Raw genomic sequence first — 144179 nt, forward strand, 5'->3', positions numbered from 1 at the left:
CAGGTCCTGGGGAATTATCCACTTTTATGCCTTTCAAGACATCCAGCACTTCCTCCTCTGTGAATATGGACATTTTTCAAGATGTCATCATCTAATTCCCTACATTCTATATCTTCCATGTTCTTCTCAACAGTAAACACTGATGCAAAATACTTGTTTAGTATCTTTCCCATCTCCTGTGGCTCCACACAAAGGCTGCCCTGCTGATCCTTGAGAGGCTGTACTTTCTCTCGCTAGTTACCCTTTGTCTTTAATGTATTTCTAAAATCCCTTTGGATTCTCCTTAACCCTATTTGCTAAAGCTATCTCATGTCCCTTTTTGCCCTCCTGATTTCCCTCTTAAGTATACTCCTCCTGCCTTTATACCCCTCTAAGGATTCACTTGATCTATCCTGTCTCTTTCTGACTTATGCTTCCTTCTGTTTCTTAATGAAAATCTCAATTTCTCTAGTCATCCAGCATTCCCTATACCTACCAGCCTTTCCTTTCACCCTAACAGGAATATACTGTCTCTGGACTCTTGTTATCTCATTTTTGATGACTTCTTATTTTCCAGTTGTCCCTTTTACTAGGGAACATCTGTCCCCAATCAGCTTTTGAAAGTTCTTGCCCAATACCATCAAAATTAGCCTTCCTCCAATTTTGAACTTCAACTTTTAGATCTGATCTATTCTTTCCCACTACTATTTAAAAATTATTAGAATTATGGTCGCTGGCCCCAAAGTGCTCCCCCACTGACACCTCAGTCACCTGCCCTGCCTTATTTCCCAAGTGTAGGTGAAATTTTGCACCTTCTCTAGTAGGTACACCCACATACTGAATCAGAAACTTTTCTTTTACACACTTAACAAATTCCTCTCCATCTAAACACTTACCACTATGGCAGCCCCAGTCTATGTTTGGAAAGTTAAAATCCCCTACCCTATCATTCTTACAGATAACTGAAATATCCTTACAAATTGTTTTCTCAATTTCCCGCTGGCTATTAGAGGGTGTATAATACAATCCCAATAAGGTGATCATCCCTTTCTTGTTTCTCAGTTCCACCCATAAAACCACCCTGGATTTATTCCCAGGAATATCTTCCCTAACTACAGCAATAATGCTATCTCTCATCAAAAACACTACTCCCCCTCCTCTCTTGCCCCCGTTTCTATCCTTCCTGTAGCATTTGAATACTGGAACATTTAGCTTCCAGTCTTGTCCATCCTGAGTCACATTTCTGTTATTGTTATGATATCCCAGTCCCATATTCCTAACCATGCCCTAAGTTCATCTTCCTTCCCTGTTAGGCCTCTTGCATTGAAGTAAATGCAGTTTAATTAATCAGTCCTAACTTGTCCTCTGCTTTGTTCCTGCCTGCCCTGACTGTTTGACTCACTCCTTTTCCCAACTGTACCAGTCTCAGATTGATCTCTATCAATAGACAATAGGTGCAGGAGTAGGCCAATCAGCCCTTCGAGCCAGCACCACCATTCATTATGATCACGGCTAATCATCCACAATCAGTATCCTGTTCCTGCCTTATCCCCATAACCCTTGATTCCACTATCTTTAAGAGCTCTATCCATCTCTTTCTTGAAAGTATCCAGAGACTTGGCCTCCACAGCCTTCTGGGGCAGAGCATTCTATATATCCACCACTCTCTGGGTGAAGAAGGTTCTCCTCACCTCTGTTCTAAATGGCTTATCCCTTATTTTTAAACTGTGTCCTGTGGTTCTGGACTCACCCATCAGTGGAAATATGCTTCCTGCCTCCGGAATGTCCAATCCTTTAATAATCTTATACGTCTCAATCAGATCCCCTCTCATCCTTTAAACTCAAGTACATATAAGCCCAGTCACTCCAATCTTTCAACATATGATAGTCCCGCCATTCTGGGAATTGACCTTGTGAACCTACGCTGCACTCCCTCAATAGCCAGAATATCCTTCCTCAAAACTGCACACAATACTCCAGGTGCGGTCTCACCAGGGCCCTGTACAGCTGCAGAAGGACCACTTTGCTCCAATGCTCAATTCCTCTTGTTATAAAGGTCAGCATGCCATAAGCTTTCTTCACTGCCTGCTGTACCTCAATGCTTGCTTTCATTGACTGATGTACAAGAACACCTAGATCTCATTGTACTTCTCCCTTATCTAACTTGACTCCATTTAGATAGTAATCTGCCTTCCTGTTTTTGCCACTAAAGTGGATAAGCACACATTTATCCACATTAAACTGCATCTGCCATGCATCAGTCCACTCACCTAACCTGTCCAAGTTACCCTGTATTCTCACAACATCCTCCTCACATTTCACCCTGCCACCTAGCTTTGTGTCATCAGCAAATTTGCTAATATTACGTTTAATACCTTCATGACTCAGTGGTTAGCACTAGGGTCGCAGGTTCGATTCCAGGCTCGGGCAACTGTCTGTGTGGAGTTTGCACGTTCTCCCCTTGTCTGCGTGGGTTTTCTCTGGCTGCTCTGGTTTCCTCCCACTGTCCAAAGATGTGCAGGTCAGGTGAATTGGCCATGCTAAATTGTCTATAATGTTAGGCGCATTAGTCAGAGGGAAATGGGTCTGGGTGGGTTACTCTTCGGAGGGTCGGTGTAAACTGGATGGGCCGAAGGGCCTGTTTCCACACTGTAGGGAAACAGTATATCATTAATGTGTATTGTAAACAGCTGCAGTCCCAGCACCAAACCTTGAGGTACCCATTGGTCACCACCTGCCATTCTGAAAGGGACATGTTTATCACTATGATTTGCTTACTGTCACAGTCAGCCAATTTTCAATCCAAGTCAGTATTTTGTCCCCAATACCATGTGGCCTAATTTTGCTCACTAATCTCATATGTGGGACTTTATCAAAGGCTTTCTGAAAGTCCAGGTACACTACATCCACTGGCTCTCCTGTGCCCACCTTCATAGTTACATCTTCAAAAAATTCCAGAAGATTAGTCAAGCACGAATTCCCCATGTTAACTCTGACCTATCCTGTTATTGCTATCCAAATGAGTCGTAATTTCATCTTTTATAATTGACTCCAGCATCTTTCCCACCACTGACGTCAGGCTAACCGGTCAATAATTCCCTGTTTTCTCACTATTTCTCTGGGTCCCACCCTTCTCTCCTCACCCCCCCCGCCCCCACCCCACCCCCCCCACCTTACTAGTTTAAATCCTCTCAAGCAGTTCTAACAAATCTCCCTGCCACACTCTGTTAAAAAGTGTGTATGTGTCAGATGCAGGGCCTCATTTTATTTGATAATTTTTGCAATTGCTAGCTTTACGTGTCGATGCACTCTTATATCCCTTCCGATCACAGTCTGATACTCCTTACTCTAACTGCTGCCCTGCTCTATTACTTCATTGTTTCTCTTTACTGTACCTGATCGCCTCTCTTTTGATCCTTTACTCTTACAATTTAGTTTAAAGCACTCTCTACCACCCTAGTGACAACGTTTGCCTGGACACTGGTCCTAACATAGTTAGATGTAGGCTATCCCAATGGAACTGAACCTACTTTCCCACTATTGATGTCAGTCCCCCATGAAATCAAACACATTTCTCCCACACTAATGTCTCAGCCATGGAATTATCCCTTTAATTTTATTTGCCCTATGCTAAGTTGCTCATGGCTGAATCAAAATCTAGAAGTTATTACCTTTGAGCTTTTGCAACTCTTGGCTATTCATATTTCCTAAGCACATCTTTCATCTAGTTCTATCTTTCCTAGTCATCTATCTTTCCTACCTATCAGTCCTAATCCTATGTTGATAGTTGGAGAAATTTATACTCATCCAGCGCTGGATGTTAGACAAACAGCAGAGAGGGTAGGAGTGAGGTAGTATGACTGTCATCAGTATACATCTGCAATATTACATGTTTTCAGATAATATTGCTAAGGGACAGTGAGTAAATGAGAAACTTGGAGGGACCAAAATTTTTACAGTTTAGAGTAGTGTTATAAAGAATATTATTCATATTTCTTCTAAGGTTTCGTGTTAAGAGATTCTGAACAGTGGTCCATTTGGATACACAAACTCTATTTTTTCTGAAAGGATCACTAAAAGGACGTTGGGACAGTTTTCTTTTAAGACACTGCTCAGAAGTCACATGAGTTAAGTGTCTGAATCTGTTTATTGGAAATCACATGCCTGAGTTTATGGATATTGCTCACATTTCGTTTGGATATAGCCTGCTGGAAGAGAGAGTTAGCCAGCTCATCTTCTGCTCTTCTGAGAAAACCCTTTTGGGGAGTCCAGTGTGAGTCCTGAATAACTGAAGCAACTATTCTCCAACAAAGTCTCTAAATTCTCACCAATTTCTGAATGAACTACACCCACAAAGATCCCAGTAACAACCATATGTCTTTAGTGATGCCCCTCTACATACGCTCAAGGCATTGACTGAAAGCCATTTTAAAACATTCATATATTGTTCATTTTCTATTCCAGAGCTAAAATCTTTTGCCCAGAGCATTTATGCCTCAGAATTAATCTCTATAAAAGAAGTTATTTATTCTGTTCCTTTAATTGCTGTGTGTGTATATCTGTATGCACTGGGGTTACTTAGAAGAACAAATATTTATACTTTCCTATTTCAAACTGTGTGTTAATCAGTTTTACACCTTTGCTGTATAAGTTCTGTTTATATAGTACATAATTGGCTATTTAGGTGAATGGTAAAGCATTTAAATTTATGTTGTTACTAGTGGAGCAGTGGAACTAGAGAGAGGCAGACAGTGCACTCCTCCAGCAGGATATAGTAAGAGAAACTATCACAAAGAATTCTCTAGTTATGACTGGTTAATTACCAAAATGAAACTAGGTGACAGCAATTCAGATAGCTGAGTGATGATAGAGAGACCTAAGAGGTGGATAGTGTGCTCAACCATATGAAATGTGGGAGAGAGATTGAAAGAGGTCAGTTCATACTGCTCACATTCATATGGGATGTTCTCTACATTTTTGATAAGAATCACTTTGACACTATAACAGGGGCGGAAACCTGAACAGAGGGCTTCAAAATTAGAGTTCCAGCAAAGTTTGCCACAGATTTTGGCAGCAACAGCATATTCACAGACCTTAGTGAGGAAAGGAATGTTGGATTTAGAGCAGTAGTTTGCAAGGATAGTGCAGATAAGGATTATTTTTCATGAGGGCTTGCAATGACATATTTGAAGGAGAGGGGAAGGCATCTCCAGAAGTAGAACCATTAAAAATATTAGCTAATAACAGGCTTGAGAGAGGAAGTTGAGTTGCCAGTTGTTTAGATTATATAGAATAGTGCAGCACAGGAATGGGCCCTTTTGCCCATGGTGTTGCGCCAAACATGATAACCACATTAAATTGATCCCTTCTGCCTGCCCTTCAAACATTCTTTGTCTATTCATATATTTATCTAAATGTCCTTTAAAGGCCCCTATCGTATCTGACTCCACCACCACCACTGGCATCGAGCTCCAGACTCTTATCACTATCTGTGCAACAATATGCCCTTCACATCTCCTTTGCACTTTCCCCCTCTCATGTTACATACATTTCCCTTAGTATTAGACATTTCAACTCTGGGAGAAAAGATTCTGATCGTCAACCCCTATTTATGTGTCACATAATTTTACAGACTTCTATGAAGTCTCCCCTTAGCTTCTTCCGCTCCAGAGAAAATAACCTGAGTTTTCTAGCCTCTCCTTAAAGCTCATACCCTCTAATCCAAGCAGCATTCTTCTGCACCCTCTCCAAAGCCTCCACATCCTTCCTGTAATGTGGTGACCAGAAGCGAACGCAACACCGAAGTGCGGCCTAACCAAAGTCTTAAAAAGCTTCAACACAACATTCTAACTCTTATACTTAATTATGAGAAAATGAGGACTGCAGATGCTGGAGATCAGACTCAAAAAGTGTGGCGCTGGAAAAACAGAGCAGGTCAGCCAGGATCCGAGGAACAAGAGAGTCAATGTTTCAGGCGTACCTGATGAAGGGCTTAAGCCCGAAATATTGACTGTCCTGCTCCTCGGATGCTGCCTGACCTGTGCTTTTCCAGCACTACACTAATCTCCAGCATCTGCAGTACACATTTGCCTCCACAATTGTTCAGCCATTCTCACATTCCAATTACTTAGTGTGAACTATCAACATCTTTTCTGCACCAGAAATCTATATTTACTACCTATGTTCACCACCCACCACTGCCCCCCCCCACCTCACCAAACTATAGTATAAATGCTGCTCCCCTCCACACTTTGCTTCAGCTCTGAGAAAGAATCATCTAGACTTGAAATGTTAGCTTGCGCTCTCTCCATGCGTGCTGTCTGACCTACTGTCATCTCTGGCATTTTGTCGTATTCGGTATGGATTCCCGCATCTGCAGTAATTTTCTCCTGCTGTCCAGAAAAATTGAAGCAGTGATAATGATCTGAAAATAATAATCTAGAAGATTGAAAGGTTATAATATCGGTGTTACTGCACCATTGTCCAGACCCTGCCAGTGAGGAACATCAGTTCAGGATGTAGAACAATATTGTAGGGCTTTTGCCCAAACATCGATTTTCCTGCTCCTCAGATGCTGCCTGACCTGCTCTGCTTTTCCAGCACTACTCTAATCCTGAACAATGGTGTGTCGAACTGTCAGACTTGTGGGGGAGGGGAAAGAGGACATGCTGACAGAGAATGTAACAAGTAAAATTGAAAAAAAAGTTAGAAATGGGGGAATGTAACAAGTAGGGACAGGTCTGCTGAAGCCAGTTACAGCTCCTCTAGACTTATTGTTTCTTATATTTCAAACATCCCCTTTTGCCTTTACATCATCACCTTTTTTTGTAATTCAGCAGCTCTTTCTTTCACAATATTATTGACCTTCCCTTTTCTTTTCCTTCACGGCCTTATTTTCCTGTTTAGATTTAGATTTTCGATTAGATTCTGTACAAAGAACCTCCAAAGAGTAACCCACCCAGACCATTCCCCTGCCCTATATTTACCCCTTAATAATGTACCTATCATGAGCAATTTAGCATGGCCAATTCACCTGACCCGGACCCATTGTCCTACCCTATATTTACCTCTGACTAATGTACCTAACACTGTGGGCAATTTAGCATGGCCAGTTCACCTGACTGGCACATCTTTCGGATTGTGGGAGTTCTTTGCACTCTCTTAAAAACTGTTGCATCTCTAATTGCATCCACTCCCAGTGAAAAATTATTGACTTGAAAAATGTTAACAGTTTCTGTCTCCATAGGCAGTACTTGACTGGCTGTGTATTTTCAGCACTATCTGGTTTCAGTGCCTTCTTTTCATTGTTATTTGCAATGCAATGGCTTTTTTTTTCAAAGTAATGTATACAGCTGATTGGAAGATGCTATTTGAATAACTCAGCCCTGCATCTCTCACACAGTGATAATAGATCAGGATTTAGTTGCTAACATTGTACTTAGCATGATTCATGGGCTTGCTGTGATTCTTAATGGTAGATTAGATTAGATTAGATTCCCTACAGTATGGAAACAGGCCCTTTGGCCCAACAAATTCACACTGATCCTCTGAAGAGTAACCCACCCAGACCCATTCCCCTACCCTAATATTTGCCCTTGATTAATTCACCCAACACTATGGCCAATTTAGCATGACCAATTCACCTGCCCATCTTTGGATTGTGGGAGGAAACCCATGCAGACATGGGAAGAGTGTGCAAACTCCACACAGACAGTCGTCTGAGGTGGGAATCAAACCTGGGTCCCTGGCGCTGTGAGGCAGCAGTGCTAACCACTTGTCAAAACTGACTTATTGTTGATGCCTATAGCATGAGAACTATTAGAAAGAGGTTTTTCAGGAAGTAAAATTTAGAAGGCTGTATCACAAATTTAATATATTTCTGTAACCAACATTGTGATCTGCCTTTACAATAATAGTTTAACAGTATATTTTCCATTCATATATTCTCCAGCACTTTGTGCCACAATGCTAACATATTATGATGAAATTGAAGCTTATTTAACAGTGAAAATTAATTTGAGGCAAGGGCAATACATAATTCTGCCATCAACCAGCAATTTGAAACTGTGGAGCATTCTCTATGTGTCACCAGCTTCAGGAAAAATTCATGACACAAAAGCAATCATAATTATTGACAAATCGAATAAACCAAGTAAAACATGGCCAGAATAACATCCTGGATAAGAGATTTCACATTACTTATGGATTCTTTAATGCTTGAAATGATGGGTGAAGTACTTTACTAGAAACATCAGTGAGATGCTTCATTAAATCCTGGAAATAACTTAAAAGCTGAAGCATCCCAGGAAAACGATGGAACAACAAACTATCACAGTGAACTGCATGTAATAAACTATATTATTAATATTTATATCAAATAAATTATTGATATTTCCATCATATAAAATCTATTTTTTTCATAATTGAATGAAATGACAATGATAGATGAAAACAATGGTGAATAGGAGTAAACCAGTGCTTTCTCATTAGGCACAGACCAATTTATATTTTGTCAGCACCATACCCACAGGGTGCAACTTTAGATAGTATATATTCTCAAACAAAATACACTTCAGCATTGTCCCCAGATTCATTTCAATAATCTTATTGTTGGCAATCTGATTTAATAACACACAGGAAGTGTAGGGTAGTAATTGCAGAGTTGCATTCTGCTGCTGGGCAGTGTATTGACTTAGGATACCAGCAGCATAGGAATAGTCATTCTATTGCTAATCATGTATTTGATGATGCAGAGAAAATTGGTTTAGCAGGGAATGCTGCAGTTGGAATAGACAAAGTGGAACAGTAACACTCACTGGTATGCTTCTTTCATAATAAAGGATGGTTTTGGATTTACTTTTCATTTCCTTACATGTGTAAATGTGACTAAATATTATTTGTTATTTCAGAAGTATTTTGTGCAAGGTTTTGACAATACAATGGGATAAACGTTCAATTTTCAGTTTTGGTGTCTCACTGAAGAGGTTATTATTCATGTATATGCTTAAGTAGCAAGTGTCGGTAAGTTATTCAATCACAGAGCAATATCACTGAGCTCAGTCTGCTGTTTATCTGTCATAGGCATATAATGGAAGTTGCTAGACAGTGTAAATAGTAAAATGTATGAAAAATACTGGGTCAGAATTAGAAATGCAGGAAAAATTCTTAATGGAAATAAAAGGTAAGAGAAAGAATCAGTGCATGAAATTAGGATAAATATAAGGATCTAGGGGCAAAGACAGTAATAAGTCTGGGTAAGAACTACAAAAGATGACATTGAATTAGTATTGTCAATGATTTATTGACAAAGTCCAAACATTTTCATTTCCACTACAGGCACTGATTTCTGCAATATTAATCCCAATTGGTCACTCAAACTGAACCCAACTATATATCGTTTTCTACCCTGAACTTCAAATCCTCAACAGTCTTCACGGACTCTCCCTTAATGGATGAACTGGAAAACCTTTCATCTTCTCTGGTCTATACTTTCTCAGATGCTTGTTTTACCTACAATCACTGATTTACGAAGAACATTCTCATCAGTAGCAATTCTCAACACATTCTAAAATTCTTTTAAACCCCACAATTCAAAAACCATCCTCCAATCTGCCCGGTCTTAGTCAGCTACAAAGCAAAGGCATTGCCACTGACCTCATAGAAAGAATGAAATATCAAACTATTTCATATTCACTTTTTGCCGATATTCATTTGAACCTAGCACCAAATAAAGTGGATCGTCGGGCATCTGCCAGTGATGTTGGGATTTCTTTGTGTACATGAAATTCTATTCAATAAGTATTTTGAGACACTTACAACTTGAGATATTATATTGTGCTGCCAAGACATAGTGTTGTTCATTCTACATTTGTTTGGAAAATGAACTCAAACAAACAGGAGTTGCTAATCACTGTATGGCTGTCACATTGTTGGAGGAAGAACCTTAAATCTCCAGCGAGGAGAGGAGAAAATGAGGATTGCAAGATCACAAGACCATAAAACATTGTTTGAATGGCCTACTGCTCCTATTGAGTATGCTCAGATATTCAATTAGCTCATGGCTGATCTGATAGTCCTCAACCCTACTTTCCTGCCTTTTCCCTATAACTCTTTACTCCCTTACTGGTCAAGAATATACCGGAGCCTTGATGGTACCATGTAATTAGTGGTGTGCCAGGGGATCAGCACTGGGGTCACAATTATACACATAATGACTTAGATGAGGAAAGCGAGTATAAGAAAAATTTTTGACAAAATAGGTAGGAAAGCAAATGGCAAGTATGGCACAAAAAGGCCTACATAAAGATGCAGACCATAGAATGGAAACAGGCCTTTTGACCCAACCAGCCCTCTGGAGTGACCCAGCCAGACCCATTTCCCTCTGACTAACGCATCCCTGAACACCATAGGAAAATTAGCATAGCCAATTCACCTAACCCGCACATCTTTAGATTAAAATAGTTGAGTGGGCAAAAACTTAGATTGAATATAACGTGGGGAAAATGTGAGGTTGTGCACTTTGGCAAGAAGGAGAGGGGAGCAGAACATTACCTAAAAAGTGAAAGATGACTGCAGAAAGCTATGGAGACAGCATTTGAGACTGCTTGTCCATGAATCACAAAAAGCTGACATTCAAGTTCAGCAGTTAAAAGGCAAACAAAAAAGTGGCTTTCATTTCAAAAGGAACAGAGGATGTAGGAGGGATTTAGCTAAAGCTATACAAGGTAAGCTTTAGACCAGTTGGAATATTGGACAGTTTTGGGCTCCTTATCGAAGGGGTCGAGTACACTGGACCTGTACATGTTGGAATGTAGGAAAATAGAAGACTAACTTGTTGAAACATACAAGATTTTATGGGCTTCACAGGTACGTGTAAAAAGGTAATTTCCTCAAGAGAGAGTCTAGAGGTAAAGGCATAAATCATAAAATAAAAAAAAAAAGAAGAGTTAAACATTTAAAACAGGTAAGGTGGAATTTCTTCTGACACTTGTGAATCTGTGGAATTAATCACCACAGAGAGCTATTGATGCTGTGTCACTAAGTATATTCAAGGCTAAGATAAACAGATTTTAGATAAGTTAGGGAATCAATGGTTATGGGAAATTGGAGGATTATTAGATCAGCCAAGATCTCATTGAATGAGAGTACAGCCTCCTTCTGCTCCTACATCTTGTTATTAATGGCAAATAAACAGTATTATAATCCAAAAGGTGATGCAGTGTCAGGAATGCAGTCTTTTGAGAGACATTAGACCCAAATCTCATCTGCTGTTTCAGAAGCATGTGAAAGATTTCATGGTATTATACAAGAGCAAGCAAATAGTTCTGCTCTTGGTCAACATATATCATTTGATGCCTACCATCAAAACACATCTGTTGTTATGTTCTCTCTGCTGTGTGAGACTTCACAGAAACTGATTGAAAATATACATTAAACTACCTCACTGGCTATGATGTGCGTTGGCAATTTGCGAATTGTGAAAGGCATAAGACAGTTTACTCAGCTAAATTTCACATTTCCCCTTGTGCGCTCAGGCAGTTTTGTTTAATTGAGGAAATATAACCCAAAAATATTAACTGCATATATTTAAAAACCACACTGCTGAGATTACTTGACAATTTGAAAATGTGTATGCACAGTTCTTGGTTTCTGTTGGCACCATCAACTTGGTTGGATACATTGCATCACTGGAGGCAAGTTTAAAACTCATACATTAATAGAAAAGCTCAAAAAACAATGGAAACAAGGCAGAGTACACACATCTTTATTTTATTAAAACAGATTTCTCAAGTCACTGATTATGCAACAGGAATAGTGATAGTTCACTCAATCCAATTGTTATCATGATCATCCTTAGAATTGCAATTTTTAATAAAACTTTCACAAATCATTGTGGTTTACATGATAATCAATACCCAAAAGTTAAAAAGGAAAACAAAACTTTGAAAGGTGTCTTCAAATCAGTGAGGCACTGCAACTGCCAAAATCTTCAAATTTCAGAACTGATTTGTTACGTTTAGAGTACTGTTTGAGGGTAACACAAGAATAACCTTTTGCTGAAAAACTTTTCGGTACAATCATTTAAAAGAACATCTGCTTCACACTGTCCACAACGTATGAAAACAAGTTCGAGGAAAGGTGACTCAGTAAGATGGACGTGTGTAGTATAACTGTGATATGATCTGCTTCAAGAATTGCAGCAATTTATTTTTGTGTTGAACTATCCCTAGAGAGATGTAGAGTCAGTCCATTGTACGCTGTGCAAGAGCTCGGATATTTACGTTAACCAAGATGTCTGTAACTGTACAAAAAACATGCTACAAACTTGTCTGTTTAGTCAGAATTAAAAGATGCACTCGGAAGCAGAAAGAATTAAGAAAAAGAAACGAGATGGTGCAGCACAAGGCCACAGTAAAGCACGACAATCGTCACTTGAGAAGTTCTTTCATTTCAGGGCTTTCAGCAACTTCCAAATAGCTCATTCCATCAGGGCACTTCCCAGTTTTATTTGCACCCTGTGGGTTGGAAAAAGACAATTAGAAACCAACTGGAGATAGAGGAGATTCACATAAGACATAAATATTGGCTCCTGTCCAAATAAAAAAAAAAGTGAATAGAACCATCATCTGAAAATGATACCCACGATGAACAAAGTAGTAACAGATTTTAAAATGGGTCTGATCTAGCAGCAGCAAGCTTGCAGATTAGTAAACCCGTCCTTGCCATTGTGCGGTTGCCTTGAGTAAGAAAAGTTGGTTCAAGGAAAAATCACTGATCAGTTTGAGGTTCAACCAATAAAACCTTAATAAAACAATTTTAAAGGAGATCATTTAACAGTTGGATCATTTCCAAGCATATCCATACTGACCAATGTAATTTTGGTACAAAATTAACGTGGAACGGTTTTTAGGTAAACTTTCCTATAGTATGTTGGAGGTGATAATACACTTAGTAGCTTAACTAGAGTAATGCAGCCATGCTGTGAAAGAATGAGCAAGAGAGTTTTTAGGATGGTGGTGACAGGGTGGGGAAAAACAAAAAAGAGAGAAAAGGAGAGTGGGGCTTGGGCAGTGAGGGAATTACCTAAGGGTAAACCAAAGAGACCGCCACAGAGGGTTCCACATGGACGTTGTACAAAAACGGGAATTATACACCATATGGAAATCCTGCACCATATGTCTAACAAGTTAGAACCTGGCTTGGTCCAACAACATTTTTAAATGACTGTACATAAAATGCATGATAGTATGGACATACTGAGAGAATAAAGCCATGATGCCAACGTTTTAACCAAAAGAAAATTAGAACAGTAGGACAAACCTTATTTCAATTTTAGATTCTAATATCCAGAATTAACCCAAGATTAATACAGGTAACTGCCAGTGAACAGCCCACAGCACATCAAATAGCAAATGCAGTTATCTAGAAACCCTTGAGATGGTAGAGATTTGATGACCCAATGTCATCAGAACAAAGGATTCTAACTGTTCGCTTTTGGTGATCTGGCCTTGAAACCCCTTGCAAAGTCTCTCAGTCATGGGCTGCCTCAACTATTGCTCATATTCTAGTGTTCATCTCCTTTCCTCAGACTATGCTCCTCTCGATTCTGAAAACTGAACACCAGCATTTAGTCATAGCCACAACTCTAGCGTTATACAAATGCTGAATTTCCAGCTAGCAATGCCAGTGTCGGAACAAATTACTACAGAATTGCTTCTGTATATTGGATCCACCATCTGCACCGAAAACGACAAATTTGATCACAGCAGGTCAGGCAGCATTCATAGAGAGAGCAAGCTCAGAAGAATCATCTAGACTCGAAATGTTAGCTCGCTCTCTTCCTATGGAACGCTACCTAACCTGCTGTGATCTCCAGCATTTGTTTTTAATAATGTCAGTTTCTTCTGGTAGATCATCTTGCATACATTCCACAAATTCCTTTCAATGGTATCTGCTACTAGCCTGATTTTCCCAGTCTATCTGCATATTGAAGTCCCCCATGATTGTAATAGAGTCTGACACTATTTTCTCTCCACATCCTAACTACTGCTAAGAGACCAGCACTTATTGCCCATTCCTAATTAGCCTTAAGAAGGCAGTGGTGAGCTACCTTCTTGAACTGCTGCAGTCCACTTGCTGTGGGTTGACTCTCAATGCCCTGAGAGGAAGTTTCAGGATTTTAAGCCAGTGCCAGTGAAGGAATAGCAATACATTTCCAAGTCAGGATGGCAAATGGCTCGGAGGAGAAATAGAAGGTGGTGGTCTTCCCGTATATCTGCTGCCCTTTTCCATCCAAATGGAAGTGATCATGGGTTGGTAAGGTGTTGTCCAAGAATCTTTGGTGAATTTCTGCAGGGCATCCTTTAGATAGTACACATTGCTTCAACTGAGCAACTGGTGGTGGAAGGAGTGGATGCAGTGCCAATCAAGCAGGCAGTTTTCTCGCGGAGAATGTAAAAGCTTTAATGATGGTGGGACTGCACTCATCCAGGAAAGTGGAGTATATTTCACCACTCTCCTGATTTGTACCTTGTAGATGGTAGACAGGATTTGGAAAGACAGGTGGTGAATTACCTTCTATAATATTCATAGCCTCTGAGCAACTCTCATAGCCACTGTATTAATGCGATCAGTTGACTTTCTGATCAATGATAACTCCCAGGATGTTGGTATTGGGGGCTTCAGTGATGGCAATACCATTGAATGTCAAGGGGCAACAGTTATATTGTTTCTTGCTGGCAAGATTGTTGGCACAAAAATTACTTGCCATTTGTCAGCCCAAGCCTGGATATTGTCCAGATCTTGTTGCATTTGGAGACCGACTGCTTCAGGGTCTGAATCATCGCAAATGGTGCTGAACGTTGGCAAACATCCCCACTTCTGACCTTCTGGAGGGAAGGTCATTGATAAAGTAGCTGAAGATGGTTGGACTTAAGACATTACTCTAGAATTTCCTTCCCTGAAGGGCATTAGTGTACCAGGTGGGTTTTTCTTACAATTGTCAATGGTTTCACAATCATTAAATCCTTAATCCCAGATTTTATTGAATTCAAATTCCATGATCTGCTGTGGCAGGATTTGAACCTGGGTCCCTAGATCATTAACTGGGTCGCTGGATTAATAAATCTAGTGATAATACTACTCAGCCATCACCTTCCCCTTCCTTTGCAGTTCCACAACTCTACCCACAATCCATGCCTTCTGCCCCTGTATCATTTCTTACTAAGGCGGCAACCTTTTCCCCCGCCTCTGCCTGACCTTTCGATAGGATATGTATCCCAAGATATTTAATTCCCAACCACATCTGTGATAGATTATAAGAATGAGATTGTGGAGTACTTGATTTAACTTGTTATTTGATTTGAGCATAGGAGACTGCTAAATAACATATCAGCCCATGGAATTAAAGGCAAGATACCATATAGATAGAGAATTGATGGATTGGTAGAAGGCAGAGAACCTCAGGAGAAAGGAGAGGCAAACCATCCACTCAAGACTTTTGGCTGAAGATGAATTCAAATCCTTCAGCCCTGTCTTTTGCACTGAAGCACTAACTCGCCCAACAATGAGGAAGGCAGCATTTTATAGAGCCTTCTGCTCTTTTAGTTATTTAAGTGTCGTCCACTACCTTTATCTACGATTTGAAAACAAAGATGAGGTTAAGTAAATGCTTCCCTCTATGATTCCCAAACCACCTGCTGCACACCCAGTCTAGTGGCCATGTTTTTTTAGGACTGAGCCAACTTGCTATTGAGTTATTCTTAGTGATGGACACAGGTTCCACGTCCACATACCATCAGAATCCAATTTAAGTTTATAAAACAACATTTTCCACAAAACAGCACCAAACAACAGAAGCATTGGGAGTAAAAATGGGTAATCTCTCTATATGGTACACAAAAAGCAGAAATTTGATGTTCAATCAATTGTTATTTTTTAAGATACTATTAATGCATTTGATTGACAAAACCCTAAGGGGTATGGGGCAAATACAACTATATGGAATTTAATCACAGATCAGATATGGATAATAGGACATGGAGTGGATGCTTCCTCTTGTGGGGTATTCTGAGATTTGGGGTAGCAAATTTGAAAACAGTTGAGGAGAAACTTCTCCATCCAAAGGACTGTCAATCTGTGGAATTTGCTACCCTAAAAGTGCTGTGGACGCAGAGACAGTGAGTAAATTCAAGGAGGAGTTAGACAGATTTTTAATTGGTAATGGGTTGAAGGGTCATTGTGAGAGTAGCAGATCAATCATAATCGAATGGCGGAGCAAACTTGATGGGCCAAATGGCCTAATTCTGCTCATTTATCTGATGAAAATATAAAACATGATATGACTGAAAGACAAAAAGTCTTGAAGAGCTAATTGGTTAATTGCTGTTCCGAATATCATGTCTTTGTTGCATAAGTTAGTAAAAGCAACATTTGTCTAATTATGATGCACTTACATCAAACTCTTCCTAATGCCTCCTCAGTAATTATGACTTTTGCCTAATTAATCCATATGATAATATGTCAGTCAGCTATGGCTTAGTTGGTAGCACTTATACCCGAGTCACAAAGCAAAAGTACTTCATTGTCGAGAAAGTGCTTTGAGATATCTGATGGTTGTGAAAGACACTATATAAATGAAGGGACTTTTTTTAAAATACAAAAAATGCTGGAGAAACTCAGGTGGGTTCTGGTTGCATTTATGCAACCAGGAAAAATATTAACCACAGGAAAAATATTAAAAGTTTTAAATTTTGTATAATTTTTCTTCAAGGGGTCAGAGGTCAAAATAGCCTCAAAACATGAACTGTTTTTTGTCTGTCCACAGATGCTGCTGGGCCTGCTGAGTTTTTCCCCAGTGTTCTGTGGCTGTTTCATATTTCCAGCATCTGCAACATTTTACTTTAATTCAAACGTTTTAATACTTAATTTCTCTTTGTAAGGTGATCATGGTTTATTCTACCCACTGCTCTGCAATGGTGGATCGTTAACCTATCAGACACAACCAGTTCAATTACATCCCTTATCGGCCATAATTACCGCATGCAAACAACAGCTCAACTTTGCATAATTTGGAATTTTAGAATGAGAAGTTAATTACATTCCTCAAATCCAATCAGAATTGATCAATATTACACAATGACTCAAGAAAATAAACTTAGATCTATGGCTCTATGCACAACGAATGGAATGACTGATCTATAATTTATCCGTCCCCTTGCACTAGTTGGTTCTGTATTGAGCGAGAACGTTCAAGAAACTTGTCCAAAAAGTTAAATTGTAACAGGAAACAGATAGCAGATCAATAAAAGATATATCTTGGTTCCATCTCCACTATGGAAGACACAAATGTTCTCAAGTGGTTGGGAACAGATCTGAGGGAGAGGGATTGATGGAAACTCAGCATGAAGAAAATGGGTTTGAGAAAAAAAATTGAAGGGAATGAAGGCTGATAAATCCCACCCAATAATCTACATCCCAGACTGTTTAAGGAAGTGGCCCTAGAAATAGTGGATGCATTGGTGGTCATCTTTCAACATTCTATACATTTGAACAGATCCTATGGATTGGAGGGTAGCAAATGTAACCTATTTATATATTAAAAAGAGAAACAGGAAATTGCAGACCTCTTAATTTGACATAGGGTGGAAAATACTAGAAGTCACTCAAGATTCAGTATTAGAATCTTTGGAAAACACAATGGCAGGATCAGACAGTCAGCATGGATTGGTAAGGGTGCAATGAGATCAGAGTGGATTGTAAATCAGCCTCTTGTAAATCAGCCTCTGAAAGTAAACATGCACGTGCAGCAGGTAGTAAAGGTGGAAAATGGGATGGTGGTCTTTATGGAGTGTTCAAATTCCAGAGCAGGGATTTTTTGCTGCAATTGCACAGGGCCTGGGGGGAGACCATGCCTGGTGCATTGTGTGCAGCTTTGGTCGCCTTAAGTGTATGCTCTGGCTACGGAAAGTGTACCAAGATTTACCAGATTCCTAGAATGGCAGGACTGACATGTGAAGAGAGAAACTAGATCGGGTAGGACCGCACTCACTAGAGTTCAGAAGAATGAATTCAGGGAATCTCGGAAGCCTACAAAATTGCAATAGGGCTGGGGAGGGTAAACACAGGAAGGACGTTCCAGATGACTGGGAAGTGTAGAACCATGAGCCACAGTTTAAAGATAAGAGCTGAGCCATTTAGTCCTGAGAAGAGGAAAAATATCTTCACCTAGAGAGAGTGTTGAACCTATGAGATCCCCTGCCACAGAAAGCAGTTAAAGCCAATTCATTGTTTAAAATTGTGTTGAATGGGAGAAATAGACTTGAAGGGCCACATGGCCTAATCCTGCACTTGTTTCTATGGAAGTTTTAATAGAAATGAAAAGTGCTGGAAATATTTAGCTAGTCTGATTAATCTGAAAAGTTAACTTTCTTTGCAGATTTACCTTTTTTCCATTTCTGCTGTAATTTCAGATATCTTGCATCTGTAATATTCAAATTAAACTTTGACATTAAAACTTTAAACTAAAAATCTCACTTAGTTTCAAACCCATGAGCTTCTGATGAATCTGTACCAAAGATAATTACCAACCTTTACTTTTCACATTTGGCAACTGACCTGCTGTACTCCCAGTACTTTGTTTTCATTAGTGCTTTATTATGGGCTGGAGACCACTTGGTGGTGCTCTGCCAAAAAACAAGTTGACTTGTGGATCAATTTCTGTAAACTATTCAACAACTCATAAGAATGTAATATACAGAAAGCAGGCAACTGACTCTAGGTGTAGCTATCAATTATTAGATAGTCAGTCAATCTTAGACCTCAAAAGTACGGGTTGGAAAAGGAAGTAGAAACTAGAAAACATAAGTAGGTAAACTCAAACAAAACGTGGCATTGCGACAGCAAATCCTCATACATGTCAACCAAAGATTAGATTACATTACATAGTGGAAACAGGCCCTTCAGCCCAACAAGTCCACACCGACCCGCCGAAGCGCAACCCACCATACCCCTTACCTAACACAGGCAATTTAGCATGGCCAATTCACCTGGCCTGCACATCTTTGAGACTGTAGAAGGAAACCGGAGCACCCGGAGGAAACCCACGCAGACACGGGGAGAACGAGCAAACTCCAAACAAACAGTCAGTCAGTCAGTCGCCTGAGGCAGGAATTGAACCCAGGTCTCTTGTGCTATGAGGCAGCAGTGCTAACCACTGTGCCGCCCAAAAGCAGTAAGAAAAAAAAAATCAGCTACAGTGTTTGTTCTTAGGACATAAATGGACTGCACTAAAACACAGTCCAAGATAGCCAATATAAAATGGATCTTGATGGAAAAGTGTAAGTATCAAAATGGAACACAAGTCTGAGATGACAGTCGAAATCAGAGGAGACTCATACAGAATATCACTATCAACTCTAACAGATAGGGACTAATTGCTCTATATATGCATCAGTCTGGTATGAAAAAGAGTCAGTGAAGTCAATACCAAATGAGACAAGTCAAAGCAATTCTTGCATTTTTTAAAATTATAATTTATTTTCTCCCCATTATATAAATATCCAATGTTTATTTTACAGAAGTTGTAAAAAAAATTAGGAATAAGTATAATACTCCAGAGTGTATACCTTTCAGTCCTTTATAAGAAATAGGATTTGCCAACTACAAATCTGGTCCTTAACACGGAGCCCAATTAAAATACAGAATGCTCAAAAGGTAACTGAATTAATGTTTTGAATGAATTTGTTACAAATATCAAAATGCAGCAAACTTCACAAAAGCCTAATACACCTGAACAGCCACAAACCAGTTTAGTCCCAGCAATATATGCGATAACTAAAAATAAGCAGATCAATAACCTGCTGCCCTAATGTCCTCAAGAATGGCATGTAATGCTGTGGTGACAGCTGCCAGATGGTCAACATATTCCACTTTATCAGACAGACACTGATATAGGAGGCTTGAAGTTGCTGTCTAGAGTGGGAATAATAGTTATCACAAAACAACTTTGCCAATAGATTGAGTGCTTCCATCTAGCTGCCATGGCTTTAAGCACAGAATATTGATCACAACATCAAAATAGTTTCTTGCACATTTATATTAAAAAAAAACTTGCATCCCTATTGAACTTCTTCGGACCATTACGTCTTAAAACACTTAAAATGGAGTCTAGGTTGCAAGTTATGCAAACAAAACCCAAGACAATCTAACCACTTCGTGATATACAATGCCATTACCACTGAATCCCTGATTATCCTGGGGGTTATCATTGACTGGAAAATTATCTACACCAATTATATAAACACTGAGGTACCAGAGCCAGTCAGAAGCTTGGGCTTCTGCAGCAAGTAACTCTCCCTGACTCCTCAAAAGCTGTCCAACACCTAAAAGGCACAAGTCAGTGTCATGGCATACTCTCTTTGTCAGGAAGACTAAGGATCCAGGACAAGATCCAGAACAAAGCAACCCACTTGACTGGCATATCGAACACTATCTTAAAGATTTACTGTCCACAATAAATGCAGAGTGGGAGCAGAGTCTACTAGCTGCAAGATGCAATACAGTAAATCAATACCACTCCTTCCAAACTCTTATTCATTCACCGTTGCTACGTTCAAATCCTGGAGCTCCCTGCTTAACATCACAATGAGTGTATCTATCATGGACTGTAGCAGTGAGAGGAAGCAAATCACCTTCAGGAAGGTAAGGATCAGTAATAAATGCATGGCCCATTAACACGTAAAAGCAACTTTTATGAATAGCTTATCCTCAACAGGACACAGCATATCATTAATCTTTCTTTCCTCCTCATTCAGGCTATATTTCACATCCCATTGTCCAAAAATTGCAATATGACCTGTATTGTAAATTCAAATTAACATCAGTCACCATATAAAAACAACTTAGGTACCACTTTCATTGTTAATAGTAATGGGCCAAGCGCAGGTAGGTAGAACTAGTTTGGTTTGGAATTATGGTCAGCATGGACTGGTTGGACTAAAAGGGTCTGTTGCTGTGCTGTTTGACTCGATGGTTGACTCTAAGTCCAATGTGGTTTAGAAGAGGTAGGTGAAGGTGTGTGGTGGGAGGAGACCCAATTTATGGCAAGGCAAGTAAACCAGCAAACTCCAAGTGTTTGGAGTTGTGGGAGTCCCTTCTAATAATAAGACTTTATGTACAAATATACACAATGTAAAAATATTAATTGCAAAATGTCAGTGCAAGAGCAAGGTAAGTGAAGTGCATTAGATGATAGATTTTGGCTACATTTTATAAAAGTAATAATCCCAAAAACATTCAGAAGCAAGGGCAATTTATCACAGAGCAGCAATGCAAACAGCCTAAAATGATAATCCGTTTCTTCTTTCATTGTTAGAACTGCTAACAATGTACAAATATTCTAGATAAATAGTACTGCAGTGCTGAAAGGATTAAGGACTGAAGAAAACCTCAAGCTCACTGGTGCAATGCTGGCTGCTTACAATTCTGAGTCACCCAATTTGCTTCAGGACGTACATATTCCCAACAGTATCATTAGAGCAAAGCTATTACAGTAAAATTGCAATTTAACTACAAAGCAATCCTTAAAGTCCTGCATAAACAAGAGATTATACTTTTTTCTTTAAGACATGGTTCAATAATCAAACTTGAGAGTGGTACATAATGAGGAATATGAAGTGAATTGGCGGTTTGGGATTTAAAATTCTAACACTTCTCAGTATGGTATCTTACCTGTTCTGAATGAAAACTCAACGCAAGGTGCCAATACTCACCTACCTCATTATTTTCATAAGAAATAGGAGTAAACTTGCTCTGCTATTCATTAAGACCATAACTGATTTGTTTGTAGCCTTAACTCCACTTTTGAGACATTAAATTTAAATAAAACCTCTCATGGAATGTGGTGTCACTGGCTGTGCCAGCATTTATTGCCCATCCCTTGATGACGACGATATGCCTTTTGGAACTGCTGCAGCCCACATGCTGCAGGCTGGCTAACAATGCTCTTAATGCTAGTAACAAACACTACATTGGACAAACAGGCAGAAAACTTGCCATCAGGATACATGAACACTAACTAGCCACAAAACAACATGACCGTCTCTCACTAGTATCCTTACATACAGATAAGGACACCACTTTGACTGGGACAACACATCCAACTTAGACGAGCCAAACAGAGACATGCATGAGAATTCCTAGAAGCATGGCACTCCAACCGGAAATCTATCGACAAACACATTGACTTAGACACCATCTACCACCTCCTGAGAAAAGGAACAGGAAATAACATCACCAACCCAAAAGATCTATATATAAAGCAGGAATCATGTACACTGCTTCACCGGAGGCCCATTGAAGATGTTAGCTATTAGGGTGACGAAATGCCTAGAAATGAACCTCCCAGCACAGCGAGCAAACCTACATCCAGAACAATGATCTTAGGAAGGGAAGTCCAGGATTTTAACCCAACAGTAAAGGAACGATAATATTAAGTCAGTGATGAATGGCTTGGAAGGGAACTTGCAGCTGTTGATATCTACTGTGGTCATGGGTTTGGAAGGCACTAAGGAGTTTTGGTGATGTGTTTTTCAAGTGTTTCCTTCCGGTGCACCATATTTACCCAAGGTGAAGTTATAAATTTGCTACTTAACCATTCAGATTTTCAAATATTTTATGTTGTATGCCACCTCATGTTAGACTTCGCCCCTAAATTGGTAACTTTCGTGGATTTTGATAGAGAAATACTTGTTCATAGGTCAAAAGCATTGGTCTCAGCAACTGTCAAATATTTGCCTCACATTTTCTATTGCAAGGTTTGGCTTAATTATGGCATTAAATTATCCAGTCCTGAGAATCTTATCACCACTTCCTTGAACATTCACAATAGAGCTTAGGCTTTCTTAATTTCAAATAAAGGCTTCATGGTTTTAACCAAACACTTCTGATTTCGAACTTTCAAATTACCACTTATAGCGAAGTAATCCATCTTTCATCAGGAGCAACTGTTTTATAAATCTAGCTTCAGCTAAGCCACATTCAAATCTGCCAAACTAAAATCCAAAAGCTCAAGTTATAGGTATTTCTGCAAAAAAAAATCCAAATCTGAATTCTAGTGTACTACACTTTACCCTGCGCTGGGTAAGAGTTCTCCCAATGTAAAAAAAAAATCACCATGACTATAGATATACTTAAGTTAAGCATTGAAATTCTTCATATTAGACCAAAAACACCCATACCACTAGTTCAAGACTCAAATTCTAAAATAATTTATATTTAAATACACAAAAAAACATGCTGCAATTGTTTTCAGCTGGATAAAAAGGTGGAGTAATGGAAATATAGCCTCTTAAGAGACTGAAAAATTGTCATGTTAAAAATGCTGAAAACTCTCATCCTCTGGAATAAAATGCGCAGATCTTAAATCATACTTCACATTTAGACAAACATTGTCAGAGTGCTTAGCATTTCTAGCACAAAGGACATGTCGCCTGCATTCAGTGCTGATATGGAGAAAATTCCAGGAGTTTACCATTAGACCACAACTTGTGTGCTTTATCAGTCAATCACCTACTTTCATTCTGTACACCATGTGTAAGAAAATGACCAGATGACTTGTTGCTTTACAGTTAGAGAGGGGAGGTTTGCTGAGTGAATTCAAGTTTTAAGTTCTTGCTCCCTTGTGGAATGTACCTTGAATAGGTAGACCTACTACACTCTGAATAAATAAATTGTCATGACAGGTACTAATATTGGTTATGTGGGCAATCTCTGCAAGCAAATCTTTCATTGCGACAGCAACAATTTTGGATTTTAGGTACCACTGGAAAATATTTTAAAAACTTATTTAAAAACAATCTAGTGATATTTTACTTTCTCCTATGACTTCAACAGGAGGAAACACCAAGCACATGATGCAATTTCAGTTATTCACGAAATAACTTAGGAATGGAGTGATACCAACTTTTTTTTTCTTCATTTATAAATGGATAAGACACATGCATTAGATACCTTTTATCGAGTTAGCAGAGTGAATAATTCTGGGAAGGTCTTATTCATCAACTTTACATGGAAATATATTTTGAATAATATGCTAGTCAGCTAAAGTAACCTCCAAAGTACGTGAGCAAACCTCTAGAATAGAAAAGCCTTTACCACCACCAGATCAGTTTCTATACACAGACCACAGCTGCTGACCTCTTTAGAAGATTTGGGACGCAACCCCATTTCTCTGGTACTCTGAACCTACCTTGGATAACAGGAATTTCACACAGTCTAAATGTCCCTCATAGATTGCTGACAGAAGTGCTGTGTAACCATGTATATCCGGAACCTGTAGATCAGAGAAATAGAGGGATAAAACATTATTGACAAAAAAATGACCTTTGTGCCACCAATGTAAGCAAAAACTGCATAAATCTAAAGTCTCTTTCCTATGGTTCTTGAAAGAAAGTTCTCAAATTGAGGGTCACCAGGGATCTGTAGAACTCTCCAACAAAAGACTTGGAACCTTTATTATTTAGCTTGTCTTTTTGGTGGTTTTTAATTGGGGGGGGGGGAAGGGGGGGAGGAGAGCAGAGAAGAGGAATAGAAAGAGTTGCCTCAGTTCTTACGACTAATAGCACGGTAACTTTGTATTTGAAATTAGAGAGTCAAATATTCTCACTTGAGATTTGAAGATTTAAAATTTGAAGAGTAATAAAATTAGATAAATATAATACAAACAAAACTAAATTTCTGAAATATTTAGATTGGCGTTCAAGTGAGTGACCGTTATTAAAAAAGAGAAAACAAATTACTTATCCATGTTTCCTACCCTTCAACTACCTTTGTGTCCAAATATCAATTAATTGTAGTCGAACATATTTAACAAAGACTTAAAAATTCTGAAGATAGATGGACCTCAAAAGAAACTCTTCCCTCAGTGACGTTCCCAGAGAGTGGACTCATCCATATGACAAGGGACAAGTCAAATATCTCAGTGAAATCTGAGCCGATGACTGCAAGTTTCATTTTTCATTTATTGAGGTCAGTCACTGAGCATATTAAAAATATGTTGCAAATGAAGTACATTACACAAAATAAAAATTGTAAACAAAGCATACATGAACTACTAGAAGAGTCATCAATTTTATTCCAAAATTACAGTTATAGGCAAATAAATCTCAGTGAGGAGTTACTCCTATTTACACAGGAGAGCTTTTTGCCAGCTGGCACGGTTGTGATTGAAATTTGCTGAAAGGAAACCAAACATTCACAAACTGCTGTTTCTTTTAGTTGAGGTTTCTTCTGGAGGACCCTTTATACACAAATTGTTAACTCAGCTCACTTACTCCTAAACATAGGCTGTTTAAACTCCTAGAGACTTTTGGATCACTTCCTCATTGAAGCTTGTAAACGTGTCAGATTCCAAATGCTTTCTCCTGACTTCAAAAGAAACTCAGGACTCTCAGCCCTGACTAGTTGGAGACCAGTAACAGCACGTCTACTGTTATTATCTTTTCTCAATGGGTAAACCTGCTTGTGGCCTGCTTACTGTCCTTAGGAGGATATAAAAATCATGGCTGACAATTTAATGATCTCGCCAAGTGGCTGGCTCATAAATTAGTTGACATCACATGATTTCACTAATACTGCTTCAAATTTGACAAACTCTCTAAGATGGAGAAAGTGAGGACTGCAGATGCTGGAGATCAGGGCTGAAAAATGTGTTGCTGGAAAAGCGCAGCAGGTCAGGCAGCATCCAAGGAGCAGCAGAATCGACGTTTCGGGCATAAGTCTTCTTCAGGAATGAGGAGGGTGTGCCAAGCAGGCTAAGATAAAAGGTAGGGAGGAGGGGCGATGGGAATGCAATAGGTGGAAGGACGTTAAGGGGAGGGTGATAGGCTGGAGAGGGGGTGGGGGCGGAGAGGTCGGGAAGAAGATTGCAGGTCAAGGCGGCGGTGCTGAGTCCGATGGTTGGGACTGAGATAAGGTGGGGGGAGGGGAAATGAGGAAGCTGGAGAAATCTGCATTCATCCCTTGTGGTTGGAGGGTTCCTAGGCGGAAGATGAGGCACTCTTCCTCCAGGCGGCGTGTTGCCATGGTCTGGCGATGGAGGCGGCCAAGGACCTGCATGTCCTTGGCGGAGTGGGAGTGGGAGTTAAAGTATTCAGCCACGGGGCAGTTGGGTTGGTTGGTGCGGGTGTCCCAGAGGTGTTCTCTGTAACGTTTCCCAATTCCTTCGCCTCCGCCGCATCTGCTCCCAGGAGGACCAATTCCAATACCGAACAACCCAGATGGCCTCCTTCTTCAAAGACTGCAATTTCCCCTCAGACGTGGTTGACGATGCTGTCCACCGCATCTCCTCCACTTCCCGCTCCTCCTCCCTTGAACCCCACCCCACCAAATCACCACCAGGACAGAACCCCACTGGTCCTCACCTACCACCCCACCAACCTCCAGATACATCGTATCATCCATCATCATTTCCGCCACCTCCAAATAGACACCAAGGATATATTTCCCTCCCCTCCCCCATCAGCGTTCCAGAAAGACCACTCCCGCCGCGACTCCCTCGTCAGGTCCACACCCCCCCACTAACCCAACCTCCACTCCCGGCGCCTTCCCCTGCAACCGCAAGAAATTAAAAACTTGCACCCACACCTCTCCCCTCACTTCCCTCCAAGGGATCCTTCCATATCTGTCACAAATTCACCTGCATCTCCACACACATCATTTACTGTATCTGCTGCACCTGATGTGTCCTCCTCTACATTGGGGAGACAGGCTGCCTACTTGTGGAACGTTTCAGAGAACACCTCTGGGAAACCCACCCCATGGCTGAACACAAACTCCCCCTCCCACTCCGCCAAGGATATGCAGGTCCTTGGCCGCCTCCATCACCAGACCATGGCAACACGACGCCTGGAGGAAGAGCGCCTCATCTTCCGCCTCCAACCACAAGGGATGAATGCAGATTTCTCCAGCTCCCTCATTTCCCTCCCCCCACCTTATCTCAGTCCTAACCATCGAACCCAGCACCGCCTTCTTGACCTGCAATCTTCTTCCCGACCTCTCCGCCCCCACCCCCTCTCCAGCCTATAATCCTCACTTTAACCTCCTTCCACCTATTGCATTTCCATCGCCCCTCCCCCAAGTCCCTCCTCCCTACCTTTTATCTTAGCCTGCTTGGCACACCCTCCTCATTCCTGAAGGGCTTATGGCCGAAACGTCGATTCTGCTGCTCCTTCGATGCTGCCTGACCTGCTGAGCTTTTCCAGCAACACATTTTCAGTTGTGATCTTAGAGTTTAAAAACTGAAATAACATTTTCACCAACTTAGAAATCAAGTTCTAAGAAGAATATCATTTGAAACTTCACGTCACTTAGTACTAAATTACCAGCCCTTTAAACTGGAGACTATGATTTCAAATTTAGTCTTTCTATCCTGAGGAATGCAGCCTGTTACAGAGCTTGAAAAAGGGTAGAATATTGTGCAGTTTTCGCCCCCTTATATAAAAAAAAATTTCATTTGAGGCAGCTCAGAGAAGGTTCACTAGAATGATCGCTGGTATGGAGGGATTAATTTACAAGCAATAGCTCAACAGGTTGGGCCTTTTGAGAGGTGATCTCATCGAAAAATGTAAGATTCTTAAGGGGCTTGACAGGGTAGATGCTGAGATGCTTCTGTTCATGTCTAGGACCAGAGGACATAGCCTCAGAATAAAGGGGTAAAAATTTAAAACAGATGAGGAGGGATTTATTTTCAGATAGTTGGGAGTCTTTGGCATTCCCTGCTAAAGCACTGTAGGGATAGTCTTTTGTATATTTAAGGCTGAGATAGATGAATTCTTGATCAGTCTGGGTAATCAAGGGTTGCAGGGAAAATAAAGGAAAATAGATTTGAGAAATGCCGGATCAGTCGCGAGTCTTTGGATGGCAATGCGGGCCTGGGGGTAGGGGGTGCCAAATGGCTTACTCCTGTTTCTATTATAGTCTAGATGCTAAAAATTTAAAATATTTTAATAAGACCATCTCTTCAGAATTCAGATAATTAGCCCATTCTAATCACTCTCCCCTCATGGGGAAAATCCTTCCATCCAAGGAATCAATTCAGTTGGCCTTTGTTGCACCTGCTTCTAAGGTAACTACCTCCTTCCTAACTTTACATCTTTTCATCCAATTTCCCAATGCTCTAAGTAGGAGTCCCCATATATGGAGTTCCCACCAAAGGGATTAGACAATTCTGTTTTCCATTACATCAATGTTTGTAGAATGTGTTCTTGAGGGAACTTAATTTCTCCAAACTTCTATTTTGAAGATATTCTACTTTTTGAAGGAAATGCCACAACGCCAGGAAATCAACTTAATATCATACACACCTAATGCATATACTTATAAATTGAAAAGTAAATCGCTTTATTGGTGATATTCAGGTTAATAGATCCTCCACAGATCATTTAGGTTTGCTCATTGAGCAAGGGTCAGGTATGCATCATTCAGGAATCAGTAGCTGAACATATTTGACAAACCTGATCAACAGCTATTTTGAAGGAAAGGCAAATGAAAGGTGAAATGAAGGAGTTAGAATATTGACAGACAAATATCAGAGTCTTAAAAATGCTTAACCCAGCCCTTAGCTGTTGTTCAAAATTATTGTTAGCATGGTACATGGTTACACTACAGTTCGATGAGTAGACTAAACTAGCTGAGGGTAGCTGCCAATGGCTCCTAACTTTGGCAACTTAGGGACTCTTTCTGGTGGACAGATTGGGACAGATCAATTCAAGATCCATAGGTCTTACAGGCTATTCAACACAATCATGGCACACATCTGAGCTTTATAAGACAATAAAGATAGCCTGGTCACCCAAGCCATGCAAAATAATATCGAGCCATCTATATTCAGCTTGCCACTGGGCCAAGGTGGACTCTCTTTCATCTTTACCTGCGTGGAACCTTTTCTCACTATAATCCAATTCATGAACAAGCACTCTTCAAAGTTCCACTACGAGCACCACAGTAACTTACCCAAATCCTTTAAACATTTGTACAAATTCGTGGTATGTTTTTTTTTGTTAAAAAGAAGGGAAGTTAACTTATGACACCTTCAACTCCTGTAGCACAGAAAGGGAAATATTCTTGTCTATTATATTAGTTGGCATTCTGCTTGGAAGTTGAAGTGTGTTGCACCATAACTGTATAGCCATCGAAAGAATCAGGATAATTGTAGACAGGGCACACCTAGTTTATAGATAACATACGGATCATATAAACAATGGACAAGACCCACTCACCTCTCATTCCTCAACCTCTGCAAAACTGTCACCTCCCTTACCCCTTCACAGAATGTTCACTCTCCACTCCACTGCCTCCCTCAACCCCCAAACCACGCTCACCTTCACTCCTTCACCTGCCCATTCCAAATGCTAATTCCATTTCCCTCCCTCCCCCCTCAAACCCCAGCATTGTTGCTCTTAGCCCACATCTTTATCCCAAGGGTTCTCCTCACACTGAAACCCTCTCACCCAAAGGAAATGCCAATAACGATTACTTTTACAACAGTTGGGCATAAGTCAAGGATTCCAGAATATGATTCTGCAATGAATCATGTAAGCAATGTCTGTTGTGCAGGAGGGGTTGAGCACTGATGACTAGGATCACCACTAACTATTGTTAGTGCTGAAATGCTTTGCATTCCAACTAATTTATTTTATAGTTATGACAAACTCAAAAATGTGTGTACACATCAGTCAATGCACATTTCAAACAACAAGTCCATGTGCTGCTGGCAATCTGATCACAACTTTGGGGAGACTGTGGTATAGTGGTAATATACTTATGGGTGGCACGGTGGCTAGCACTGCTGCCTCTCAACGCCAGAGACCTGGGTTCAATTCCCACCTCCGGCTGCTGTCTGTGTGGAGTTTGCACATTCTCCCAGTGTCTGCGTGGGTTTCCTCCCACAGTCCAAAAATGTGCAGGTTAGGTGAATTGGCCATGCTAAATTGCCCATAGTGTTCAGGAATGTGTAGGTTAGGTGCATTAGTCATGGTTAAACGTAGAGTAATAGGGTAGGGGAATGAGTCTGGCTGGGTTACTCTTCAGAGGGTTGGTGTAGACTTGTTGGGCTGAATGGCCTGTGTTAGGTGAAGGGGTAAATGTAGGGGAATGGGTTTGGGTGGGTTGCTCTTCGGAGGGTCGGTGTGGACTTGTTGGGCCAAAGGGCCGGTTTCCACTACTGTAAGTAATCTAAATCAGTAGTGGAAATGTCAGTGGAGTAGCAACCCACAACCCAGACTAATGTCCTGAAGACACTAGTTTAATGTCTACTGCAGACACAAAATACAGATTCAATTAAAAAGCTGGTTATTGACTAATGCTGACCGTGTAACAATTGTGGATTTTCACAAATACCTGTCTCTTCACTAATGTCCTTTAGGAGGAAGAAAAATGCTACCCTTGCTTGATGTTCCCTATACATGGCTCCCGACTTGTAGCAGTATGCTTAACTGCCCTGTGACATGGCCGAGCAAGTTGCTTGAAGTGCAGTTGGGGAGGGGCAACAATGCTTGCCCATCTTGTGACACCTACTAGCACAAAATGAAAAAAAAATGCTGTAGAAATCACAAAGCAATCTAGGTAAAGCAGCAAATGGAAATTTAAGTTTTCCATGTAATTATTGTGGTTGGGCGGACAGAGATTCTGCCTCAGGGTCTTGGTGTTAGCAGCTCCAGTCAAGTCTTCACAAAAGCAGAATATTTTGGCCCATGTTGCTTACTAACACACGTGAGCTTTATTTTTCTATATCCACTGATGATAAAAAGGTGGTCAAGGTTGTAGAGTCCAACTATGTAAAATCTTACATAAAAGTAAAGCATTTATCTTAATATTTGAGTATCAGACTTAAATTAGAAAATAAATTTTAATGATGAGAAATCCAAAGACAATTAGAAAACCAAACATTTAGAAACATCACCCATAAAGGATACCTGAAGAACAGCAATAACAGGAATATTGCTTAGAGGAGGGTGGTGGTACCAACATTGGCACTATATCTTCCAAAATTCTGACATATTTATCTTACTTACATTAATCTCAGCGCCCAGGCGAATGAGAAACTCCAGAACCTCAAGCTGACCACAATCGGCTGCAAAGTGAATGGCCCTCCGACCAGCTACTTCTAACTTGGTCACATCAATACCCTGAAGATAAATGAAAACAAATATTAATATAAATAGAAACAAAGCTACAGAATTTATGATTGCTGTTCAATACATCTACAAGCACTGAAACACCAAACTATTACATTTTAGTTGATTAGTGAAATCAAACAGACTCAAATGCCTGAAAATTCATTAAGTACAAATATCCAGGCAGGATTATGGTCTCGTGACAACAATGATAAAGGGCTTATGATCACCTGTTCAACAACAACTCAGCCACATTATAGATTATGTACCAAACTGCAAACAGACGGTTTTTCCCTTTGAAGAATACACAAGGACAAGGATCCTTTTCAAATTAACCTCAACTGCAAACCAACAGATGGGAGTGTGAATAAAGGAGGGAAGTTGTTTGACCTTCCCTGGGAACTTAACCATTTGCCTGAAGCCATGATGAATTGGGATTTCTCACCCGAGTTCTGGCCTGAATTTGCACTGGTGTTAATTGCCATTTTGAAACAGATTTTGTAAAAGGCAAAAGACAGCATTGTTAAGGTACAGAAATGTTTGCATATGATGTCAATGTATTCTAATTAGTGAAACTTTGGGGTGGGGGAGGAGTTATTTGAGGTCCCAACTGTTTGAAGGGTAGCACAGTTAGACTTAGCGAGGCACTTGGGGCAATTAGCATTTTGCCTACAAGTCAGAAAATCTGAAATTTAAAAAAGTGGCTAATGGAAACTAAGGATAGGAGTTGGAAGGTCATGTTGCAGCTGTACAGGACATTTGTTCGGCCACTTTTGGAATACTGTATGCAATTCTGGTCTCCCTCAAATAGGAAGGATTGGGTGAAACTTGAAAGGGTTCAGAAAAAGATTTTAAGAATGGTGTTTGGGTTGGATAGGGATAGCGAAGAGGCTGAATAGGCTGGGGCTGTTTTCTCTGAAGCATTAGAGGCTGGGGGGGGAGCCTCAGAGGTTTTATGAAATGAGGGGGATGGATAGGGCAAATAGACAAGGTCTTTTCCTCAGGATGGAGGAGCCCAGAGCTAGAGGGCATAGGTTTAGGATTGTGGGGAGGGGTGTGTGTAAGTGGGACCTAAGGGGCAACCTTTTCCACGCAGAGGGTGGTGCATGTATGGAATGAGCTGCCAGGGACAATTACAACATTTAAAAAGGCACCTGGACAGTTGTTATGAACAGGAAGGGTTTAGGAGGGATATATGGCCAGGATCTATTTAAGATATCTGGTTGGCACAGACGAGTCAGATCAAAGTATCTGTTTCTGTGCTACACATTTGTGTGTAGGTCAAGGAAATGGATGTTGTATCTGTAATGAAATTAAAATTGGAGTAATGGAATTTAAGTTTTCAGGAAAGAAAATAAAACACTAGGAAAGAGAGAGGGGAAGAGCAATGAGAGAGAGGGGAAAAAAAAAGTGTTTCACAGAAGGTTCTGGGCAAAGGAATTTGATCTAAAACAGTTAGAGTTGAGTAGGAGAAATCTTATGTCCCATGAAGTCGACAATGACTCACACTCAAGATTTGCTCATTTAATTCCTATGTTTGAGGCGGCAAGGATTGAAGCACCCTTTATTGCTTCCAAGTGGGTGGCACAGCAGTTAATCACCATAGCCAAGAAAGCCCACAGCGTCTCTGCTTTCTATGTAAAGTGAGGAAAGCGCACCTCCCAAACCCCATCCACACTGCATTCTACAGAGGGTTTATCGAGAGTTAATTGATGCAGCAGTATCATTGCTTATATCAGGAATTGTACCATCTTGGACTGTAAGACCATACAACATAGTGAGGACAGCTGAGAAGATCATCAGGGTCTCTCTTCCCTCCATTACAGACATTTACACAACACACTACATCCAAAAGGTTAACAGCATTTTGGAAGACTCCACACCCCTCACTCAAACTCTGCGCCATCCTGCTACTTGGCAGAAGATACCAGAGCTTTCAATCTCTTACAGCCAGACTGTGAAACAGTTTCTTCCCCCATGCCATCAGACTCCTTAACACTATGATCAGACTCTTTTCCATTTGAAATTCTTTGCACGACTCAGAAGTGCTGCTAGAACAATGGCGACTAATTAATCATTCTTACATTAATTTGCAAGTTTTGCACTCCTTATGCACTTTATACCACCTTTTTATGATCATGTAGTTTGTGCTGTCCACGTAGCACCTTGGTCCTGGAGGAATGCTGGCTTGTTTTTACCGTATCAGCTGCATATGGTAGAAATGACAAATAAAAAAGCTACTCCACTCTACTAAAATGGCCAGTCCAATATGGATTTTGCTGCAGAGTATGCTTTCTGCAAAAACTTAACAGGTTTCTTCCCTCTTGCTGAGGAAAGTGCGCCCGATTTCAAGGTGGTCTCTTTTTCATCTGCCTTACACACATACAGTTAGTGTCAGAGGCATACTGCCAAAAATCTTGCATCCTCAAATAGTAGTAGGTCTAGACTTGCTTATGCTTCTCAAAATCTTAAGCAACTTGCTTTTGACTGGTGATTATGGGCATTTTACATGAAAGTCACTTACAAAAGGAACAGTGATGTAATATCAAACATCAAAGGGACAGACTACCACTAACTGATGATTAGGCTGATCAAAAAACACTGTTCCAGAAGAAACTCCTTACTCATTTCCAAATTGAAAGGAGGTAGGGAGAATGAACCTCAGAATCATACAGTACTAAAAGGAGGTTCTTTGGTCCATCAAACATGCATCACAAAATTACTCACTCAATCTACACTAGTCCCACAGCTTTGAATACAATAAAAATCTGGAATCAGAGGTTTAATAAGTGATTGCATAACCAATGTAGGAAAAAACCCATCTGATTCACTAATGTATTTTCGGGGGGAAAACCTACCATCCTTACCCAAGGGGGTCTACATGTGACTCCAGACCCACAGCGATGTTGTTGACTGTTAATTGTCCAGAGGGAGGTTAAGATATTGGCAATAAATACTGGCCTAATCAATGACACCTACATTTTAAGAAATACTCCTCTTACATCCTCCCCTGTTCTGTCTGAAGATCCTATACCCTAGAATATGGAGTGGTCAGCCCTGCCCCTCCCTCAACCACATCTTCGTGATAGTAATATCACACCCTTTAACTCATCTATTTTACCAACAATACTCCATGTTAAGTGCCATCTAGCCTTGCCCTATTCCCTTGAAATTCAACAAGCTAAATATCTGCCTTAGTTCTTTTACGAAAGGAAGTTTTAAAATAAAATCAAACCACCATTTGAAGAGGAAGATATACAGGGCTGCAACCATATGGTCAGGTAACAAAACCTATACTGCTATCTGACAGCAGTGATTCTGCACAGTCACTGCTTTGCTGTTTGAGTTCAAGTATCTCTGGACATTAAAGTGCATCCAGAAAAAAGTAACAGATAGCAAAATGTACAGCTGACCTTGGAGGAACCAGTGTGGGAGAGCTCACAGCACAGGAACAGATAAGAGCACAGTTTTTTGAGTGTAGCTTTGCTGTAAACCTACAACAGAGAGTAGAGTGGTTCTTTTTTGATTATGTGTTTTATTGAGATGTCCTGATTAAAATTTTAAAAATATGCCATAAGTCTTAGTCTGGAACAGTGTTTTTCCATAGCAAAAGGACTATTTTCTGGATCTGTAGATTGTTAAGATGGCCTTTAATAGAGTGGTGTGCTGTTCCTGTCAGATGTGGGAGTTTAGAGAGAGTTTCCATGTTACTGATTGTATCTATAGCTGGAAATCCTATTAGATCGCATGGATCAACTGGAACAGCAATTAGCGGCAATAAGGAATTTACAGGAGCTAGAGGGTGTAAGGGAGGCATTTACAGGGAGAAAGAAAAGCTGCAGATACAGTCATGTAAATGGGTTAACTCCAGGAGAGGTAGGAGGGGCAGGCAGGTGGTGCAGGAGTCTCCTGAGGCTATGCCCATCTCAAACAAGTATGTGGTTTTGGAAAATGCAGGGGGTGATGGACTATCAGGGGAGCATAGCATGAACAACCAAGTTTCTTGTACAGAGAAGGGCTTGAATGTTAGGAGCCATTCTAAATGAATCAATTGTGATAGCAGACTTTCTAGACAGAGGAACAGACAGACATTGCTGCGGCTGGCAGTGAAAACTCGAATGGTGTGTTGCCTCCCTGGCGCCAGGATCAAGAATATCTCAGAAAATGCAGAACGTTCTCAAAAAGGGGAGAGGGACCAGGAGATCATTGAACACATCGAAACTAACCACATATGAAGGGGAAAGGAGGAGATTCTGAAGGGAGAATATAGAAAGTTCGGTAGGTATTTAAAAAAAGGTCTTCGGGAGTAGTAATATCTGGATTACTCCCTGTGCTACGAGCGAGTGAAGGTAGGATAGAAGGATAGAGCAGTTGACTGCGTGGATGAAAAACTGGTGCAGAGGAGAAGGATTCACATTTTTGGATCACTGAAATCTCTTCTGGACTAGAAGTGACCTGTATAATAAGGATGAATTGCACCTGAATTGGAAGGGGATGAATAAACTGGTAGGGGGATTTGCTAGAGCTGCTTGAGGATTTAAACTAGTAAAGGTGTAGGGAGGAGTGGGACCCAGAGAAAAATGAGGAAAAAAAAAAATCAATCTGAGACTGATGCAGTTGGGAAAAGGAGTCAGTCAAAATAGTCCGGGCAGGCAGGAACAAAGCACAGAACAAGGTGGGACTGATTAATTAAACTGCATTTATTTCAATGCAAGAGGTCTAACAGGGAAGGCAGATGAACTCAGGGCATGGGACTGGGATATCATAGCAATTACGGAAACATGGCTCAGGGATGCACTGGTCTGGCTGCTTAATGTTTCAAGATACAAAATGCTATAAGAAGGATAGAAAAGGGGGGCAAGAGATGAGGGGAGTAGTGCTTTCGTTAAGGGATAGTATTACTGCTGTATTTAGGGAGGTTATTCCTGGGAATACATCCAGGGAAGTTAATTGGAACAGAGAAATAAAGGGATGATCACCTTATTGGGATTGCATTTTAGATCCTCCAACAGTCTGCAAGAAATTGAGAAACAAATTTGTAAGAAGATCTCCGTTATCTGTAAGAATAATAGTGTGGTTAAGGTAGGGGGATTTTAACTTTCCAAACATAGACTGGGACTGCCATGGTGTTAAGGGTTTAGATGGAGAGGAATTTCTTAAGTGAGTACAAGACAATTTTCTGATTCAGTATGTGGATATACCTACTAGAGAAGCTACAAATCTTGACCTACTCATGGGAAACACGACAGGACAGGTGACTAAGGTGTCAGTGGGGGAGCATTTTGGGGCCAGCGACCATAATTCTATTAGTTTTAAAATAGTGATGGAACAGGATAGACCAGATCTAAGAGCAGAAGTTCTAAATTGGAGGAAGAACAATTTTGACTATAATGCAAGAACTTTCAAAAGCTGATGCGGTTGGGGGTAGGTGGATTTGCAGGTAAAAGGGACAGTTGGAAAGTGGGAAACTTTCCAAAATGAGATAATGAGAAGTCACACAGTATATTCTTGGTAGATATAGGGCATGCTGGATGACTAGAGAAATTGAGGCTTTGGTTAAGAAAAAGAAAGCATATGTCAAGTAGAGACAGGAGAGATGAAGTGAATCCTTAGAAGAGTATAAAGGCAGTAGGAATATACTTGAGGGGGAAAATCACGAGCGCGAGATAGCTTTGGCAGCTTATGTATGGAACTACAGGAGATAGGAGATACATCAAATGAGTATTCTGCATCAGTATTTGATATGGAGAAGGGCACTGAAGATATATAATATGGGAAATAGATGGTGATACTTTGAAAGGTATCCATATTAGAAGTGGTGTGCTGGATGTCTTGAAACGCATAAAAGTGAATAAATCCCCAGGACTTGATCAGGTATACCCTAGAACTCTGTGGGAAGCTGCAATTGCTGGACCCCTTGCTGAGATACTTGTATCATCCATAGTCATGGGTGAGGTGCCAGAAGACTTGAGGTTGGCTAATGTGGTGTCACTATTTCAGAAAGGTAGTAAGGTCAAGCCAGGGAACTATAGACCAGTAAGCCTGGCATTGGTGATGGGAAAGTTGTTGGAGGGAGTCCTAAGGGACAAGATTTACATTCATTTGGAAAGGCAAGGACTGATTAGGGAGCATCAATATGGCTTTGTGCATGGGAAATCACGTCTCAAATTTGACTGAATTATTTTGAATAATAACGAAGAGGATTGATGAGGGCAGAGCAGTGGACGTGATCTATATGGACTTCAGTAAGGCGTTGAACAAGGTTCTTCATAAAAGACTGATTCGCAAGGTTATACCTAGGACTACAAGGAGAACTAGCCATTTGCATACAGACCTGGCTCAAATGTCAGAGGGCGCTGGTGCAGGGTTGCTTTTCAGACTGGAGGCCTTTGACTAGTGGTGTGCCACAAGGATCAGTGCTGAGTCCACTACTTTTCACTTATATAAGTGATTTGGATGTGAACATAACAGGTATAGTAAGTAAGTTTGCTGATGACAAAAATTGGAGGTGTCGTGGACAGTGAAGATGGTTACCTCTGAACAAGGGGATCTGATGGGCCAATGGGTTGAGTGGCAGCAGATGGAGTTTAATTTAGGTAATTGTGAGCCTCTGCAGTTTGGAAAGGCTAATCTTAGTATTAAGTGTATAAGTCCTGCTAAGATCCTGGGGAGTGTTGCTGAATAAAAAGAGTGCAGGTGCATAGTTCCTTGAAAGTGGAGTCACAGGTAGATAGGATAATGAAGACGGCATTTGGTATGCTTTCCTTTATTGCACAGAATTAAGCATAAGAGTTGAGAGGTCATGTTGTGGCTGTACAGGACATTGGTTAGGTCACTTTTGGAATACTGCGTGCAATTCTGGTCTTCCTGCCAGAAGGATGTTGTGAAAATTGAAAGGGTTCAGGAAAGGATGTTGCCAGGGTTGGTGGAATCAAGCTACAGGGAGAGACTGAATAGGTTAGGGCTGCTTTCCTTGGAGCAGAGGCGGAGGGCTGACCTTAGAGGTTTATAAAATCATGAGGGGCATGGATAGGATAAATAGACAAGGTCTTTTCGAGGAGGGGGGTTCAACATTGCAGAGCATAGGTTTAAGGTGAGGGAAAAAGATATAAAAGGGATTTAAAGGGCAATTTTTTTTCAATGCAGAGGGTGGTGTGTATGGAATGAACTGCTACAGGAAGGGGAGGCAGCTGGGGCAATTACAACATTTAAAAAGACATCTGGATGAGTATATGAATGGGAAGGATTTAGAGGGATATGGGCCAAATGCAGGCAAATGGGACTAGATTTCTTTAGGATATCTGGTCTGCATGGATGAGTTGGACCAAAGGGTTTGTCTCCGTGCTGTATATCTCTACCAGTCTATGAATTTGCAATTTCCTGAACTTCAGCAAAAATGCTAAAAGGCAAAAAGTATCTTTGGATTTTGTTGTTTATAACTAGTTAGATGCATGGTTCTAAAAGGACAGAACTTACGCATTTTTCTGGTAACAGATTAACCCCACATTTCCCAGCCTACCCTTTCAAGTCTAAAACAGGCCTCATTGTTATGAAGAGATGTACTGAAGTGTAATAGAAGGCGGTTTTATTTAAACACATTAAGAGAACTTCAATTGATCTCTTTGGACCTTTGTGGACTACAGCCTTTGTTTAATTCTGTTAACAACTGGAAAACATTCCTTTTTAATGCTTTTCAGTGCTTCTCATTAGGGTACAAGGCTAAATATTATCCAAGAGAAATTGCTGACTAGCCATAAGGATGACTACAGCATTGTACTTAAGATTTAGAGGAACCACTATTATCTGAATGAGATTGTGGGCACTATTTCATTCAGATAATTGGTTATTCAGCTAATCGATTAAATGCCTTTCCTCTGTAGCTCTGAGTTTAAGTCTGCTCTCCGTTCAGGAGACGAAGCAGCAACACACCGTGTGCGAGCCCCTGCCCCACACCACCCCCGCCCCCTCTCTGGGGCAACTGGACTGGACACCAACAAGACAACTGCTGCTGTTGCCGCCTTTGTAGGATAAGTCTCCAAATTGTGCGCACACAGCCACAGACAACCTTTTGCTGCAACTTTTTGACAAGTTCCACCTTTACCCGGCACAGGACAATGTTGGAGAGATTATCTGAGGAAGGGGGGGTTTAGGGTACACCCCTCTGTAGAACCCCAGGGAAAGTGTTGGGAGAGAGAGGGAGGGTGGGGTTTGGTGCCTGTTTAATCACTGTAAACAAAAGACGCAATCCCAATTAGAAACACATTGATGTAACGTTTCCATCGGGACCTCGAGATCTCCTTCAGATAATTGATACTCTGATAACCGAGGTTCCACTGAAAACGTTGGTCAAAAAAAGTCTACATCCTCTTGCATAAAAGTGGGCAATGTAGTCATTAACATTGAGAACTATTTAGCAACCATGGACAAGGATTAGACAATGATCAAAAAGCACTTGCACTTCACTTTTCTGACTTTATCTAACAAATGTGTTGAGAAGTTTCAAGTAGAAGTATTAATCACTTTGTAGTCACTAAATGGGGAATGCAATTATCGCCATCTGGATTTTCGAATTAGCCACATGAAAAAATTGGCTAATGTATTTGTCTGATGAAGGGATTATGCTCGAAACATCGATTCTCCTGCTCCTTGGATGCTGTCTGACCTGCTGCACTTTCCCAGCATCACTCTCTTCAACACAAATCTCCAGTCATCACTTTCTCCTAATGTATTTGTCTTGAATAGGTAGCTGATGACAGTAGAGTGCGTAATTTCAATGAATTTATGGCAACAGGTAATTCATTCATCTGGCCAAAAAGAAAATGCAGGAAACATGCATGACAGTTAGCATTAGTGAATCTTCATATCTATAATGTACAATTAGTGTCTAAGCTGTGAGAATTGTCAGCACAAGTTTACATATGACAGTTATGAACAAAACCAAGACATTTGCAGCTCTAATCTTGTTACTGCATTAAAAGTAGAACTGTTGCTAAGAATAAAAGGGAACTTGGCTCTCCATTTTACTTTAAATAGCTCAACTTCCTGTACAAACTAACCACAGTTATGCTCTTTGCAAACTCTTTAATGACGGACACCAATCCACACCATGTTCAGAAGCAAAAAAAAATTAGTTTTACACTAACAGAGTCAGAGTCAGATGTACAGCATGAAAACAGACCCTCTGATCCAACCTGTCCATGCCAACCAGATATCCCAACCCAATCTAGTCCCACCTGCCAGCACCCAGCCCATATCCCTCCAAACCCTTCCTATTCATATACCCATCCAAATGCCTTTTACATGTTGCAATTGTACCAGCCTCCACCCTTTTCTCTGGTTGCTCATTCCATACATGTACCACCCTCTGCTGGAAAAGGTTGCCCCTTAGGTCTCTCATATCTTTCCCCTCTCACCCTACACCTATGCCCTCTAGTTCTGGACTCCCTGACCCCAGGGAAAAGACTTTGTCTATTTATCATATCCATGCCACTCAATTTTGTAAACCTCTATAAGGTCACCCCTCAGCTTCAGATGCTCCAGGGAAAACAGCCCCAGCCTGTTCAGCCCCTCCCTATAGCTCAAATCCCCCAACCCTGGCAACATCCTTGTAAATCTTTTTTGAACCCTTTCAACTTTCACAACGTCTTTCTGATAGGAAGGAGACCAGAATTGCATGCAATATTCCAATTGTGGCCTAACCAATGTCCTGTACAGCCGTAACATGATAAAGGCAAGCATACCAAACACCACCTTTGCTATCCTGGCTATCTAAACAATGAAATGAGGGAAAATTTCTTCTCATGGAGCTGCCAACATTCCTATTTTTTATTATTTATTTCATACCTTCCATGGTATTGTTCAGTCAGAACAATACACCTGAAATTGGATTTGAATTTGCCGACCAAAAATGGCTACTAAGTGAGGATTTCTGCATAAGGTCACTTCATTTTTTCTATTAGCAAAACATTTCGATATTCAAATGATCAAAATCCAACCAATTCATCAGAAAGCGCTTCCCCATTAAGAAATGTTCTTTTGGGCACATCAGGTCAATTGTTTTGGTTTATAACAGACATTTATTCTTCTTGCACATTATATGAATGGCACCCAAGATTTAATACAGAACAATGTTACCAGAAACAGACTAACTAGATTATTGGGAATGTTCTACTGGCTCATGACAATCCTATTCAAAAGAGAATGTTTCTTGCTGTTACAGGCCAATCATTTCAGTCCCAGAACATCACTAGGAATTCTCCTTTGATTGATGTCTAAGGGGCAACCACTTTCAAATGATTTTCCCTTCAATACAAATGTCACAAGTGGAGGTATGAAGTGCTCAGATCAACTATTGAAACAGTCCATGCCCAAATTCAGCAAGACCTGGCTAACATCCAGATTCAGGCTATTTAGAGGCTAGCAATATTCATGCTGCACAAGTGTCCAGCAATGACCATCTCAATAAGATGATCTAATTATTACCTCCCAAGTATTTAATGGCATTACCTTCACTAAAATATCCCAATATTAATTTCCCATGGATCACCTTTGACCAAAACCTAAACAGGACCACCTATACAAATGCTGCAATACAATAGCAGGTCAGAACAGGAAATCTGCGACAAAAATTCACTGACTCTCAAAGCCTGTCTGCCATCCAGAAGCAGCAAGACTTCGGAGAGAGACATACTCTCCATAAACTGGCTGCCAAATTTTGTCCTAAGGCACTCACCTCAGGCTGGTCAGTGGGCACATTCTGCTGGCTGGCTATCCAAAAACACAGTTGCTCAGCGGTTAGCACTGCTGCCTCTCAGCACCAGGGGCCCAGGTTCAATTCCCACCTCAGGCGACTGTCTGTGTGGAGTTTGCAGGTTCTCCCCGTGTCTGCGTGGGTTTCCTCCGGGTGCTCCGGTTTCCTCCCACAGTCCAAGGATGTGCAGATTAGGTGAATTGGCCATACTAAATTGCCCGTAGTGTTAGGTGGATTAGTCAGGGGTAAATATAGGGGGTGGGTTTCTCTTCGGAGGGTTGGTGTGGTCTTGTTGGGCCGAACGGCCTGTTTCCACACTGTAGGTAATTAATCTAATCTAATATGCCGGAAGAGTGCACCTCCAACATACAGCCAGCAAGCTAAAAACCCATCAAAAATAAAGCAAACCACTTGAATGGCATTCCCCATCCTCCACGTTCAAGGTGTTCTCTTAGTAATCAGCAACACATGTACAACATGCCCAGCAGCAACTCATCAAATCTGAACAAAATCACAACCTCTAGTACTTCAAAGAAAAATGGGGCCACCCACCAGCAAGCACCCCTCCAATTCACACAATGTTGATTGGATATGTAATGCTCTTGCTTTCTTGCTGGGATACAAAACATGCAACTACTTTCCTAACAAGAGTTACTGTACCACATGGGTTACAGTGGTTCAACAAAAGGCATCTACCACATTTCCACCTACCTAAATGCAAATAGAAATGGGTAACGACTGCTTAGCCTAAATTGCACATCTCCAATGAACAAACAGAAGGAAATACCTTTAAACACAATAAAGATCCCAATGAGAGATACCCAATATCTTATGGAACAGGAGAAGATATATGCTTAGTCAAAGAGACTTTTTACAAAAGTTACACCCAAAAACTAACAGAAGGGCAAAAGGTTGAAATCCAGAAAGGGAATTCCAGAACTCAGGGCACAATGCTAACTGCAAGATGAAAGAAATTAGGAAATCACAACAAACCAGAAGTGAAGGAAAATAGTCCAAAGTCAGTAGGCTTGAAGTACATATTAAAAGGGGTGCAGCCACAGGGACATACTTTAACTCAGAACAGATATTTAATTTGTATTGTTGGACCAGGGATAAAATAGGACTTTAAGCACAAGCTGATTGGAAAACTAGATTTGCTGCAAATTAAGATATTCCTAGCAGTGTTTTGAGAAAAGCTCAAGCTTTCAGAAAGTGAAAAATTGAAGACCAGCCAGAACAGCAGTGGTATAAATGAGTTGATGCCCTAATACAGAAATGGGAAAATGATACCCAATTTTGGGGGTGTGCTGGGAGGAGGGTGGGAAAGGAAGTGAAAGCGTAATGATTTTGTAGGTTTGACAGAAATAGCATTACCTAAAATTTTTTTTGAAATGAAACCAAAAAAACCAAACTTTGAAGTGAATAAAGTCTTGCTTTGCCTCAAATTCAGAAAGCGTTCAGTGCTTGCACCAGCTGTGTTTTCCTCTGTAGGAAAAATTAAAACGTGAATGTGATCATGTTCATGAACCTGTGATAGGATGGGCCTGATGCGCTGGGTGGGAGCTCAAGTCCATCACAGCATCTGGGCATGAAATTATGAAAGAAATAAATCTGGAATAAAATGCTTCAGTAAAAAGGTGACCATGAAATTGTTGAATCATTGAAAATCCCAACTGTCCATCAATATTCTTGAGAAATAAATATATTACCCAACCAGGCCTACATGACGCTAGCCCCACAGCAATGTGATGGATTCTTAAAATGCCCTCTGAAATGGCTTAGCCAGTCACTCAAATTGTATGAAAAAGATTTAATAGGAATAAAGCCAGATTGACCCCTTGCATTATATACAACAAAGGCAAATTCTTGCAAATTATTCGGCACAAAAATCAGAATTGTTATGGCATGGATGGAGGTAATTCAGACCACTATGCCTACATTGGTATTTGATAATGAAGCCAATCTCCTGCCTTTGTCCTACACCCCTGCACACATTTCAATTCAAATAAATATTCCTCAAACACCTCAAATGAATCCACCATCATACTCCCAGGCAGTGCATTCCATACTCATAACTAGTTGCTGCATGAAAAAGTTTTTGTCTCACATATTTACATACCACTTCAAATCCACTTTTTTTCTGTTTAAGATGAGCTGGAACTGCTTCTCACCATTTGCTCCATCCAGCTCACTCAGGATTTTGAAAATCTCTAGCAAATCTCCTGATAGTCTTCCTTTCCAAATTTATTTTCATAACAGAAACCATTCTTATAAACAACTGGGCTTGTGCACCAAAACTGGGACAGCTATCCCATAAAGTAGTCTAGAGTCTCAATCTTCTATCACCACCCCAACAGTAAACCAGACTTCAGATTTCGTGATGGGCACAGTGTATTAGTGGGGAGGGAGTAGCCCCACGAGCCCTCACAGATTTCAAGTGCAATTAATACTCAATACTTCAAATCAAACCCAAAAGCAGAAACATCCTGTGTATTACCATTTACGGCACTTCAACAAAAAAAGGTGCCACATTAAAAACTACTTGGAAGTAGTACTGGAAGTTGGATCTCAATGTCCGTTACCAAGAATGGCCTACTATTGCAACTGCAGACCATTCTGGCCAAGTGCTGATTAACATTTTTGCCTGACTAGAACTACAGCAGTTTATTAAAGAATCAAAATTGGAAGACCGACTGGCCCACACCTTGGCCGATCTACCATTAGCTGACCCATCTGTGCATGACAAATCAGTTGAAGGAGCCAAACGTAAATCTTAGTAGACACAAAGTCCAATCTTCACAATACTTGGTTATAAAATTTGGGACCTAAGATGGCACACAGAACTGTTTAAAGTTTAGGATTACTAAAGGATTACTATCTATTTTGAAAGCAAGTAATCGGATGCTCATTTTAAGTACTGCTTACACAGCTGCTTGTTTGAGCAGTATTGAATTGATGTTTGCAGACCCATTGGAAGAGACGGGTGTGCACAAATGGAGATTCAGGTAGCATTTATCACTAGGAGAAAGTGAGGGCTGCAGATGTTGGAGATCAGAGCTAAAAATGTGTTGCTGGAAAAGCGCAGGTCAGGCAGCATCCAAGGAGCAGGAGAATCGACGTTTCGGGCATGAGCCCTGCTTCAAAACATTCCTGAAGGGCTCATGCCCGAAACGTCGATTCTCCTGCTCCTTGGATGCTACCTGACCTGCTGCACTTTTCCAGCATCACATTTTCAGCATTTATCACTAGTGACCGGTTATCAATGACAAGCGACCTTCTGCCTGCCAACAACATATCAGTTCTCAGGTAAGTTTCAGCTGAGAATAGGGTAGGAGTGACTTCAGATCTCCAACAGCTCCAATGCTCTCAACTGGCTTTTAATGCAGAGAACAAAGGCTGAAGAAAACCTGAATTTTTCCTTCACCAGTTGCTGTGAGCTATAAACTTTTAATTAAAAAAAGTCAGACCTCTTAAGCATGTGTGCATGCATACATGCACAAGTGAGGTAGAGTTTATAAAGGGATTAGAGTTTTTGCTGAGTGCTATAAGCTGATGGTTCATAATTACTTACCTGCAGCTAGCGACTTTAGTAAATAGAGATTCTTGTTGAGTACAAAAAATCTGGTACACATCATCCAATGAGATCTCAAAAGGCAAATAAATTGGGGAATTGGAGTACTTGCATAATATCCTTAACTTGTGACAACTCTGCAAATAACAGGACTTGATTTCCAGGCGTTACCCTAATGAGGGGTAGACAATGAGGGCACCCTTCAGCACGTGTGACATTACCACTCTGCTAAATGGGAACCCATCCAGCAGCTCAAAACCTACATCCACGATGCGCTGTGGAGCATCAAACTGCTTTCAACCACAATCTGAATTGCCAGATGACCACCACCCTACCATTGCCATCAAGCTAGATAAAAACCCTGGTTCAATGAAGAGTGCGAAAAAAGAGGAGAGCACCAAGCTTTTTACATTGATGTTAGAGCTCAGAAAATCAGCATAATGACTAAAGTGCTTGTGACCATCTTCAGCAGGTAGTAAATAAATGAACCATCTTGGCTGCTCCTGGCCCCATGCTTTGGGCAAATTAATTCACTATGTGATCAACAAATACCTAGATGCACTGTATATGGCAAAAGATTGAAATCTACTAACACTAATATACTGATGAATACTTGAACTCCAAGGCTGAGTCACTTGTACAAAACTTAACATTAACATCTACCCAAGGTTATTTTTACAATTAGTGTTCATTCAATTTAGTTAATTAAAAGCCTGCTGCAGACTTAAGTAAATGTAATTATTCTCTCACATATCCATATTATGTCAACGTCAGTCACATGCATGCCCGCAATAAGAAATTGAATAGGTAATGACAGTACTTTTTAAATTTTGAACTTCAAATAGACTTCATATTATGACCTCAGGTTTCCCAGAGTCTGGTCTGAAGTTTTTCACACGTTCAAAAAGTGGACTGGGCGACTGCTTTGCTGAACATCCATGCTCAGTCCATGAAAATAAAAAGTTGCCAGCCACTTCAACCCATGACCATGCTCCATGCAAACATTTCTGTCTCAAGCCTGCTGCAATGCTCCAGCAAGGCTCACACAAGCTAGAAGGTCAAAACCTCATCTCCCACCTAGGTAACTTCCAACCTTCAGGATCGTTGTTTTAAGTGTGCCCAAAAGAAAGACTGCAGTAGTGAATAGAATTGAATCTCTCCAAAAACACACAATCAAGAAAGAGGTCTCTTAACTAAACTTAAAATATAAGCCATAACTATTAATTTAACCTGGGGCAGTGTTTTGTAGAGGAATAAGACAGTTATTTTCTCAATCTGTAGATTGTGAAGGAGCAAAAATGGCCTTTAGTACAGTGATATGTACTTCCTGTCAGATGTGGGAGTTTAAAGAGAGTTTAAAAGGTTACTGTGGATTATATCTGCCATACATGCTGTTGGATATGAAGCTTATCAGATCGAGTGGATCGGTTGGAGAGACAGTTAGAAGCAATGAGGAATTTGCAACAGCAACAGTATGTGATGGATGGCAGTTATAGGAAGGGGGAGGGGGGTGCGGGGGGAGTCTCAGATTCAGTCACATAGATGGGTCAACTCCAGGAAAGGTAAGAGAGGTAGGCACCTAGTGCAGGAGTCTTTTGTGGATATACCCATTTTAAATAGGTATGCTGTTTTGGAAAATGTAGGGGGTGATTAATTCTCAAGGGAATGTAGCACAAACAGCCAAGTTTCTGGTATTGAGACTAGCTCTAATGTAACGAGGGGTATGTCGGGTTCCAAGAGGAGATCAATTGTGTTAGGGGATTCTCCAGTCAGAGGTACAGACAGACGTTTCTGTGGCCAGCAGAGAAAAAGCAGAATGGCGTGTTGCTTCCCTGGTGCCAGGATCAAGGATGTCTCAGAGCGGGTGCAGAATGTTCTCACAGGGGAAAGGCGCCAGCAAGAGGTCATTGTCCATATTGGAACCAACAACATAAGAAAGGAAAAGGTTGAGATTCTGAAGAAAGATTAGAGAGTTAAGCAGAAATTTAAAAAAGGAGGTCCTCAAGAGGAGTAATATCTGGATTACTCCCAGTGCTACCAGCTACTGAGGGCAGGAATAGGAGGATAGAGCAGACGAATGCATGGCTGAGGAGCTGGTGAACGGGAAAAGGATTCACATTTTTGGATCATTCGAATCTCCTTTGGGGTAGAAGTGACCTGACAAGAAGGACGGCTGGCACCTAAATTGGAAGTGGGCTAATATACTGGCAGGGAAATTTGCTAGAGCTGCTCGGGAGGATTTAAACTAGTAAGGTAGGGGGTTGGGACCCAGGGAGATAGTGAGGAAAGAGAGATTAGTGGGAGACTAGTACAGTTGAGAACAGAAGTGAATCAAACAGACAAGGTAGGACTAATAAATTAAACTGCATTTATTTCAATGCAAGGGGCCTAACAGGGAAGGCAGATGAACTCAGGGCATGGTTAGGAACATGGGACTGGGATATCATAGCAATTACAGAAACATGGCTCAGGGACAGGCAGGATTGGCAGCTTAAATGCTCCATGGAGGATAGAAAGGGAGACAAGAGAGGAGGGGAAGTGGCATTTTTGATAAGGGATAGCATCACAGCTGTGCTGAGGGAGGATATTCCCAGAAATACATCCAGGGAAGTTATTTGGGTGGAACTGAGAAATAAGAAAGGGATGATCAACTAATTGGGATTGTATTATAGACCCCCTAGTAGTCAGAGGGAAATTGAGAAATAAACTTGTAAGGAGATCTCAGCTATCTGTTAGAATAATATGGTGGTTATGGTAGGGGATTTTAACTTCCCAAACATAGACTGGGACTGCCATAGTGTTCAGATGGAGAAGAATTTGTTAAGTGTGCACAAGACAATTTTCTGAATCATTTTCTGGGTGTACCTACCACAGAAGGTGCAAAACTTTACTTACTCTTGGGAAGTGAGGTGTCAGTGGGGGAGCACTTTGGGGCCAGCGACCATAATTCTATTAGATTTAAAATGGTGATGGAAAAGGATAGACCAGATCTATAAGTTGAAGTTCTAAATTGGAGGAAGGCCAATTTTGATGGTATTAGGCAAGAACTTTCAAAAGCTGATTGGGGGCAGATGCTCACAGGTAAAAGGAGAGCTGGAAAATGGGAAGCCTTCAGAAATGAGATAACAAGAATCCAGAGAAAGTATATTCCTGTCAGGGTGAAAAGAAAGGCTGGTAGGTATAGGGAATGCTGGATGACTAAAGAAATTGAGGGTTTGGTTAAGAAACAAAGAAGGAAGCATGTGTCAGGTATAGACAGGATAGATCGAGTGAATCCTTAGAATAGAAATATACTTAAGAGAAAAATCAGGAGGACAAGAAGGGGACAGGAGGTAGCTTTGGCAAATAGAATTAAAGGAGAATCCAAAGGGTTTTTACAAATACATTAAGGACAAAAGGGAAACAAGGGAGAGAACAGGACCCCTCAAAAGGTCAACAAGGCAGCCTGTGTGTGGAGCCGCAGAAAATGGGGGCAATACTAAATGAGTATTTTGCATCAGTATTTACTGTGGAAAAGGATTTGGAAGATGTAGACTGTAGGAAAATAGATGGTGACATCTTGCAAAATGTCCAGATTACAGAGGAGGAAGTGCTGGATGTCTTGAAATGGTTAAAAGGTGGATAAATCCCCAGGACCTGATCAGGCGTACCCGAAAACTCTGTGGGAAACTGGAGAAAAAAAAATGATTGCTGGGCCTCTTGCTGAGATATTTCTATCATCGATAGTCACAGGTGATGTGCCGGAAGACTGGAGGTTGGCAAACATGGTGCCACTATTTAAGGGTGGTAAGGACAAGCCAAGGAACTATAGACCAGTTAGCCTGACCTCCGTGGTGGGCAGGTTGTTGGAGGGAATCCTGAAGGACAGGATGTACATGTATCTGGAAAGGCAAGGACTGATTCAGGATAGTCAACATGATTTTGTGCGTGGGAAATAATCTCTCACAAGCTTGGAGTTTTTTGAAGTAGTAACAAAGAGGATTGATGAGGGCAGAGCAGTAGACGTGATCTATATGGACTTCAGTAAGGCGAAGGTTCCCCATGGGAGACTGATTAGCAAGGTTAGATCTCATGGAATACAGGGAGAACTATCCATTTGGATACAGAACTGGCTCAAAGGTAAAATACAGAGGATGGTGGTGGTGGAGGGTTGTTTTTCTGACTGGAGGCCTGTGACCAGTGGAGTGCCCCAAGGATCGGTGCTGGGACGTCTACTTTTTGTCATTTACATAAATGATTTGGATGTGAGCATAAGAGGTACAGTTAGTAAGTTTGCAGATGACATCAAAATTGGAGGTATAGTGGACAGTGAAGAGGGTTACCTCAGATTACAACAGGATCTGGACCAGATGGGCCAATGGGCTGAGAAGTGGCAGATGGAGTTTAATTCAGATAAAGGGGAGGTGCTGCATTTTGGGAAAGCAAATCTTAGCAGGACTTATACACTTAATGGTAAGGTCCTAGGGAGTGTTGCTGAACAAAGAGACCTTGGAGTGCAGGTTCATAGCTCCTTGAAAGTGGAGTCACAGGTAGATAGCATACCAAACGCCGCCTTTGGTATCCTTTTTTATATGTCAGAGTATGGAGTATAGGAGTTGGGAGATCATGTTACAGCTGTACAGGACATTGGATAGGCCACTGTTGGGAATATCGCGTGCAATTCTGGTCTCCTTCCTATCAGAAAGATGTTGTGAAACTTGAAAGGGTTCAGAAAAGATTTACAAGGATGTTGCCAGGGTTGGAGGATTTGAGCTACAGGGAGAGGCTGAATAGGCTGGGGCTGTTTTCCCTGGAGCGTTGGAAGCCGAGAGGTGACCTTGTAGAGGTTTACAAAATTATGAGGGGCATGGATAGGGTAAATAGGCAAAGTCTTTTCTCTGGAATCGGGTGGTCCAGAACTAGAGTGCTTAGGTTTAGGTGAGAGGGAAAAAGATATAAGAGACACCCAAGGGGCAACTTTTTCTCAGATGGTGGTAAGTGTATGGAATGAGCTGCTGGAAGTAGTGGAGGCTGGTACAATTGCAATATTTAAGAGGCATTTGGATGGGTATATGAATAGGAAGGGTTCGGAAGGATATGGACCTGGTGCTGGCAGGTGGGACTAGATTGGGTTGGGATATCTGGTCGGCATGGATGGGTTCGACCGAAGGGTCTGTTTTCATGCTGTGCATATCTATGACTCACTGAACTTAACTATTGTATTTCAGAACAAACGCCCTACTCTATGTTTGTTACACTTCTTTCATACCAGAGTCCTAAAATGTATTGGCTACCGTCCCATCACAGCCAGCTTGTTTTCAACTATTTACACTTCTCATTAGCACACCACCTAGCATGACACTCTCACTCAGCTGATCAGCAATCTCTTTGTTAACCTAACCCTTCTGCGCTCTCTCCGCCCCAGCTGCATGTGCTGTATTACATCCCACACAAATCAGCAAAAATACCACTCTTTCCCAACTATTTTCAGTTGTGACGAAAGGTCACTGGGCTCAAAACTTTAGTTGTTTTTCTTTAGCAATGTTACCACACCTGTTTGGTTTTTGTAAGCAGTTTGTGTCTCTGAAATAAAAACAGAGATTCTCCATCCATGAGGAATCCATTGCTGATAAATTAAAAATCATTTTTGAGGAAAGCACAGACTTCTTAGGAAGAATTGTTATCTATCTTGATGTTCTCGGTGAAAATTATTGTAATGTATCTGATTATCCTCACTGCCTGGAGAACTAGAAACCAGCTGGAACTGGGAATTCCCAAACACCCTGTCAGTGCCTCATAATATATAAACTCTAACATGATTTGTAGTTACAAAATGAGAGGGACCGTATTGTTGAAGAGGAGAGTATGAAACGGACTGGTAAGCTAGAGGAGATACTCGTTAGGAAGGAAGATGTGTTGGGCATTTTGAACAACTTGAGGATAGACAAGTCCCCCGGGCCTGACAGGATATATCCTAGGATTATGTGGGAAGCAAGAGAGGAAATTGCAGAACTGTTGGCAGTGATCTTTTCATCTTCACTGTCAACGGGGGTGGTGCCAGGGGACTGGAGAGTGGCGAATGTTGTGCCCCTGTTCAAAAAAAGGGAATAGGGATAACCCTGGGAATTACAGGCCAGTTAGTCTTACTTCGGTGGTAGACAAAGTAATGGAAAGGGTACTGAGGGACAGGATTTATAAGTATCTGGAAAGACACTGCTTGATTAGGGACAGCCAGCACGGATTTGAGAGGGGTAGGTCTTGCCTCAAGTCTTACTGAATTCTTTGAGGAGGTGACCAAGCATGTGGATGAGGGTAGAGCAGTGGATGTAGTGTACATGGATTTTAGTAAGGCATTTGATAAGATTCCCCATGGTAGGCTTATGCGGAAAGTCAGGAGGCATGGGATAGTGGGAAGTTTGGCCAGTTTGATAGAGAACTGGCTAACCGGTCGAAGTCAGAGAGTGGTGGTAGATGGTAAATATTCAGCCTGGAGCCCAGTTCCAAGTGGAGTTCTGCAGGGATCAGTTCTGGGTCCTCTGCTGTTTGTAATTTTTAGTAATGACTTGGAAGAGGGAGTTGAAGGGTGGGTCAGTAAATTTGGAGACGATACGAAGATTGGTGGAGTTGTGGATAGTGAGGAGGGCTGTTGTCAGCTGCAAAGGGACTTAGATATGATGCAGAGCTGGGCTGAAGAGTGGCAGATGGAGTTCAACCCTGTCAAGTGTGAGGTTGTCCATTTTGGAAGGACAAATAAGAATGTGGAATACAGGGTTAACAGTAGGGTTCTTAGTAAGGTGGAGGAGCAGAGGGATCTTGGGATCTACGTTCATAGATCTTAGAAAGTTGCCACTCAGGTGGCTAGGTAAGGAGGCCTATGGTGTATTAGCGTCCATTAGCAGAGGGATTTAATTCAATAGTCGTGAGGTGATGTTGCAGCTGTGTAGGACCTTGGTAAGGCCACATTTGGAGTACTGTGTGCAGTTCTGGTCACCTCATTTTAAGAAAGATGTGGAAGCTTTGGAGAGGGTGCAGAGGAGATTCACCAGGATGTTGCCTGGAATGGAGAATAGGTTGTACGAGGATAGGTTGAGAGCGTTAGGCATTGGAACGGCGAAGGAGGAGGGGTGACTTGATAGAGGTTTATAAGATGATCAGGGGAATAGATAGAGTAGACAGTCAGAGACTTTTTCCCCGGGTACAGAGTGTTACAAGGGGACTTAAATTTAAAGGTGAAGGGTGGAACGTATGGGGGGGGGGGGGGGGGGGGGGGGGGAAGAGAAGCAAAAAAAAAAAAAAGAGGGAAATATCAGGGATAGGTTCTTTACCCAGAGAGTGGTGGGGGCATGGAATGCGCTGCATGTGGGAGTGACAGAGTCAGAAGCATTGGTGACCTTTAAGCGGCAATTGGATAGGTACACGGATAGGTGCTTAAGCTAGAACAAATGTTCGGCACAACATCGTGGGCCGAAGGACCTGTTCTGTGCTGTATTGTTCTATGTTCTACATGTCCAGTATTCACAATTTTGTTTTTGAAACTGAAGTTTTCCAACAGATTCAACATTTTCAGATGAAGTGATGTTCTGTAGAGTGAAGGGTTCACGTTAGGTTAGGTTACCTGCAGTCAAATAGCCAGCAGATCATTTTTAGATAAATTCAGTAAAATTACTGTAACTATGGAGAAGGGAATAAAGAAACTGATGGGATGAAAGACAGATGAATCACTGGGGTCTGCACCAGAGGGTACTAAAGGGAGTGGCAGAGATAGTGTGTCAGTTACAATATTCCAAAATTCCCTGGATTCTGGAAGGGAAGTGGGGGATTGGAAACATGCTCACTTGACATCCAAAAAGGAGACTGACCAAAGGTGGGAAATTATAGACTAGCTTGACCTCAAATTGGGAAGTTGCTGGAGTCAATCATAAAGGAGATAACATTTGAAAAAAAGCTCAATTCACTAGTGTCAGCATGGTTTCATGACAGGCAAATCGGAGTCATACAGCACAGAAACAGACCCTTCAGTCTAACCAGTCCATGATGACTATAATCCCAAACTTGTCCTACCTGCCTCCACTTTACCCATATCCCTCCAAACATTTCTTATTAACATACTTCTCCAAAACGTCTTTTAAACATTGTAGCTATACCCACATCCACCACTTCTGGAAGTTCACACCATCCACGAACCATTGTAAGAAAAAAAAATTGCCTTTCATTTTTAAATATTTCTCCTCTCACCTTAAAGATGTGCCCTTAGTCTTGAAATCCACCACTGTGGGGAAAAGATACCACTTATTCAACTTGTGGTTCTGTTCGCCGAGCTAGGAATGTGTTGCTGATATTTCGTCCCCTGTCTAGGTGACATCCTCAGTGCTTGGGAGCCTCCTGTGACTCGCTTCTGTGATGTTTCCTTTGCCATTTGTAGTGGTTTGAATCTGCCGCTTCCGGTTGTCAGTTCCAGCTGTCCGTTGCAGTGGTCGGTATATGGGGTCCAGGTCGATGTGCTTATTGACAGAATCTGTGGATGAGTGCCATGCCTCTAGGAATTCCCTGGTTGCTCTCTGATTGGCTTATCCTATAAATAGTAGTGTTGTCCCAGTTGAATTCACGTTGCTTGTCATCTGCGTGTGTGGCTACTAAGGATAGCTGGTCGTGTCGTTTCGTGGCTAGTTGGTGTTCATGGATGCGGATCGTTAGCTGTCTTGTTTGTCCTATGTAGTGTTTTGTATAGTCCTTGCATGGGATTTTTGTACACTACATTGGTTTTGCTCATGCTAGGTATCGGGTCCTTCATTCTGGTGAGTTGTTGTCTGAGAGTGGCTGTTGGTTTGTGTGCTGTTATGAGTCCTAGTGGTCGCAGTAGTCTGGCTGTCAGTTCGGAAATGCTCCTGATGTATGGTAGTGTGGCTAGTCCTTTGGGTTGCGGCATGTCCTCGTTCCGTTGTCTTTCCCTTAGGCATCTGTTGATGAAATTGCGTGGGTATCAGTTTTTGGCAAATACATTGTATAGGTGTTCTTCTTCCTCTTTTTGCAGTTCTGGTGTACTGCAGTATGTTGTGGCCCTTTTGAATAGTGTCTTGATGCGACTTCTTTTGTGTGCGTTGGAGTGGTTGCTTTCGTAGTTCAGGACTTGGTCTGTGTGTGTAGCTTTCCTGTATACCTTTGTGGTGAATTCTCTGTACCATCACGTCTCGGACAACATTATAGGACAAGCCAAACAGAGAACAGCCAGGGAATTCCTAGAGGCATGGCACTCATCCACAGATTCTGTCAATAAGCACATCGACCTGGACCCAATATACCGACCACTGCAGTGGACAGCTGAAACTGACAACTGGAAGCAGCAGATTCAAACCACAAATGCCGAAGGAAACATCACAGGAGGCTCCCAAACACTGAGGATGTCACCTAGACAGGGGACGAAACGTCTGCAACACAAATTCCCAGCTCGGCAAACAGAACCACAATGAGCACCCGAGCTACAAATCTCCTCACAAACTTTGAACTTATTCAACTTATTGTTACCCCTCGTGAATTTAAGCTACTATAAAAGTCACCCCTCAACCTCCTATGTTCCCAGTGTAAAAAAATGTCCCAACCTATCCAGCCTCTCCTTATAACTTAAGCCCTCCATTCCTGACAACATCCTGATAAATCTCTTTGAATCTGTTCCAGCTTAATAATATCCTTCCTATAACAGAGGCCAGAATGGCACAGGGCTGCGGAAGAGGCCTCATCAACATCTTGTACAATGTTAATGATGACTTCCTAACAGGATTGAGCAATGAAGGAAAGTGCGCCAAATGCCTTAACCCCCTATTTATGCAAACTACGTACCTGAACACCTAGGTGTCTGTTCTACAACTCTCCAAGGCCCCACCAAGAATTGTACAAGTCTTGTCTCAGCTTTACTAAAATGCAATATTTCACATTTGTCCAAATTAAACACCATCTGCCAATCTTCACCTTGTTCACCTAATTGATCAAGATCTCTGTAATCTTAACTGTACCACCAAGGTATGCTTGACAAACTTACTGGTTATATCCTCAACTCAAGCAAGGTGGATAGAGATCTGGTAGATGCGTTGGATCTAGGCTTCCAGAAAGCATTTAATAAGGTGCCACATAAATGACTGATTCAGAAGGTAAGATCCGAAGGAGTCAAGAGTAGAGTACAGACTTGGACATGGACTGGTTAACTGACAGAAAGCAAAGAGTCAGGATATATGGGCCCTTCTCAGGATGGTAAACTGTAACTAGTGGGATGCCACAGAATTCATTTCTTGGATCCCAACTATTTACAATCTATATAGTGATCTGCAAGCAGGGACAAAATTAACACAGCAAGATTTGTAAATGATACTGAAGTAGTGGGAAAGCAGGTTGTGAAGAGGAGATGAGGAGTTTACAGATAAACTAAGAATAGGCCAGAATCTGGCCAGTGGAGTTTAGTGTTGGTAAGTACGAAGTTGTCCATTTAGGCTGGAAAAATAACAAAGGCAAATTATTTAAATGGGAAGCAGATTCAAAGTGCAACAATGCAGAAAGATCTGGGTATTTGCGCATGAATTACAGAAGTAGGGATGCAGATGCAGTGTATAAAAGTGAGAAAGAAATATAATCCTAGCATTAATTGCAAAAGGACTGCATTATAAAAATTAAGGTATTTTGTAACTATCTATAAAGATGCTGGTGAGACCACACCTCGTGTCCAGTTTTGGTCTCTTCGAGGAGAGATGTGATGGCATTGAAGGTTCACCAGATTGATTCTAGGGATGAAAGGGCTGTTGTACAAGGAGTGGTTGAATAGCTTGGGCTTGTACTCGCTAGAGTTCAAGAATGTTTGGGTGGAGAAGTTCTGATTGAGGTATAGAAATTGCTAAGGGGATATACAAGGTAGATGTTGAACAGTTGTTCCTCTTTGTGGGGGCCAGTCTCCAGCAAGAGGTTATAGATATAGGAGAGGGGCAGATAGGTACAAAACTGATACAAGGAGAAACCATTTCTCTCAAAGGGTTGAGAATCTGTGGAACTCTCTGCCCAAGAGTGCAGTGGAGGCAGAATCAAACAGATTCAAGGGAGAAGTTGAAATGTTTTAATGAAAGGCAAGATGAATGCTTTGGGGTTCACAGTAACAGTTGAAACCAGGATAAGATCAGCCATATTAAATGGTAGACCGGGATCAAAGGTTGAATTGCGTACTCCCACATCTAATTGTTAGGTTACTAACCTCTATTACTAATCAGGAGAAAGTTAGGACTGCAGATGCTGCCCTCCAATCGCTACCAGGACAGAACCCCACTGGTCCTCACCTGCCACCTCACCAACCTCCAAGTACATTGTATCATCCGTCGTCATTTCCGCCACCTACAAACTGACCCCACCACCAGGGATATATTTCCCTCCCCTATCAGCATTCCGGAAAGACCACTCCCTCCGTGACTGCCTCATCAGGTCCACACCCCCCCCACCAACTGAACCTCCACTCCCGGCACCTTCCCCTGCAACTGCAAGAAATGCAAAACTTGTGCCCACACCTCTCTCCCCCCACCTAACTTCCCTCCAAGGCCCCAAGGGATCCTTCCATATTCGCCACAAATTCACCTGCACCTCCACACACATCATTTACTGCATCCGTTGCACCCGATGTGGCCTCCTCTATATTGGAGACACAGGCTGCCTACTTGCGGAATGTTTCAGAGAACACCTCTGGGACACCCGGACCAACCAACCCAACCACCCCGTGGCTCAACACTTCAACTCCCCCTCCCACTCCAAGGACATGCAGGTCCTTGGACTCCTCCATCGCCAGAGCATAGCAACACGACGGCTGGAGGAAGAGCGCCTCATCTTCTGCCTAGGAACCTTCTAACCACTAGGGATGAACTCAGATTTCTGCAGTTTCCTCATTCCCCCTCCCCCCCACCTTGGTCTCAGTCCCAACCCTCAAACTCAGCACCACCTTCCTAACCTTTCCACCCCTACCCTCACCTTGACCTCCTTCCACCTATCACATTTCCAACACCCCTCCCCCAAGTCCCTCCTCCCTACCTTTTATCTTAGCCTGCTGGACACAATTTCCTCATTCCTGAAGAAGGGCTCATGCCCGAAACGTCGATTCTCCTGCTCCTTGGATGCTGCCTGACCTGCTGCGCTTCTCTATTACTAATTAACCCACTTGCAACAAAGTGATGGAAGCGGTCATTGACAGAGCTATCAAGTAAACTTAAATCACCTGGAAATTAATGTTCAGCTTTAATTCTATCAGTCAGAGCTATTCAGTTCCAGATCTCATCACAGCATTGGTCTAACAGCGGAATTCTAGAATTAAAAGAGGCCTTTTAACAAAGTGCTGCGTAAAAGAGGTCTCAACAAATTGAACAAAAAATGAATTCTACATTGGATTATATCTAGAACAAAACGTTGGTTGCGATTGTTGAAGGTCAACCATCTCAGCAAGTTTTGCAACAAACTCTGCTCAGTCTAACTATCTTCCGCTTCTTTAATAATCTTTCTTCCAAAGATTGCAAACAGGGGGTTTATCATTATACTGTCCACTCCATTTATAAATCTTCAATTAAAGAAAAACATGAATGTCAGTTAAGCCAGTTATGTCAATGATGATCTCAAACTAAACAAAAATTAACCATTTCCCTATGTGACATTCAACAATGTTTTTTTTTCCCTGGTGGCAGGGAAGAGAGGGGTTGAATGGCAGTCTGACACATTTTCCAGCAAATGAACTGGGCTAGCCATATAAATGCAAATTACAGGGACACAATCTCAAAAGCTGAAAAGGATAATGAAATAAGTTGGCTTTTTTGGATTTAATAAATGAAGACAACAGACTTGCCTTCTTTGTTTTGATTGATTTATGCAATGTGGGTGTCACCAGCTAGGTAAGAATTTATTGTCCAGAGGGCAGTTAAGAGTCAAACACATCATTGCGGTTTAAAGCTATCTATAAGAGAGACCAGAAGAAAAGCAGACTTTCATCCCTAAAGGATATATGCCATCATTAAAAGCTATTTCTTCATTCCAAATTTCATGGGATTTAAATTTCACCACCTAAAGTAGAACTTGAGCCCATGTTTCTCAGAACATTTGCCTGTTCTGGATTGCTAGTGCAGTGATGTTACCACTATGCCATCATCTCTTTTTCATTCACTAAAACAAAGAAGCCCAGAAACAATTGAGAAAGTGAACACTGCAGATGCTAGAGATCAGAGTGTGGTGCTGGAAAAGCACAGAAGGTCAGGTAGCAGTGAAAAAAAAACTCCATGTTTCGGGCATAAGCTCCTCATCAGGAATGAGGCTTGTGGGCATGGGGCTGAGATATAAATGGGAGGGAGTGGGACAGGTAGCTGGCAATTTGATAGATAAAATGTGCAGGGGGCAGGGCAGGAAGAGAGAGAGAGTTGTAGACTTGGGACTGAGGGGGGTGGGGGGGAAGAGAAGTCAGGGGGAAGGGTAGGGGAAGGAATGAGGAAACTGGTGAAATCCAAATTGATCCCATGTGATTGCAGGGTCCCAAGGCAGAAGATGAGGCACTCTTCCTCCAGGCATTAGGTGGTAAAGGTTGGGCAATGGAGGTAGTCCAGGACCTGCATGACCTTAGTGGATTAGGAGGGGGTGTTCAAATGTTCAGCCATGGGGCAGTGGGATTGGTTGGTGAGGGTGTCTCAGAGGATCTGCAAATTGCCATCCCTCCTCCCCAGTGTAGAGGGAACCACATTGGTACAACGGATACAGTGGATAATGTGCGTGAAAGTACTGGCAAACTTCTGACAGATGTGAAACGATCCTTTTGGGCCTTGGACAGAGGTGAGGAGGGGTGGGAAGGTGGAGGAAGGTATGGGTGCAGGTTTTGCACTTCCTGCAGTGGCAGGGGAAAGTGCCAGGGATGGGGGCATGGATCTGACGAAGGAGGAGTTGAGGAGGGAATGGTCTCTCTGGAATGCAGATGTGGGGGGGTGGGAAGGGAAGGGAATAAGTTCCCAGTGGTGGGGTCTGTTGGAAGGTGGCAGAGGGTGATGTGACGTAACAAACATGGAGGTTGATGGATTGGAAGGTGTGGAGTGGGGGAGTTTCTGTCCCTGTTGCATTTGGAGGAACGGGGGCTTAAGGGCAGAGGAATGGGAAGTGGAGGAGATACGCTGGAAGGGATCGTCGAACCACATGGAAGGAGAAATTGCAGTATTTGAAGCTGCCTGGGATGTTCTACAGTGGAATTGGTCCCCTTGGGAGCAAAAGAGATGGAGGTGGAGGAATTCAGAATAAGGTATGGCAGTTTTTAACAGGAGGTAGGATGGGAGGTGGTGTAGACTAGGTAGCTGTGGGAGTCTGTGGGTTTGTAGCAAATGTCCGTGTCTAGTTGGCCGCCAGAGATGGACAGGTCCAGGAAGGGGAGGGAGGTGTCCTAGATGGTCCAGGTGAATTGGAGGTCAGGATGGAAGGTGTTTTGTGAAGTTAATCAACTGTTCAACCTCCTAGTGGGAGCATCGATGTAGTAGAGGAAAAAAAAAAGGTGGGAAATGGTGCCGTGTAGCTAAAGAAGATGAACGGACATTTACTACAAACTTGACTGCCGCAGCTACCTGGACCACACCTCCACCCACCCAACCTCCTGTGGAAACTGCCATCCCTTATTCCCAATTCCTCTGCCTCATCTGCTTCCAGGGGGACCAATTTCACCATAGAACATCCCAGGTGGCCTCTTTTTCAAAGATCGCAATTTCTCCCACCCACATGGTTGGCGATGTCCTCCAGCATATCTCATCCCCGCCTTGAACCCACCCCTCCAATTACAACAGAGGCAGTACCCCCTAGCCCTCACCTTCCACCCCACCAACCTCCACATATGTCACATTAATCTCAGCCACCTGCAAACAGACCCTACCACTAGGGATACATTTCCCTCGCCACCACCATCTGCATTCTGGAGAGACCATTCCCTCAGTGACTCCTTCGTCAGGTTCATGCCCCCCATCAGCCCAAAGGGCTCTTCCACTTCCGACTGATATTTACCTGTACTTCCATACACGTTACCTACTGTATTCATCGCACCCTATGTGGTCTCTTCTACATCAGGGAGATAGGATACCAACTTGTGGACTGTTTCAGAGAACATCTTTGGGGCTCCTGCACCAAACAACCCCTATTGCTCTACGGCTGAACATTTTAACTCTCCCCTCGCACTCCATCAAGAACATGTCCTGGGCCTCCTCCAATGCCCAACTTTTACTACCCAACATCTGGAGGAAGCACGCCTCATCTTCCACCTTGGGACCCCACAATCACATGGCAATGTGGATTTCACCATTTTCCTTTTTTCCTCCTCCCCCCCCCCCCCCCCCCCCACCTTATCCCAGTCCCAAGCCCCCAACTCAGCACTATCCCCTTGACTAGTCCTACCTATCCATTTCCTTTGCTTCCCACCCTATCACTTCCACACCTTCATTTACCTATCACATTCTCAGCTACCTTCCCACATCCCAGCCGCCACCCCCCCACCATTTATCTCTCAGCACCCACCCCCCCCCACCCCACCCACAAGCCTCATTCCTGATAAGGGCTTTTGCCTGAAATGTTGATTCTCCTGCTCCTCGGATCCAGAAACAATTGAGTCAAGCTTAGAAATGAATATCAAACCAGCTATTTATGCAAGACCGCATAAAGTAAATACAAGACAGCATTATCATTTTGTGGTGTCCCTAAATGATACTGGATTAGTATATCTCCAAGAAGATGGCTCTGTAATAATGCTCATTCATGCCTGCAGCTGGGCATTGTACCACTAGATAGAGTTCAAAATGTCCCAGCTCCCCACAAACCCACTACTTTTCTCAACTGTTCTGGTCAGCTCTCATCCTTCCAAATGTTAGGCAGTGGGTTTTGGAATTTAAACACTTAAAACTATTTAATCTCACTTCATCACTGCAGCATGCATCCACTGATATGGGCAAGGAAGAATTATCACTCTGCTAAATAGAGTAAAATCTAGTAAATGGTGTAACACTCCAATTTCCCCCTTTCTAAAAGGTAGTCATATTACTTTTAGATTAGATTAGATTACTTACAGTGTGGAAACAGGCCCTTCTGCCCAACAAGTCCAGACCGACCCGCCGAAGCGCAACCCACCCATACCCCTACATTTACCCTTTACCTAACACTATGGGCAATTTAACATGGCCAATTCACCTGACCTGCACATTTTTGGACTGTGGGAGGAAACCGGAGCACACGGAGGAAACCCACGCAGACACGGGGAGAATGTGCAAACTCCACACAGTCAGTCGCCTGAGGCGGGAATTGAACCCAGGTCTCTGGCGCTGTGAGGCAGCAGTGCTAGACCCAAATTCATATGAGTCTTTCTTTCAATTTGCTAAAATCTTCCAAAATAGTCCAAAGTCACAAACGACATTTTTAGTCAGTGAGCCATTCTGCTTTAACTTGTGTGCAGTTTTTACACAGATAATTCTCCTCCAACACTTTACTGTATAGTTTAAAGAAGCCTCTCTGAATTGGTTCCACTCAGCTACCAAATTGGAATTAAGAGAATTTCTAATAATTGCCTCCAGCGGACACCAACAACTGGATTACTAGATAAAGGACAAGCCCCTGACACCCTTGCCTTTCTGAATTAATTTGCTATCACTGGATTGTAGGAGGTTGGCTCTTGTACGTATGCTAGTGATGTATAGTTCTACCGCTAAACTCTTTATCTGGTATCACATTTCAGATACATCACAATTTACTAGGATGCAGAGGCACTAATTCTAAACTCGATCAATATTTCTGTACTCTTGCAAGTCACTATTTCTTGTTGGACTGGTTGGAACTGCAGGATCCTTTTTAAGTGAGAGGTGCACATTCAACCTTACATCTACTCCAAAACAACAGTCTACATCACTCCTAACCTAGTTCAACACTCTTCCTCCAACCCGGACCCCATTTCCAGATCTGATTTTAGCAACTTTACCTCAAGAAATTAACGTTTACCTTTAGCTCAAAATTAAAGTTGAATTTCTTTTTCCCCCAAGGATTTGATCCTCTCTACCTCAATTCTGTGATGGAATACACTGCACATATCTAGACAAGGGCAGTTCCAACAAAAGCCTTCCAGGACACAATAAGTGACACTCCATACATCACCTTCAACATTCACTCCCTTCATAAATCGACATAGCAGATAAGTGTGTTCATCCACAAGGTACACAGTAGAATTCCACCAGCATCTTCTAAACCCATTACCATCAAGGTGGACACAGGCAGCAATTACATGGAAATGCCACCACCTTAGAATTTCCCTCACAGTGACTCACCATTCTGACTTGGAGTACATAACTACCATAAGTATGATGACTGGTACTCCTTTATTTATCCTGCTTGTTACTGCTCCAAACATTCGGAGATTCACCGTACACAACTTCACCTTCATGGAGTCATGTGCTAACCTTATTCGATTAGATGCTGTTTTTCTGTATGTTCTTAAATTACATCCTTTAATGATAAATCCTAACATTTCTCAATGACAGATGATTAACTAACTGCCCTAAAAGAAGTTAGTTATTTTCTTCCTCTCCTGTTTTGAATAAAGATATTACACTGCCACTTTTTACAATTCTTGAACTTTTCCAGAATCCAAGGATTCTTAAAAGATTGCAACTAGCACATCCACTATCTCTGCAGCTATTTCTTTCACAATGCATCAGGGCCATTCTTTGGCTCCATTAGCTCTCCCACCTACCCTCGAGTACTTTTGCTCCAGTAATGGCTATTTTATTCCACTCCCCATTGCCCCTTGATTGTTTTGCTTAGATTAGATTAGATTACTTAGTGTGGAAACAGGCCCTTCAGCCAAACAAGTCCACACCGACCTGCCAAAGCGCAACCCACCCAGACCCATTCCCCTACATTTACCCCTTCACCTAACACTACGGGCAATTTAGCATGGCCAATTCACCCAACCCGCACATTTTTGGATCGTGGGAGGAAACCAGAGCACCTGGAGGAAACCCACATAGACACGGGGAGAATGTGCAAACTCCACACAGTCAGTTGCCTGAGGCGAGAATTGAACCTGGGTCTCTGGTGCTGTGAGGTAGCAGTGCTAACCACTGTGCCACCGGTTTTGGAAACAATGAAGCAAAGACTGAAGCAAAAGTATTTTTTCAATTCTCCCTCTATTTCCTGATTGTCCTTATTTTAATCAGCCTCAGTCTATAAAATGCCATTGCCACTTTGGTCTCTTATCTATATTTAATAAAACTCTTACTGTCCATTTTATATTACCTGATAGCTTAAAGTTTCTTTTCCTTTGCAATTTTGTTTATATTTCTTTATAAAAATCTATTCTAATCATCTGGTTTACAACATTTCCCCAACCTTAGGTGCTTTCATTTTCAAATATACTTCATCAAGAAAGTTTGAAATACTAAGTGGCTTATCAACTTCCCAAAATCCTTTACTCACCGGAGTATGTCTGAGAGTCATGAACTACTTTTTGAAATATCTGTTTGCGCTCCTTAACTGTTTCTGCTGAACTACATTCCCAGTCCTCTACAGCCAACTCTCCCTCAATCCTTTGTTATTACCCTGATTTAAGTTTAGCACAGTTGTTTCTAACCCAAGTTTCTCACTCTCACATGGAACACTATTTTGTTTTACTGAGCTAATTTAATAAATCTACCTCATTGCACCTACCAGATCCAAAATAGCCAGATTCCTGATTGCATCCACAACAAATAGTATTCAGGACATCTTCCGAGAGTATGAATTCTTCATTCCAATTACTTCTACAATTGGATTCTCCCACCTGCTGTGGCAAGTGCACTGACATGCTTGCCCTCCCTAATGTAACGCAATGTCTGCAGCCCAGACTCTCAACTTGGTTCCAAAAAGTTTCTTGAGCTGTAAACACTTCATAGCGATGTGTTTGCTTGGATTACTTTGGTGTCCAACAGTTGTAATGTTGCAGAATTACAACTCTATTGTACCTTGACTCATTAATTAATATCAGGTATTCCTGCTCTTTACACTTGACGAGCACCCCTCCCCCAGCTTTTTACAGTTATTATAATTCATTTTATTTTACACCAAAAATCTTGTACTCAAGTACTAAGAAAGAAAAACAGATCAAAGCATAATCAAAATACATTATTTTTACTTTAAAAACATGAAATAGTCCCCAATCGACTGCTTTAGCTGCATTTGTGTCACAGTAGTTCAAGATATCATTCTGCCACTGGTCTAACTGCAATCTCTCCCACTCACCGTTTGCTTAAAAATAAATCTTAATTACTTACCAAATGTCCACTAATTAGCTAGCTTCTTCTGAAAGAGGATTGGAATAAATTCTTAGAGGCTGAAGAGGTTTAGGCAAAAGCAACACACCTCTTTCCCTTCCTTTCTGATTCAGACAAAAGACATTTTGCTTCCTGGTCCAGGAGGTATTATTGCGCCACAAGAGACCTGATAATTCCAGCAACTATTCTAAAATCATACTCAAAATACTAAGTTGCACAAAGTTAGCTACTTAAGTATGCGGACATGAAAGGCCATCATGAGGATCCAATTGGCTCCTAATTAATACTCTCCTTCACTGGAACCTTTGAAAAGCCCCTGACAACTACTGTAACTGTTTAACTGTGGCTTTTCGTTTAATACCAAGTTTATGCAAGTTAAAAAATTAGATATCCAACAACGCAGATACATTCAATGTGTCAGCATATTGAGTAATAGGCCAGCAACCCAGAGGTCAGTTAACAGGCAACCAAACTGCAGTGGTTATGGAGTCACATACATGACAGCCAGGCAAGCACTGCAAATCTTTCCCAAAACAAAGGATATCAGTGAATCAAGTGAAGATGACAAGTCAATTGTTCCAATCTCTTTTACCAATGCTAGTTACTACTTTAATTTCAAATTGACTCAAGTAACACCACTGAAATTCCCCAATTAGCCTTGGTGGGTTTGACAATCTCTTTTGTCAAACAGGTCTCTAAATTACAGTTCTAGTCATGTTAACATGACAACTATGCCAACATTTCCTCCTAGGAGAAGCAAGAGAAAATAAGATTTGTCCAGGCCAATTTAGGGAGGGAATAAACCTAGAACATTCTTTTGACCTTTCCAGGAAATCAAAAATCAGGAGAACACTTTGGCCTTGGTAACTTTTTTCTGTATAAACTAATCTCAGTTCATCCCAGAAATAAGGTTCAGCTCAACTGAACAAAGTTTTGCAAATTGGCTGTGAGCCAATTTACAGCACGTTCCAGACACTCAGCACCTTGTGTGAAAAAATTGCCCCTCTTACCTCAAACATGAGGACATGCCGCAACCCAAAGGACTAGCCACACTACCATACATCAGGAGCATTTCCAAACTGACAGCCAGACTACTGCGACCACTAGGACTCATAACAGCACACAAACCAACAGCCACTCTCAGACAACAACTCACCAGAACGAAGGACCCGATACCTAGCATGAGCAAAACCAATGTAGTGTACAAAAATCCCATGCAAGGACTATACAAAACACAACATAGGACAAACAAGACAGCTAACGATCTGTATCCATGAACACCAACTAGCCACGAAACGACAACCAACTATCCTTAGTAGCCACACACGCAGATGACAAGCAACATGAATTTGACTGGGACAACACTACTATTATAGGACAAGCCAAACAGAGAATAGCCAGGGAATTCCTAGAGGCATGGCACTCATCCACAGATTCTATCAATAAGCACATCGACCTGGACCCAATATACCGACCACTGCAGCGGACAGCTGGAACTGACAACTGGAAGCGGCAGATTCAAACCACTACAAATGCCGAAGGAAACATCACAGAAGCGCTTCACAGGAGGCTCCCAAGCACTGAGGATGTCACCTAGACAGGGGACGAAACGTCTGCAACACAAATTCCCAGCTCGGCGAACAGAACCACAACAATGAGCACACGAGCTACAAATCTTCTCATCTCCTGTACCTGACATCAAACATAAACGTGACCTTATACAACATAAAATTGTGATAACTTTACATTGGAAAGAGAAGGGAAAGGTTTGATCCTTACAACTGTACAAAAAGATTACAGCACTACCAATAAAAAACATTAGAAAAAACAGCTGCCTGCTTGTCAAAAAACAAAGCTCTTCGTTCTAGAAAGGCTCCAAGTGTAAACTGCTATATCATCTAAAACAGACTATTAGTCTACATTCAATAGCAGCAATGCTATTGAATACCATATACTTATACTGGCAAAACAATACATTGGCAAAAGTGCAAGATCACCACAACATAATGTTTGGAAATGGGGACAATTTAAGTTCTGTCGCAGTGCTACCACAATTGGTCATAAACAGCTGTGAACAATTAAATATGAAGAGGAGGCTCTACAAACATGCATACTCAATGGGAAACTCAGAACTTTACCTCCAAATACAAAAAGGTTCAATCATTTGAATCCAGGTTCAGCAGAAGTGGATAATCCACATCCTGTTGAAAACTCTAGCATTGCAGACTACAACCCTCAAACAATTTAATTCACTCCATATGACATCAAGGGTAGAATATACTGGATACTGTAAAAGCTTTGGGCTCTGACAAAATTAAGTTCTTGATACTGAAGTCCTGTGCTCCTGAACGATTCATGTCTCTAGAAAAGTTGTTGCAGTACAGCTGGCATTTACTCAGCAAAATGGAAAACTGCTCATGTGGACCCTGTCCACACTATGCAGGACAAATCCAACCCAGACAATTGCCACCCCTTCAGCCTACTCAATCATCAAAGCAATGGAAGAGATCATCAATAGTGCTATCAAAAGGTACTAGCAAAGTAATAGCCTACTCACTCATGCTCAGTTTGGGTGACACCAGGGCCACTCAGCTCCTGAACTTCTTACAGCATTGATCCAAACACAAGACATAATTAAAAAAAGGTGAACCCAGAGGCGAGGAGAGAGAGATTTCCAGCATCAATGCAACAGTTAAATAAGTTGAGCGTCAAGGAGCCTAACAAACTGGAGCCAATGGAAATCAAGGAGAATATTCTCTGCTGGTTGGTATTATACTGAATACAAAAGGAAGATGCTTCCGGTTGGCAGTCAGTCAATCATCTCAGCTCAAAGACATCACTGCAGAGGTTTCTCAGAGTACTGTCTGAGGCTCAAATATTTTCATTGAGATGCTTCACTCCAGCATACATAAGCAGTGGCAACTTTACTCACGATTACACCATTCGAGATTCCACAGATACTGAAGCAGTTCATGTTCAGATGTAGCAAGACCTGGACAATAGTCAGGCTTGGATTAAGTGGCAAGCAACACCACTGTCACACAGGCACGAGGCAATAACCATCTTCAACCAGAGGGAATCTAATAATTGCTTCTTGACATTCAATATTTATTGCTGAATCTGCCACTAACAACATCCCTGGGGTTAGTATTGATGAGAACTGAACTGGAATGGCCATATAAATAAATACTGTGGCTACAAGAGCAGGCCAGAGGCTGAGATCCTGTGCCAAATAATTTACCTTCGCCCTCTCCACTGTCTGTTCACCACCTAGTTTATACAAAACGCTTCTGACACCTCCCTCCCTCCTTCTCCTATATCTCTCCATCTGTCTCTGGCAACTGACTCAACACGGATATCTATTCCGACCCACCAATTCCCACAGTTACAACTCCTCCCAACTCTGCCCACCCCTGTAAAAACAATCCTGTACTCTAATCCCTCCCCCGTATCTGCTCAGAGGAGGAGCAATTCCACTTCAGTACATCCCAGATGGCTTCCTATTTCAAGGACTGCAATTTCCTCTCCCACGTGATCAGCAATGACCTCCATCACATCTCTTCCACTTCATGCACCTCCACCCTCAAACTCCACACCCAAAACCACAAGGATAGAACCCCCCAGTCCGCACATTCCACCCCACGAACCTCCAAATACAGTGCATTATCCTCCAGCATAGTCAGGCCCTACCACAAATAATTCCCTTCCCACCCCATGTGTTCCACAGAGACCATTCCCTTCTCGCCTCCTTTGTTAGGTCATCACTAACCACCAACCCACCCTCTACACCAGGCACCTTACCCTGCTGTCACAAGGTCCAAAACCTGCACCCACACCTCCCTCACCTCTATCCAAGGCCCTAAAGGATCGTTTCAAATCCAACAGACTTGCCTGCACATCCTCATACCTCATTTACTGCATCAGCTGCTCTCTATGTGGTCTCCTCTACATCTGGGCGGCACGGTGGCACAGTGGTTAGTACTGCTGCCTCACAGCGCCAGAGACCTGGGTTCAATTCCTGACTCAGGCGACTAACTGTGTGGAGTTTGCATGTTCTCCCCGTGTCTGCGTGGGTTTCCTCCGGGTGCTCCGGTTTCCTCCCACAGTCCAAAGATGTGCAGGTCAGGTGAATTGGCCATGGTAAATTGCCCGTAGTGTTAGGGAAGGGGTAAATGTAGGGGTATGGGTGGGTTGCGCTTCGGCGGGTCGGTGTGGACTTGTTGGGCCGAAGGGCCTGTTTCCACACTGTAAAGTAATCTAAAGTAATCTAATCTAATCTAATCTAATCTAATCTAAACATCAGGGCGATTGAGCGCCAACTCATGGAGCAGTTCAGAGAACATCTCTGGTCTGCACACACTAAACAACCCCAACGCCCTGTGGCCGACTACTTCAACTCCCCCAAGGATATGCAAATCCTGGCCATCCTCCACTGCCAAATCAAAGCCACCTGCCAACTGCAAGAAGAATTCCTGCTTTTCCGTCTCAGGACCCTACAACGACAACACCAACTTCACTAGTTTCCAAATCTCCTCACTCCATCCTACATCCAACCCTACAACTCAGCACCACCCTCTTGACCTGTCCATCTTTTTCCACTCCTAACCACTCCACCCTCCTCACCAATCTATCACAATCACCTCCCACTTGCATCCACCTATCACTGTCTCACCTACCTACTCACCAGCCCCCACCCAGTCTATTTATTGCTCAGTCCCCTTCCTGAAGGAGGGATTATGCCTGAAATGTTAACTCTCCTGCTCCTCAGATGTCACCTGACCAGCTGTTCTTTTTCCAGTGCCACACTGATTCTGATCAACCCCCAATACCACAAGAATGCGGAACAAAGCAACCAGCTTGGCTGACTCACCTTGCTCCACTACCTTCAATATTCACTTGCTTCACCACAGATGAAGATGGTATGCTCTGCTACCACTATGCATGGTGCACTGCAACAACTCAAAGTTCTTTTAACAGTGTCTTTGAAAACCATACTTATCACTCTGAAGAAAAAAGGCAGCACATACATAAGAAAACCACAATCTGAAAATTTCCCTTCCAGCCACACACCATCCTGACTTGGAAATATAATCACCATTCTTTCACTGTTGCTGGGCCCTTTCCTGACAATATTTTGGGTGTGCCTACAGCTTAAAAAGACTGCAGATCATTCATGATGGTAGCTAACCACGACTTTCATCAGGGCACTTACAAATAGGAACTAAACACATCCCAGAAGTGAAAACAAAAAGTAAAAGATTCCAAAATTACTTTAGATCCTGTGCAATGCACAATCTCTGGAGACTTAATTCTACTGTTACAAATGTCATGATGCTGCCAAAATAATTTCATGAGCAGCATGCTCTACAGTACAGGCTTCTAAGGAAGTAATTCAGAATTTCTAGGTGTCAGCAGAGACACTAAGGCAATACTTCTATTGTACATTAATAGAACGAGCATGCTGCCTCTTTTGCTAATAACCAGTTGCTGGAACTGTTGGAAAAAAATCAAATTGTTTAAGTACAATAGGCACCAGTTCACCAGACTAGTTAAATAATCTTTACTGTTGGTCTATAATTATAAAGGTGGTGTTGGACTGGGGTGGACTAAGTTGAAAATCACACAACAACACCAGGTTATAGTCCAGATTTATTTGGAAGCATGGCTTTCAGAGCACTTCATCAAGTAAGCAGTGCTCCTTCATCAGTTATCTGATAAAAGAGCAATGCTCTTAAAGTGAGTACTTCTAAATAAACCTATTGGACTATAACCTGGTGCTGTGATTTTTAAACTTAGTCAATAATTATTCATACAAGAAATATAGGATCTTCCTCAAGAGATACTGAAATGTTGTATAGCTTTCCAAATTTTGTTCGTTCTAATCTTATCATTCACTTACATGCCTTCTTTATTGGCATTTATGGATTAAAAGTGAAATCTATTCTTCAGTGTTGTTAAAGGAAAAAGCAATCTTATCCACCTTTCAGAAACACTAAATGCTCGTATTGTTTCATCATGACCATTGCTGCTAACTCCCAGGTGACCATTCATATATGTAGAATTATTTTATTTACACACCAGGTGCAGTAGTATGCTGCTTATTTAACGGGCTGTCAATCCAGGGGCCTGGACAAATAATTCAGAGAATACATCAAATCCCACCCTGGTAGTTTGAAAATTTGATTTTAGTTTAACTGATATATAACAAAAGTTATGGTTGGTAAAAGTAATATGAAGCTGTTGCATTGTCAATGTCTGAATTGCATTGTTACCTCCATGACAGTGGCCTGGGGTTGGGGGGGGGGGGGTTGCATGCTCTCCTCATCTTCTTTGGGATTACAGTTTGACACTTAAGCGGTTGATTTTGAACTGCTCTCTGGAGCAGCAGACTGTCAACTTTGTTGTGGGGGGGAAGATAGCAGCTATGATTCCCCCACCCTACAAATGTAAGGCACTGAGGAGTAGGCAAAAATGGGTATCAACAGCACTTAAACTCTGATTATTCTCCTTTGAAGAGGCCAATACAAAAATCACTCCACAGCTGAGGTACAAAAGAATATTTGCAGAGGTTTGCAGCCTGAGGCAGTGCTGCTTGATGAACACACATCCAAAGTGGCTTTTGGGAATAACTAAACACTTTACCATACGAAGGAGTGCGGCTCTGAAAGCTTGTGATTTCAAATAAACCCGTTGGACTCGAACCTGGTGTTGTGCAATTTTTGGCTTTGTCTGCCCCAGTCCAACATCAAGTCCAAATCAAAGCCGTTCTTGTCATTAATGCAACAAACCCAAATGTAGGGGGACAATTTCAATTAATTAGAACACCTGAATCTACTCCACTAATGTGATGGGGGTCATGTAGCTTCATAAGATTATGCTTTTCCAATCTGTATGTAGAGGACTGTTAACAATACAAAAAAACCTATGACAAATATACAGACCTGTAATGTGTTTAAAGCAAAAGAAACAAGCATCGCATTCATTCAAAATCGTACACAACATGACGTGAACTGTAAGACAAATTCTAAAACAGCAGTGGTCATCTCATTCAAGAAGAGGAGAAAGCCTCAAGAGGGTTACATTGAGCAGTAGTTATTCGCAGGCAACAAAAGCCTTTTTCTCATGTAATATAAATCAGTGTCACCTTCAAAAATTTGGTCTTCTTTCAATGTCCTGAAGAAAGAAAGACAAAGCTTTGACAGGATCTCTTTTTACATGATTATGAAGGTGTACATCCTACAATATGATTATAATTCTGTATAGCCTATGTGATTATGGATGTATAAAACACAAAAACCAAGTACTAGACTTTCAAATCCTGCAAAGAGAACTATTTAGCTCCAAGTAGATTACCAACACACTGTCTTGTGATATGACTGAGGTATGTAAATAGACCCCTACACAGCATTTAAACAACTGTACTAGGGATAGACAAAGTTAGCCACCATTCCCCATGACAGTTTAAAAAAATTCCAATAGAGAATTCAATACAAGGATTCCATTACTATTGCAAATCTCAGTTTTTAATCCTATGGAAGAAAATACCAATGCTGATAAAGAAGTTGAAATACAAATAATGATAGAACAAAACTGCTGATAATTTATTAGACTTAATACTACAGCAGAAGCATCACTATTACCTGAACACTCAGCAGCCAGCACAATATTTGTACTAAAACATACCGAGCAAAACGTTAAGCCATATTGAGTAAAGCAAACACAACAAATGTGCAAAAGTGAAATGTTGTAACTGGTTACAGACTTCAGTCAAGTTTAAGGATTCTAATTAGAAAATACAGCATTTAAAAAAAAGGGACCAACTGCTCTTAAACAAGTCTTATGAAGAGATCTAGAAGATCCAGCAAAGCAATTCCAAGTATATGGTTATAGATCATATAGTTCCAAACCTTAATCAGCTAATTACTCTGGACAGTAAACATGGAATGGTTTTGTAGATATGTGCAAAACCCTGTAGTACACTCACATCAAAGCAACATCTAACATCAAAGCAACAAGCCAGCATCATTCAAAACAGTGTCAACACATTTCACTTTCATCAGAATACTGACTATTGGAGGCTGGTTTACAATGCAGAGTGATACCAGAGTGTGTTCATTTCCCACATTGGTTAACGTTACCAAAGATTCTCCTTCTCAACCTCTCCCTTTGCCTGAGGGATGGTGGCCCTCAAGTTAAACTCTAGTTGTCTCTCTCTCTAATGAAAGCAAAACCCTCGGGTAAGCAATAGCAACCTTAGCTTTTCCTATTGCTGACCAAAACTGTATCTAGTTCTTAATTAGATTGAAGCCACAGTCCTGGCTGGAAACAATCCTTCTGAGCAAGCAATTACAGCTGATTAGAGAATCTGTTCTAGCCTCAAGTCTGAAATCATGCCTTTCTAAACTACTCTGAACTAAGCGCACTGTTGTGTATTTTCTATGCGTAATTAAGCTTCTACTCAAATTGTTCCTCAAATTTTCTCTGTAATATAGATGAAATATATTCTTTTCTCTGCAATACCATTAGGGTTTCACAGGTCTCTTATTTTGTAGCAGTCCCAGCTGCATGCAGCACTCTTTATACAGTCTGATCAAAACAATGTGACCTCTGCAGATTTGAGTTCAACTAATTTGGCACTGTAGCATAATATTCGGATTGTTTTTATCTCCTAAGTAACTGTTTGGACATAGGCAAACACCAAATAAACTAACAAATTCCCCTGGTAAATTATTCCACTCAACACAAGGCTTGTTTACTTAGATGCAGTAGTTTGCATTTGCCCACACTGAATTTCTTTTCTGACCGTTCATCCCAGTATTTAGCACATGAAGCTCTCTTTGCAAGACCTTGGTTGCCTCTAGGAGATCAGATTTCTTTAACTGCACTCCACCCGATCGGAGTACCATCTATGTAACAGAAACAACTTTATCACCAAAAATGATAGATCAGAAGAACTGAATGTTACACCTTCGAACTGGAAAGATCCCTTTGTTAGGTGGCTTGATAAAAGCAAACCTGCTGCCAGAAAAATACCAAAGTTTAATGGAGCTAGGAGTACATAGCTTAACCAATAAAGAACCTACTCTATACTTTTTGCTTTGTTACATATGCCAAATATTGAGCCTACAAAGAAAAATGTAGAAAGACAGCAGCTGCCAGAAGAGTCATAGAAATGTACAGTACAGAAACAGACCCTTTGGTCCAACTCGTCCACACTGACCAGATATCCTAAATTCATCTCGTCCCATTTCCTTTTAAACCCTTCCTACTCATATCTATCCAGACACTGAATTTTTTAAAAAAAGTTAAGGACTTAAAATAGTAGCAACCTTTGTCTCTGGAACAAAATCATAAAAGATCAGCAGGATGACAGATTCTAAAAACGTCTTTTACTTTCTGTTCCATTTAAGTTGCTTTTGCATTTCAAAAATGCCCTATATAAAAACACATGCGATGCACCAAAGCCTCCAATCAAATCAAAAACCAATGTAACAACGTTGGACAAAATGGCACTATAAAAATGCAGCACCACTTTGCTAAGTAGTCTAATTAGTTAAAAATCACACCAGGTCATAGTCCAACAGATTTATTTGGAAGCACTAACTTTCGGAGTGCTGCTCCTTCATCAGGAGGTTGTAGTACACAATTGTAAGACATTTTTAAACTTTTAACTTTGCACACTCGAGTCTAACACTGGCATCTCCAAATCATAGTCTAATTAGGGATTAGGTAAAGGTTTGACAACACAACAACTAACCTATCAGTATCCTCGTTTCGCACAGTCAACAGATACCTTCGGCTGCAGTCAACCAACCCTTTCACCATTCAAGCACTGATACAAGATAAGAAATCAGAGCAAATCTTGAGTTTCAGCTTTCTCATCCATTTCCCATATTCCCGAATTCTCCAAAAGATCAAAAATCTCAGCTTTAAGTATAATCAATGATGTCATATCCACAACATCCTGAAACAGAAGATCCAAAGATTTGAGGGAAGAAATTTCTCATCATCTCAGTTCTAAATGTTCAGCCTCTCGTTCGGAGATGTGAGCCCCTTGTTCTAGATTCCCAAGCCAGGGAAACAATTTCTACTAAGAATTGCCTACAATAATCTGCCATGCAAATTAACCAAACCTAAAACCAATAGAAATAAAGAAAGTTAACTACAATATAATCATGACATTCAGAAATTCAAACATCCAACATTACAAATACCATCAGAATAATACATGCCTTGCACTAAAAAAAACGATCATATTACACATTTCGAGCCACTAGTTTAGAAATATGTTTAGGCTCAGAGTGGAAGTAGGGAACAATCTGTTTGAAGCGGGAAGCTAAATGAATGGCAACAGATACTGTTTTTTTTCTTCCACGTGCAGCTTTGCCATCTGAGAAAATAGCTTTCAGATCGGGACATCTCTTAGTTAAGTTCGCAATAAAAGATAAGCAACAGGTTTTTAGACTTGTGTGAAATACAGGAGGACTCCTGTTTCCATTACATTAATATGCGAATACTTTTAATGGTGCACAGAGTCTGGGCCTCATCTTAGAGCAATTAAACACCTCAACTATACAAGTAAATATCTGTCAGTTTTGAAAACAAACAACAACCCAACATATTTGGACATGTTATGACACATGTCTAAGATGGGTGGGGCTTACTTCTAGACCTTCTAGCCAAGAAGTAGGTACCCTACCACTGTTACAAGATCCTCAATACATGGTTCAAGCAGCTCTGGGAACCATCTGAAATTGAGCCTCTTTGGATATGTATTCAGCAATTTGATTTTATAATGCTTTAAGACAAAACACTCATGGCAATCACATTCGTTTTCTTCAGTCTATCCTTTTATGGGATGTGGGTGTCACTGACATGAGCAACATTTGCCCTTTATCCCTAACTACCTCAAACTGAGTGGCTTTCTAGGTAATTTCAGAGGGTAATTAATATGCAAACTTTGTTGAGATTCTGAAGTCAAATGTAAGGGCCAAGACATAAAGACGGCAAATTTCTTTGTATTAAGGAAATCAGTGAACCAGATGGGCTTTGCTGATAATTGATGGTCATCACTGATATTGCTTTCAAACCCATCTCTAGATTACTAACATTCTCACTGTAGGATCACCGCTGACATAAACATAACCTTCCTCACTCTAAATACTCCATCCATAGACGCCTACTCCTTGAAAGTACAAACTTCTTCCTGTTCTTGGCATACAGAATTTGGACTAATGGGTCTGCTTCCATGCTGTACAACTTTATTACTTTAGTATACTACTTTATTATAGTACTACTTTATTATAAAATAAGTAGGGTAATAAAAATAACTCCAAGTACAAAAACTTTACAGGGTAATGTTTCATTAAGAGATATGACTCAAAATGCTATTACAAAACTAAGTCTACATTTGAATGCTTCAAGTAACAGCAAAACCCTCAGACCAAACAAGGTGGTCTTTGCAATTTGACCTCAAACCATATTCAAACCCTTTTGTATTCAGTGGATGTCAGTGCTATTTCAACCAATTTACTAATCAGTATTGTTGTGTTCTTCCCATTTTACATCTCTAACCTTCTTCACCCCAACCAACAACCCCTTTAGTTTACACTGGATCTTCATAAAATCTGTTTCCTTGCTCCTCCTCTGCCTCTGTCTAGAGTATAACAGTACATTTTCCAACTCCTTTCAGTTTTTAAGAACAGTTCTATCAGAACCAAAGTGCTGTTTCTCTCCACAGATTCTGCCAGACCTGCCGAGGTACTACACATTTATTGGCCACAGAAAATTAATCTCTTCCAACTTACTTATTTTTAATTCTCAAGAATTTCTAAACATTCTCAAAATCCATTACTTTCTCAAACCATTATTACTATAATTGGAGGGAAGTTGATGCAAGCAAGACCATGAATTTAAAAAGGCTAACTGAAGACTGGATTAAAGTAACAAGTGGCCTCTGGGTTAACGATAGAAAGAAATTCAAGGTCTTTGAGCATTGCTGAGTTAGCACAGAATGCCTTGAAAGATGCTGCTGACTTCTTCACTCCCTGCAATGATAAATCAAACTAATACTAGAAGGGTAGTGGTTATCCATGGGCACTCTGGCCTGACTAATTCTCATGATTGGTGAATTCTAACCACTGTTAATTTGAAAATTACTAGTAAGCAAACAAATTATCCTTTGATAATCTAAAAATATTTATATAGCACTTTGAATAAAACAAAGGTCACAAGGCACTTCACAAAGCATGACAAGCAAGAAATAGCACCATAAACTTTCAGGGCAGTTGACAGGTAAGGTTTTAAAAGAATGTCTCAAAAGGGAAGCAAATTAAAAAGGCAACTAGGAATGGGATTTATAAAGCCAAAAATCTCACACCAGGTTATAGTCCAACAGGTTTATTTGGAGGCACTAGCTTTTGGAGTGCTGCTCCTTCATCAGATGATTGTGGAGAAGAAGATTGTAAGACAGAATTTATAGCAAAAGTTTACAGTTACTTTGCTATAAATTCTGTCTTACAATCTTCTTCTCCACAATCACCTGATGAAGGAGCAGCACTCCAAAAGCTAGTGCTTCCAAATAAACCTGTTGGGCTATAACCTGGTGTTGAGAGATTTTTGGCTTTGTACACCCCAGTCCAACACCAGCATCTCCAAATCAGAAATGGGGTTGGCAGGGTCAGGGTGTAAGAGGGGGAATTTTACAGTTTAGGGATTGGAAGCTGAAGGCACCTTCACAGAGGTGGTGTAATTAAAATTGAGAATATGAGCTTAGATACCTGAAGGCTATGCAGCTGAAAGCAATTGCAAAAATTCAAAAGGTGATCTGGGGTCCTCTTGTGGTGCAGGGATTGCATCCCTTCCCCAGAATCAAGAGTTCATGTGCCCCTGCCTCAGCAGTGTGTACTAACATCTCTGGACTGGTTGATTAGAAAAATATGCCAGTGATTTAAAAAGTGTGATTTGGTGGGATAGGGAGTGTTTTAAAATTAAGACATTGCTTTACTGGGAGCTAATGTTGACCATCAAGCAGAGTGATGATAGATGAAGAGGACTTTTTGATTGAATTGTTTCAGGCAGATGGGGCAATCATTTCTCAACCAAACTTTCATTCTTCTAGAACTGAAAGAACTTAAATTGTCAAACTTATAGGCCTGTGACAATTGCATTCAAGTTTCCATAAAACTTGACTAATCACTTATTCTGTTCATGTCTACATAAAAGCAGAAATTCTAGCCCAGTACATTAAGGTTCTTGCACTATTGAGATTACATTAATCTTTTGCAGAAGTAGGTGCACATATGCAAAGCATGTTACATATACATATATCCTAGCAGTAAATAGTGTATGTAAACTCAATTGTAAAATAAAAGTCAGAGTTATAATGTAATGCATTAGAGGGGGGACATTGTCATCTCACTATACCTGATCAGTTGTTTTAATAGTACCATTTCTCTCCATACTTCTAAAATAACAATACATCGTTGCTGTGCAATATTTATTTCTGTATACTGTTTGTAATTATCATACCGTGTCAATTTTTATATAACTGGCAAAATACTCAAACGTGACCGAGCATGGCAGTTAAGATAGTTAATAGTTGTAGATTGAAGCCCCTTTCACTCCCAAGAACATTACACAATCTCACAAATCAGGCTAACTTGTGTAAACCCAACTGACAAGTTTATAGCGGAGATCCTGGTCAGCATAATTAGCAATTAAACGTTAACAAGCATTCATATCTTAACAGTTATATTTACAGGGCGACGGCCTGCTACGGAGGACCTTTCATAGGAGTGAGTGAGTGGGTGATTTTCCGCCTCCTCCTACAGGCCGGCCCTCAGCTCCCCTTGGCCCAGAGCCGTTATTTTCCGCCCCCGCCTTGCAGGCCTGTCGGTGCCGCCGCCCTCACGCCCTGAACTCGCACCTGTTCCACGAAGTTCTTTACAGCCTCGACATCTCCGTTCTTGATGGCCCAGATGACGTTGTAGTTGGCTTCCGACATCTTTTAATTCAGCAGGCGGCGGCGGCGGCCTCTCCTCCTCCTTCTCCTCTCTCTGTCTTTCACTGCTCGCGGCTGCTTCACAGGTCGTGGTCAGCGACTTGCCTGTGGGGACCGAGAAAGTGGACCCACACCCTGGGAAAGGTATTAGTGTGACACCAACGTTGACGACACTTCCGGTCCGCCCACCCGCGCCGTCGCAGCAATGACTTCCGGTTTCTAAAGTCCCGCTTGCGCAGAAAGTCAGAGAAGGAGTGAATAGTGATGAAAGGATGAGAGAGGTTCGTGGAATTGTGGAAAATCTCGGTGCTCGTGATTTGGCGATGCTGGTGTTGGACAAAGTTAAAAATCACTCACCACCAGGTTTAATTGGAAGCACTAGCTTTCAGAGCGCTGCTCATCTGGTGCAGCAGCATCCTTCAAGTTTTTTGCAGTCCTCCTGCTGCTGGACCTGCACGGTTTTCCCCTTTCCCGGAATTACACTAATTCGCCCCCCTCACCCAGAGCTTAGTTACTTAGAGTCGTAGAGATGTACAGCAGGGAAACAGACTCTTCGGTCCAACCTGTCCATGCCGACCAGATATGGCAACCCAATCTAGTCCCACCTGCCAGCATCCGGCCCATATCCCTCCAAACCCTTATTATTCATATACCCATCCAGATGCCTTATAAATGTTGCAATTGTAGTAGCCTCCACCACTTCCTCTGGCAGCTCATTCCATACCTAGGCATCCCTTAGGTTTCTTTTGTATCTTTCCCCTTTCACCAGAAACCTATGCCTTCTCGTTCTGGACTCCCTCTGGGAGGAATTTACTTTCCCAGACTCTATCAGGTCTGGGGGCGATGCTGGCATGCTGTGGCCAGGTTAATTCCCTGGGAACAGGTATTTAAATCTGACCAAAGCAGCTCGTGGGATTTATGAAACGTTTATAAAATCTGGAAAACAAAACTGATGCCTGTGAGACTGTGCTATCAGTTGTAAGAATCTGTCTTCACTCAGTAATCTGTCCTCGTTATCTGATCTGGTCAACATGTCATGCAAACACAGGGTAGTGTGGTTGATTCATTGTGCAGGCTTTTTGGTGTATTTGGGAATAAATGGAGCCATTCAAATCATTGAAGCTGTTCTGCCATTGAACTAAATCTTACAAATGAATTTCATATTCCTTATTAAGCCCATTTTATTTATTTTTTAAATTTTATTTTATTTAATACCTAAGAATGGACAACAGATGTTACTGTCGTCAGTGATCCTCATGTACCCTGAAAGGGAGTAAGAGAAAAAGTTCACCTGTTTGGAACAATGAAGAGGCAGAGATTGACTTGTTTTCTCTCTTGCATGGACTGTTTGCTTATTTTTGGGATGATGTTAGTGAGTGGTTGGTGAACTGCATTGTAGAATCAAGCGAACTTACTGAGCTGTCTTTGCTCTTGCAGTGTAGGCCAGTCTAGCAAGTGCAGTACAGATATAATACTACATGTTCTTGCATAGTTATTGAAGACAAACCATATTGCACATCTATGAACCATTGTCAATATATGTATAAAATACACTTTGTGGAGGTTCTCGATTGTTGCTGCATTTTCTAGTCTCCTAGATCCTATGTCAATTATGCACATTAAGAATATGAGTGAACATTTGAGGTTACTGGTATTGAGTGAAATGTTTTCCTATTAACAATGTTGCAGTGTTTCAAAACAGAAAGTGCTTCAGAAACTCAGCATGTTTGGCTGTTCTGAGAAGAGTGAACATTTTGTGTTTGACATTACTCCATTTTGGAATGAATAAAATGCATTTCGAGCTCAAAGTATTTGAATTGAATTGAACTGAATTTATTGTCACGTGTACCGTAGCACAATGAAAATTTTTGTCTTGTGAGCAATACAGGCAGATCAGAATTAAGTAGCATAGATAATTGGGTGGCATGTGGCTCAGTAGTTAGCACTGCTGCCTCACAGCACCAGGAACCCAGGTTCACTTCCAGCTTCGGGTAACAGTCTGTTTGGCGTTTGCACATTCTCCGGTCTCTGCGTGGGTTTCCTCCCACAATCCAAAGATGTGTAGGTTAGGTGAATTGGCCATGCTAAATTGCCCATAGTGTTCAGGGATGTGTAGGTTAGGTGCATTAGTCAGGGGTAAATATAGGGTAGGAGAATGGGTCTGGGTGGGTTGCTGTTCGGAGGGTCTGTGTAGACATGTTGGGCCAAAGGCTGTAGGAATCAACACTGTAGGTATTCTAATTCTAAAGAAAGTTCTAAGGTAAGTAAATAATAGGTAAACAGCGGCAAAAACAAAACCACAGGTACAGGCGAATGTTAAGAGTTAGTGAGTCCATTCAGTATTCTAACAACAGTAGTGTAGAAACTGTTTCGCGTGTGTTCAGGCTTCTGTACCTTCTCCCCGATGGTAGAGGCTGTGGAAAAACATTGCCAAGCTGGGATGGATCTTTGAGAATTTGTTTTAAATTAGAATCGTAGAGTCATGTAGTATAGAAACATGGCCCACCATGTCTATGCAGACCAACTACATTAATACAATTTACCTGCACTTGGTTCCTGTTTTCTCTTCTCAGATCCTGCTAGATGTGCTGAGTTTCTTCAGCACATTCTGTTTTATTTCAGATCTTCGCCATCCAAATTACTTTGCTTTTACTGTATCAAATTTTCTTGGTTAGCTAAGTTTATATTCAGTGGAGGGATTCGTATTTTATTCTGTATTGTTTGATTTTACACAAGGGCTTTGTTAAGCCCCAGGAACAGATTTAGTTTTATTCAAGTGTCCATTTATCATTTCCATTATGATAGATTCAAGCATTGTCCGTACTACAGATGTAAGGTGGATAGGTCTGTTTTTCTCTGTTCTTCCCCTACTTCTTTCATAAATAGTGGGATGACATTTGCAAGCTTCCAATCTGCAATAATCATGATAGAATGTATGAAATTTTAATAGATGATTACCAATGCATCAATTATCTCCATTGTCACTTCCTTCAAATTCTAGGATGTAGACTATCAGGTTCTGGAGATTATCATCTTTTAGCTCTATTAATTTCTCCAGTTGAGCCTTCTTATAATGTTAATTTCCTTCAACTCCTCATTCTCCCCACTGAGATCTTTAATTCTGGGATAATTCTTGTATCTTTCTCAGTGAACACAGACACAAAGAAATTACTTAGCTTCTCTGCCATTCCTGTATTCCCCATTATAAATTGCATTGACTGTTTTTATGGGCCCACATTTATCTGAGCCAAATGTTACCTTTTAACATTCTTCTGAAAGTTTTTACTGTCTTATTTTTATGGCTTTTGCTGGATTGCATTTGTGTTCTATTCATTTCCTTTACAGTTTCTTGGTCCTCCTTTTCTGTATTATAAAAACTTCTCAATCCTCACTCAGATTTATTAGAACTTCTGGCCACTTTACAATTTTTTAAAAGATGTGGCAGATGTTAGCAGTTAACCAGTCTTCTAGGAAGCCCTCTTCTCTTTATTGACAGATGGTGTCTTTCAGTAAATGCTGACACTAGTTTTTCACATTCCTTTGATATGTACACAGATATTTAATTAGGACCACACATTTTGTGTTGATCTAATTCATTTAGAAATTCTAATGTTCTAGCAATATCGGTGCAAGTGCGTGGGTAGTGTATCTATTTCTGAAACCATGTTTGGGTCATTCCTGATCCATAGTGCGTATTCAGAGTTTCCGTTTTCCATCACAAGATGAAAAGGAAGAAATGGATTTTAAGAGAGAAATTCCTGCTTGAACAAATTTACTGAATTTTTGAGGAGCAAACATAGAGTAGGAAATGTTAATGAAATTGATGTAGTTTATTTGGATTTAGAAAAGGCCTTCAGAAAGGTGCACACACTTGCCTGCATGGCTGGTATGCATTGTAGAGTGATGTCAACAGTATGGGTTCAATTCTCATACCTGTTAAGGTTACCATGAAGGTCCCACCTTCTCAACCTTGCCCCTCGCCTGAGGTGTGGTGACCCTCAGGTTAAACCACCACCAGTGGTCTCTCTCTCTAATGAGAGAAAGAGCAGCGGATTGTCCACTAGGATTATGGCGACTTTATGTTTACCTTGTAAGAAACTAGTGAATAGAGCCAGAGAATGCAGCTGAAGATGCATCATCGACATATAGAAGTGGATCAGATATGTGCTGTGAGGGGTCTTAGAGGCTGGCACATATTGGATACCATTGTCTGTTAATGTGGTGTGCATGCGGCTAATGTCCATGCAGCATATCTGAGATGTTGGTGTCTGTGTCCAAATATTTTGGAATAAGTGGCAAGTTGAAGCTACTAAGAATGTATTCTGTTTTCCACCTCAAGTTTATCCTATGCCTAGTCTGTATGGAGAGTTTAATAAGATTACAAATTGTGCCAAGTTGGCCTGTTAACAAGTTGGTTAACAAGCAATAATCTGCAACAGTTGGGAACTTGCCACTGTGTGGAGAGAATTTTGCCACACAACTTGAAGAAAGATGCAGCGAGATGATGCTGCTGTTGAAATGGGCCTCACTGAACATCTTGCCCAATTCTGTTATTTGTCTTGTCATGGCCCGTTGCCCATCTGAGATTGGTAATGTTTCTCCTTTTGTCTTATTACCTTGACAGCCACGTTAAGTGTGTTTTAGGAACATAGGGACAGCAATAGATGATTCAGCCCCTAAATCCTGCTCCCACCATTCAAGATAAAGGTTGATCATCTACCCCAAAACCACTTCCGGTGCTATACCCATATCCTTTGATGTCGTTAGTAATTGAAAATCTGCCAAGCTCTGTCTTGAACTTAATGACAGCTTTCCCAGCTCTCTAGGGTTGAGAATTCCAAATATTCTCCACCTCTGTGTGAAGAAGCTCATCCTCATTTCAGATTTAAATGGCTTGCCTTTTATTTTGAAACTTGGTGCCCTGGTTTGAGACTCCACAACTAGGAGAAGCATCCTTTCAGCATTTACTCCATCTATCACTTTAAGACTTTTGTCAGTTGTTCTGCAATTTCCTTTTATTCCTCTAAACTCTGGAGAATATAGGCTTTCAAGAAAGCAGAATAGGAACAAACAGGTCATTTTCAAAGTGGATCAAGCTTGTTCATGATCAGTCTTGATAATTTGCTAATGGCAGAGTGAAAGAAATGCTAGGCCATGAGTTTTCAGGTTTTGGTTGAATATAATTTTGCTGCCTTTGATTGCCACAGTCAACTATGGACTACCCGTTCGTCCAAGGTGGTCACAAAGATAGGCATGCTTCATATTAGCACGCCCTCTGCATTATTTATACTAAACCCGGTTATTATTTTTTTGCTGGAAAAGCGCAGCAGGTCAGGCAGCATCCAAGGAGCAAGAGAGTCAACGTTCTGGGCATGAGCCCTGCTTCAGGAATGAGGAAAGTGTGCCAAGCGGCTAAGATAAAAGGTAAGGAGGAGGGACTTGGGGGAGGGGTGTTGGAAATGCGATAGGTGAAAGGAGGTCAAGGTGAGGGTGATAGGCTGGAGAGGGGGTGGGGGCGGAGAGATCAGGAAGAAGATTGCAGGTTAGGAAGGTGGTGCTGAGTTCGAGGGTTGGGACTGAGACAAGCTGGGGGGAAGGGAACCTTGTCTCAGTCCCAACCCTCGAACTCAGCACCGCCTTCCTAACCTGCAATCTTCTTCCTGACCTCTCCGCCCCCACCCCCACTCTGGCCTATCACCCTCACCTTAAGCTCCTTCCACCTATCGCATTTCCAACGCCCCTCCCCCATGTCCCTCCTCCCTACCTTTTATCTTAGCCTGCTGGACACACATTCCTCATTCCTGAAGAAGGGCTCATGCCCGAAACGTCGATTCTCCTGCTCCTTGGATGCTGCCTGACCTGCTGCGCTTTTCCAGCAACACATTTTCAGCTTATTACTTTTTCAGCCAAGGAAAAGTGTCCAACTTACCTTGTTCTTGATAAAACAGGTACTCTCTGTACTGCAGCTGTAGGGACACTTTTTCCGACTACTGTTCCCTGTCCATCAACCTGGAAAAGGGGCTGGTGTTTCCCTACCAAATTCTGTGCGCATTGGAAGGATGCTAAGGCTTTGGGCACAGTAAAGCCCATTCTTGGGGCTATGTATTTCTTAGTGATTTTTCCTTAGGTGGATCTGCAGGAATTATCAGCCGTCAAAACCGAAATGATCTTATTTGCAGTCTCACCCGCTTGGGCCACAAGACGGCCTCTGCCTTGGCAGGGGTTAAAGACATGCTCTCGGAATTATGTCTGTTTTCCCAGCAAAACACGTACGCCCTCGGCTACCTACTCGTCAAAGAGGCTGGGGTTTGCTCCGTCGTGAAGGGCAAGTGTTTGATGGGTGTTACCGACCCCATCGAGAATATTACCAAGTATGTAGGTAAAATCCATGCCTTCGTCAATAAACTGACGGAAGGCACTGGATGGCGCGATTGGGGTTTTGGCTCATGGTACAACTGGTTGCCACGGGCATGGAGAGATTTGGGCTGTATCCATGGGAATTTAGAAGAATGAGAGGGTGACCTTTTAAAAACATGAAATATTTTTACTGGCTTTGACACAGTGGTTGTGGAGAGTTGATTCCTTTTGTGAGAGAGTCTAGAACAAGAGGGCATAATGTCATGAGTATGGGGACCATTCATTTAAGACAGAGGTGAGGAGGATTTCTTTTCTGTCAAAGGATAGTGAAGTCCTACATTCTTTGCCACAGAGGGCTGTTAAGGCTGCGTCGTCATACATCTGGCAAAGTATAATGGTATTATTTTAATTTGTCTCTTTGCTGGCGTTTGCTATCATTAAATATATTATTGCTAAGCTCATGAGTTCTGTTGACAACATTGGTTTCCCTCAGAAAATGCACCTTCTCCGTCCTGATGGTGCCCCCAGTGAGGATGGGGGGAAGCAGTTGCCCACCCCTGTCTCTTCTTTGGAGGAGGAGGAAGAATGGCAAGCTCTGGCTTCCATTCAATTGGACTGATCTAACTTATGGCCTCCCGCTCTATGATGTGGCCATGAAATGATCAAAGGGGGGAGATGAGAATCTGAAACTTGAATACAGGCTGAGCTAATGTGACTAGTTGCAGTCAGGGGCAACCGCCTAACGGATGCTCTTGGTAACTTAGGTGGCAACAAAATGGCTTCTAGGCTGCTAATTGCTAATTCTGCTAGAGTTGCATAAATGACTAACCACAGACTGCTGCAAAAAGAGATTAGTGGACAATCAGTCCTTTTAAAGTATAGAAGTAACTCGACAAGATAAAAAAGTACTAGCCATACTGGCTGGCCTTCAGATACAGGTGTAGTGGCTTGGTTTGTGAGATAAAAGTGACCTAAGCATTGGAATACAAGTTGGTTCTCAGGAAATATCATAGGACCAAGTAACTGTCAATGAAGCAATATCATGTATTGATTAGTAATTGTTCCAATGTACGATGTGATCATACCCTCTACCCTGCTTTAAGAAAAGTATAAAAATGCCTTTGTATTAAGCCATTGTGTGCAGCTCCTCTGAGGAATGTGGAAGTACTCAACTGTTCTTCTGTGTTTCCGGATGCTCTGTACCCAGCCGTATGAAGAAATAAAGAACAACGTCTTAAACAGCCAGACCGATTGTGAGTGCTTGTTGACTGATCGTGGAACCGAGAGACCCCACCCCACCCCACGGCATACAGATCTTCAGGTTCAGCAGATAATAGGGAATGCAAATGGAATGTTGGCTTTTATTTCAAAGGGACGGGACTATATAATATCTCATGCTTAGTTTTGAGCTGCTATACAAATCCAGTCAGCAAATTATTAGCCTACCATGCAATGAAAGAAGTGATTGCTTACATTGATATTAAGCAAGGAACAACCTACTCATTGGGTGCGGGGTCACTTGGTTCCTGATCTCCTTAGAGCTGTGATCAATGCATGAAGCAGTTGACCTTTACAAAGGAGGTGAAAGTAACTGCTGTTGATATCAAGGCAGCATCTGATAGAACATGACATCAAGAAGCTCTAACAAAACCAGAGTGAATGGGAATTGTAGGGAAAACTCTCCACTGTTTGCAGTCATACCTGGTAGTCTGAGTTATTAGGAGAGGCTGGATAGGCTTGGACATTTTTCCCCTGGTAGATTAAGGGATGACCTAATAAAGATCTATAAAGTCATGAGAGGCACAGATAAGATACATAGCCAACAGTTTTTCCCCATGTCCGGCAAGTTTAAAACTAGAAAGCATATGTTTGAGGTGAGAAAAGAAAGATACAGAAGGGTCCAGAGGGGTTTTGTTTTCAGAGGGTGGTGAATGTCTGGCATTGGCTGCCAAAGGTAATGGTGGAGGTGAGTACAATTTTGTCATTTAAGAAAGACTTAAACATGGGTGGGACAGGTATGAAGGGACGACAATAATTACGAAAACAGGGTGGCCTGGACAAGTTGGGACAAAGGGCCTGTTTCCTTCTACAAACATCTATGAATCTCACAAATAATTAAGGCTATGGGGAGAGTGTGTGTAAGTGGAATTGAAACGCCCATCAGCCATGATTAAATGGTGGAGTGGACTTGATGGGCCGAATGGCCTTGCTTCCACTCTTATGTCTTATGGTCTTATAACTATTCAGAGTGAGCCAAGAAAGGACAGAGTATACAAACATTAAAGAATAGCAAAGAGGAAGAAAATTGTAAAATTTATTGCTCCTTATTTAAATGTATCTAGTATTCAGAATGAAATAAATGAATTAATGACAGAAATAGACATTAGTTGATGTGATGTTATTGCCATTACAGACTCATGGTTATAAGGAGATCAATACAGGGAACTAAATTTTCATGATGTGTGATTTTTCCAAAGGATAGGTAGGATAGGAAGGGTGATCGGGTAGCTTTATTAGGACAATATAGAATAGATATGAAAGTTATAAGGTTAGAAATAAAAAAGGAAGATACTTGTAAATGTAGTCTATAGTTCTCCTAACAGTATTTCTATGATAGGATAAAGAATAAATCAGGAGATAATGAAGACATGTAAAAAAAGTCAGTACATTAGTTGTGGTTGACTTTAATCTTCATATAAATTGGTAAAGGTAGCCATGAGGAAGAATTTATAGAGTATATTTGGGATAGTTTCCAAGAACAAATTGTTATGGATTTATCAGGAATCATTCCATTTTTGATCTGGTGAGGTGTAATGTGGCAGGATTAATAGGTGATGTTAGAGTAAAAGATCCCCTAAGAAACAGTGACCGTAACATGATAGAATTTCGCATTCAACTTGATATGGAAAATCCTGGATCGGAAACAACAGTGCTAAACACAAATAAGGACAATTACAAAGAACTGAAGGCAGAACTGGCTGGAGTAGACTAGGAAAAGAGTTTTGCAGAAAAGACAGTTAAGGAAAAATGGTAGACATTTAAGAAAATAGTTCATGATTCACAGGAAAGATATATCCCAGTGAGAAAGAGGGATTCTAGGAAGAGGATAAGCAAACCATGATTAACCAAGGGAAGGTAGGGATAGCAGCATAGAGTCATACAGCATGGAAACGAACCCTTCAGTCCAACCAGTCCATGCCAAACAAAAATTGAGAAATATATTACATCCATATTACTGTGAAGACTAGTGCAAAGTATTGAATTAACTCTTTGCCCTTTCCTGGTTCACCATTATTATTTCCTCATTTAGTCACTTTGGAATTTGTTTTCCTTTTTATATATTTAAAGAAGCTCTTGCTGTCAGTCTTGATGTTACTCACAAGCTTACCTTCAAAGATTATCTTCTCCTTCTTTATCATTTTTTGTCATCTTTTCTTGATTTATGAAACTTTCCCAATCTTCTGGTTTACCACGAATTTTTGCCACTTTGTATGTTTTTCTGTTATGGATGCATTTTTATAACACTTTACATGATTACAGGATATTTTGAATGATCTTATAGTCAACGAAATATTTCTTGAAGTGTCACTGTTGTTAGACTTCTGGAAACCAATTTTCACTATCTCCCATAAACAGCAATGTCGTAGTGACTAGATAATTTGTTTCTATGATGGTGAATGAGAACATATGATGGTCAGGACACTGTGGTTGGATAACTCTCTGTTCTTCAAAATACTGCCAGTGGATCTTTATATCCAGCTGAGAAGGCAGACTAGACCACAGATTAACACCCATCCAAAAGTCTTTGGGAGCACAGCATCACGACTGTATTGGAATGTCAGCCTTGAGACGTAGGCCTTGATTTTTATTTCCAGGTTGGGAGTGCAGAGACAGGGCATTTTGCAGCTCGACTTCCTGACCAAGGAAAAACTGTGCCTGGAAAGTCCAATTTCTATTCTAGTAATCTTTGGGGCTGGGTGATCCTAGAAAGTGAGTGGGGACTATTGGATAAGAATGCAGATGGGCACAAAGCCTGTTCAAGAAATGTGTTGCATTTTACAAAAAGAGTGAAACCAACAACATCCCTTCAGTCCTCACCTCTCATGTCCCCTCCACACTGACACTTCACATGCTCTATCATACTATCTCATTTCCATCCATGCTACCCTATGCCCCTCTATCATCTGGCACAACCTTTCCTTCACCCCATGCCATATGCCCTGTACCAATGATATTGGACTTTTATAGACTTCAGAACTGGGAAAAGCTAGAAATGAAATAGACTTTAAGCAGCTGAATTTGTTGTGGACAAAGAAGACCATCTGTGACTCGGCAGAAAACAGGACCAATTAATTGACAAAAGAGTTGGGGGTGTATGGTCAAAGGCAGCAGTTATGGAACAAGTGAAGAAAACAAAGTAGTACCTGCCAACTTCAGCTTGCTGCTTGGTCCAAAAGACCTCCAAGTTGGATACCAGGCACCAACATCTCAGGGTGAAATCCTTGGACACCAGCCACATGCACCCCACTTCCATGAACATTGGCATCCAATATGCCAGCCTGTAAGAACCCCCAATGCTCATCTCTGATGCTCTGTCAGTATGCTCTGTACTTTAATGCTGCACCTCAGGATAAAACAGCAACTACCATTGGAATGCTGCAGCAAAGATACTATTAGCTCAGGGATTGGATTCGAGCAGGCTGCATCTCGGGATGTTTACATTCTTAGTGCTCACTCACTCTGACCCTACCTGGGTACTCACAGCATCCCTGATTGACTTTCCTTTTTGCATTTTGCCTGCCAGACAGTTAGGTTCACAGTACTTCTGCATATCCACCTTTTCAACACCACTCAGGATCTTATATACTTTAGCCAAGTAGTCTTCATCTCTTCTAAATTCCAGTGAAAACAAGATCAGTCTGTCCAACTTTTCCTCATAAGAAACCCACTCATTCCAGGTGTCAACTGAGTGAAGCTCCTCTGAACTGTCTTAAAAGCATTTACTTCCTTCCTTAAATAAGGAGACCAAAGACAGGCACATAGTGCAGACACAAAGCCAGCTGGCTTGTCATGTTTGTCAGCAGTCTTCAGTCAAGATATACGAAATAGATGTTGCTCAGTGGATCCAAGCACGGTAAGTGAAAGCTAGCTTCTGATATCAGTACAAGGGCTGGTCAGTTAGCTGCTAGGGTGGCCAGGATCAGGATTGTCTCCTTGTAAGGGGTGAAGGGCCAAATATCAGGCATCCCATTCACAGTCTTGACTCTTTCTGCCCTATTATGAACTGTTTTCCTCCTGGAATGAGAGAGGAACAAGAATTAAGGGTGACTAAGTGGGTAGCACAACTGACAGTGCTGGTGCAAGTTTGCTGCCTCAAATGTGTGAGGGTTAATGCTGTCATGAATTGGGGTAAGTGAAAGCAAGCAAAGTAAATGTTGCAGACAGTAGTGAATGATAGGACAAGAGCCTTGGTGCAAGATTGGTACAGTAGAAATAGAATAATTCCAAGCAATCAGATAGAAAATGGGGCACTTATATTAGTGGAGTAGAGAAGATCATTGACCTTCTTTCTACATTGCTGCATATTCCTTCAAACAGTTGAAACTGCACTGATCTAGGGGCAATGTCAGACTAGGCTGGCATGGTTTAGTGTCATGACCTCCACTGTTGATGGAAGAAGAGAACATCTGTATTTGTAGCATCCTCCCCAATAGGACCTCTAAGTCCCTGCCTGCAAAGAAGGGTGCCAATATTCCATTCTCTGCCATATAAAGGGACAGTGCAGGACAATAACAGACTGACAGAGCTGGTCTGGGTGCACAACATCTCTTTAAAAACAGCACCGGTGCAGGGGATATTAGTCAATTCAGATATTCTGACAGAGGCAAGTTTTTCCCGGTATGATGAGTGGAAAGGTGGAACTAGAATCAGGTGAAAGGGGCACAATAAGGATGGGGTTTGCTGCCTCAACTATCCTTCCAAGCAGTGCATTCCAAATTCCCACTACCCTCTAGATGTTAAAAAAAAAAGGTTTTCCTCAAATCCATTTTAAACTTACTGCCTTTCACCTTAAAGTTATACTCCCTTATTATTGACCCTTCAATTAAAGGGATCAGCTACATTCTATCCACCTATCCAAGGTTCTCATAATCTTATACATTTCAATCAAGTCCCATCTCAGTCTTCTCTGCTTAAAGAAATCAATGTGAACTTTTCCAGCTTCTGTTCAAAGCTAAACTGCTCCCTCCTAGCCAAAATCCTAGTGAATATCCTTTGCATCCCTTCCAACAGTCCATCCTTCATATAGTACAGTACAGTTGGGGCCTAACCAAATTTAGTACAGCTCCAACATGATCTCCATCTCTTATTAATCTTTATCAGTCATGGTATAGATTATAAGTGTCGCATATGCCTTCATGACCACCCTATTAACCTGTCCTGCTGCTTTCAGGGATCTGTGAATAAGCACCCCAAAAATCGTCTGTTCCTCTGAGTATTCTCTTATCTTGTTACTTATTCCAACATGCATCACCTCCCTGATGAGCCCCCAAACCTTTATGACACAGCAGTGAATCCTTCTGTTAAATAAACAAAATACCAAGAAAAGCTCACCTCACCTCGTAATCTGTTAAAGTATGAGTGAAAGAGGACTCCCTAAATTCCACTATTTAAAGAAAATAATATCAATTTATTGTTTAACTCTAAAAGTGAACTCTTACATAACAACAATTCACAACTCTAAGCCCCTTCTTTCTCTTAATTGCTTATTACCTGCCTCCAATTTATTAACAAAATGCTGTTCAAGTAAGACACTTATTAAAATTACATCAACTTAATTTCAAAACCATATAGTGGTATCATCTTTGGTGTGTCTTCTGGCTGAAGATCTCCCTGGGTCATCTTCTTTCTTACTGTGGAGATGTTTCATGTGAAAAGGTACCTTTGATAGAGAGTGTTTCAATGTATTGGCTCTCTCTCTCTATGGTAGTTGCTCTGTTTGATTTGTAAAATGCATACCTTTTTTATATCCCCAACATCAGAGAGGTTCAATGTTGGCAAAACAATAAATTCAAACTCGAATGGGTTTTAGTATCCTGGGGGATAATTTATACTGGTTAAATTTGAATTGTTGTCAAAATGGCAACCAACTCAGGTATATATTTCACAGTCAAATGTTGCATATTTTCAATTTTTTAGTACACATGAAACTGCTATTGTAAGCTCTTCGTGCCGAACAGCATTCACTCTCTTTTAAAGATACAGTACATGTCTTCAACTTCATAACACATTTCAAGATTAAATTCCATCTTCAACTGAACTGCCAACTGACCAAACAAGCTATATGCTTATGTAACCCAAGACCTCCTTCTTCACTGTCAGTAACTTAACCAATCTTTGTGACAACAGCAAACTCACTTATCATCCCAGTACATTTTCTTCCATTTTTCCATGTATCATGAATAATAAGGGACCCAGCACTGATACCTGTTGTACACAGCTGGACACCAGACTCCAGTAGCTCAGTTTTACCATCATCCTCTGTCTCCTACTCTAAGCTAATTTTGCTACCAGCTTGGCAAATTACCCTGGATCTCATGTGTTTTTACCTTCTTTATCATCTTTTCCCTTTCCGTATCAAACCTAAATCATATGGTGCTGTGGTCACAATAATTAAAATGCTTTCCCATTGCCACCTCAAACACCTGTCTGGATTTGTTCCCCAAAATCAAGTCCAGCATGGCACCTTTCTTTGTTGGACCTTCTATATATTGACATGAAGAAAAGCTTTTTTGAATACATTTCAAGAAATCTGCTTCCATCTAAACTATCCCACCCCCACACATGGCCATCCCAATTAATGCTGAGAAAGTTGAAATCCCTAATACTCATTATTTTCCATACCTGGATGAATTGTGTATATATTTCTGCTTCTGTATTGCTGCCAGACTATTTGGAAGCCTAAAGAACACTCCCAGCAGTGCAACTGCACCTTTTATTCTGCAGCATTTAATTCCATTCACAGGTTCATTACATTATGAGGCATTATGTAAGGATCCAATGATTAGGTATTTGCTATTGTTATTATGATGAAGAATATTTATCTGGAAATGTTTTTTCACTTTCGACTTAAATAGAAGTTTTCTTGAACTGGCTGACATGTCCAAGGATGTTGAATTCCACACATCTGGGCCTTTGTGCCTTGTTGATTTATATGCGGAAGCAGTTTTTGAATTGACCAGATGTACATTACAGGAATTTCTGCTGGGATATTTATGAATGGTGGAACTGATTGAAATGCTTTGTCAAACAAAGATGCCAATTGATTGCAATTAAATTGAAACATCAGGAAAATATTTTTTAAAAAACCTTTGATTTTCAAAGTCCAAAAGTGAGTACATAATGGGTTAGAGAAGTCAAAAATAGTCTGTACCTGGGTGAATTTCTTCTATAATAGAAAAAAGGATGGATTTTAAATTTCTGATCTGCTACACATAATGACAGTAGTTTATATGTAGCAAACAAAATAAATGTATATATTAAATAATGTTTGTTATTCTTAAGCATTTCTCTAATAAAATTGATGAGCTTCATCACAGTAGGTGATGTCAAGCAGTTCTCCTCCATGTCAGACAATAACATTTCCTGTGTCTCCCCCGAGAATGCAATAACGATAATCGTATTTCAGCTGCAGCCCCAAGCCTTTCTGTTGCCAGAGAAACCCCTGATAACAGCCACAAAAAAATCAAATAGGTTTCTAACTGTTCATATATTGATCTGTTCCAACCTGACGTAGCGCAGACACAATATTATTTTGTTAAGGATTAGATTTCCAAGCTGTTTCTCACAGATTAATCCTCCTGCCTGGTGCCACACAGATGCTGCCTTCCTTGCAATGAATTCCAAAGGATGCCTCTGAATGGGAAAGGAAGAAGCACTCATTTATATTCAACTAAAATTTGTAAATATTTCTTTTAAAATGACAATTTTTTTCTGCACTTGCCTATAGTCAACAGAAAAAGAAGTTAGATCTGGTAACTGAAATGTGTTTTTCTGTTTATTCAACAAAACCCAGGTACAGCATAGGTTAGAAGCCATTCTGTATTCTGCCAAGAAAATATTTTTAATTTCTTCTTTCGTGAGATATGGGTGATGTCAACTAGGCCAGCATTAAATTCCAATTACTAATTGCTATAAACAAGATGGTGGTGAACCATCTTCTTGCATGTTTGAAGTTCATGTACTTTGGTATCCCCAAAGTGCTGTTAAGAAGGGAGATCCAGAAGTTTGACCAAGTGACAGTGAAGGAATGGTTAAAATAGACAAGGTATTTTCTCTGGAGTGGGGGAATCCAGAAGTAGAGGACATAAATTTAAGGTGAGAGGGCAAAGATATAAAAGGGACCCAAGGGGCAATCTTTTCACGCAGAGGGTGGTGCGTGTATGGAGTGAGTTGCCAGAGGAAGTGGTGGAGACTGGTACAATAACAACATTTAAAAGGCATCTGGATGGGAATGTGAATAGGAAGGATTTAGAGGGATATGGGACAAATGCTGGCAAATGGAACTAGATTAAGTGAGGATATCTGGTCTGCATGGACGAGTTGGACTGAAGGGCCTATTTCTGTGCTATACATCTCTATGGTTATATGATGAGTCAGGATAGGGCATTGCTTCAAGAGGAATTTGCAGGTGGTGTGTTCCCATTTACCTGCTATCTGTTCTTCTAAACCGTAGAGATTGCAGGTTTGGAAGGACCTGTCAAAGAGCTTTGGTGAGTTGCTGCACGCTATTGCCACAGTGTATCAATAGCGAAAGGAGTGAATGTTTAATATAAGGGATGAAGTGCCAATCAAATTGGTTTCTGAATCTTGTCAAGCTTCTTGAATGTTGTTCAAGCTGCACTCATCTAGAGTATTCCATCACACCCCTTACTTGTGACTCATAGATCATGAAGAGGTCTTGGCAAATCAATAGGTAAGAGGTAAGTTACTCACTGCAGAATTCCAAGCCTTGCTTGTAGCCATAATGCTTACTTAATAGGCCATGTTCAATTTTGGAATGGCATCAATGGTAACTCCCAGGATATTGATTGAGTGGTTTTAACAATGGTAATGCCATTGAATGTAAATGTGAGATGGTTAGATTCTTCCTTTTTGGAGATGCACATTGCTTGGCAATTGTGTGGTATAAATGTTATTGACACTGATCAACCCAAGCACAAATATTGTCCAGATCTTGATTCATATGATTCCAAATTACTTCAGGATCTGAGGAGGAGCAAATAGTGCTAAACATTCTTCATTCATTAGTGAGCAATGCCACTTCAGACCTAATGATGCAGGGAAAATCACGGACAAAGCAGTTGAAGTTGGTTAAATCTATTCTGAGGGATTCCTCCAATGATGTTCTAGAGGTGAGGAGATTGACATCTATCAATCAAGACCAACTTCCTTTCTGCAAGCTATCATTCAAACTACTAGACAGTTTTCTCCTGATTCTCATTGACTCCAGTTTTGCTAGAGCTCCTTGATGCCACACTCATCAAATGATTCCTTGATGTCAAGGGCAACCATTCTCACCTCACCTCTGGAAATCAGCCTTTTGTCCATGTGCGGATCAAAAATGTAATAATGTCAGGAGCTGAGTGGTCCTGGTAGAACCCAAAATAGGCATCAGTGAGTAGGCTATTGCTAAGTATGTATCACTTGATTGCACTGTTGATAATACCTTCCATGAATTTGCTAATGATTAAGTATAACATGATAGGATGGTGATGACAATTTAGCACATTGCTGGGTAAATGCCAATATTAAACCTGATAATATAGAGGTAACAGTTTAACACTGACCCCCATGGAAACACACCTGGCTGAGTCAGTGTAGCACTGTTTTTTGTTGCTATGCACTCTTTTTGATTTTTCTGATTAAGAGAAATAAATTAATACAACATTTCAGGCTGTGAACATTATTGAATCTTGTCTGTTTAAACTGCTGGGATTGCTTACATTTCAACACACATACAAACCTCAGTAACAAAAGAGATGAGGCATTTATCTAGAAATGCTATCAAGCTCATCTCTTGGGAATTAATGAGTAGAGGTACATTGTATTGAGGCCCTTTGTTTCCTTTGGAGAAGTCATGCAAATAATTGTTTGATAACATAGGTAGTAAATGAACATTTCATCTAGAAAGCGTGCTTTAAGACTCAGTTTAGAGGGAGCTTTCTCCTTGGCAAGCATTCTCCTAACTTTGTAGGACTGCTGATGATGTCAGAGAAGGAGATTTACCCTATGGAGATAATTTCACAATTCTGCACTTCTAACAGAGTTAGAGTTGAAGCTACACCATTGCAGCCCCAGTTCTCCAATCTGTGCTGTATTAAGGTGGTTACATTTTACACTTATTGCTGAATGTTTCTAACCCAGAAATGTACAAGGTGCTATCTTCAGTTTCCTATTTCTGTCATCTGGTAAGAACACATTTCCAAAGTATTGATGCGTAATAAGTTCCTGAAGAAACAGTACCATGTAGAAATAATAGAAGAAACAAAATGGAGATATGGCTTGATGCATGATTAAGTAGGTTGGTTTTGCAAACTTTAAAGGTGGAAAGAAAAACAGTGAAACAAACAGGATTAGAGAATAAGTTCCAGAGAGTACAATCTAATGAACAGACTGAAGGAGGTTTGATAGAAAGGACAGGTAAATGGACTAGGAAATAGAGTTTGAAGAGGTTGCAGATTTAGAGTGGGACAATATTTGCATCTGTAAATGAAAATTTGTTTGGGACTTGCTGCACTAGAGAAGTGCAGCTAGTGAAGGTCATCCATGGAGCGAAAACAGAGTTGATGGTTTTGAGACCAGTGACCCTTCTTCAGAACTGATAGCAGCTAGAAAAAGCTGGTATTTATGCTGATGGTTGGGAGAGATGGTGATAGAATGAATGGATAGGTGGAGATGGTCCCAGAGAGAGAAGAGATAGGCAGACAAAAGGACAGTTGATAGTACGTAAGGGAAGAGGAGAAGCTATATACGTGATAATGGACTATGAGTAATTTGAAAAGAATTGCAGTGCTGAAAGCAAACCATTTCATGATGGGATCTGGTGTGCGTGGGTGGGTAATAGAGATGGAATGAGATATGCAGACTCTAAATTATTGAACACAATATTGAGTCCTGAAGGCTGCAGGGCCCCTAAGAGGAGAATGAGTTGCTGTTTTTCCAGCTTGTGCTGAGCCTTGCTGGGGCACATGCAGCGGGTCTGAGACTGAATTATTGGCCAGGGAACATGTTTGTAGAAACTGAAGTGGAGGCAATTGGAAGCTCAGGATAATTTTTACAGAATGCGGTACTCCACAAAGCAGTCACACAGTCTGTGTTTCGTCTCCCCACTATGGAGAAAACCACATCATGAGCAGTGAATGCAATAGACTAGTTTGAGTGAAGTGCAAATAAGTTGCTTTTTCACCTGGAAGATGTGCCTGAGTCTTTGAATATTGAGAAGGGAGGAAGTAAATGGGCAAGTGTGGCACCTTCTGTAATTCATAGGAAGGTGTCACGGGGGTCTGGGGAGGTGTTGGGAGTGGAGAAGTGAATCAAAGTGTTCTGGAGGGTTGGTCCCTTTGGAATGCTGATTAGGGAGGGAAGGGGATTTTGTGTCCTGTGGTGGCATTCCCCCACAGGTGATGTAAATGGCATTTTATGCTCCTTTGGAGGTGGAGGCTAGTGGGGTGGAAAGTGAGGACCAAGTGAACCATATCATTGATGTAGGAGGGAAGAGAAGAACTGAGGGTAGAAGTGCTGGAAAGGGGAACGATATGGCTAAGGGGGACTTATCAACTACAGTGATGGGGAACCCTCGGTTGAGGTAAAAATTGACATTTTTAATGCCCCCTGCAGAAAGTGGCATCATCAGAACAGATGCAACAGAGACAAAGAAACTGGAGGAATGTAATGAATTCCTTCCAGGAAATAGGGTGTGAGGATATGCAGTTCAGATAACTGCAGGATTCGATGAGTTTGTCATGGATATCAGTTTCATATCTTCAGTAGCCACTGTTATTTATTTTATTTCATTGACAGCAGTATGATGTGCTTACAGGTGAAATGGATTTTGAAGTGGTGGCATTTCCATATGGTACATGTCAGGAGGCCAGGAAGCAAGGCATTGTCAGGGCCAACTTTGAAGATAATAACATTGACCACTTCTAACCTGATAAAACACCAGATATATCTGAAGAAATGATATTTCATGAAGTGATTCTCAGATCAAAATTTAATGGTTTTGAATATTGATGGCTTCAGATTTTTAAATTATTTGCATTTAAATATGAATATAGAAACAAGGAACAACAATAGGTCACACAGCCCTTTGAACCTGCTCCACCTAGTCAATAAAATCACATTTATCTGATTCCTGGATAATCTTTCATCCCTTTGATAATCAAGAATGTATCTACCTACAAATATATTTAAAGATTTTGTAACCAGTGCCTTTTGAGACTCATAACCCCTGTTAGGAAAAATTACTTCTCATGTCTGTCTAAATGGGTGCCTCTTTCATTTTAAACTATGACCTCTAGTTCCAAGTTCTTCCATTAGAGGAAGCATCCTCTTGACATCCACTCAGTCAAGTTTCTCATTACAGTTGACTCTCTACATGCTGATTTGAAAAGTTTAAGTTTCATAGAATCATACAGCGCAGATTCAAACAGAAGAGGCCCTTTGGCTCATGAAGTCTGTACCAGCAAAAGTCTCCTACTACAGTCGTCCCACTTTCCCATAGTGGACTCACAGACTCAAATGTTATGACACTTAAGGTGCTCATCCAAGTACTCTTCCAATGTTGTGAGGTCTCCCACCTCAACTACCTTCCTTGGCAGTGCATTCCAAACCTCCATCACCCTCTGGGTGAAAACCTTTTTCCACAAATCTCATCTAAACTTTCTGTCTTTCATTTTAAAATTATACCCCTTTGTTAATTGAACTTTCAATAAAGGGAATAACTGCTTTCTATTCATCCTGTCCATGATCCTCATAATCTTATTCAACTGTATCAGATCTTCCCTCAACCTTCTCTATACCAAAGAAAAATGCTCCCAAAATCCCTCTATTCCTCTTAGTTTCCTAGTGTCCTTCCGTTTATTCAGTAATGACTCGTGTTGTTCCTTCTTTCAAACTGCATTACCTCTGATTTATCAAATTCCACCTGCCACTGATCTGACACTTTCCTCCTCACTGTTCACCACCTGCCCAATCTTTTTGTCATCCATAAACTATGGAGATGTTGGTGTTGGCCTGGGTTGTACAAAGTTAAAAATCATACAACACCAGTTTATAGTCCAACAGATTTATTTGAAAACACTAGCTTTCAGAGCGCTGATCCTTCAGGTGGTGTGGAGTTGAAGATCATAAGACACAGAATTTATAGCAAAAGTTTAGTGTGATGTAACTGAAATTATATATTAAAATTATATATTGGATTGTTTGTTAAGTCTCTCATCTTTTAGAATGAACATGTTGGTTTCACTTCTTTCATATGCAAATTGCAGAACATTTGAAAGTTACATTCTCAAGTGAACTTCAACAATATGTTCACTTGAGAATGTAACTTTTAAATATTCTGCAATTCACATATGAAAGAACTGAAACCAACCTGTTCATTCTAAAAGATGAGAGACTTAACAAACAATCCAGATCTTTTTCAATAAATAATTTCAGTTACATCACACTGTAAACTTTTGCTATAAGTTCTGAGTCTTAGGATCTTATACTCCACAACCACCTGATGAAGGAGCAGTGCTCCGAAAGCTAGTGCTTCCAAAAAAATCTGTTGGACTATAACCTGGTGTGCGATTTTTAATTTTGTAAACTTACTCAACATCACTCCTACATTCTTATCTACAGTGTTTATGAATCTCACAAATAATAAGAGACCCAGTATTGTGGATCCCTATGGTATGTCACTACACTGAGTTCCAGACGCCCAAACAGCAAATTTAGTTATTAGATTAGATTAGATTAGATTAGATTACTTACAGCGTGGAAACAGGCCCTTCGGCCCAACAAGTCCACACCGCCCCGCCGAAGCGTAACCCACCCATACCCCTACATCTACATCTACCCCTTACCTAACACTACGGACAACTTAGCATGGCCAATTCACCTGGCCTGCACATCTTTGGACTGTGGGAGGAAACCGGAGCACCCGGAGGAAACCCACGCAGACACGGGGAGAACGTGCAAACTCCACACAGTCAGTCGCCTGAGGCGGGAATTGAACCCGGGTCTCCGGCGCTGCGAGGCAGCAGTGCTAACCACTGTGCCACCGTGCCGCCCACCATGTTTAAAAAAAATCTGTTAGCTAATAAAAATATTATCTGCTTCTTTATATTTTTAAATAGTGGACAATGGAGAAAATATAAAGAATGATTTTCAATCTAAGTTGAGTGTCCAGTAGTCAAATGTGAATATAATGCTCATAACAAGGGTATGATGGAATGAAGAAATCGACAATGTGAAACATCGTGTAATTTCACGTTAATAAGACCATGTTAATAACCAAAATTGTTAGAAGATCCACTTTTAGCACATTTCAAATGAGGTAAAACTGAAATTACTGTTAATATAAATTATTAAATAGCAATATTTTCTGAAATACAACTCTGACTGTCACCCACATAAAATCCTCACCTTTCTACAGCCCTGAGCTGAATATAAAATTAGATTTTGTATCTTACAAAGCACTGAAAGTAATTAGTAACCTGAAGCTACTGGAAGATTCTTGAATGTGTGAACATTTCTTTGTACAAAAAGTTTTCCTAATATAAGTAAAAATTTAATTTCATTTCTACAATAGTAAACTGCTATGGCAGTTGTCATATCTGCTGGCATAGGCTGCAATATAGGCTCCACTGTCATGTTAATGGAGTTGAGCACTAATATGACATTGAACATAATACTTTCCATGCTTGATGCAAAACCCCAACATAGGTTTGGGTTGCACTTTACCAGTTCTGAACCATTGTGAACAGGTTTGCTGCGAGAATGCTCAGTGCATCTAACATGTTTGGTTTGCTCCTATGACCCTGGTTTGATAATCTAGGTCCCAAGAGTCAGCATCTGAATCCTCAATGACAGTGGTACATAGGGTTATGGGGAAGGGATGAGTAAAATGCAAGTTTGCCATGATTTTATTGAATTACAAAGTGGACTCAACACTTGCCCTTCTCTTCCTAAATTGTTATCCTGTTGTCGGACAATCTTATTGTTGTGACATCCTGGTTCTCCTGCACTATTTCTAGATATTATTTATCAACATGTTAAGTGATATTGTTACATATAGTGCAAATGGGATTTAAACCTGGGGTCTCATGACTCAGATTTACGCACAAAGCCACTCCACCATAAGACTCACACTGCATTATTTTTATGTACTTGTGCCTGATGGTTCACCAGGTTGTTATCCCTCTTCTAAACTTTCTTCTAAAATATGTATGGTGCCTGTCTTTGAGCAAGAAAAGTAATACATTAATGATTTACTTAATGCACTGTGCACAGCTGATTGGGGTGTAAATTGTGCTGATGTTGTAGAATAAAAATCAACAGTTATTAAGATCTTAAGAGCCTCACCATTAATGAAGTTGTATTGGAGGTGGGGCTTTCACTCTGAAGCATGTAGACAATTCAGTGCAAGTAGTCTGGCAAAGCAAAACAACTGTGGCCAATGCTCATCAGGCAGGTGGAGGTTTATATCTCACTGGTTTTGTGTTCTGGTGTAGATATACAAACCTATTGCAAGTGCTGCCCAAGAAAAATGACTGCACAAACAGCATCACCAGGATTAAATTATCAATGTACTAACTTCTATACTGCTTTTAGGAACTAAAGACCAGTTGAATTCTACTAAACTAACCAGCATGAAATATAAATAGGTAAAAACAATGACTGCAAATGCTGGAAACCAGATTCTGGAGTAGAGTGGTGCTGGAAAAGCACAGCAGTTCAGGCAGCATCCGAGAAGCAGTAAAATCGATGTTTCTGGAAAAAGCCCTTTTCCAGCACCACTCTACTCCATGAAGTATAAATAGCTGAGCAGGCTTTGCCTGCTATAACACTGATGGAGTCTATTATTATAAATAAGGCTAAGGTTGTCTCGCTTTGTATTTCACTTGCTGGCTGTTGGATATTTACTATCACACATCCTTTTTGAACTGACTGGCACATCATGGGTGGTTAGTTCCACAAAATCTTGGTTATTATGCAAAGTAATTTACAGTTATACTTGGAAAAATGACTTTCACTGGATGTCCATTATGCTGTAGCTGGTTTAATTCATGTAGAACAGCTTTGCTATTTTATATTTTGCAATAAAACTTAATAAAATGTGTAAGGTTAGGAAAGGACTTTTTGGAAACTAGTTATGAACACTTACATCTGATTCTATTACAAAGTGCTGACATATGTGTCTAAAAATTCAGGGCTTTGTGAGTTAGTAGGAATGTTCTGAGCACAAAGTGATGTAGTGTCTCTATTTCAATTTGCTCATGAGGAAATTGGCCACAAGAAACACATTTGAATCCCAACACAACGGTTCACTATGCATTGAAATATATAGTTTAAATGATTGATTGCAGCATTGTGCATGCATCCAATTGACCTGATAGAATCCAACAGATAGAATGGTAGAATCAAGTTGAGAGAATTGTGCATTAGGACTTTTTTTGTGTGTAAAAACTGTTCTCATAAATTCAAATGGGAATGGAAATTCTCTTTTTAGCATATATTCTGAGCTCCCTGATGTTCTCAATCTCACTACATCTCTCTTTCTGGACTCAGTGGGTATGTTGATTTTTCATTTTAAATGTACAAAATTTTTTGCAAGTCTTTGAAACTATTAAGATGTGATCAAATTCTCACAGTGGCAAGTAGGATATAGGTGGATCAAATGTAGCTGTTTTATAGTCCTAATCCCTTAATCGTTATTTTTGGCCCATGCAATATGTTGAACTATGTGTGCCAGTAATGTTTTGCAAAGTCTTTTAAAGGTCTATCTGTGAATTAATTCCAGCTAAAATACAGATTGCAGCTCTACAGTCTGATAAAGTGGATTGGAAACCACACTAACAGTCAGTTATCTCATGTGCATCCCAGCTGACACTTTTTAAACTAATCCTCACAACAGTGCATTGCCTATGGAGCTATTTAAGCCACATTTGGAAATTGGGCTCAACGGCCCAGTAATCTGTCTCTGTTGTGTTACGTCTGTTAATCAAAATCTGCTGAGCTATTGCAGTGATAATCTACAACTCTATATAAAAAGAGACTGCCTTACTGATCGTGAGAAAGAAAACCTTATGCTTATCTCTTAGGAATGTTTCAAAAGACATGGGTTTTTTGAAACAGTAATTTAACCAGAAAGACAAGATAATTGATTTTCCAAATGTTTACATCCAATTAGCAGGTGAGGGTGTGCACAAATGAGTAGAAAATAGACAAAGATTTATTTTGGCTTATATTACCAGTAGAGCCCAGTTTGATTTTCCAGCCTGGATTTGTACTGATGTTAGAAACACCCAAGTTTGCAGTAAGTTGTATGAGGAATAAACTCAGTAACAGCATGTCGATATCTGCAATTTTCTCATGTTTGCAGTATAATACACAAGCGTCTGGCCAGTCATAAACAATACATGTTCTGATTGTTGGTGACTACTTCTAAGTAGAACTACATTGAAAGAGCCCTGGAGTAAGATTTGCAGTAACATTTAAGATTTTTTTTGTTGCTTTGACCATTCAGATGGCCATGGGGGGGGGGGGGGGCTTTGAGTGAGTACTCTGGCACTTCCATCTGATGGGAGATTGGGTTTCCAATTGGGAATACTGTTTTACATTTATTTTCCTGATTTAATAGAAAGGAGAATGAATAGAGTCCTAACAGAACAGACAAGGCTGAAACAGAAATAATCTTCACATCTATGTATACAAGTAGCATTTTATCCATCGAGTAAAGACCATTAAAAATAGACCACAAGGCATCAAGTCAGTATTATTCAGACATATTCAATAAGCTAAATGATACCTGTACCTAGATTATTTCAGAGCACACACTTCTATTGACACTACAGTTGTTTCAATCCCATGTACTTTGCCTCCACCTCCATATAATATTGAATATAGGAAGAATGCTCTGCCACACTAAGCAAGGTTGCAATCCTTCATTCATTTCATCCTATTTCATTCATTGAACGGAAAATAGAGCGTTAACTAGCTCAAATACTTGGTTTCAGACTCAGTTTCCTGTACCCAGATTCTTTGTATTAATGAATGTTTTGGATAGCCATTTGTGCTACATAATCAGCCTTTTAAAAAGCTTTTTTATTCACAAGTGGGATGTGGGTGGAACAGCATTCATTACTGGTTGCCCTTGAGAAGGTGGTAACTTGAAATACTGCTGCCCATGTGCTGTAGATAGACCCACTAAGCAGGTAGGGAAGGGATTGCTGGAATATAATAAAGAATATAAGACACTTCTTTAATGGTCACCATTTCTTCTTATTTATGAGGCTTGAACCAGCTTTAAATTTAGTCACTACCTTCAAAGCTAGTCTTTAATAGTCTGTTCACAGATAGTTTTCCACACTTCCTCTGGGAAATTCCCAATGCTAGGCCCTGCAGGGCCCAGAACTTACAAAATCAAGAAAAGCTGACATAGTAACAGGAACTAAGAAGGAAAATTTGTTTAATGATAGATTAGTGGTCTCATCAGAAAATCTGGTAAGCCAGTCAACCCGCATTCCTATTATTAGTTCTTACAATGTTCAGTTTATTAAAAATCACTGTCATTCCTCATTCAAAGAATGGGTTATCATTTAGTTTGATTTCCCTTGGACAGGGAGAGTATGAGTAAACATTGTTTTTGTTTACATAATAACTTGATTTAGAAAAATGTAATATATTGTACTGTAACAGTGCATCATACATAATAAAAGACACTGTTAAGAATTTTTACTCATTCATGGGACATTGGGATTGCTGGCAAGGAAAGTACTTATTGCTCATCTCTAGTTGTCTTTGAGAAGGTGCTGATGAGCTGCCTTCCTGAACCACTGCAGATTACTTGGTGTCACACTGGGGAATCAGTTCCGGAATTTTGATCAGAAACAGTGATATATTTCCAAGTCAGGACTGTGTGTGATTTGGAGGGGGAACATGCAGGTGGTGGTATTCCCATGTGCAGCTCTTGTCCTTCTAGATGGTAGTGAACATGGGTGTTGAAGGTGCTATCTAAGGAGCCTTGGTGAATTTCTGCAATGCGTCTTGCAGATGGTACATACTACTGCTACTGAACATCGATGGTAGAGAGAATGGATGTTTGTGGATGTGGTGCCAATCAAGCAGACTGCTTTTTCCGGATGGTGTCATGTTTCTTGAGTATTATTGAAGCTGCACTCATCCAGGCAAGTGGGGAGTACTCTATCACACCCTGACGTACCTTGCAGATGGCGGAAAGGCTTTGGGGAATCAGAAAGTCAGTTACCTAGCACAGAATGGTTAGCCTTTGACCTACTCTAGTAAGCGACAGTATTTATATAGGTAGTCCAGTTCTGCTTCTGGTAAATGGTAAACCTCCAGAATGTTGATAATGGGGAATTCGGTAATGGTAATGCTTTCTTGTTGGAGATAGTCATTGCCTAGCACTCGTTTCATGGCACAATCATGAACAAGTATCCCCACTTAAAACCTAATGATGGACAGAGGATACTGATGAACCTGCAGAAATTGATAGTGCCTAGATCTATAAGGAACAAAAGCAGCAACAAATTTATTAAAATAGCATGTTTTATGTAGAGATGACAAAGATGTATTTTAAATGTAGTGTTTGAAATAGTATTAATCTCCCATGAAACTCTGGAATAGAAGTTTATTATCCAGTTGTCTATGTGAGAATGCCACAGAATTATACTGATGTTGTCTTTTACACAAAATCACAAGTATTGATGTGCTGAATTGACAATTGATTATTTCTAACTTTAAGATCTGGAACCTATAAACCTTTGAGTAGATTATGATAAAGGACACCATTTGCAATTTGCCTGATTGATGGTTGGTTCCTTTTCCTTTCTTTATTGTTGTATGGAGGATGGAATCACTTTAGGTTTGATTAGATTAGGTTGGATTACTTACAGTGTGGAAACAGGCCCTTAGGCCCAACAAGTCCACACGACCCGCCAAAGCGTAACTCACCCAGACCCATTCCTCTACATTTACCCCGTCACCTAACACTACGGACAATTTAGCATCACCAATTCACCTAACCTGCACATTTTTGGACTGTGGGTGGAAACCGGAGCACCCGGAGGAAACCCACGCAGACACGGGGAGAATGTGCAAACTCCACACAGTCAGTCACCTGAGGCGGGAATTGAACCCTGGTCTCTGGGGCTGCGAGGCAGCAGTGCTAACCACTGGAAGATCAGAATTTGCTTTTCATCCATAATTGTCATGGAACTGAATAGCTGTCTTCAAGGGCATTTGAGAGTTAACCACATTTCTGCGGCTCTAGGTCAGATCAGGTAAGCATGACAGATTTCCTTCCCCACAAGACACTAATAAACCAGATAGGTCTTTAGAATAATCATTTTTAGTTTCATGGCACTATAACAGATTATTCCCAATAACTAATTGAATCTAAAGTCCACTAGATGTCATGGTGTGATTTGAACCAATGTCCCTCAAAGCATCTGATTGACCTCTGGACTACTAGTTCAGTGATATTACTGCTATGGCCATTGTCTCATAAAAACACAGTGAATTTTAAAGTGAAACAGTGCAAAAAGGGCTGACTTTAATTGTGAACTCCCAGCATATGTAATGCACTCCCAGTGGAGAGCTAATATCACAGGAAACATCTTCGCCAATAATTCCCTTCATGAGCACCACACAAAAAAAAAAATTGGTTCTCATCTCCCTGCTGTTTGTGGAATTCTTTGGGGCAAAAATGACTACCCTGCTACCTTACACAAATGTCAGTGTACCTCAAATTGATTCATATAGAACTATTTACAATGCTTCTAAAACATATTAGATGATATTATGTTATTACTTATTTTACATTACTTCATTTTCTTCCATAAGTAGCTCCCAAATTATATGTCATTTAGAAGTATCTTTTGTGATCTTTTTCATCTAGTCCAAAGCCTTCTGGCACACATTCCAACTCCTCTGAGGAGATTATCTCTGTTATGGTGCTTGGAAAGTTTGGTATAGTGAGTGACAGACTGAGGTGGTGTGAATGTGGAAGAGAAGAACTGAGGCTACAGTGATGTTCAGATGAGCAGGATTCATTTATTACAGAAGAGGGTCTTATTTGTAATTAATAAAATACAACAGAATGAGAAGAAAGATGAGCAGAAATTTATCTTGAACTTGCAGCTGGTACATGTACCTCTTCCTGCTTGTTCAGACATTCTGAATGGTTTTGAAATGCTTTTACCTTGCTTGAAAGTTGGATGATTGAAGAACTATCACCTGTCACAATTCTTTCTTTTGTATTTCGGACCAAATGTCTTTGGAAAGGAAGATGGCATGAGAGTTACTTCCAATTGCCATATCATGCACTGACTTCTATTTGCCTGCAATCTATCTCTTCAATCCTTCACAGAACATGGCCATCAATGGCAAAGCTAGCATTTGTTGCCAATCCCTTTTTGTCCTTGAGCTGAGTGATTTTCTGGGTATAGCAGAGGGCAGTTAAGAGTCTACTACACTACTGTAGCTCTGAAGTCACATGTAGGACTGACCAGGTAAAGAAATTAGATTTATTTTCTTAAAGAGCAATAATAACCAGATTTGGCTTTATAGCAATTGATAATTTCACGGTGTCCACTACTCAGGTTAGTTTTCAATTCCAGATTTTGAATTGTATTTAAATTCCAACAATTATCAATGTGGGATTTAAACCTGTGTCTTCAGGGCAACCTGGGTTTCTGGATTTCTATCCAGTGAGACTATCACTATGCCCCCATCTCCTCAAAAATCTAATCCATTTTGCACTGCCGAGTTGACTTTTTAAAAATCTATTATGATTGTTACTCTCACTACCTCCATTTAACTTCAAATAAAATTCATATTGCTATCATGTGCATAAAATTGTCTTAGAGAAGCTTCTATAAAATGAAATACAGACCCAATTCTTTTTTGAGATTTGAAGATTTCCCCAACATTGTTGACTCATCGGACAAAATTTGAAAACTCCTGGACAGTGTACAAATAAAAGATTGTGACCCGATAGAACATTTATCTCTTGCTTCCAATCTGCAATGTCGTTCTTGATTGTTATTTTGCCTGACATTGTGGTCAGTGCTTCTTAATCTAAACTAGGCTCCTTCGAAGCTATTTCACTCCAAAAGGTGCTATCTTCACTGTGTTAAAATCAAAGCTCATTATGATGCCTCCTCTAATTTGTTCTTTCTCAGAATCTCAAGTTTGTACCCAAGCCCCTTAATTTTTATGCTTCTTCTATTCATAGAGTCATAAAGGTGTACAGCATGGAAACAGACCCTTTGGTCCAATTTATCCATACTGACCAGATATCCGAAATAAATCTAGTCCCAAGTGCCATCATTTGCCCATATCCCTATAAACCCTTCCAATTCATATACATATTCAGATGTCTTTTAAATGTTATAATTATACCAGCCTCCACCACTTCCTCTGGCAGCTCATTCCACACACCACCCTCTGTGTGAAAACGTTGCCCCTTAGATCCATTTAAAATTTTCCCCGTCCCACCTTAAACCTATGCCCTCTAGTTTTGGACTCCCTACTGCTGGGAAAATACCTTGATTATTTACCCTATCCATGCCCGTCATAATTTTATAGCCTCTATAAGGTCACCACCCTCTCCCCACCCCTCCCCCACACACACCGGCCTCTGACACTCCAGGGAAAATAGCCCCAGTCTATTCAGCCTCTCCCAATAGCTCAAACCCTCCAACACTGGCAACATCCTTGTAAATCTTTTCTGAACCCTTTAAAATTTCACATCCTTCCTCCAGTAGTAGCCTAACCCATATCCTGTACAGCTGCAGCATGACCTCCCAACTCCTATACTCAATACACTGACCAATAATGACAAGCATACTAAACACCTTCTTCACTATGCTATCTAACTGCAACTCCACTTTCAAGGAACTATGAACCTGCACTCAAAAGTGTCTTTGTTCAGCAACAGTCCTGAGGACCTTACCATTATGTGTAAACATCCTGCCCTAATTTGCTTTTCCAAACTGCAGAACATTTATCTAAATTAAACTCCATCTACCCATATATGGCCCATTGGTCCATCTAATCAAGATCCCATTGTACTCTGAGATAACCTTCTTCGCTGTCCGCTACACCTTCAATTTTGGTATCATCTGCAAACTTGCTGACCGTACCTCCAATATTCCCATCCAAATCATTTATATGAATGATGAAAAGCAGTGGACTCAGCACCGATCCTTGTGACACACTGCTGGTCACAGACCTCAGGCTGGAAAGCAATCCTTCACCTCCACCCTCTCTCTTCTACCTTCGAGCTAATTCTGTATCCAAATGTTTGGTTCTCCCTGTATACCATGTGATCTAAACTTGCAAACCAGTCAACCATGAGGAACATTGTTGAACACCTTACTGAAGTCCACATAGATCACGTACCCTGCCCTGCCCTCAACAATCCTCTTTGTTACTTCTTCAGAAAAACACTCAATCAAGTTCATGAGACATGATTTCCCAGACAAAAAGCCATGTTGACTATCCTTAATCAATCATTGGCTTTCCAAATACATGTAAATCCTGTCCCTCATGATCCCTTCCGACAACCTGCCCACCACTGATGTCAGGCTCACTGGTCTATAGTTCCCTGGCTTTTCCTTACCACCTTTTTTTAAATAGTGGTACCACGCTGGCCAACCTCCACTCTTCTAGCACATCACATGTGAGTATTGATGATCCAAATATCTCAGCAAGAGGCTCAGAAATCACTTCCCCAGCTTCCCACAGAGTTCTGGGGTACACCTGATCAGGTTGTTGGGCATTATCCACCTTGATGTATTTTAAGATGCTCAACACCTGCTCCTCTGTAGTATGGACATTTTTCAAGATGTCACTATTTATTTTCCCATGCTCTCTATCTTCCGTACCTTTTGCCACAGTAAACACTGATGCAAAAAACTTGTTTAGTATCTCCCCCATCTCCTGTGGTTGCACACATAAGTGGCCTTGCTGATCTTTGAGGGGCCCTATTCTCTCCCTAGTTACCCTTTTGTCCTGAATGTATTTGTAAAACCCCTTTGGATTCCCCTTAACCCTATTTGGCAAAGCTTTTTTATGTCTCCTTTTTGCCCCCCTAATTTCCCTCTTAAGTACGTTCATACTGCTTTTGTATATTCTGGGGATTCACTCAATCTCTGCTGTCTATACCTGACATATAATTCCTTCTTTTTTTTTTTAACTAAAACCTCAATTTCTTGAGGCATCCAGAATTCTCTATACCTACCCTTGCCCTTCTCCCTAACAGGAACATATTGTCACTGGATTCTCTGTATCTCATTTTTGAAGGCTTCCTATTTTCCAGCTGACCCTTTACCTGAGAAAATCCACTCTAATCAACTTTTGAAAGTGCTTGCCTAATACTGTCAAAATTGGTCTTCCTCCAATTTCGAACTTCAACTTTTAGATCTGGTCTATCCTTTTCCAACACTATTTTGAAACTAATAGAGTTATGATTGCTGGCCCCAAAGTGCTTCCCCACTGACACCTCAGTCACCTGCCTTGCCTTATTTCCCAAGAGTAGGTCAAGTTTTCCACCATCTCTAGTAGGTACATCCACAAACTGAATCAGAAAATTGTCTTTTACACACTTAACACATTCCTCTCCATCTAAACCTTTAACACTATGGCAGTCCCAGTCTATGTTTGGAAAGTTAAAATTCCCTACCATAACTACCCTATTATTCTTACAGATAGCTGAGATCTCCTTACAAGTTTGTTTCTCAATTTCCCTCTGACTATTGGGGGGTGGGGGGGGGGTCTATAGTATAGTCCCAATAAAGTTATCATCCCTTTCTTATTTCTCAGTTCCATCCAAATAACTTCCCTGGTCATATTCCCAAGAATACCCTCCCTAAGTACCGCCATAATGTTATCCCTAATCAAAAACACCACTACCTTTCCTTTCCCTTTTTATACTTTTTACAGCATCTATTTCCTTGAATATTAAGCTGCCAGTCCTGCCCATCCCTGAGCCATGTCTCTGTAATTGCTATGATATCCCAAACTCGTGTTTCCAATCATGGCCTGAGTTCATCTGCCTTACCTGTTCAGCCTCTTGCATTGAAGTAAATGCATTTTAATTTATCAGTCCTACCTTGTTCTCTGCTTTTTCCCTCCTGGCCCTGTCTGTTTGCCTTACACTTTTTCCAACTGTACCAGTCTCAGACTGATCTCTTTTCTCACTATCTTCCTGGGTACCCCACCACTTTACCAGTTGAAATCCTCTCAAATAGTTCTAGTAAAACTCCCCAACAGTATATTAGTCCCCTACCAATTAAGGTGCAATCTGATTCTTCCTTCTCATACAGCTTACTTCTACTCCAGTAGAGATTTCAGTGATCCAAAAATGTGAATCCTTGTCCCCTGCACCAGCTCCTCAGACACACATTAATCTATTCTATCCTCCTCTTCCTACCCTCACTAGCTCGTAGTGCTGGGAGTAATCCAGATATTACTATCTTTGAGGACCTCTTTTTATATTCCTGCTTAACTTCCTATATTCTCTTCTCAGAATCTTGTCTTTTTCTTTTCCTATGTCATTAGTTCCAATGACCTCCTGCTGGTCCCTTTTCCCTTTGAGAATTTTTAAAATTCTCTCCGAGAAATCCTTAATCCTGGCTCCAGGGAGACAACACACCATTCTGACATATCGCTGTTGGCTGCAGAATTGTCTGTCTGTGCCTCTGACTTGAGAGTCCTTTATCACAATTGATCGCTTTGGACCTGGTGTCCCCCTCATCGCATTAGAGCCAGTCTCAGTACCAGAAACTTGGCTGTTCGTGCTACATTCCTTTGAGAGTCCGTCACCCCCTACATTTTCTAAAACAGTATGGCAATTGGATAGCGACAGGAGACTCCTGCACATACTGCTGCTCTCTTTTTCATTCCTGGGGCTCAACCATCTGAGTACTGTACATTTGGTTTATCTCCCTTCCTGAGACTGCCATCCATCACACCCCATAGCTCCTGTAAATTTCTCATTGCTTCTAACTGACGGTCCAACCAATCCATATGATCCAATAGGATTAGTAACCAAACACACTTCCTGCAGACATGGAAATTCTCCATAATTTCCCATATCCAACAGGAAGAGCACATCACTCTACTAAAGGCCATCTTTGCATCTTAACAATCTATAGAAAATAGTATTGTCTTACTGCTCTTAAAACACTGCTCCAGGCTGGCTTAATACCTATGTTTTTATACTTCTAAAGTTTAATTAAGAGACTGATCTCAATAAAAACATAAACAAAAAAGGATCCACTCGACTCAGTACTGCCAATTTACAAAAGCAAGTTAGGTTACACTTTAAAACCAGCCACTGAACTTATCTGCTGCTGTGAGCTGCATCACACAGGTTTCTCCATGGTCAGCTGGGAATATCGCTGCTCGTTTATTTTTCTTTGAATGAATTCTAGAGATAGTTGGCACTAAACAGCAAAGGCAGTAGCTGTGCAGGTTACTGCACGGTCAGACAGCAGTATAGGTCTCTTTCTCTGTTTGAATCATTTCCCATGGGTCACTGCCTTTGTCTCCCTTCCTCCCTTTAAAAGTGCCATTGTTTTGATCTTTCTTCCCCCAAAGTTCCAAAATTACTGAATCACTACATTGTGATCTTCCTAATTCTTTTAGGTGCCTTTAATCTAGTTGATATTCTGCATTAAGAGCCATCATTGTTTACTAATACTATTCAACAATGAAATCAAAATATATTTTGAAAATCAAGTTTAATTATAGTGTCATAACACTAGTTGTGATTAGTAAATTATCCAAATATAGTAATGAAATTCTCAATGAGAATAATATTTTAACGCTGCTCAATGTCAATGAGCAATGAAAACTTATAGCACAGGAACATGTTCTTTCAATATTTATTTTGTCTACGTAGGAACATTGATGTAAATTTTTATGACATCTTTGATTGAATGACAAATTAAGGGAGAGATAGAAACAGCTGAATCTCTCTTGCGTGGTGACAATGAGCCTGCTCTCTGGCTTGCTTTGCTGATTAATGCATCTGTAACAAAATTACTCTTCAGCACATTCTCTTCAGTTGCTGTCACTTTCTGCTTTGCTGATGAAGTTATTTTCTTATTCATTCTAGCTTAAGAACATGGCAGGCTGGAAAGAAGAAAAGCCAGTAATAGACAGCTTCAGATTATGTCCCATTTTTAGGTCTGATACATTTCTTCAAACACTTACAGACTAAATCAGAAAGAGCCCATGATCTTGAATGATAATTAAGTAATTTTCCAAAATATTAATTGATGCTCAGAACTAAAATATTCAGCCTTAATCCTCTGAGAATATTTGTATTCCCATCCTCGGTAGCAGTGAGCCATCATGCTACATGGAACAATTAGCCACTTCAGTATAACCTATTCCAAAATCCTCTGATTGCAACAAAGCATTTACCTAGGTTTCATTTTAAAGGCTCAATCTACTCAGATTCAGTAGCTTTTGCTAAAACTCTGCTCTATGTTTTACACCAATCTTGGGGGTGGGGGTGGAAATGTTTGTTCAAATCCAGTGCCTCACTTCGAACTTGTTTAGTTCAGTGCCTCCAGCCCGAGACAATTTGCCACTTCTAGCATTGACATTACTAGCTTTGATACTGCTTCTTAGCATTTTAATGGACTCTATTGTGTATTCCTTTAATTGTCTTCAATAAAAAGGCAATGATGCAGGTTTACTTTCATGATTTACAAGCAATGAAATATGTGGTTTTCTCTTTTCACAGACATGTTTTGCCACTTTCTTTCCTCTCCCTTGTTTCTTCTATTCTCTTAATGATTTGCAATTTTCTACCAACAGTTGCTACTTTTCACATCTATTAGCTTTTAACTCTATTCTTGTCTTATCTTTCTACGGTTGTTTATGTTAATTACATCCACTATACATCAAATGCCTTGAAAACAGAAATAGCCAGGGTCCTTCAATATTTGCAACTAAAAATGGTGTACCTAGGAGGAGATGCTGCACAATTCAGATGCCTATTGCATTTTCACTAGAATCTGGTAGCCATACTAGAAAATGTTTCGTTACATTTTCAAATTAGCTGAACACTGCCTGGCAGTCTGAATGTATTTTTAATGTGGACCATGAATGTCCATTGTTTGTGTTCTTCTCATGCATATTATTCTCCTTCACCTTTATTCAATTTTTCTTTGCTTAATAATGTCTCTTCTTATTACTGTGTTCCCTCAACTCCTATTCTCTTTGCATTCCTATAGCTTTTGCTATAAGCATTGTCATAACCATGATGGGAAGATTACACTGGTAACAAAGCCCAAATTTGCTCCATGAACTGTCACAAATATATAAACAACCAAATTATTTAATTTACCTGACTTGGACTGCTGTCTCGGATATTAGAAATTCAGACCAAGTTTCATCAAACAATTTTTAAAAAACTATAAGCAAATGTATTCTTTAACAAGTGAAATGATGGAATATTAATGATCACTTTGAAAATTAAAATTCATGCCCCCTTTGTTTTCAGATATGGACACACTTAGTCACAATAGGTCAGACAAGATAGACAACTCTGCAGAAATATCATGAGTGGAAACTGTAAGCAATAAAGTATAAATTCTTGGCTCCAGAGTCCAAACTCCAAAGGTGGAAAGAGGAGACTTTGTGACAATACTTTTTGGTTTTTGGCAATAATATCATGTTGCTCACTGCAGAGTCGCTAAATTGGAACTAACTCTTTGGTTAGGCTAGATGATGTTATTTTCAGAGCCTTGCTTTTTTTTCCACTCACAGAGGATGATATACAGAGAGGCCTGTCTTTGCTTGCTGGCTTTCTGGAGGTTTGAGGTCAACTGCCCCTTCTCAGGTCTTTGACAAACTGACCTTATAACCTAAAGTCAAGGCCATTGCTAGGCACCTTGTTAATTTAAAAGCACCTGGTGCAAGCTAACCTTACAAAAGTATCAAATAAAGCTCCTCGAAGTTAGATGATCTGTGGAACCATAAGTGAACATCACACCATTTACTTATGACCTTTGAGTTGCAAACAAAAGCCTAGCCCCTTCTCTCTAAGACTGCAAATTCCATACTTATATCTTTTCTAGTTTTTCCTAAATTCAAAAAGAATTGTAATCTTTATAGGAAAACAACATAGGAATATTTGAAATTTAAAAATGGAATAGGCCTTTGGTGCCTTTAATTCTGATCTGCTGCTATTTATTAAAATCATGGATGAGTTGATTGTAGCTTCAACCTCACTTTGAGGCCTGCCACCCACAATCTTAAACTCCCTTTTACATAAAGCCCATTTAACTCATGCATAAATATTTTGCTCTCTAAAGTGAAGAATTCCAACAATTCTTTTAATTTCTTATTATGTATCTCCAATCCTTAAAATGAGGAGAAATATCTCTGCATTAATCATGTCAGAACCTGCTCAGAATCTTGTATATTTCATTAAGATCCCCTCTTATTCTTCTGATCTCAAAATCAGCAACAGTCCAACCAGCTGATTCTTTCTGCCAAAGTCAATCTTTTCATCCCTGGAGTGTATTGAGTGAAATGGTTTCTGTGCAAATATGTCCCCCTTAAAATTAGGAGACTATTATGAAGATGTAGAGATGTACTGTACCTTTAAGAGAGTTGAAAAACTAGCAAGGACTGACAAAGCACAGAGAGTCCTGAACAAAGAAAGAATGTAACACTTGGGAAACAAATAACTGCAGAGAAGTTGCCATGAAACAAAACCAAATTCAAGTTCGGCCAATTAGTTTAATTATGCCCTAAGATACCAAAGTCCAATCAAATTTGAATTTAGTATTTTGGTAATATAAAAACCAAAGAAACAATCCAATGTTTTGGGGTATAAAACTGGACACCTTGAACGGTTAGCAAAACTGTCAAGCTACCAACAAATACAGACTGCCAGCAGAAAGCTCTCTAGAAGGTACCTGTCTATAAGAAATTTGCGCTTCTGAACATAAAAACTGACCTAGAGAAAATCTACAGGGGAAAATCTACAAAGGAGAATTGACAAAGCTGACTGGTTTTAAAAACTTTTTTTTGTAAATCTCAAATCAGGATTTTTTTTATCAGAAACTGCCACACTTGTAGTTTCTCATCCCCTTACACAGTTGTTGCAAGATCTCCCTACTTTTGTACTCCATCCACCTTCCAAGAAAGGCCAATATTCCATTTCTTTCCAGTTACATGCTATACCTGTATATGCCTACCAACAATTTTTGATTTGCTTAAAAGGACACCTAATCCATCTGTATGGCAGCAATCAACAGTCTCTCTCCATTTAAAAAATATTGTGATTTTATATTCTTCCTTCATGAACAACCTCAATTTCTAACATTATTCTTTATTTACCAATTTTTTGCCGATTCACGTAATGTGTATATATATCCCTTTGCAGTCTCTCAGTCCTCCTCAAACTAACTTTTCCACTTATCTTTATATAATCAGTAAGTTTAGCTACAATATGCTCAGTTTCTTCATCCAACTCCTTTAATTGAATTTGTAAATAGTTGAGGCTGCATCATTGATTCCCTGTGACACCCATTTAGATATAGTTTGTCAACTTGAAAATGACCCATTTGTCTAGATTCTCTGTCCACGGTAATATATCGTCCCAGTACCATAACATTTGTTTTGCAATCATTTATCTGGCTCTCCCTGGTTGGGTTTACTATGATTTTTCTCATGTTTTGCTACTATTGCTGTAGTAATGGATTCCCTAATTTCCCTATGTGACATATTTTAAACTGCTTGGTTTGTAGCTTCCTGCTTTTTGTGTCCTTTTCTTGAATATTGGTGTTACATTTGCAGCTTTCTAATCCACCGGGCCTATCCAGAAGGTGAAGAAATTTGGAAGATTACCACAATGTATTCACCATCTCTGTCACTACTTCTATTAAGAACCGAGGATGTCGCAGTCACGTCCATGGGACATGTCAGCCTTTAGTTCCATTAGTTTTTCCTCACGTTTTTGCTGGTGATATTAATTGTTTTAATTTCCTCCCTTCACTTTGTCCCTTTCTTTTCTGATATTTTTGGAATGGTTTTCATGTCTTCTACATCATGACAATATACTTGTTAAAACTCCTTGCAATTCCTCAGTGACTGTCCCATTAATTGACTCTCATTTCTGTCACACCAATATTTTAGCTATGCATGCAACTTTCTGATCTTATTTCCCCTAAGCCAATTTGCTTATGGGTTAATTAGTAATTCAGAGATTGTTGTCTTTGTTTTACATTTTAGCTTAGACCCTTAGCTGCTCCTTTTTCCTTAGCAGATCTCTTTCTTATTCTATTCATTTCAAAGGTAACCACGTGGGTGATACTAATTACATCCTTCCCTTCCACTTTAAGATCCTCCTCAGTTCTTAATTTTGCCACGATACAAGCAACACAACCACTAGGACTCATGTTCTTAACTCCAGGGAACAGTATCTATTGCTCTTGTTATAGTGTTCCTTATGATCACTGCATTTCTTGTAATGTGCTCATCGTGAATGGTCTCCTGTACCATGATGCTGTGGTAACTTTACTTATTTCCCAACTGTCCTGCACTTGTCCACAGGAGAAGCTGCTGGACAAATGAAAAGGCTGGGGCTTTTCCACCGCTACCTTCTAGAAACACATTTTAACCTTGTACATCACACACCTACCCCTGCTCCTAACCATGGGTGACATCTAAATAAACTAATACTTTTATATTGTGAACCAACTGCCATTTCTGCTCTTTCTATTAGCTTGTTAAATTCTGTTATCATGTCCTCTCTCCCCTCCCCCCAGTCAGTGAGACTGTCTATCCTTTCTAGTCTAGCAGGTAAATACACCATTATTCTGCCATTCTCACATTTCAATCACTTAATCTGAACTATCAACACTTTTTTCTCCACCAGCACCCTACAGCCACTACCCTCACTCCCCACCCCCTTCCCAAAACTATAGCATAAATCAGTCCTACAGCACAGAAACAGGTCCTTTGGCTCAAACTGGTCCATGCCGACCAAAATGTCCTTCTGCACGAATCCCATTTCCCTGCACTTGGCACATAGCCTTCTAATCATTTCCTATCCATGTATTTGTCCAAATGCCTTTTAAAAGTTGTTTCTGTACCTGCTTCAAACACTTCCGCTGACAGCTCATTCTATATGCATACCACCCTCTGTGATAAAAGTTGTCCCTCAGGTTCCCTTTCATTCTTTCCACTCCAATCTTAAACTGATTCCCTCCAGTCCTCGATTCCTCAACACTTGGAAAACATCTGAGTGCATTCATCCTATCCATGACTCTGATAGAGTCATAGAGATGTACAGCATAGAAATAGACTCTTTGATCCAACTCGTCCATGCCAACCAGATATCCTAATGTAATCCAGTCCCATTTGCTATCACTTGACTCATATCCCTGTAAACCCTTCCTATTCCAATACCCATCAAGATGCCTTTTAAATGCTGTAATTTGTACCAGCCTCCACACTTCCACTGGCAGCTCATTCCATTCACACATCACACTTTGCATGAAAAGGTTGCCCCTTAGGTCTCTTTTATATCTTTCCCCTCTCACCCTAAACCTAAGACCTCTAGTTCTGGACTCACCCACCCCATGGAAAAGACTTTGTTTATTATCCTATCCAGGCCCCTCATGATTTCATAAACCTCTGTAAGCTCACCCCTCAGTGTCTGATGCTTCAGGGAAAACAGCCCCAGTCTATTCAGCCTCTCCTTATAGCTCAAACCCTCCAACCCTAGCAACATACTTGTAAATCTTTTCTGAACCCTTTCAAGTATCACAACATCCTTCTAATAGGAGGGAGACACAATTGCACACAATATTCCAAAAGTGGCCTAACTAACGTGGTCTACAGCCGCAACATGACCTCCCAACTCCTATACTCAATGCACTGATCATCAAAAGAAAACAATCAAATGCCTTCTTCAGTATCCTATCTACCTGTGACTCCACTTTCAAGGATCTATGAACCTGCACTCCAAGGTCTCTTTGTACAGCAACACTCTCCAGGACCTTACCATTAAGTGTATAGGCCCTGATTTGCCTTTCCAAAATGCAGCACTTCACATTTATCTAAATTAAACTCGGTCAACCAATCTTTGGCCCATTGACCCATCTGATCAAGATCCCAATGCACTCTGAGTTAACCTTCTTCACTGTCCAATACACCTCCAATTTTGATGTCATCTGCAAACTTACTAACTATACCTCCTATGTTCAAATCCAAATAATTTATATAAATGAGGAAAATCAGTGGACCCAGCACTGATCCTTGTGGCACACCACTGGTCACAGGCCTCCAGTCTGAGTAACAACCCTCCACCACCACCACCCTCTGTCTTCTACCTTTGAACCAGTTCTGTATCCAAATGGCTTGTTCTCCCTGTATTCCATGAGATCTAACCTTGCTAACCAGTCTACCATGAAAAACCTTGTCGAACGTCTTACTGAAGTCCATATAGATCAAGTCCACTGCTCTGCCGTCATCAGTCCTCTTTGTTACTTCTTCAAAAAAACTCAATCAAGTTTGTGAGACATGATTTCTGAAGCACGAAGCCACATTGACTATCCCTAATCAGACCTTGCCTTTCCAAAGACATGTAAATCTTGTCCTTTAGGATTCCCTCCAACAACTTGCCCACCACCAATGTCAAGCTCACCAGTTTATAGTTCCCTGGCTTGTCTTTACCACCTTTTTAAAATAGTGGTACCATTTTAGCCAACTTCCAGTCTTTCCAGCCCCTCAAATGTGACTATCATTGATACAGATATCTCAGCAAGGGGCCCAGTAATCACTTCCCTAGCTTCCCACAAAGTTCAAGGATATACTTGAGGTCCCAAATTTATACATGTTAAGACATCCAGCACATCCTCCTCTGTAATATTGATATTTTTCAAGATGTCACCATTTACTTCCCATATTCTATATCTTCCATTTCCTTCTCTACAGTAAACATTGATGCAAAATACTCGTTTAGTATTTCCCCTTCTCCTGCAGTTCCACACATAGACCGCCTTCCTGATTTTTGAATGGCCCAATTCTCTGCTTAGTTACCCTTTTGTCCTTAATGTACTTATAGTATGCCTTTCGATTCTCCTTAATCCTATTTGCCAAAGCTATCTCATGTCCCCTTCTTGCCCTCCTGATTTCCCTCTTAAGTATACTCCTACTTCCTTTATACTCTTCTAAGGATTCACTTGATCTATCCTGTCTATACCTGACATATGCTTCCTTCTTTTTCTTAACAAAAACCTCAATTTCTCTAGTCATCCAGCATTCCCTACCAGCCTTTCCTTTCACCTTAACAGGAATAAACTGTCTCTGGACACTTGTTATCTCATTTTTGAAGGCTTCCCATTTTCCAGCCGTCCTTCTACCTGTGAGCATCCACTCCCAATCAACTTTTGAAAGTTTTTGCCGAATACCAACGAAATTTACCTTCCTCCAATTTAGAACTTCAACTTTTAGATCTGGTCTATCCTTTTCCATCACTGTTTTAAATCTAATAGAATTATTAGGTCCCACTTTTATGCATTTTAAGACATCCAGCACATCCTCCTCTGTAATATTGATATTTTTCAAGATGTCACTGTTTACTTCCCATATTCTATATCTTCCATTTCCTTCTCGACAGTAAACATTGATGCAAAATACTCATTTAGTATTTCCCCTTCTCCTCCAGAATTATGGTCTCTGGCCCCAAAATGCTCCCCCACTGACTCCCCCCAGTCACTTGTCCTGCCTTATTTCCCAAGAGGAGGTCAAGTTTTGTACTTTCTGTCATGGGTGCATCCTCATATTGAATCAGAAAATGTTCTTGTACACATTTAACAAATATTTCTTCACCTAAACCCCTAACACTATGGCAGTCCCAGTCTATGTTTGGAAAGTTACATCCCCTGCCATAACCACCCTATTATTCTTACAGATAGCTGAGATCTCCTTACAAATTTGTTTCTCAATTTCCTGCTGACTATTGGGGGTCTATAATATGATCCAAATAAGATGATCACCCTTTTCGTATTTTTCAGTTCCACCCAAATAACTTCTCTGGATGTATTGCCAGGAATATCCTCCCTAAGTACAGTCATAATGCTATCCTATATCAAAACTGCCACTCACCGTCATCTCTTGCACCCCCCCCCCCCCTCCCCCTGCCCCCTGCCCCCCCACACCCTTTTCTATCCTTCCTGTAGCTTTTGTATCCTGGAACATTAAACTGCCAGTCCTGTCTATCCTGAACCACGTGTCTGTAATTGCTATGATATCCCAGTCCGTGTTCCTAACCATGCCCTGAGTTCATCTGCCTTCCCAGTTAGGCCTCTTGCACTGCAATAAATGCAATTTAATTTATCAGTCCTATCTTGTTTTCTGCTTTGTTCTTGCTTGTCCTAACTGCTTGACTCACTCGTTTTCCCAACTGTACCAGTCTCAGATTGATCTCTTTCCTCAATATATTCTTGGGTCTAACCCCCTGGTTTTACTAGTTTAAATCCTTGGCAGCTCTAGCAAACCTCCATGCCAGTATATTAGACCCTTTCCAATTTAGGTGCAATCCAAACTTCTTGTACAGGTCACTTCTATCCTAGAAGAGATTCCAATGAACTCTTCTCCCCTGCACCAGCTACTCAGCCATGCATTAATCTGCTTTATCCTCCTATTCCTACCCTCACTAGCTCATGGCATCGGGAGCAATCTAACCATTACACCCCTCAAGGACCTCCTTTTTAAGTTTCTGCCTAACTTTCTCTATTGTCCCTTCAGAATCTCAGCCCCATCTCTTCCTATGTTGATAGTTCCAATGTGTCGAACAACCTCATACTGGTCCCTTTCCCCTTTGAGAACATTTTGTAGCCTGTCCGAGAAATCCTGGGTCCAGTCATCAGGGGGATTGACTTCTAGCTGCCAGCTTCAGAAACGTCTGTCTGTGCCTCTTTCTAGAGAGACCCCTATTACAATTGATCACTTGGAACCTGATGTACCCCTCATTACATTAGACCCATTCTTAGGACTAGAAACTTGGCTGTTCATGCTACATTCCCCTGAGAGTCCATCACCCACCATTTTCCAAAACAGGATACTTGTTCGAGATGGGGATAGCCAGAGGAGACTCCTGCACTACCCACTTACCCCTCCTACCTTTCTTGGAGATAACCCATCTGCCTGATTGTGTCTGCGGCTTTTCTCCCTTCCTATAACTGCCATCCAGCACACCCCCCTCATTCTTGTAAATTCTTCATTGCCTCTAACTCTTGCTCCAACCAATGCATTGGATCTGATAGGATTCACAACCAAATACACTTCCTGCAGACATAATCAACAACAACATGGAAACTCTCTCTAATCTCCCACATCCGACAGGGAGTGCAAATTGCACTACTAAAGGCCTTCTTCGCTTCTTAACAATCTCAAGACCCAGAAAATAGCACCATCATTTTGCTCTAAAAAACACTGCTCCAGGCTTAGTACTTATGTTTTATATTTTTAAAAATTAATCAAAAACCAGTTCTCAATAAAACATATAATCAAAAAAGGACCCACTCTACTCACTATTACAGATTTAGCACATGGGTTCCTCCAAGGTCAACTATGATTTTCGCTGTTTATTCATCTTTCCTCAGTGCACTCCGATGTCCAGAGGTACTTGAACTTAAACAGCAAAGGCAGTAACTGTGTAGATTTGCTGCTGTGTCAGACAGCAGTGTATTAAACTCTATTTGTCATTTCTCGGTCCACTTCCCCAGCTGATCAAGGTCCTGCTGCAATTTTTGTTAACCTTCCTCACTGTCCACGATACTGCCTATTTTAGTGTCTTCAGCCATCTTACTAATTAAGCCTTGCACATTCTCATCCAAATCATTAATATAGATAACAAACAGTCATGGGCCCAGCACTAACCCCTGAGGAACTCCACTAATCACAGGCCTCCAGTTCGACAAGCATCCTTCCACTATTACTCTCTGCTTCCTATCATCAAGCCAATTTTGAATCCAATTTGCCAGCTCACCCTGGATTCCATGTGATCTAACCTTCCAGAGCTGCCTACCATATGGAACCTTATCAAAATCCTTTCCACGCTTCACTTCAGCTCTGATGAAGAGTCATCTAGATTCGAAATGTTAGCTTGATCTCTCTCCATTGATGGAGAGAGCTGTGATCTCCAGTATTTGTTGTTTGCAGTATAGATTCAAGCATCTGCAGTAATGTGTTCCTCCCTAACCTCAGGATTATGAATGTCTCCCAGGACAAAGTGTCCATGGAACAAAGTCTCACATCTGTTGTCTGCAAGGTGTTAGAAAGGATTCTGAGGGATAGGATTTATGACCATCTGGAAGAGCATGGCTTGATTAAATACAGTCAACATGGCTTTGTGAGGGGCAGGTCATACCTCACAAACCGTATCGAGTTCTTTGAGGATGTGACTAGAAAGGTTGATGAAGATCGAGCTGTGGATGTGGTGTATATGGACTTTAGCAAGGCATTTGATAAGATTCCCCATGGTAGGCTCATTCAGAAGGTCAGGAGGAATGGGATACAAGGGAACTTAGCTGTCTGGATACAGAATTGGCTGGCCAATAGAAGACAGTGAGTGGTAGAAGGAAAATATTTTGCCTGGAAGTCAGTGGTGAGTGGTGTTCCACAGGGCTCTGTCCTTGGGCCTCTACAGTTTGTAATTTTTATTAATGACTTGGATGAGGGGATTGAAGGATGGGTCAGCAAGTTTGCAAATGACACAAAGGTTGGAGGTGTCGTTGACAGGATAGAGGGCTGTTGTAGGCTGCAGCGGGATATTGACAGGATGCAGAGATGGGCTGAGAGGTGGCAGATGGAGTTCAACCTGGGTAAATGTGAGGTGATGCATTTTGGAAGGTTGAATTTGAAAGCTGAGTACAGGATTAAGGATAGGATTCTTGGCAGTATGGACAAACAGAGGGATCTTGGTGTGCAGGTACATAGATCCCTTAAAATGGCTACCCAAGTGGACAGGGTTGTTAAGAAAGCATTGGGTGTTTCATCTTTCATTAACAGGGGGATTGAGTTTAAGAGTTGTGAGATCTTGTTGCAGCTCTATAAAATTTTGGTTAGACAACACTTGGAATACTGGTCGCCCTATTATAGGAAAGATGTGGATGCTTTGGAGAGGGTTCAGAGGAGGTTTACCAGGATGCTGCCTGGACTGGAGGGCTTACCTTATGAAGAGAGGTTGACTGAGCTCGGACTTTTTTCATTGGAGAAAAGGAGGAGGAGAGGGGACCTAATTGAGGTATACAAGATAATGAGAGGCATAGATAGAGTCGATAGCCAGAGACTATTTCCCAGGGCAGAAATGGCTAACATGAGGGATCATAGTTTTAAGCTGGTTGGAGGAAAGTATGGAGGGGATGTTAGAGGCAGGTTCTTTACACAGAGAGTTGTGAGAGCATGGAATGCGTTGCCAGCAGCAGTTGTGGAAGGAAGGTCACTGGGGACATTTAAGAGACTGCTGGACATGCATATGGTCACAGAAATTTGAGGGTGCATACATGAGGATCAATGGTCGGCACAACATCGTGGGCTGAAGGGTCTGTTCTGTGCTGTACTGTTCTATGTTCTATGTTCTAATTCTTGAAGCTGGGACCCCAGCTTATCAGCTCTGCTCTGAAGTTCTTTGAACTCCATTTATTTACTGCAGATGTACTTACTGTGGACCACACCAGCCATATGTTGCAGTTGAGAGACATCGCCTGCCCTGTCATCTTTATTGTATGCTATTTAACTAATTATGTTTTCAAGTTCTGAAGTATCATTGAATAATTATTTATCACTGTGTTAAGTAGTTTAACTAGTTCTTCAATTATCCTTCTTAGATGAGAACTCATAGTTTCCAGATAAGGCATAATTTGTTTTTCCACCTTAACTGGGAATGAACACTTTCACAGCCACTTCCTACTTCCCTGGCTCCTCTGTACCCAGCAAACAATTGGGTTTACAGAGCAACCTCAATTATCCAAACAACACGGGTGGGGAGTATATGGTTTGGACAATCGAATGTTTGGATAATCGAGTGTTCGGATAACACAGTTTATCCAAGCACTGGGGCCTTGAGATCTTGTTTGGGTAATCTGAAATTCGGACAATCAATGTTCAGATAATAATGTGCAGGTTGTACATTGGCTACCTTTTCTGGAGGATTTGATTCACCATTCCCAGGAGTCTGTGCCTCTTCCTTTGAGTTCCTTGAGGAGGACTTGGAAGTCTGAATATAGTCAAGTTCTGTATTTTTCTCTGTAAATATACAAGCTAACACAGCAACTACTGAAATATTCTGCTAATGTCTTGAGAAATTTAATATAAAAGCTCCCAAAGAAACATTATTGCCTCACTACATTTCATGTTGGAAATTGAACCCCACTTCTCACAGAGGTTAAACATGTTATTACAGTATGCAAAGTTCCCAATTTATATGTCACAGATGAATAAATTCTAATCAGAAGGAAACAGTCATGAACTATCAATATATGGCTTCACTTGTTAAATCTCTAACTGTCTTCTAAACCCTCCTAGTCACTCATCAGACAAAGAAAACAAAACATTGATTTTATGAGTGGAGGGGTAAAAAAGGCTGGAACCTGTTGGATGACATCAGTCCGCAACGTACACTGAGATGATCCTTTTTGCTTGCCAAGACTTCCTGTTCTTCTGTTTGGTTTCTTTTCACTTCTTCACAGGAGGTACTAGCAATTGGAGTACTATGCAAAGTCTCTTACAGGTTAAAGGCTACAAATTAAAGTACTTAATGAAGAAAGTAGCTTGTTTTGTTTCAGACTGCAGTGGGGTGGGGGGTCGGGGGTGGGGGGGAGGTATCATGAGCTCTCCTTCCAGAAGCTTCTCCCTGTTATTGTTCATGCCCACAAACTGTTTGGCTACCTGGAAACCAATCAGAGTTGTTGGCAGGCTGATGACTTTTGATATCTACAGCTGGTCACAATTGCACAAACAAATTTACTCCTTGTTGTTGCCCAGATCTCACTTCGTGTACACACCCTGGTGCTCAGCCATTTCCTCTTACACCTTCCCCCAGCTACTAGCAAAGCAACGATGTAAACGTTACCCACTGAGTTTCAGTAACTGGCTTTTTAAAAGTAAGGCAATCTTTTCCTCTGTCCTTTTGTTGTAAAAAAATCCTTTTCAAAATTCAGTCCTTGATCAAAAATAAAGTAAAATAAACGGATGCAATCTTTACAGGATCTACTTCTAAGGACAGGTTAACAAATGGTAATTAAACAGAATAAAGAGAAATTTGGGCACTAATACAAAAATTGTTTAATCTATTATTTAACCTTTCACTTGATATACTCCAGTTAAAGCACGTTAGTTGAAAAGCAGTTTCTTTTGATTGTGTGTTCATGCACATAGCTTTTATTGAGGTGACTGTTGGGCAGCAGAGATATTGAGCAAGTTGGAGTGGGCTGTGTTTAGATTCAATAGATAAGGGCCATGAAGTGCGGTTACCTCACACTGTGCTGGTATGATAAAAATCTGAAACTCATCTGGCATGTCCCAATCTGTACATTGTGACTGTATAGGTGCGAGCACCGGCATGTTGTACTTGCAGCAGAAGAAAGGAACGTGGATGAACTGTGAGGCTAAATGGCTGTTAATGCTGGCTTGACATATAATTTGCCATTTAGCACTATATACAGTCCAATTAATACCCTCCCAAAACACTCCTAGCTGGACCATTGTATCAGGATCCATTTACTCTGCCTCTACCAAGCACTCCCCTAAGTCCTACAGCTACCCACTACCTCCACCCCCAACAAACACCTCTGTTTTCTAAGGGGCAAACCATGAAAGTTTAAGGGGCATTTGCCCCTTGTTTTGTTGGCACTGAATGCATAGAGTGTGCATAGAGTCATACAGCATAGAATCAGGCCCTTCAGCCCACCATATCTATGCCAACCAACAAATGCCAAACTACACTAATCCCATTTACCTGCACTTGGTCCGTAGCTTACTGTGCCCTGGCTTCTTAAATTTTGCGAGAGTATTTGCCTCACCACCCTCTCAGGCAGCACTTTCCATATATTGGGTGAATATTTTTACCTTATATCTCCTTGAAATCACTTACTCCTCATCTTATATCCTCTGGCCTTGGACGTAGGAAGGGTTTGGAGGGATATGGGCTGGGTGCTGGCAGGTGGGAGTAGATTGGGTTGGGACATCTGGTCAGCATGGACGAGTTGGACCGAAGGGTCTGTTTCTGTGCTGTACATCTCCCTGACTCTATGACTTGATGTCTGCTATGGAGAATAAATTCTCACGTTCTACTCCATCTATGTCTCTCAAGCAGATAAAACCTTACTGAAATTCATGTAAATCACATCAACTGCGCTACCTTCATCAATATATTTATTCACCTTTTCAAAAAGCTTAACTGAATTAGTCAGACAAGATCTCCCCCTAACAAATCCAAGCTGTCCCTGATCAATCCCTGCCTTTCCAAACATTGATTAATCCTGTCCTTCAGAATTATTTCCAATAAATTCCCTACCACTGACATCAGACTAACTGGTCTGTAATTACCTGGCCTATCTCTACTGTCCATCCTGAACAAAAGAACCACATTAGCTATTCTCCGGTCATCCGGTTACCTCTGGTCAGCGAAGTATTAAATATCTCTGCCAGGTCTCCAGCAATTTTCTCCCCTGCCTCCGATAGCAGCCTGGGATACCCCTCATCAGGCCCTGGGGATTTGTGCACCTGTAAGCCTATTAAACATCTAATATTTTCTCCTCATTAATCTTAATGTGTTCTAGAACCTCACTATCTCCTACTACAATATCTTTCTGTTTTGTGAATACAGATGAGAAATATTCATTTAAAACATTTTAAATCCGTGTCATCTGGCTCCATGCACTAGTTGCTCCTTTTGTCTGTAATAGGCCCCACCCTTTACCTAGTAACCCTCCTACTCTTAATATAGATATACAAAGAACAAAGAACAGCACAGGAACAGGTCCTTCGGCCCTCCAAGCCTATGCCATCACATTGTGCCCTTCCATACTAAAACTGTCTTCACTTACAGGATCTATATCCCTCTATTCCCTTCCTATTCATGTTTTCATCCAGGTCCTTCTTGAATGCTGCTATTGTGTCTGTTTCCACCATCTCCTCTGGCAGCGTGTTCCAGGCACTCATTACCCTTTGTGTGCAAAACTTGCTTTGCACATTTCTTTAATAAATCTCCCCCAACCCCCAGCCCCCAACCTTGAATCTGTGTCTCCTAATAACTGACCATTCACCTTGGGAATAAACCCCATATTTTCCACTCTATCCAAGTCATTCCCAATCTTATGAACCTCTATTAGGTCACCCCTCAACCTTCTGCATTCCAACATAAACAAACCCAGTCTATTCAACCTTTCTTCATAGCTAAACTCCCACATACCAGGCAACATCCTGGTAAACCTTTTCTGTGCCCTCCCCAAAACATCCTTCTGGTAATGTGGTGACCAGAATGTATGCAATATTCCAAGTTGGCCTAACAAAAATTCAATAAAGCTGCAGCATAACTTGTCTATCCTTATACACAATGCCCCTTCCAATGAAGGCAAGAGTGCCATAGGTCTTTTTTAAACTTTTAAACTGCACTGTCACCTTCAGTGATCTGTGGACCTGAACACCCACATCCCTCTGCATATCAGTACTTCTAAAGGTTCTGCCATTCACAGTATAATTTCCAATTGTACTTGACCTTCCAAAATGCATCACCTCACGTTTGTTCAGATTAAACTCTATCTACCATTTTATGCCCATGCCTCCAACTGGTCTACATGCTGCTGTGTCCTTTGACAATCCTTCTCACTATCTGCAACTCCACCAATCTTTATATTGTCTGCAAACTTAATAATTAGACCAGCTACGTTTCCCTCCAAATCATTTATGTAGAGGTCGCAGCAGTTATTCCTATGGAACACCACAAGTCATAGCCCTCCATTCTGAAAAGCATCCTTCCACCACTACCCTCTGTCTCCTATGACTAAGCCAGATCTGTATCCATCTTGCCAGCTCACTCCAATACCATGTGACTTCACCTTTTGTACTAGTCTGTCATGAGGGTCCTTGTCAAAGTCTTTATTAAAGGCTTTACTTATATAAGGCCTAGGGGTTTTTACTCATCCCACCTGCCAAAGATATTTTGCCCTCCGGATTTCCTTTCTAAGTAATCTCCTGCACTCTCTGTACTTATGAAAGGCCGACAGGTTTTTAATGCACTGTACCTGACATATGCTTCCTTCTTTTTCTTTATTAAACTCACAGTATCCTTTGACATCCAGGGTTCCCTGAACCTGCTGTCCTTACCATTCACTCTTAGAGTAACACACTAGCCCTGAATTCTCACTATGCTACTTTTAAGAGACATCCACTTTCTAAATGTAGACAAGTAGCTGCTCCCAGTTTATGTTTGCCCGATTCTGTCTAATGACATTGAAATTGGCTTACTCCAGCTCAGGCACAACTTCTGCATCCCTTTCCATAGTGACATTGAAACTTACAGAATTATGGTCACTATCCCCAAACTGCTTGCCCACTGAAACTTCAACCTCTTGGCTTGCTTCATTCACTATGATTAGGTCTAACACTTCTTATCTCTCATGGACTGTCTACGTATTGGCACAAAAAGCTCTCCTGGATGCTCTTTAGAAAATCCACTCTGTCTGATCCTTTTACACGAAGGCAATCCCAGTTAGGAAAGTTGAAGTCCCCTACAACCACAGTGCGTTTCTCTTATACCTTTCTGTGGTATGCCTTCTTACTTGCTCCCAATGACTGTTGGGAGGCCTGCAGTATAATCCCAGCAAGATAATCACTTTTTAAAATTTTGACCTCTGCACAGATGACCTCACGAAGACCCTCATATATTTATTTCAATGACGAAGTGGAGAGCCAGTGTTGGACTGGAGTGGACATAGTTAAAATTCACACAACACCAGGTTATAATCCAATAAACATGTTGGACTCTCACCTGGTGTTGTGTGATCTTTAACTATTTCAGTAATGGTTTCCTTTATCAATAATACCATGCCTCACCTGTTTTACTTCCCCAACCTGCTGTCCAGACTGAAACTTTTATACCATGGGACGTTAAGCTGACTGTCCTGCCCTTCCTCCAACCATGTCTCAACAACTGCAACATTGGCATATTCCCATATGCTGATCAATGCTCTAAGTTCATCTGCCTTAACAGTCAGGTTCCTTAAAATAGATACAATTTAGCTTTCTTATTTAATTCCCCCTCCAATATCCTATGGCTTGAGATGTCCCTTACTTTAGCACCAGGCAGGTAACACACCATGTAGGACTCTCAATCCTCCTTCAAACGATACTATCTGTACCTCTAATTATAGAATCCTCTACTAGTACCACTGTTCTTTTTGCACTCCCCCACTGGAAAGGCAAACTGATCACTGCACTGTGGTACAGAATGCCAATCCTCTTTTCAGTCCTGTTCTTCATCCACAGAGAAAACAAATATTTCATATCTGTTGGACAATGTCAAAAGCTGAGGTTCCTTCAAAGCTGAATTCAGGATCCCTTTATCTGCCTCACTTGTAGTCACACCTTCCTGTCCCCGATCACTGGCCAAATTTGAAGTATTTATCCTACAGGGGTGACTGCCTCCTGAAAGGCAGTTTCAAGATAACTCTCCCCTCCCTGATGTATTGTGGTGTTTGAAGCTCAGACTCCAGCTCATCAACTCTGAGCCACAGTTGGTAAAGCAATCAGCACCTGCTACAGAAGTGTTCACTATGAACCACAGTGGGGTCTACCAGCTTCCACATCATGCAGTTATAACACATTGCCTGACCTGACATCCCCATGTTATTTAATTAATTACTTTTACATTTCCTATTAGTCTTTAGTTTTAGCCTGTGAAATATTTCTCCAATTTACCTTTAATGTGAAAGCAATTTATAATAGGTATTAAAATAAGCAAGCAATCAGCTTACAGTTTTTCCCAAGAAGCCAATCTGTTTTTATTTCATTGGTTCTGATCCCTGATTCTCCTTTCCCACTGGCTGCTCTCGCTCTCCCTGTCTCCGGGCTCCCAGGTAAATGTGTAAGCCTTGATTTTTGTTTCCTGCTCAATGACAGCTGAATAAAAGTAGCTACAAAGCATAAAAGTAACTACTCAGGAGGAGCTGGGCCAGAGTCGATTGGAAGTGGAGCCTAACAGGGAAAACAGTGGAGCAGCATTAACAGGAGTTTCTGGGGATAATTCAAGAATCCAGCAGAAATTCATCCCAAGGAAGAAGAAATATATGAAAGGGAGGATGAAGCAACCATGGCTGACTAAGGAAGACAGGGGACAGCAGAAAAGCAAAAGAAAAAGCATACAATGTGGTGAAGATTAGTGTAAAGTCAGAGAATTGGGAAGTCTTTAGGCAGCAGCAGTATATAACTAAAAAAAAACGCAAAAGGGGAAGAGAATATGAAATAAAAAAGTAAGCTAGTTAATAGTATAAAATAATTTATACATTTAATAGAAAGATCCCGATGAATGTTGCTGAAAGAAGAGACCTTGGAGTGCAGGTTCATAGTTCCATGAAAGCATAATCACAAGGAAACAGGGTAGTGAAGGAGGCATTTGGTACGCTTTGGTCAGTGCCTTGAGTGTAGAAGTTGGGAGTTATGTTGCAGCTGTACAAGACATTGGTTTGGTTACTTTTGAAATACTGTGTGCAATTCTGGTTTCTCCCACAATAGAAAACTTGAAAGGGTTCAGAAAAGATTTACATGGATGTTGCCAGGGTTGGAGGGTTTGAGCTATAGGGAGAGGCTGAATAGACTGGGACTGTTTACCCTGGAATGTCAGAGGCTGAGGGGTTACTTTATTGAGGTTTATGAAATCATAAGGGACATGATTTGGTAAATAGACAAGATGCTTTCCCAAGAGTTGGGGGAGTCCAAAACTAGAGGGAGTAGGTTTAAAGTAAGAGGGGAAGGTTTGAAAAGATACATTTTGGGTAACTTTTTCATGCAGAGGATGGTGAGTGTAAGGAATGAGCTGCCAGAGAAAGTGATGGAGTCTGGTATAATCACAGTATTTAAAATGCATCTGGATGGGTATATGAAGAGGAAGGGTTTAGTGATATGAGCATTATACTGACAAATGGGACCAGATTGATGTAGGATATCTGATCGGTAAAGAAGAGTTGGCTTGAAAGGTCTGTTTCCATGCTGTATGTCTTTATGACTCTATGATTCTAAGATTGCAAAGATTTTCCAAACATATAAAAAGAAGAGAGGCAAGAGTGGACTCCAAATTGCTGAAAAATGAGGCTGAAGAAGTACTTTGCATCAGTCTTCCATGGAAGATATAAGTAGGATATGATAACTTTAAGAGAGTCAGATGGCAGGGTGAATGTAATGGCGTCACGATGACAAGGGTGCTGGGGATGTTGAAAATTCTGAAGGTGGATAAAAAACCTGGACCAGATGAACTATACCACAGAGTTCTGAAGGAGATAGCTGGGGAAATTGTAGAGGTGGTCTTTCAGGAATCACTGGTCCCAGATGACTGGAAAATAGCTAATGTAACACCCCTGTTTAAAAAGAGAAGAAGGCAAAAGGTAGGAAATTCCAGGCCAGTTAGACTGAGCTCCATCGTCGATAAGTGTTTAGAGTATTATTGAGGATGAGATTATAGAATACTTGGAAGTGCATGTAAATAGGGGTGAATCAGCATGGCTTCATCAAGGGTCATGCCTGACAAATCTGTTAGAATGTTTTGAGGGGGAAACAAGCAAATTAAAGAAAGGAGAGTCACTGGACGTGATTTATTTGGATTTCCAGAAGGCCTTGACCAGGTACTGTGCAGGAGGCTACTAAACAAGATAAGATCTCATGGTGTCAGGTTCAAGGTACTGACATGAAGAGAGAATTCACTGACTGGCAATGGGATTAGAGGGGTCTTTTTCAGGATGACAGCCAGTGACTAGTGGGGTTTTGCAGGAGTCAGTGCTGAGGCAGCAACTATTCATGCTATACAATCATGAGCTGGATGAAGGAACTGAAGGCATTGTTACTAAGTTTGCAGATGACACAAAGACAAGTGGAGGGGGCAGATAGTGTTGATGAATTAGTGAGATTGCAGAAGAACTTGGACAAATCAGGAGAGTGGTGAGAAAAGTAGCAGATGGATTGAAAAGTGGGAAAGTGTGAGGTAATGGACTTTGGAAGGAAGAAAAGCTGCATAGATTATTTTCTAAATCAGTAAAGGCTTTGAAAATCTGAAGCACAAAGGGACTTGGACTTCCTAGTTTAGGATTCTCTTAGGGTTAACATACAGGTTCAGTTGGCTGTTAGGAAGGAAAATGCGATGTTAGCGTTCATTTTGAAAGGGCTAGAATATAAGAGCAGAGTTGGAATTCTGAGGCTGAATAAGGCTCTGGTCAGATGACATTTGGAATATTGTGAACAGTTTTGGGTTTTACATCTAAGGAAGGTTGTGCTGGTGTTGGAGGGGGTCCAGAGGTGGTTTACAGGAATTGTCTCGAGGATGAAGGTCTTGCCATATGACGAGTGGTGGTGGACTTTGTGTCATTATTTGATGGAATTGAGGAGGATAAGGTGGGGGGTGGGGGGGGGGGGGGTGATCTTGTTGAAACTTACAGAATATTCAGATGTCTTGATAGAGTGGAAGTGGAGAAGGTTTTCCCACTAGCACCCAAGGGCACAGCCTCAGAGTGAGATGAGGATAAATTTCTTCAGCCAGAGAATGGTGAATCTGTGGAACCCATTGCCACAAAAGACTATTGAGAAGTCATTGAGTGTAGAGATAAAGACAGATAGGTTCTTGATTGGCAAGGGGATCAAGGTTTACAGAGAGAAGGCAGCAGAATGTAACTGAGAAATACATCAGCTCTGATCAAAGCCAGTGCAGACTTGATGGGGTGAACAGCCTAATTCTGCTCCTGTATCTTATGGTCTATCAACTGCTCACATGTGCCAGTGAGAGGGCTCTATCAGAACACTGCAGAATTCAACAAGAAGAGGTTCCACTTCCTTAATGTATCTATGATCACCATTATCATTTCCTGAGGATGTGTGCCCTGTACCCAGGCAGTTGCGATGACTCCTAAATCCTGGAACATTCTGATGTGCTTGAAGGCCCAGGTGGCTTATGAGGCTGGTTACTGGGGGACAAGGGCTATCCACTGTAATGACACCATTGTGCAATTCCCTGACTGATGCGAAGCACAAGTTTAATGCTGCGTATGCCTTGAAGGTCACAGTGGGGCAGATGATAAAGCTGCTGATGATAGTGTTCCACTGCTTGGAGAAGTCTGGGGCGGTATGGGGTACTACAATATTGTCCAAACAGAGTGCGCTGCATCAATAAAATGAGGTGTGATCTGCAGGCAACAAAACAATGTGATAGATGCTTAGGAATTGAAGAACAGGAGCTGTCTTCAGAGAAGGAGAATAAACACGTCATGGAGGAAGAAGTTATCCTTCTGAATGTCAGATCTCAGCTGCATTGAGCCAGAAAGACCCCTAACCCATTGGGTGAGAGCAGACTGCAGCTGGCAGTCATAGATTATAAAATGGATGTTGCTTATCTTGCCAACATTTTGTTTGTATTGTGGGTATCAAACTTCTGACTCTATTGATTTCATGTTTGTTTACTTTTCCTGACAGTCAATAAAAACTTATCTTTGGAATTGTCTGTCTATGTGTAACGTTCTCCTACTGGACTGTAGATGGAGGGGATGTTGCTAGTGCCAAGTAAACTGTGTGGCATTGCGTTTCAACAGTGACTTGGGTAAGAGAATGGGCTTGGATGTGTGTGGGAGTGTCATGAAGTCATAGAGATGTACAGGAAACAGACCCTTTCTTCCAACTCGTCCATGCTGATCAGATATGCCAACCTAATCTAGTCCCATTTGCCAGCACCTAGCCCATATCCCTCTAAACCCTTCCTATTCATATATCCATCCAGATGCCATTTAAATGTTGCATTTGACTAGCCTCCACCACTTCCTCTGGCAGCTCATTCCATATACCCTCTGTGTGAAAAAGTTGGCCCTTAGGTCTCTTTTATATCAGCTCTGATCTAAGCTAAAGCAGACTTGATGCGGTGAATAGCCTCTAGTTCTGGACTCCCACATCCCAGGGAAATAGACCCTGTCTATTTATCCTATCCATGCCCCTCATGATTTTATAAACCTCTGAAAGGTCCCCCCTCAGCCTCCGATTCTCCAGGGAAAACAGCCCCAGCCTATTCAACCTCTCCCTGTAGCCTAAATCCTCCAACCCTGGCAACATCCTTGTCAATCTTTTCTGAACCCTTTTAAGTTTCACAACATCCTTCCGATAGGAAGGAGACCAGAATTGCACACAATATTCCAAAAATGGCCTATCCAATGTGCTCTACAGCTGCAACATTACCTATCAATTCCTGTACTCAATACTCTAACCAATAAAGGAAAGCATACCAAACAAGTTCTTCACCATCGTATCTACCTGTGACTCCACTTTCAAGAAATTATGCACCTGCACTTCAAGGTCTCTTTGTTCAGCAACACTCCCTAGGATCTTACCATTAAGTGTATAAGTCCTGCTAAGATTTGCTTTCCCAAAATGCAGCACCTCGTATTTATCTGAATTAAACTCCATCTGCCACTCCTCAGCCTATTGGCCCTCTCTGATGAAGATCCCATTGTACGCTGAGATAACCTTCTTCATGGTCCATTACACCTCCAATTTTGGTGTCACCTTCAAACTTATTAACTATAACTCTTACACTCGCATTCAAATCATTTATGTAAATGAGGAAAAGTAGTGAACCCAGCACCGATCCTTGTGGCACTCCACTGGTCACAGGCCTCTAGTCTGAAAAACAACCCTCCACCACCACCCTCTGTCTTCTACCTTTGATCCAGTTTTGTATCCAAAGGTGAGTTCTCCCTGTTCTCCATGAGATCTAACCTTGCTATCCAGTCTCCTGTGAGCAAACTTGTCGAATGCCCTCCTGAAGTCCATATAGATCACATCTACCGCTCTGCCCTCATCAATCCTCTTTGTTACTTATTTAGAAAACTCAATCAAGTTTGTGAGACATGATTTCCCACGCACAAAGCCATGTTGACTATCCCTAATCAGTCCTTGCCTTTCCAAATAAATGTAAATCCTGTCCCTCAGGATTCCCTCCAACAACCTGCCTGCAACTGACATCAGGCTCACTGGTCTATAGTTCCCTGGCTTGTCCTTACCACCTTTTTAAAATAGTGGCTCCACCTTGGTCAACCTCCAGTCTCTGGCACCTCACCCGTAACTATCGATGACACAAATATCTCAGCAAGGGGCCCAGCAATCACTTCCCTATCTTCCCACAGAATTCAAGGGTACAACTGACCAGGTCTTGGGGATTTTTCCACTTTTCTGCGTTTTAAGACATCCAGTACATCCTCCTCTGTAATATGGACATTTTGCAAGGTGTCATCATCTATTTCCTGACATTCTATATCTTCCATGTCCATCTCCACAGATGCAAAATTCTCATATAGTATCTCCCCCATCTCCTGTGGCTTCACACTAAGGCTGCCTTGCTGATCTTTGCGGGGTCCTATTCCCTCCCTAGTCACCCTTTCGTTCTTAATGTATTTGTAAAAACCATATGGATGCTCCTTAATGTATTTCCTTCAGAAATCCAGCTTTGTGGCTGCTTTGCCATATGTTGCTGATGAAGGACGGTGCTGAATTGCCAATCCATGTGTGGGTGCACAGCAGCATCTTATAGATGGTGCCAGGGATCCCAGGACATTTGATGAGTAGTGAGTTCATTCAGGGAATTGATATTGTTAGAATAGGGTGAAAGGGACAGTGTAAGTGCTATGTATTTTGTTAATTAGTTGGTTGGGCATGATAGGATGAGAAATCACACTGAGCTTCATGGAAGGAAACCCCTGAAACTTAGCAAAGCTGACACTTCTCCAGAAAAAGTCATAGGAGTCAGATCATTGTCTTGTATAGACCCACATAGTCACAAGGAACAAGTATCTCAATAGATTGCATTCCCAGGTTTTGCAGCACACAGTTGAGAAAATCTCTCTTTATTAGTTGAGTTCATGATATCTTTCTCAGCCTGCTGTCAGTGATGAGCCATTGATAATTAATTTTATTTGACACTTTTGTGGAGTTTTGAATTAGTTCAAATGAATTCTGTCCTATGCCTGTGTAAATGGATCGCTTCAATGATCCATGTGAGTATTTCTATTAAAATATAGATTTGCTTAGCTGGCTCCATTAATTTACTGTGGAAGATGTAATCTTCAAGAGAAAGATGGAAAATGTAGAAGTCATTGTTGGATGACAAGCAACACTGAATACAAAATATTCCCTTAACTGCTTGAGTAAGTATAACAAACGTCATTCAACTGTTTTGTCAAAAACATTTAAGCAATACAGAATTTTAATGGAGATACTGAGGACTTTTCTATTCAATACAATGAAATAAGTAATCTCACAAGTATATTGGTAATATTTACTAGTAGTCTGCCGTGAATAGCTGAATTAATTGGGTTTTGCTCTTGCACAAGTTTGCTGCTGTTTTCCCATTAAATCTGTGGAATGATGTTCCCGAGTTCTGCCTCTTTTATTGTGTAGTTTGATGCCACACTGTGAATTTGGGTTCAAGACAGACTGGTTGAGGAGAAGTCAATGTCAAGATCTGTCTTTAGGCTTGGACTTCAAAGGAACACTTTTTATTATACAACTACTGTATACATGGCAACTATCATCATTAAGGCACTGATTTTATAGTTATATTAGTTTAGGACTAACCTGATCTTCTTTATATGTTCATGCCCATGTGTAGCCTGATCTGATGTAAAGTTTCAGACTGTCTGAACTCTACCCACACTGTGGATGTGGGATCCCATGACGTGATCACAAGTTTTCTCCAGGGACCTTGAACCTTTGCACAACAATGCTCTCATTTTGATCTGAATTTAGATTTCTGAGAACATTGAATAATTACTTTAAAACCAGCTCATTTTAACTGTGCTGTCATTTCTGTTATTTTGTCTCTTTCCACCTATCTCTGCAGAGTTGTAAAGGAGTTATGTTGTGTTTTACCTTCTTCTTCCTGGAAATTAAATTGTCCTTTTCTGATAAATATTATCGATTGCGTGATTGTTCTATTAGATTTCCTAGTAAGGTACAAATTTTCTGGCTCATGTAGAGAAAGACCTGAGAGTTACAGTGTCACAGAGTTATAGAGATGTCCAGCACAGAAACAGACCTTTCAATCCAACTAGTCCATGCCAACCAGATATCCTAAATTAATCTAGTCCCATTTGCTAGCACTTGGCACAAATCCCTCTGAACTGTTCTTATTCACGCACCTATCCAGATGCCTTTTCAATATTGCAATTGTACCAGCCTCCACCACATCCTCTGGCAGCTCATTCTACACATGCACCACCCTCTGTGTGAAAAAGTTGCCCCTTAGGTCACTTTTAAATCTTTCTCCTCTCACCCTAAACCTGTGCCCTCTAGTTCTGGACTCCCTGACCCCAGGGAAAAGACCTTGTCTATTTACCCTAGCCATGTCCCTCATGATTTTATAAACCTCTGTTAGGTCACCCCTCAGCCTCCAAAGCTCTAAGGGAAACAGCCCTAGCCTATTCAGCCTCTTCTTATAGCTCAAACCTCCAACCCTGGCAACATCCTTGTAAATCTTTGCTAAACCCTTTCAAGTTTCACGACATCCTTCCTATAGGAGCAAGACCAGAATTGCATGTAATATTCCAACAGTGGCCTAACCAATGTCCTGTACAGCCGCAACATGACCTCCCAACTCCTGTACTCTGTACTCTAACCAATAAAGGAAAGCATACTAACCACCTTCTTCACTATTCTATCTGACTGTGACTCCACTTTCAATAAACTATGCACCTGCACTTCAAGGTCTCTTTGTTCAGCAACACTCTCTAGGACCTTACCATTAAGTGTATAAGTCCTCACATTTATCTAAATTAAACTTCATCTGCCACTCCTCAGCCCATTGGCCCATCTGATCAAGATCCCAATGTACGCTGAGGCAACCTTCTTTGCTGTCCACCACACATCCAATTTTGGTGTCATCTGCAAATTTATTAAGTATACCTCCTATGAATCACATCTAAATCATTTATATACACGATGAAAAGCACTGCTCCTTGTGGCATACCACTGGTCACAGGCCTCCAGTCTGAAAAACAACCCTCCACCACCACCCTCTGTCTTCTACCTTTGAGCCAGTTCTGTATCCAAATGGCTAGTTCTCCCTGTATTCCATGTGATCAAACCCTGCTAACCAGTTTCACATGGGGAACCGTGTTGAATACCTTACTGAAGTCCATATAGATCGTGACTACCACTCTGCCCTCATCAATCCTCTTGTTACTTCTTCAAAAAACTCAATTAAGTTCATGAGACCTGATTTCCCATGTGCAAAGTGTTGTTGACTATCTCTAATCAGTCCTTACCAACTTTCTTAAATAGTAGCACCATGTTAGCCAATCTCAGTCTTCTGGCACCTCACCTGTGACTATCGATGATCAAAATATCTCAGCAAGAGGCCCAGCATTCACTTCCCTAGCTTCCCACAGTGTTCTAGGTTGCACTTGATCAAGCTCTGGGCATTTATCCATCCTTGTGCATTTTAAGACATCCAATGCCTCCTCCTCTTCATATGGGCATTTTTTTCAAGATGTTGCCTTCTATTTTCCTACATTCTGTGTCTTTCATGTCCTTCTCCACATTCCTGAGAAAATCATGAAAGAAGTACAAAGTGTGAGGTTGTGGCTTCCTCAGGAGAGAACATTTTTGCCTCATTAACAGAGGGTCCTAACAATGAAAAAGCAGAGGGCTGCTAAGCTCTCTACCATCACATTTTTCCCATGTCTATTTCTTCTATAATTATCAAATATTACAAAATTTGGGTCTAAAATGTAAAATAAAATCTAAACCAAGTAAATTGTTTCTTTACACAGTTAAGTGAGAACAAAGGAGACCATTATTTCAACTAGCTGTGAGTATCACTCTGAGAAGTGACTGTCTTATAATATTTAAATTGGGTTTCAGCAATGCAGTTTGGAGCCTGATTTAAATTTCAGTGCAGCTTGAATAGGCTTGGGGAAAACTTGATAGGATGGAGTTAGGGCAAATGAATCATAGCATCACTAATGAGTCAGGAGGAACAGAGTGCATCCTGTTATCTCAAGGAACAATTCTACCATGATGAGCTAACTTCCTCCCCCTCATCCCAAAACAGTGAAGCCAGTTAGCTAATGCCTGAAACTCTTGTAGGAAGCCACAATATTTGCCAAAGCCAGTTTATGTCATGTTTTCTTTACTGAATTTCCCTTGTGTCCTGTCTTACTTCTACCTGCCCCCACTTATTCCTGATTACTGGACATAACTTTCAATTGACCTTTGAGTGGCCTTCTATTGTACACTTTCCCAACCAAGTGGTTGCCGAGAAGGGAAGCAATAAATATGATAATGTTGTCTCGTCCATGTGTCTAAGATTTCTGCTTTTTCTTTCCCTCAATTATGTTCCCTTACTCCCTGTCTGTCAATGCTGAGGCCTTTATATTACTTGACTTGAAATTAAATACTTTCTGAGAAGTATATATATGGAGGGGATATTATGAACAGAGTGAAAATGGACAAACAATACTCAGCTTTCACCTCTGACCTAAATATATAAAACTTTCATAAAATGAATGTTTTTCAAAATGACACTATTGACCTAAAATAGCTCTGTGATCACCTGACAGGCCAGCCAACCCGCACAGAGTATTCAAAACCAATACAGCAGGATGACCATTTTAATTGAGAGTCACGATACTCAGAAGCATGGAGAAATTAATATCTCCTGCTAACACAATAACTTCACATTTTGAAGGTAACAGGTTACCTATAGAGTATTCAGTTTGAAAAAGATAATGAAATTAGATTTGGAATGTAAAATAAAACATACTTCAATCGTTTACCTTCAGTAACAAGGAGAGAGAAAATAACATAGATGGATAACATCAAAGATATTGAAAGCTCTTTTCTCCCTTGAATTCAATTGGCTTGAAATAGCACTGTATGACTATGTACACTTCTTTAAAAAAATCTAACACGCACATGCATGCACAGAGTAATTAAGGAACAATTAAAAACACACTGCGGCGAGTAACTGTACAAAAGGAAAATTGGACAAAAAGTTTTTAGTTTGTGAAGAGAAAAGAATAAGATTTGAAATGGTCCAGATGACTTTTGATCTGACTTCCAGGTTTAGCTAGACAGGTGTCACTAAATGTCAATGGTTTTCACTAGTCACTTGTAGTTGACACTGGGATCTTTTCAGAATCAGTTCATTCAGGAGAGGTTGGGAGAACATTTCTAGAAGCTTCTTGGGAGAACAGCTACATTAGTCGTCATCATTCACACTGGATTCTCAGAAGATTTTTCAAAAGAGGCAGAAGAGAATGAGACAGGGAACAGCAGGCTACAAACCAAACAAAATCCAAACAATAATAAACAGCTACAACTTCTGCCTGCCGTAATTTCAGACATATGACTTCTAATAAGTTGATCCGAGCAATTAGCTTGAGACACTGCCTTTAGAAAAATGTCCCTTTCGTAACCTCTTTAAAACAAAAACTGTCCATGCTGTTATGATTGCAGCTGATGTTATTACTGGACAAGTCAGCTATCAGACATAAATCTGGCTTCAAGATTATATTTTTTATTTGTTTTTGTTTTAGTCCAGTGGCCTTTTACTGAAACGTAAGCTTGCAATGTGCCCTTACATTCAATTATTGTCTCTGAAATCAGTCGACTTTGATCTGTACAAATGATTTGATTGGTAAGTAATAACATGCTAACACTATTTTTTGATGTTGGTGATAATCTAGTCTTTTCGTCCCTCTGATACTAAATAATTTTCTCTACACTTGCTTGTGTCCACCCTTGTTCTGTTCTGATTTACCCTGACTAGTCACATAATTGAACTCTACTTCCATCAGTTTGGAGAAATCAGTAAGGAACTTTCAGCAGCTTTGTTCCAAAATACCCAGAGTGAAGATAAGGTGAATGGACACTTTTCTGGAGAGGAACAAAAAGGCATGCAGATGACCCCAGATTATTTTTATTGGCCTACTTAGAGGACCAGCAATACTGGGAATTGTCATTTGACCAATTCTGTGGTACAGTGAATTAACACTATTGGCATTTACTGATGAAATCCAAACTCAATAGTTATGGATCCAATTGTTGATCAACCTGCAATTATAAAATAGAATTGCCCTAAAATGATTTCTTCAAAAAGGACTGCTTCAGATATTACATGCACTGTTAGGAGTTTGGAGAATCTTAAGACTGCAGAATTGTTTAATTATTATCATTCTGTCAATTCAATTGGTTTTGCCAATCACTGTCTTTTGAACCATTTTTTAAAAATACAATTAAGTCATATATATGTATAGTACTATAAAAGCATTGTAAATTATATAAGTGAAATGTTTAGTGGAGAAATGGCTTCCCATGGCTATCGTAACATTGCTTTTCAAAAACCTTGTTTTGAATTAACCTTCAGTGCCTTTGTGACTGTAGAACAAGTGCAGCTCTGGGCTACATGTTAGCTTTGAATAAGGTTGCATAAAAACCCTTGATTCACTACCATACAGTGATGAGCCTTTTGTGACCAGATTCAGAATCAATTATAGGTTAAAGAATGCCTCAGTGCCCGAGTGACAGGAATCATTTTGACCTGTTTGCATATGGTTACAAATATGTGGTGAAACTGGATGGTGGCTAATTGGTATCTGGTGAATAGATCCCAAAAGCTTTACACCACTTATTAATTTTGAGTTCTTAAAACAAACCAGATTCATTTGTATTCTGAGGAGCTGGAACATTTCCTGACAGCACTGCAATCCCTTCTGACATGTTTATTGAGTGTGTTTCTGATATTCTATGAGCCCTTGCATTGAGGACGCAGACATATTCCCACTAGTCACCCTCACTAAACAAACAGCTGCAAGATGGAGCCTTTATTTCAGACCCTAAAGATGGTAGATTTAACCCTTTATGAGAAGCACCAAAAATGTGATAATGTCAGAATGATTTCAGGAAGACCATTATTATGGATATAACAATGTGAGACATTGCACCACTACATTTTACCTACCTCAGCTAATGTAACATTGTAAAAAAAATGTACAGTCAGAGACAGTTTGTAGTTGCATAGCTTTTACTACGAATGTCTCTATATTTATTTTCATTATATCAGTACTTACGGCATGCATCTGCAATGCAACTATTCCAGTGTGATGCATCTATAGGATTTAAATTCTGTAGTTGTTCTGCTGGCCTCTTATAATGGAAAACCTGTGGAATTTTCAGCCACTAAAGGGAAATTTGACATAGAATTTCCTTGATGTATTAGAGCAGCATTCTTTCTGGAAGCTCAGCTCATGATGGTACACCACTGTAATCGAAGAGCTGCATGCTGCTGGACATGAAGGTTACATGTTGCCAATGGCTGTCAAAGTAACCACTGCCCAATCAAAACTTATGTTTTCAGTAATTTTAAAATTTCCTTTGGTCTTTTAGTGCATTACAAGAACAAACAGAAGGTCTTTAAGACGATGAACACTGTATCCCCTTTCGAACAAATTTCAGATTGTGCATAATAAATGTGAAAGGAAATAATGATTTCCGG

The 144179-nt window shown here is 40.8% G+C and overlaps 1 protein-coding gene across 1 annotated transcript; it reads right to left on the minus strand.

Annotated features, from left to right (window-relative positions):
- Positions 1 to 11727: 11727 nt before the first annotated feature.
- On the minus strand, positions 11728 to 78896 carry mtpn (myotrophin). The gene is made up of 4 exons (XM_072552145.1): positions 78683 to 78896; positions 31050 to 31163; positions 24227 to 24310; positions 11728 to 12494 (listed from the first exon to the last, which is right to left on the minus strand). The coding sequence occupies exons 1-4, from the start codon at positions 78758 to 78760 to the stop codon at positions 12408 to 12410; spliced, it is 363 nt and encodes a 120-aa protein (XP_072408246.1). The 5' UTR covers positions 78761 to 78896; the 3' UTR covers positions 11728 to 12407.
- Positions 78897 to 144179: the final 65283 nt, after the last annotated feature.

This window comes from Chiloscyllium punctatum, chromosome 32 (assembly GCF_047496795.1).
Source record: "Chiloscyllium punctatum isolate Juve2018m chromosome 32, sChiPun1.3, whole genome shotgun sequence".
NCBI classification, from domain to species: domain Eukaryota; kingdom Metazoa; phylum Chordata; class Chondrichthyes; order Orectolobiformes; family Hemiscylliidae; genus Chiloscyllium; species Chiloscyllium punctatum.

Bases quoted from the DNA above. Each gene is read 5' to 3' on its own strand.
- mtpn (XM_072552145.1), bottom strand. From the start codon at position 78,760: ATGTCGGAAGCCAACTACAACGTCATCTGGGCCATCAAGAACGGAGAT. The intron at 31,164-78,682 runs GTGCGAGTTCAG...ATTTATCTTCAG, and splicing joins TAAAGAACTTCGTGGAACAG to GGTATTGATGTGACCAAGTT. The intron at 24,311-31,049 runs GTAAGTAAGATA...TCTGATCTACAG, and splicing joins GCCTGGGCGCTGAGATTAAT to GTTCCGGATATACATGGTTA.